Source organism: Halictus rubicundus, chromosome 18 (assembly GCF_050948215.1).
Source record: "Halictus rubicundus isolate RS-2024b chromosome 18, iyHalRubi1_principal, whole genome shotgun sequence".
In the NCBI taxonomy this organism is placed as follows: Eukaryota; Metazoa; Arthropoda; class Insecta; order Hymenoptera; family Halictidae; genus Halictus; species Halictus rubicundus.
The window spans coordinates 178,163-280,607 of record NC_135166.1 but is presented as its reverse complement, the minus strand read 5'-3'; the positions used below and the strand labels follow the sequence as shown (position 1 = coordinate 280,607).

Below are 102,445 nucleotides of genomic sequence, written 5' to 3'. Positions count from 1 at the left end.
TTTCAGGGGAACGCTTTAACATTCCGTTTTGGATACTTTCTATACCACGATCGTCGCCGATCTGCTCCGCATTGGCTTCCTTTCTCAAGGGAAATTTGATTTCTCTTTCCGTCGCTGTGGCTCTTTTCATCTTGTCGGAGGAATTTTCCATGTTGGACGCAGCTTCAGACGATGGTCGCCGTTGTCAGACACGACCGAACAACCCGTTACAACCAGTTCATTAAAAAGTTCTCGTACGTCTGATCCGAGCGACGATGTTTCAGAGAATGACTGTGCCCTGCACCGAATTGACGACACCCTCGAGTGTCCACGTGACTTTCCCTCTTGGGTCCTACGACGTCGACGAGAAACCATCGTGGCGTAGCGTCGGAACGTTTCGAAGCCTGCGTTTGTCGAACTCCTAGACGACCTTCTAACTTGGTCGACGAACCGGAACCCGAGAAAGCGATCGGAAGAAAGACGGGCAACAGCCCGCGTGCCTTCGTTCCTGACAGTTCTGACGAAATCTCGGTCGAAACGGACCCGAGGGCCCGCCTAGGGTCCGCCGGTTTTTTCTCCTTGCGAATATTGCCGCCGTCGCACGGTCGAGTAACTTTCTCGAGTTAATTGAAGGCAATTCGACCCACGGGTAACGGCGACGCGATCATCGTTTTATAAGTCCGTCCTGTCCACGCCCGGGATGTGGATAGAAAGTGTTTCTTTTTTCCTTCCCATCCGTTCCAGGACGCGCGTGTGTGCACGCTGGAAGAAAGGGTTCGCGGAAACGTGTGATTCAATGGCGATCCGATCGACGCCACACGGGAGAACGGAGTCTACAAAGAGATTGATGGACACCGCGAAATCCCCTTTACTTCCGCTTTAGTAGCCGCAGTCGCATTTTTTGCCCATGTGAAAAGTTATCTTGCGTTTTTCCCTTCTTGGAATTCTGCGCGAGCGTCTCGTATACTTTGCCTCACCTTCTTACTGCAGATTTCTTCTGAGTAAAATGAACGATTTCTTTGCATCGATTGCAACGCACTAGAACCAAACTGTTTATTTCCTCCCCTCATAAATTTAATAAGATTTTCAGCAGTGTAAATTGAGGAATAAAATTAGATCATTCTATCCATTAATAGCTCACTTAAATATCTCATTGGGTAAATTTTCCTTAGATGCGATAAAAAAGCGAAGGGAAAATGTAACTTTATGCGGAGCGATCCAATAATGGAATCGTAAGTTAAGAAGTTTACTTGGTACTCCTGCGAAGTATGCCAATTTTATTCGGCTCAGCGATATTGAATCGAATAATACGCGGAATGAAAACTTGAGAATCATTATAGCTATGATTCTTAAGTCTTTCGCTCTCTCTCTCTCTCTCTCTCTCTCTCTCTCTCTCTCTCTTTCTTTATCGTTGAATATATTGATTCCTCTTTTCACTTGTTTGGAAGAAGTGTCCTCGTAGCCCGTCCTCCCTCTTTTATTCCCCCCAAGACAGAGAGTCTGTTATTCTGATTCGAACATTGATAGACTTCGTGAAAGCTTCTGGAAATCGGCCCTAGCGAAACAATTTATTTATTCGTATCTTCACAGACGAGACAGTTTGCAAAACTGTTTCTGCTGAATAGGGTCTTTTAGATGCACTTTGGAATTTTCAAGTGGTACACTTTCCGAAATCTTTGCAATAGAGGACGTTTGAACTACTAAATACGAAGCGGTTTAATTTGTTTAAGCGACAGTAGTGTTCGCGGTGCAAAGCGCTCTCACGTATCGTTTGATAGAGATAAGGCAAAGTAGCCGTGCTTTCCGTAGCTGAGCAGTAATAAAACTTGGCAAATTTGAAACGCAATCGAAAGAAGCGCATACAGACACAGCCCAAAGGACTGTGTCGCGTTCAACTGTTCCGAATGACCTAGTAACTGGGTTCCGCCTGGATGTGCATACGGTTTATAAGACCCTATTGAGCTTTGACCCAGCCATGTACCTACAGAGAAAGAAATAAAGCTGGCTTATATACCTTCGCGGAAGCATGTCCCGCGTTAAACGATGAGATACTTCTCATCGACTGATTCTCCGCCGCTGTTTCATTAAAAATTTCTGCTTAGCGCTAACCTTATTCGATGTACTCGAAAGTGTACATTCCGTTCGAATTACAGGGGTTTCGAGGATTTTCTAGAACAGTTGAGACGCAATAACGAGACGACAGTGCGTCACAGTGCGTCATTTGAATGGGGATTCGGGAGAAAAATCAAAAAATTGACATAGAGAGCAAATTATTTCGTACGCTAAAAACGTGCTCCAAGTTTAATCATTCCTCGGTTCTAAATCGCTGAACGATTCGATGAGGCGCCCTGTGCATCGAGGCCCCGATGGAAGCTGTCGGGCGCAGGCTGGCAACGAATTCACTTCATTAGCAGACTAATGAACCGATTAACCGGCCGAATAATTAGAACGACTTTGTACTGGAAAACTTGGAGCGATTTAGACGGAGATTATCGGCTGCCGGTGGGCCGCGACAGCTATTTAACGCGTCGTCTTCCATTGGAAATGCATTTGCCATGCATCGCTCGACGCTGGAACCTGAAAATGCTTAGTTAATGATTCGTTTCCGAGCAACGGGCCAGCATATCCGCGTTTCCATCGACTTTTCTTCGCCGGTTCTCACGGGCGAACCGGTAGCTCGTTTTTCTCGTCCGAACCGATCGTCCGGTTTTCACGCCGGCTCGCGGCGCGCGGCACGCGGCGCTCGGCGCGGCGATCCTGAGAAACGCGTATCACGGCGAGGTAGGGAGATTAGCAATTAGAGGAGCGACGCGTTTGCTGCAGGAAGACGCGAGAAATTGATTCCGTGTGTATCGTGATTCGAATCAGGACTTAGGTAACGCGTTACAATCTGATGAAACGGCATTGTTCGCGTCAGCGAGAAACTGTCGAAAACGAATGTGAAAACGCGGCAAGTTTCGCGTTTTTCGGAGCACTAAAGGGATGGAGTTACGTGGTCCGTTCACTTTTAGCATTATTGGTCAGTCGGCTTCTTTAGTAGTGCATGGTCCACGAGGCCCATTATACGCGCCGTGATCCACAGGTGAAGCGTGTGCCCCGCCAGGGGATGCTACTGGTAGGGGCAAAAGCTATATAAGAGAAGGTGAATCTACTTTGGTTTTGTAGTAGAGCTAGGATCTTTCCGTCGCGGTCGTACTTTTTCACAGTAGAGCAATATGGTACGTATGCTTTCTCGAATATCACACGGAAATGCTATCTCACGCTTCGAGTGCCGGGTCAATATCTATAAAAATAGTCGGGAGACGAGCACACGGACGAATCAAATATCAGATGCTCAATATTACATCTCCTTTACGTTTTACGTCGCCTTAAAAGCTTCTCCCTTGAACGTTAAATATGCAAAAACGTATCTAGTGAACGGTGCAAAGAGTGAGTGAGAGAGAGAGAGAGAGAGAGAGAGAGAGAGAGAGAGAGAGAGAGCAAATTTGGTTTCGTTTTGTAAGAAGTTTCAGTTAAGGTCCAGGGCGGTCTTTTTCGAGCACCCTATATTTCCCACACGTTGCATCGAAAATTTGTCGGGGGTGAGGAAGAGAAACTTTTACTTTTGCATCGATGATGCGATACACCTGGTCAGCACGAGGAGAAGGAGGGAGGGGAGGGGGGGGGGCGATGCGTGGCGCAGTGTATAAAAGACTGGTCCATGCCGGATGTTTGACCCAGAACTTCACGAGCAGTGAAAGTGTATCCCGATGCAAGTTCATTTTTTCCCAGTTGTCGCAATGGTTAAGGAACAAGCATACGATCGAACTTAGCGAAATAATAATCGCGATTGCACGATCCGTCTATGATATACATGTATCGTAAATAGCGCCGTCGTGACGATCTTTATTTTGTAGAGGCTGTACCTGATACTGGGCCTGCTGTTCGTCTGCGTGAACGCGGAGAAGAAGATCAATTTGGAGGACATAGAGAGGGACAATTTGAGGGCGGAAGGGATATCGAAGTCCGGAGTCGCTCGGCCAGAAGGAACAAACTACTTGACGAAGCCCGAGATTAGTCAGCAACAGTACCAACTATCGAGCCAATACAACAGGCCACCTAATGCACCTGTTGCCTACGTCACGCCTCCGGCAGGTCAAAATGTAAAGCGATACGATTTACAATATTCCCTCGGGGTACCTCTGGCTCCATCATCGAGCGCGCATCTTTCCACAGATTCAGGAGACCTACGTTCAACCCAGCAAATATGTTCCCAAGGAGCAAGTCTACCAACAACAGAACACCGTTGTGCCGGAACAGCCTCCGCCGCCGCAATATTATACCGATTATCAACAACCTCCGCCATATCCGAGAGAGATCGCGCCCAACTACTACGAATCGCAACAGTTGATCTACCAACCGGAAGTGGTAGTTGGCAATCAGATGCAGACCGTACAGCAGAAGGCAGCTACAGCGAAGTACGCGAAAACTGGGAACAAAGGTAATTTTAACGTTTATCACCGGACAGAGAAATGCGTGGGTACGCCGAAGGTAGTCTCCAAAGTACAGTAAGGGATACAGAAGTATTTTCAGAGTAGGACAACCTAGTTTCAAACCTAGCGTTATATCTCCGTTATATACGATTTCAGAAACAGTGTACGTCGACATTCCCATGATGCACTTGCTGACCTATTACCCAAACTTGGACGTAAATCCTGGTAAAACCAGAGGTCTGTTGGTGCCCCAATTGACTACGGCTGGGTCGGAACAGATATCTATTCCTCTTTATACCTCGACGCTAAGCCAGAAACCGATTGTTCCAGTGAAGCCAACTTATCAGATTCAGTATACTGCGAAACACAATGCTGGCGTTCCGGCCACTTTCACTACCAAGGTTAGCGTAAAAACTAATGATCTGTTTTACTACAATGGTTTAAACTCTAAACGGTATATCGCGCCTTCCTGCGCGTGTTCCGCATGTCCTAATTCACACAGAAAGAAGTCCAACAGCATACACTTGTCAAATTTCAGATCTTTAACCCGTTTAGCCATATACGGTACAGTTCGTTAAACAAGATTTAAAGACGCGCTCGCTCATTTCCTTCTACATCTAATCATTTTTTCCAGCCCCAAAAAAGCACCGTTTACACTTCTCCCGTTACTCCGAAGAAGTACACCAGTGGTCCGTTAGCAAACGTGGCAGCGTACGACCAGCCAGACCAATCGTACGCCCAGGGAAGGCAATTCTTGTACACGCAAGCGTACCTCACTCCATCCCAGCCGCAATACGTCTCCCAGTTGGTCTACGCGCAACCGACAACCGTTTATATGCACGCTACACCTGTGTACAGCGACGTGTACGCCCGCGCACCTGCTTATGTGCAGGACAACACACTGCAAGGCAACATTAAGTACAGCGCAACACCTGAACAATCGGAAACCGACGCGCTGGTATCCGACGAACTGCCCAATCAAGTTTTGGCCCAGCAAACTAGCCAGAGTGTCTCTCAGAATTACGTCAAGGTTGGTATATCGTCGAATCGAAGGACGTGTCGCATCAGTCCCAGACAATAAATTATTTCTAAAGTTAGCAACTCTGGTTAACCGAGTTCTCTCGATACGTATCGACCAAGCAGCGCGTAATGCTATCACGAATAAGCTTTACTCGAATAACCAGAAATCGGCTGATCTTACGTTACTCGTAATTGTTATTTCGAACTGCTAACCTGTTCGATTGTTTAGCAGGACACCGAGGAACCGAGCGAGGACTTGGTGCCACCCCGATTACCCGCGCAACAATTCAAATCCGACGTGACGTCGTTGCTGCCTGTTCCCTCGCAGGAGGACGAGTCGGTTCCGGTCCAAAATCACGTAGGTCCCTCTCAGGAGCCGAGATCTCTGCTCGATTCGTACGTTCCGAGCAAATTAATCGCGGCCCAGGATTCAGCGAGGTGAGCGATTACCACGTAAAAGTGGAACGGCCGTAGCCGGCCCGAAGCCGTCTCTCTCTCTTTCACCCATCTAACGCAGACCATTTGTTACAGATACGAGGAGAGGCCGATCAAATTGGAGAGCGGTTTCCTCCCGTCGAAACAGAATTTTCTGTACAAAAAGCTGACGACCGAGTCAACTTAGATCTCCGGTTGCACGACGACCGGTAGCAACGTCGAGCAGAATGGTCAGTAAGGTGTGTCGTGTTTTCGACAAATCTCGGCATCGAAAATGGCTGCTGGTGACACCGAGGACACCTGGCTGACGAGGAGGAGGAAGCGCGCGCGATCGTATCTAGTCTTTCATCGAGGACCGCCAAACGACAAGCGTGAACGACATGTGTCTCGCCTAACTTTGTTGTTTCCTCCAGTTCTTATTTTTTTATATATATATATATGTGTGTGTAGTACCCACAGACGACTCTTTTTATTAAATAAAATAAAATACTACGAAAAGCCCAGTGGTTCTTCCTTGACTCGAATCGCGCTACGCCGAGTAATTGGTTGGATTGCGCTTGAGATTCGTTGGGCAATTAGTGGAGGAGAAATCTGATCCTTGGCCTGAATAGAAGTGTGAATTTCTTTTTATCTATAACCGTGTAACTGAAACAGCACTTCCAGCTAATCTTGGTCGAAATTAACCGCTCCTGTCGAGAGAAACAGTGTTGCTTCGAACATCTTTTCGAAAATCTTACCTTTCGTTCAATCTCTCCGGTTTATCTCTACATATGTGCCAATGGAAACTTGGCAGCGAAATCAGGCGACCGTTCCTGCCGACTGAAAATTCGATTCGTCGAGCCGCTGGGGGCTTTTATGCAAATCGACCGAAGATCGATGAGGTTCGAAATCGGCGATTCCGGGCCACACCGGTCGTCTAATATATTTGTCAATTTCTATGGTCACGGCGCTAATGTGTCCCTGATAGAACCTCCGTCGACCGTGTCACACGACGTACACTACAGAAAACCAGTTGACACTCGGCGTGTGTGCGCGCGCGCGCACACACACACACACACAGCCGCTGGCGCTTGTGCCAGCGTGCCGAAATGAGAAAGTGGACGATGCTGTAGGCAGGAGCCAATGGTGTAGGCTTTTCGAATAACACGGCAGAAATTCCGACCGCTAAAAGTTTAAAAACGCCAATTCCCCATCGAAACTACACGCTTTAACCCTGACGAACTGTAGCAGCGGTTAACGAGGTCTGGTTCAGTCGGCATTATCGTTAAAGCGTTCGCTAGAGGCCAGCCGAACCGGAACATTGCAATCAAATTATTACATCTGAGAATTTCGCTCGAGTAAATACAAAACATCACGGAGCGATTAAACGTCCAGCTGAAATCCAAGAAAGTATAGAACCCCGCTCGAGCAGACGTGTTCTAAACGGTGAGCGCCGAAGTCTGGGATTTTTCGAAATCGAGTAGATTCGCTTGACGGCTACTATGCGTTAAAGATCTCGAGAGGAGAAGGTGCTTTCGAGACGACGAGTGGGGATCGATCGATAGCCGCGTAGTTAATTTCGTTGTACGACAGGAACCAGATCACGGATGCTGTTCGTTTAGTGACGAAATAGTCCTAGGACCAGCACGCAATCGCTGAACGTTCTCACTACGCTACTGGCGGCTGTCTTACCATACGTATCGAATGAGAAATGCCGTCGCGTTACGGCGGTGAAACTATAATCGCGTTGTCCCTCTCGCTGTTCAAGCGAAGGCATATAAGGTGGGACGTTGCGGGCTCAGCTTCATCAGTCCCAAATACACACGACGAGACCGCCAAGCGAGCAGGTTTAAGGTCGAGCGTCGTCATGAGGCATCTCGCGATTCACGTAAGTACCAGGTCCGCGTTCCTTCTCTCCCTCGATCCCTCGATCGCGGAAATTCGGTGGTGTCGGAAGTGCATCGGTGTTTGTGCCTTCTACACGGGGCAGCTCCTACTAGCAGAACTCGTTGACAGAAACAGGACAGACTATCGCTGATCGTGCGCGACTCCCATTGTTTTTAATTCGTCTGGGAGCTTCGTAAACGCCGCGCCGTTCGCCATTAAACTCTCGTCAATGGATAACATTGTAGGCAGTAGGCAGTGCTGTTCAACGAAAGCGAATTATGTACATACTTAAATTGTACCGAACGACTAAATATATTTTAACGCGAAAATAATTGGACAACGCGAGTAGAAACTATGGAATGCTAATTATCGAAAAAACGTACACGGAACGTTGCAGTTCGGGGACTTTCGTTGCTCATTGTATATTCGGTAAGGCCATCCTGTTTCTCTTAACGAGTTCCAACCAGACCGCAGACGATTATGCAAATTTATAATTTTATGCAGTGATTTACGAAAACAGGAACGAAACAAAAATCGTTTCCTGTGTTATCAGTTTCACTTTGAATTGTTATTATACCGGCCGTTCTCTTATACGATCTGCAGTCTGGTTTCGTAGAAATTTTTCAAACGAACGTTAGTAATTTCTCGAGCTGCCGAATTAATATACGGATTGAATCTGCATGTTTTCGTGGCGCTTCCGACGTTTCTTTTAGCTCTCGTCTCCTCTTCGTCTCTAATCAGTCGTGCTATGTTCTTTCTATCGTTCTACTATTTATAGCCGTAGACCGTTTCGTGTTAACGTCTAGTACCGGTTTTATGGACTGTAATTCTGCTTGCATGATTGCCGGTTGAATTTCACGAATAACATTACGAGTCCGGTACCGATAATTTCCCGCGTGTTCTCGGCTCGAAATCACGCACTCCCGGAAGATCCTCCAAGACAGATACGGATTACCGTGTTACGTGTAACGACTCCGATTTCCGCGTTATCTTGTACGCTGACGATCGCAAGGGTAACACTCTCCGAAAGTAGGGGAGAGGTGGCGTGAAACGGACAGGTATCGAAAGGAACGTTGCAAATATCCCAAAGTCTTTTTGTTCATGGTATCGTCCCTAGTTTAAAACGTCGGCAGATTCGCGCGTGCAGTCTTTGCGATCCGGTTGACCCGTTTCCTTCGAAATCGACGGAAACCGCAGCTATAACGATATCAATTTCGGCAAACGGACTAGCAACCGCGTTGAGTAACTCTGCGGATTATCCTCGCCGCAGACAGCGCCAAATTCCGTTTGGCCGACGACACAATCCGAAACGGTCATTACGGAGAAAGTGTTTCTTCCATCCACGGCCGCGCAGCAGCCGCGGCAGATGCTCTTGAGCACGTCAGTGAAAGTCCTTACAAAGTATTCGGGGAACACCGTCGTAAAATCTGTTTCCGTCGATTGCCTATTAGATAACTGATTTTCTATTTGATCGAGGGGGCCGATCGAGCATTCCCTCCTCCCCACCCGACGGATTGGCAGACGACGAGGAACTCCAGCACCTCTCTGAAAGTAAGTGGGTCGGTTGTTCGCGGTCCCGTTCACCGATAGAGGAATTTCGACGTTCTTATCGTTTCCATTTCATACCGAGATTTATTAGCGCTCGTTCCGGAGCAAGATCGAAATTGGCAGCTGTTCGAGTGGCCAGAGGAAACAGGTTTTTCTCGCGTTCGCGTCGAAGATCAAGGCTGAGGGTAGGATCCGGGAGGCGCGGATATCCCTCGAGGCACGCGGCTCGGAAGAAAGCGGTGAAAATCGCAAGTTCGCGTGGAACTGGTTCTCCCGCCTCGATCGGTTGACTCCGACCGTAACCTTGTAGAAATTTCAACTCTTTCCGCGGCAAGGTCGAGCCCCGCGTAATCTTCTGCGCCGAGGAAATCGAAGATTTCTCCTGGAGCGGCAATTATTGGGTCCGTTTCGACCGATGCCCCATCCAAAGTAGACGCTCGCAATCTCGGGAGAGGCGCGCGCGTACATTCGGTAGGCGGTAGGAGGGAAGCGAAAGTGAGATATTATCGTCGCTGAAGCATCGAGCTGTAAGATCGATAACCGGCTTATCGTTATTACGTTCAACGCCCCGACGAATCGAGCTCGTTCTCTTACGCGTGTCCGTTGCTTTCAGATCGGCGCGATTCTTCTTGCGATCGGTCTCAGCCAAGCGAGAACTTCCGGAAGGGACCTGTCGAAAGAGAGCGGATCACGGGTGGACAGCTTCGTCACCGAGCCTCCCCGTCTCGAGGTCGAACCCGAATCCGAACCCGAACCCGAGAAAGAACCGAAGGAAGATGTGAAACGGAAAGACTCGAAGGAGGACGATCAACTGCCTATCCTGCCTCCTATCATTCTGTTAGACTTCGGCAACGACACGGACGACGACAACGCCACGTCCGAGGAAAAGTCGAAACGGACCGTGAACAACGGTCTCGGCTACGGTTTAGACAAGAACAACCTTCAGCCGAAGAGATACAACTACTATTTCCCGGCTGGGAAATCGGGCACCACCGTGAGCATCGAGGAATCGATCAGCCCGTTCATGCCGAAGACCATAATCGAGAACGTGCAGCCTGCTGCCAATCAGAAGGGATACTATTTCGGAACGCAACGCAACAGCTTTCCTTCCGAATCGGCTGGTCTGCAAGCTCAGAGTCTGTCCGCGTCGAATCTACAATTTTTAAACGCACAGCAGACGAAGGGACAGTCTACGTTCGGACTGCGAACAAAGCCGCAGACGCCAGCCACGAGCTTCGGCTACCAGAAACTGCTGTCGACGCCGAAACCGTTGGCCGGCTCGTACGGCATTCAGAATTCGGAATTGGGATACAGGGGTAACAATGTGCCGACCAGCACGCAATCGCCTTTGGCTTTCAGCCCCACAGAGACCGTCAGATACGTAACTCCGAGTCCGGCGAACTTCGCGAATCCGCTGAGCGGCACGTTCCACTATGCCAGACAGGGTCCTTTCGCGGTGAACGCGCCGGGCTACGCCGGTCAAAGGCAGCGTACGCAATCCAATATCAATTCCCATGGCTTTGGTTCCGCCGGCTCCGTCTCGCAAAGCGTCGAGAGTTCGACGGTCGCACCGGTCAACTATAATCCTCGTTACCAGGGCTCTGGACAGCAGACGAAGCTCCCCAACGGTCCCAGGTACACGGTCGAGAACGGCGTTCGCTACGAGAACAAAGTCTTCTGGAAGTACCCGGATGGCCGTGTGTCGGACGTTCCCCCGGCCACTTACGTGGAAACTTACTCCGCGTACCCGGACAGCAACACCGGGCAACACCAACCGCCAACCAAATCCCAGGGTTCTCATTCGATTTACGAGGTGAGCACCACGGAAAATAGCGTATACTCCCAGGGGCCGGTGCAGTTTCCCGTAGTTCCCGAGCAGAACGGACAGGAGCCAAACCTATTCGTTCCCCCGGAATCGTTGACGGGCGACTCGCCGCGGCAACAAGTGTTCCGTCTCGGTTATCAGAATTTAGTTGGTCGGAGGCAGAACGCGAACCAGCCGCAGCCACGGAAACCCGGTGTGCAGTCGAACGCCGCTGGCCACAAGGTCACCTATGGATCGCTCTACGAGCCGGTCACTTCCAGGTACATGGTGAACAGCCCCGATCCGGAATACACCGACGGTTACACCACCGAGTCTACCCTGAACGCCACCACGCCGATCTCCAACTTGTTCGCCTCGTCCGCTGACACGTCTTCTCCGTTCGGATCCAGGTACACGTCGAAGGCTCAGAGTTACTTGGACTCTGTTCTGAGCGGTGCGGACAGCCCCAAGAAGCACGGTCCACCGAACAACGATCCGAACAACTACTCGAATCTGCAATACTCCGATCTGTTGAGCTACAATCCGTCGATCTCGGAGTACATCAGGAATCCCTCGTCTATCTTGAACGTTAGGCCAACCTTCGTCCAAGCGGGTAACTCGCTTATCCCTGTGATCATTCTCAGAGTAGACGGTGTCTCGCCTATTCGGTCCAAGTCCACGCAGAACATCAATCTGAAGGCTCTGTTGCAACAGTATCTCGTTCAATACGCCAATAGCATTCAGGATCTGGCCCGTCCTTCCACCTACGATCTTGGAACCGAGTCTATTGGAAACGGAAACGGTCAAAGCCAAGTCGCGAGCAAAAGTCCGATCCTAGATTTGATTCGGCTGACGCAGGAAGATGCCCGCGATGCTCCACCCCCGTACGACCCCATGGATTACATCGGAAGATCGAGCTACGAGGCTAGCAATCTCGAGTTCGCGAAATCTTTGGCCGACAGCCAGTATGGCGAACGTACGCAGGTCCGGCAGAAGACGAAGAACGTGCAGATCGTCGACGACCCGAGATTCACCAGTTACAAAGCGAAGAGTTAAAGTGTTTTTTCTTGTTATTCGGTATCTACGATCACTAGAATAAGGACATTGTTGTTCGGGATCGGTAAATTGGTATGGCAATTCTTGAACCGGCACATCGATTTTCGTTTCGGGAGATTCCGCGTGCCATCGATACTCAATTCTCGATCGATCGTTTCTTAGTCGTTCTTTTAGTATTTAATACGGGTTTGTGCAATAAATTTCCAGTAAGATATGCTGTACCTGGCTGACCGATTCGGTGAATCGGTTGCGCGCGAGGCTCGCTCGTTGCTTCGGTTCTGTACATATTATGGACCAAATTGTTCACTTCAAGAAGGTACCTTATAAGATTAATATTTTTTAAGGAGACAGACAGCGGCGACGTTGTACGCATTCCTATCTACTTGAATAAATATCGTACCTAATTAAACGTCCTACCTTTCGATCCTCCTCGAGCGTTGTTAACAATGAGCGATCACCTCCTTTCCTCGCTCGTAGACATTACCAGATATTGCCATAAAGATATCGATCTCGCGAACGTTCGAAAGATCGTATTATCGAGCAATTAACTCTGCGCGGAAAGAAATTTCAAAAAAAAAAAGGGGAAAAGCGACCATTCATTTTCTAATGGAAACTTTTCTTTCGTTTTACGAAACGGCCACGCCGTACAATTCAAATACAGAAACCCGTCGTTACGATGCGCAGAACGCTTGCTACGTTCACCATGGGTGCCGGTACTATCGAAAGTTTTGCAAAATGGTGGGTACCATCAATTCCATCGTTGTGCTTACATTATACTTTCTTAAATCTTGAATCTTGCTCGTGTATCTGCGATACAACACTTTCCTTCTGGAACAATTATCAGCTTTCTTCGAGCCCAAATTGCAACTGGCTTCGTATTCCTTGAACTAGATCTTTGAACAATTTCTTTTCGATTGCGATAAATACTTGATCGTCTATACGTTTCAAGGGAGAGACAGTGGACAATGACATTTATTATGCAACGATCCCACCGCGAAATCTCAAAGTCCAAAGGGAGCGGATTCAGAAAGAATAGTAAGTGAACGCGACACGGTTGCTAGTCTGTGGGCAATTAACGTTAATTGTCTGGTTAGGTGGAGATGGTCAAACAACGGCGATGGTCGTAGGGCGCAGTTAATTTCATGTTTTCACAACGAGAGGCAACGATGATATCTCCGCATATCTGCGAAGCACAGCAATTAGACACAAGGCATTAAACTGTGGCGATTGCCAGTTCTCTTACACAGCCGAGGATCCTCGAGCATGGTAACGTCGTACCATACCGACGTTGCGCTGCGCCGCGCCGCGCCGCGCCGGCCGTCGCGTCGTTTCTATCTTGTGAGGCTGGTTGCATCGGGAGGAGCGAGCGCGGTGTGCATAATGCGTGCGTTTTAGAGCGCATAAAATGCCTAACGGGAAACTACTGACCACACGGATGGATCCTCTATACTCGAAACCGCGTGCAACCACAATTCCCTTTATCCCCGATAACTTTAACGTTAAACAGAACTGTTCGGAAAAACGGTCTGCTAGCATGTGTCCCTTTGGAGACAGCCGAGAGTCTCCGGTAGCTAATGAGCGGAATATGCAAGCGACGTACAATTAAAGATCATTCTAGTTAATTGTACTCAGCATTTTCAGATCCTTCCGTTGGATATCAGTGAACAAATTCGCTCGACTTTCCTAGCGAATTCGTGGACGCTTCCACGGTAATGACGGACGGGTGCATCTTGCGCCTGACGCGGACAACAATTTCCCAGCGGCGGTCGCGTGTCGCGAATGAAAGTATCCTCCCGCTGGTGTACCGTAGGATAATATTTAGAACGATATTTTTCACTTGACCACCGGAGTGTATAAAGAAAATCGCGTGTCTACTATGTGGCTCAGTTCTCGCGTGGAGGTTCGCCTCGCAGGGTCCTACGGATTACAGAAGCTCGGGGAATAAAGCCACGGAGCCGCAATCAATGTGTTCTACGCGAAACTCCGTGACACTCGGCCCTTCCTGATCATTCTGTGATTCTTCGTGTTCGACGGGAAACCCGGCCGTTCGAGAAAATGTTGTTCCATCTCGTAAGTAGACGCGACGCTGATCATACCGTGCGCGAATTCGACGTGCGACGATTCCCGATTTTCCGCATTTCAGTGCAAATCGCCCATCGAGAAATTCTGTCTCGCCCCTTTGCTACGCGGTAGTCTGATTCTCTTTTTTTCGAAAGGCTCGTTTGTCGAAATTTGTGCAAAGTTCGAACAGTGTCCAACGAACAGAGGTGGAACTATAGAAGAACGTAGAATCGAGAAATGGGATCGATCTTGTTCAGAAATTTTTTTTGAAAAATTTTTAGAGTGTGTCTAGGCGCACACGGATCAGTGCAACTGGAGCACTTTCTTTCTTAATATTTCGACGTCAGTGTTTTCTCTAATTTACCGCGATGGCCGATTAACAGAAAGACGTTACTCTCCTCGCGCTCGCTGGCCTGATGAAATCTTTTGTGTCGCTCTATTTTGATCGCCTCGAAAGTAGATTGAAATGCTTCTCTCGGGTCTCGGGGGGATCTCTCGCCGCGTGGTTCCTCGGCAGTCACAGCTATTAACCATGATTATTTCCTCTTATATCCCCAATTATCTGTGGAACACACGAAGCGCGGCGTGTTCGAGATTTCTCTTTAACCCCTCGACAATGGCGAACGCGTGACGGGAATTCAACCGTGGCTGTGGCAGAATGAGAAACATCGTATAATCTTAATCTCCTTTCTTATTATTTATACTTTTATATTTTCTACCAATTATTTTTCCACTTTTACATCGTTTTTCTCTGAAGAAATTCAGACGAATTTGCTTCTCGAACTTTTTAGAAACGAAATATCCTGGAGGAAGTCGTGCTTCATAGTTATTTTAGTATCAAAAAATATACGGGTCTAATCTCTTCCATCGGTAATTATTAGACACTTGCGTTTAAACGTCGTTGCCAGCGGTTCACGATTTACAAAGCTCCCAATATTCGATTTGAAAATGCGCGTCGAGGCCACGTTACTCGCTCGACGATTTCAACATTTCTGTTGGTCGTGGTGACGGCTGTCGCCTAATCGTTCAATCAGTTACGCAAGACTGTCAATCAGAAATTGGCCGCGTTGAATCAGTGAGAAAGTACTGGAGGATTTGCTTCCGTGCACATTCAGTCCTTGGCCGTCGTAGTGCACACGCACGCCGCATCGCATTTTACTTTTCTGTTCTGCTTTTCTTTTCTAGGTCAGCTCCTTGACTGCCACTTATTTTCGCCGATGAATCCGTTTAGCTGTGGCATTATCTTAAGTTCCCAATAATCGGTGGTGCGCTTTCTTCTTCGGTGGCTTTCTTTCAGCCCCACTGTTTGCCCACTGTCGTTTACGACGTGCTCCCGAAAGTTTGAGAATAACGAAAAGATGGAACAGAAATGAAACGCGAAAAGAAATTGCTGAACTTTTTGTCCTTGTAATTAAAGTTTTTCCGCGTGGTCGTACAGACGTTTCGAAAGGGCGACACTCGCGAGAATTCAATTTAGCCGATGGTCTCGAGCATCTGTAAACATTGCTGGTCGGTAAAACGCGGAGGGTGCTCGAGCGGCCATCCAAGTTCCACGTTGTCCCTCTTGACCGGTTCCCGGTAAATTGGCTGCGATAATGGGTGGCCCTGTTCGCTGGGTCGATGTCGGGACTCTGTCGGAGCTAATCATTTCGTATTCGGTGCAGGTTGTTCTGTTATCGTTGAGCTGGCCGCACGTAATAGGGACGAGCGACGAGGCAGCGGCTCTCGATCAGATCGCGACTGCGTCGGCGAACGTGGCCAAGGCGGAGAAGCTCGAACGAAACCAGGAGACGTTTCGCGATCAGCTGATAACATCTATAATCGACACGACCGTGCACTATGAGAATTCGAACGGGTTCGTGCCGATGGTGGGCACCTCCACCGCGAAGACGACCGATCCGATCGATCGGCTAGAGGCAGCGAACAACAACGTCACTTGGACCAACTCCTTGACCGAGCAAAATAACTCGACCTTGGAGGACAGCGCCGAGGATAGCGCCGAGGACAGGGACGAGGAAGAGGCGACGGATGCGGAGGTGGTTGACGAGATCGAGAACGATCCGGCTTACTCCACGGAAGCTAGAATATTCTTGAACTTCCCTCGCCTCGGCACCAACAACCGCAGGTCCTTCGAGTACAATAGCAAGCGGAACGATTTCGAGCTGCTCAAGGTCCAAAACGACACGCCTGTCGTCGCGAATTACCCAGATTTCTACGAGGATCCGAGCTCCGTTGAAACCGAGAGCGAGAAAACCGGGGGCTCTTCGAGGTACAGGAGCAAAGCAAGGGGACACAAACTGGACGATTATATGGGCAATTATGGAGAGGTGTCGAACGGCAACGAGGGGGCCGCTTCCAATCATCGTTATTCGCCGAGGGATAAAGAAAAGTCGAGCCAAGAGAAAGTCCCGAGCAATTATCACCAGCAAGAGGCCATCAGCTACGACGGTCACGGGCATGGCGCTACCAGACAAAATGGACAAGCATCGTCGTCCTTGCCGAGGACGACTCAAGAGGTGAACAACCCTCCGAAGAGCAACCTGAACAATTACGATGGCGTTTACGATAACGTGGCGGCTTCTTCTCAGCCTGTGAACAAACACCAAAGACTCTCCAGACCCGTCGTGGTCGCGGAGTATAGCTTCGAGCAGTCGAGAGTACCCGACGCGGGCATCGACGATTACCAGACGTCGAGGTTCATCGACTCGGCTAGCTCCGAAGTGGCTCAACATTTCACCATCAACAACAGAGACGGCAGGTTTCGAAGCGACGAGGATTCCAGAGACGTGTCCGACGATGGAGACTATACGGACTACACGGAGAGACCTAGAAGGGTGCAGAAGAGTAGAAGGAGACCTTCCGCCGCGGATAACGCGAAGAGGCTACCCAAGGAGCACCGAGGAACGACAGCCGTGGACGACAGCACGGAGTACGAACACCAGGGGAAAAGACATCATTCGACCCGAACGAAGTCTCACAGACAGAGAGTTAGAGGAAACTCTTGGTCCGACGACGACCGGCACCGCGACCAAGACGACAGTTACGAGGAGACAAGGTACGATGGTAGATTTTCAGAGAGCAAACACAGCCCGAAGTCGCAGCAAAGCAGCAAGTTCAAGCCCAGCAGCAGTTGGAACCAGATTTCTCCGAACCTGGAGATCTCGCACTCGAGCGGTGTCGAGATCGGTCAACTGGAGAAGCCCAAGTTCATCGTCCCGGTGAAACTGAATCTGGTACCTCTGGGCAACTTCGATCATGCAACGGCTCTTGGAAACAGCCAGGGTTTCGACATGTCGAACGCGGTCTTGCAGAACATCGTGTCCGCCACGCCGGTGAACCCTGTCGGTCCGCCTACTTCTGTAATGAGCGCTCAGAGCTTGCTCGACGGGGGCCCGAAATACAGACAGATCTCCACAGCCGTGCCCGACATCGTCGTCGGTCAGAACAATTTTCAAGGCTCGATGCAAGCGGTCCTCCCGCACGCGAACGATCAGGACAAGTACTCGACGAACGCGAAGCAGCAATACGTGTCGAGCACGGTTGCTCCCGTCTTCGCTGTTACGCCGAGCGTGAACCCGAACTTGCAGAGCATCCCCCTTCAAGACGTCCAGGGTACCGTCTCGCCGAGACCCGCCTACGTCAACCAAATGCAACAGGTGCCGACCAGTCCAGGAACCGTACCGCAGTTGATAGTTCCCCAACCGACTCTGCAGACCGTCCCGACGTTGGTGCAGACCTCGGTCCACTCGCCGACGGACTTCAACATCCAGGTGAATCCGCACGGCATGCACGGGCAGAACCTGGTCAACCATGAGAACACGCAGGTACAGAATATTCCAACCGTGTCCACGGTGACACCTACACCTCGGACCGTACCGGTCACGAAGATTAACTTGGTGACTGCCGAGAGCCAGAGCAAGAAGCCTTTCTATCCTGGCTCCAGCGCGAACTTCTTAGCTACCGCTACGTTATCTTTCGGTCAGAACGACCAGAGGCAATCTCTAAACGGTGACTCTTACTATTTGCAGAGCTCGAACACCCATCAGGTTGTCAAGCCACAGCCGAGCCTCTACCAGCAAGCGGTGAAGAACGTTAACATAGCCCCGAAAACGAAGACGTACATCCAGACGACGCATCTCTTGCCAGCGATGCTGCAACCGATGCCGACGGTCACTACCATAACGGCTAACGGGCAGCAAGCGATGCCTGGCCAGCATACGGTTCAAGGTACCAACTACATGATTCAGCCAACCTACCGAGATCAGGCTCAGCAGTTCGTTAATAGTAACGGCGCATCGACGCTGAGGAACATCAAATTGCCTTCGTTCGCCTATCAAACGATCGATAACGTTGGTAGTCATAGTACGAACAATGCTAATACCATGAACACGTTATCGGGTGTTTCAGGGACTGTCGAGAATGCCCAGCTACCCTACGTAGGCACCAGAAATGTCGAAATCCTGAATCCCAATATGAAACCCACCCCGATCGACGGCGCGATTATAAACACCTACGAGGCGATGCATTATCCCGCAGCTGTGTTCACCACGCCGTTCCCTATGTTCACCACTACCAGCGTCGTCACCTCGAGGCCGGCATTGTTGTCCAGCTCGTCGGATCCCAACAACGTTCACCAGAATCTAATGAATTCGCTGACCGAAGTAGGTTCGAAGAACAACATGGCCGATCTGAAAGCCTACCAATCTCAGGAGAGACCGATGTTCAATCCGATCAACTTCGTGCCCAACATGGACGTCGTGAAGAACCAGAACGCCTTGAACAGCAAGCTCCATGCGAGCGAACCGCTGCAGCAGAACCTGAACCTTGTCCCGCTGATACCCGGAGGGAACTTCTTCAAGCCGTCCTTACACTCGCAGACCGATCTGTTGGTCAAGCCGAAGCTGAACACGGACTTGGAGACGTACGCGGAGCAGATGTTCAAGGAGTCTCTGAAGACCATCTACAACTCGCAGAAGTGGAACAACGACAGAAAACCAGGCAATCATCGGCCGAACGCGACCGAGTCCGACATCGCGAAGCTGAAGCACGAGCTGCAGAGGTTGAAGGCTTCGTTGTCGGAGTCGAAGCGAAACAAGGATCACGAGGCACACCACAGCGAAACAAAGCTGCACACGGCCGAGTTCCCGAGCAAGAAGCCCGACGAGATACTGGCTGCCCTGGAGCAGATGCTCAAGTCTCAACCCAGCGAGTCGTTGCCTAGCCACTACGGCAACGGCCGACCGCACAGACATCGCAGACCAGGCGAGTCGGACAAGTACTCTTTCGGCTCGTCTCACGATTTCAGAGACAACAAGCACATCCGAGACTCGATGGGGCCTCCGCACTCGGGCTCCCGTGGGAAAGGACACTACCACGATCAACCAGGGAAGAAGAGACCGTCGAGGTACAACGGCCATTTCCACGGGCCCAGGAGTCATTCCAGACACAATTTGTCCCCTAAATCGGGCGGATTCGAGACCTCGGCGACCAACGTCGAGCCCGGTTTCATCGAGAGACCTCAATTCGAGAATTTCTACGAGCATTCGGAGCCGAAGAAAGGACCCTTCGACTCGTACTCTTCGTTCGCCGGATCTCCACCGGAGAGAAACGGTTTCACGAAAGTCACCGGTAATCACAAAGGCGGCAAAGATCGTGGGATCAACCATCCGAAGATGCACAACTTCCTTGGGCTATTGATGAAGAATAAACAGCTGCCTCACAGTGGCACCGCTCCGAATTACTTTCGGGACAAGGACCAATTGAAGCAGTTCTTCGAGGACGAGAAGTTGCGGTCGCAACAATTGTACGACGAGACCATGAGGGACTACCTTTACAAGCTCTCCGAGAGCAACTCGTACGCGAACATGGGCAGCTCCAGCGCTCGGAGATCTTTGACAGAGAAGGGGAAGGTCTGAGACACGATTGGCAAAAGGGAGGCGATCGATGTTCCGATCTAATTGTACATTTATTTTCGCCCGATATAATGCATTCTGTCGCGTAAAAGGGTGATTTGTAAAATCAAAAGAATGAAAAATTTGTTGCTGTATATTCACGGTAAAGGATACGAATTCGCAGATGCATTGTAGAAAATTGATCGTCCAGCGCGATAAGTAGACTACGGATTTTTATGCGATATAAAAATTGTTCTCTCTTTGTCAGAAATGTATAAAATCCGGAGTCCGGTAATAAGAAATAGATATTAAGATAGATCGACTATGATCGATCCGCCCTCTGTTCAATTTCTGTTCAAATAGAGGCTACCGCTTGCTTATGAATTTTACCGAGTTGATTTCGACGATATTTTTAGCTCGACTGGCCGAGACCGATGAAGAAAGTCTTGATTGTTTACCGTCGATTGTACATATTCATCGTAAACCAAAAGATATATCTTCTTTGGTCCGGTAATTTATTGCGTTCGTTGTTTGCTCTTTCGACACTCGAGCGAATCTTTGCGAAGGGAAATTAAGCCGCATTGTATCTATGTGTAACAAGCCGAATGGATGCATTTATGTGATACTTTCGCTTAAGAAGTAGCAACGCAAATTAGTTTCGTATCTACTATCCGACGAGAATTCACTAATTATTCATTACTCTCACCTTTCTAACGTTTTTAAGAGTGTTCACCGACGGACGATCGCTGTCATCGTACCATGTAATATGTGTGTAAGAAAACAGAGAGTGCAATAAATTCTATACGTTACGTTTGCAAATGAATTTGTACGTATTGTTGCGGTGAAAGTGATTTCGAGATGGATTTGACACCGACCTTGGATTATTTTCACTTACTTTACGGGGTGGGCAGGAAAGTGTGAAGATTTTTTTTCTCCCTGGAACAGTCCATGGTCGTATCTCCGAAAAGTCCCCGGATTTCCAACATAATTTTCCGCTTCGTGGACGCGGCGTAATACAAGCTTTAAAACAAAAAGAATAAAACAGTATCGATCAACGTTACGTGGTCGTTTATTCGATCGTAACAGGGACACGACGATGCCGCTTGAAATTTGTTCACCAGTTGACTACCTCCTGGGACCCGGGTATCGATTATTGGATACGCGAACTGCATAATAAACTTTCATATAGCCAGGCGACGCGAATTATTTTTCAAATCTTGTTTCAACTAAGCGTCAAATTTGATTGCCATCGCGATCGTTGATAACGATAACAGAGCATACGAAAGTCTGACAGGTATTGCTGTAGAAAGTAGTTTATTTTGTTTTAATTGGAGAACTATTTAATAATCATGTCCGTAGGCACTGCTCGGGGAAAAAAGGTTTATCAACACAAGTATTTTCATCTATTCTAATTCAAAATAGTTTCTAATTCGATTTGAATATTGATCGAACGTGCGTGCATCTTTTAGATTGTTTGTCTCCCACGGTTCAACGAATGTATTCGTGTTGCTCCCCACTCACGAGCCATGGAGAATTTGATTTGCAATAGATCAAACGCGTCCCGTCTCTAATGTATCGTGAGACACGGCTGGAACTTTCACCAGAAATGGAAGCCGGGAGCAATTAGAAACAAATTTTTTACGACCGGACTGGGAACAATAAGTCCCCCGTCATTTTCTAGGGGCAGCGGCCAATGAATACTCGCCGGATAATTGTACTTCCGCTCTTTCAATCGCTGCGGCGTACCTTAGGGTGCCGTTACTCTCTTTTAATTGTGATTACGAAGACCATTGCAGCTGAGTTTGCATGCGTGTTGCAGTCAGATCAAATCATCGTTAAATTTGATTCTATAATACCGAACGTGTTACTAATTCGAATAAACGTTCGAAGTATTCTTAATGGGAAGATTAAAATCATAAAAACGACTGTTTATTCATGATCGATCATACGTGAATGTTGAAAGTAAAAGTAATGTAGCTAAGAAAGTGTAGTGTAACAATCTCTATAACGCACTTCTTCCGAGTTGCTGTATGTATACAGAACGTTTCAAAATATCCGAACAAATTTTTTCATCATTCAGAAAAAAAAAAAGAACTGTTACATAGATCTTGTTTTAGAAAGCGTGATGTAAATTATGCGTTCTGACTTGAACAATTGGATTATCCAAGGCGAACTAGGTTATTGACAACGACTGTAGCAATATGTACTCTACTTTTGCACACCCTGTACATCAGCAAGCAGGAAGGTCGTTGACACGGTGTTTGAGCGTCGCTGACCATTGGAGAGCCGCGGGGATTTAATGTGGCTTTTCTCGACACGCTTTTTGTCAATCCTAGAAAAGCCAAACCCATTCGGCTGTCTCGCATCGCTAATCACTGAATATAAAAGATCACGGAGTCTCGGTCGCAGCCAGTTAAGAAGAAACTTTAGTGGTCGTCTGTGCTCGTTAATTCAGTGCCATGCTGGTACGGTTCGTCGTAACCCTCTCGAACGAAATATTCTTCAAATATTCGCTCGAATTATCGAAATTGTTCTCCCCCTGAAATTCGAATTGATTCCAGATTATTTACGCCACACTACTTCTACCGGCGTTGCACACGGCGTTCGCGGCGGAGGACCAGCCCTTGCCCTCGAGTTTCGCGAAACCGAAGCAAGGAATCATCGATACGGACCACGACGGTCCACGGGACTATGCGTATCGGCAGTCGAAACCTCCGAGTTTACGCAGCATCCAAAACAACAATGCTAAAATAAGTTATTACAAGGAGAAACCTGGCCCTCGAGGTTACGAAGGCGGATTCAAATCACCCGCTCCTTACGCAAGTTCGCAAATCAGGGGCCAATCGTCCCCATATTTTGGCAACTTATTCACCATGTCTGCTGGATACAAAGTGGGGAACGAGGGTCCACCTGTGACAGAGCTGACGCGCAATCCGAACGCAGGTACGGTGCAAAAATGCTTTAAAACACGTTTCCATTCAGCTTCTGTATTCAGCGATTGATACAAAAACTATTTACTTTGTATAAAGATCCACACAGTCTATCAGTGATTTTATTCCATTTGCAGGAGCTCGTGGACCCGGTGCAACGTCTAACGTACAAGTGCCCGTGTACAGGACTGGTTACTCGCTGCCAAAAGCCTCGGGACCGCAACTGTTTTCACCGGCAGTGCGAAATCAGTTCAACAAAAAGGCATCGTCTGTTCTGCAAGCGCACAATTATCCCACCTACTTCGATCATTACCAAAGTCAGCCTCTGATCCTGAGTCCAGCCGATCAGTTCGGTTACCCGGAAAGAGCGCCAAAATTGAACAACGCGCAACTAAGCGCGCCCTTCTTGTCTCCCTTTTCCAGTTTCCAAGGCCAAGTGATCCCTATTTCGATTAGCAACAGTAATCCGCAATTCCCGCATTACAAGGGTGCCGCTGTGCAGGTTCGGCCGACTGTTGGTGGGCTTTCCGCGATAGGCTACGAGCCCCTTCAAACGCAACCGCAGTTGCACTTCGGTAAAGGAAACGTTCAAGCTGCAGGCGGATATCGTAACCTCGGTCCTTTGCAGCAGATTAGGACCGACGTGGAGATTATCGATAAGAAGAAACCTACGACCCCTCCGCCTAACGACGACGAGGATGACGACGGCGTTGACGGTTTGTAATTCCCCGGTCTGCACGGTCTGCATACGGTTAATCGGTTTAAAAGTTATTCCTTGCAGAGACTTTGGTTCGAAAACATGATTTTGTTGTTCAGATTCGGGGAAGGATTATGGGCCAGGTAACAACGGTGACGACGACTACGAAGCAAAACCAGTCAAGCCATTTAAACCGTCTGAAATGGAAGGCAATTTCAAACCTTCCGCTTACTTCCCGTTCAAACAATACGATGAGAAGTTTGGCAAGTATTCGAAACAGAACCGCGAAGAAGAAGCTGACGAGAAGCCGTATACCAAATATAGCGACTATTCATCCGCGAGTGACGATGACAATGACGACGACGAAGAAGACGGTTCTTCGGGGAAGTATCATTCCGAGGGAAGCTCGTCGAAACCACATTATGGTAGACAGGAAGACGAAGACGATGGAAATAGTTACGATTACGATAGAGAAAAGGCGGAGGATGATGGTTATAGGTCTAAATATGTTGAGAAAAATTTTGACGATGATTTTAGAGGGTCTTATGGAAACGAGTCGCCTAAACAGAGTACGTATAATTTTCTGAGGAACGATTTTCTGATCGAACGTTTATAATAAACACTTTTTATATGATTTCAGAGTATGCGAAAGAAGAATCAGAAGATGCGTATGTTCCTAAATCGTCATACAGGAACACAGATAATCACGATTCTGACGATTCTACCGGGCAGGGAAGTCGATCTAGCTTTACTTATTATAAAAATCCTCGAAGTTATAAGGATAACGTGGGACAAGGCTCCGATATTTTAACACGAGTAGCTTACGAGGGAGGTTTTGGATACAAACTGCCCGAGAATGTGAGAAGCTTTCAGAATAGAATTGTTACTGTTAATTAATAAATTCATGCAACCGTTTCTAGAGATAATACATGTTACGTTCGTTTCGAATATTTTCGTCCGGTATCTATAATTTAATTATTGAAACTATTAGAGGTCAGAATTTGTTGGTGGACTGTAAGAATGTATGTAATTTAAGTTATTGTTGTTATACCTATTTGTATGTATGTTCCTGTTCTGTTAAAAATACAAGTATGTTAACGATTTAACTTTTGTTTCGTATCTTAATCAACATCAACGTTAATCAACGATAAATTGATAAAGTTAGAGATTTTTGGTCTAATAAATCGAACCGGAAACGCGCAGACTGCAGTCACTCTTCAATGATTTCCCGGGGCCCGAAGATAAAAGTTATCGGTGTCCATCAATTTCAAGTCGAACAACCGGCTTCTGGTTGGTGATTGTACAGGAACGCCAATGCGGCGAATCGTCATTAAACAATGCAGGCCTGTAATTCTGCCGCGGTATGTCGAATTTTTCCCATTCTCTTAATCGTCCTAATTAATTTTGTCATTACACCGAAGCCGATAGGATAGGACCATTCTCCTGCGAATCAGAATCTGTATATATACGCGTCCTTCGACTTGCAGAATTCAGTATCATCGATACAGTCATCCACAAATCTACCAAGATGAACAGCTTCTCCACGGTAACAGTAACCGGAAATTTAATTTTCTTATATCATGGTATAATCGAACGCTTCGTCAGCCATGAAAATCTTGAATAATATGCTTACAGATGTTTGTTGCCTTTGTTGCGTTTGCTCTGGCGAATACGACGGAGTCGCAATCGACATCGAAGAAAGAGAAACGAGGGGTGGGTTTTTTCGGTCCATCCGGCTACGATTTCTTTGGCGCGGGGCCCATTTTCTCCTCCCCGTCGTGGGCACCAACCAGCTTTGGGTCCTCTTCGTGGAGCTCTTCGGGTGTTCCCGACACACCGTTGACGCAGGTGCAGGTTCAGGCTACACACGACGTTGCTATTCAGGTACGAGTAACGAGCTAAATCTCTTGGTTCGTTATAATTGTTGGTCGAACGAATTTTTAATTTTACCATCGACGATAGGCCTTGAGGGATCCAGCTCCTGGGACTCCCAGCATCGCCTATCCTCCAGACGTTCTCAGAGCGATTCAACAAGCTAAAGAGGCAAACCAAAACGTAAACATGGCTCAGCACCGGGTGTCAGAGGCTAAGCAGGCCGCTGTCGTTCAACAGAAGGTTGCTTTGGCGAAGGAAGCCGCTGCGAGGGAAGCTGCTGCTAGGTAATCGCTTTCAAAGAATTATTCGGATTCACGCTATTTTGGTTTTTTAAGCAAATTCTCAGACTTAAATCTGGGACTAAGAAATTAATTCTTTTGGATACGAATTGGATTTTCTCGAACGCGAGCAAACATTTGCGGACTAATTTTTGGAATTTGCCATTCATAAAGCAAATTACACGGTTTCTAAGGTCGCAAGAGATCTCGTCGACAGCCGAAGCGGAAGCCAGATCGAGTGCCAAGCAGCTAGTGGCTCTCCAGCAGAGATTAGCGTCTCTGAAGGATGCAGTCGCAGCTGCTCAACGGGTGGCAGCCGCCAGGGAGGCAGCCGCCGCAGCCGCGATTCAGAGGAATGCAGCGGAAACTGCTGCCGAGTTGCAGAAGCAAGACGTGGATAAGCAGATCACTCAAAGCGAACAGGAGGCAAAGGTACGATCAACGTTAACTTTGGCATAACCTTTATTTACCCGCAGTCTACTGCAAATGTACTCAGAATTATAACAAAGACAGCCTCGTTACTTTGACAAAACAGTTACTTTTTTTCTTTCGTATAGAAATGTAGAAGAAAAAGATCATTTTACTTAAACCTGCAAAATCGCATTCTTGAAGTGGTTTCCACAAGCATTCCCAGCCGCTAGGTACCTTTTCTAATATTCATGCGTTCCCAGGAGAAGGACATCATAGCAGCGAAGGAGAACGCCGTGGCGAACGCAGTGCAGCTCGCAGCGCTGCAGAAACCGGTGCATCCTACCTGGCGCCGATAAAAACCGCCGTTCTCCGTCACAAAGCCCCTATTCTATATCGTTGCAATCACGGTGTCGGTACCCTAACCATTTTATACTTGTTACGAATAAACATTGTTTCACAAACCTGGTCGATTATTTACCCGAACATGTAGAAAGTACCTGTCGCTTTCACTGCGAAAAAGACAATGTACCAGTAGCGTATTACTACCATAAAGCCATAAACTCTGAACGATTCTACATCACGCTTAAGCTCTCGTGGTTGCCGCGAAAGGAAGTCTCGTCTCGTGTCATCGGGCACGGTTCGCCTAATCGCGTTCGTTCGCGACACGATTACCTAACATCGTGACACAGTTGCCGGTCGATCATCATCGCGACAAATGGATCGTTCAGCGTAGCCAGGAACTGTGTCGCTTCCTTTTTCGAGCGATCGCTGAGGGTCAAGCTCGGGGCTTCCTGCGAGGCCACCGCGTTTCCTGGATCGATCACGAGACAATGGTATCGCGATCTAGGGGAAGTCGCAGTGAAAGTGACGCCGTGATCCGTTCAGCGGGAAGACAGTGCAACGGGTGCAGCGGCACGGGACGGGAGAAGAATGCAAGATCAGTGTCCAGTTACGTGCAACAGAACGGCCCGGCCCGGCCCGGCCCGGCGACCGGGTTGGATAAACTCTCCTCGTCGGATCTACGGACGTGTGCCGCACGGAATCCTTTCACTCGCCTCTTACCTGACCATCCGTAATGCCCCCTTTCTCCGCGGTGGTCGGCGCGGCGCGGCGGCCCTTTCGGGCTGCTGCAGCTCCACGAATCAGGAACAATTACCGAGGGAAGAAAGTCGCTCGATCAAAGTCACTCTTTCTTGGCCCGGTGACTTCCATCCGAGCTCCCCGATCATTCACCTGGACAATGGCCCTTTCTGTCACCGTTCCGGCCGTCGCGTCCAGTCAAAGGATGAACACCCATCCCCCCAACAACCCTGACCGATGCACCCACATCCCGTCGAATTGCCGGCGGACCTCCTCGGCCAGTTCAATCGGGCCAGTGATTCGCCGCTGGATTCTCTCAGCCGAAAATAATCAGTCTTCGAGGACACGTCGAACCTGCTTAACCGGGCGGTAGTTCACGGTCTAATACTAACGGAAGTACGCGGAGTTTGCTTTCAGTCTTTCAGAATGCTTTGCGGGTGTTTAGGTTATTCTGTAAACCCCAGCTGTATCGTTTTCTTCGCAACCGCATAAAGGAGGTACGTTGCATTTAATGAAACATTTGACAAAGAACCTAACCAGCGGAACAAATGCTGGTTTTTGGATGGAAAATCCATTGAAACGAAGCATTACGAGATCCCGGAAAATCCGGTAGAAGAGGTCGACGTCGTAGAATCTGATCTGGCGACGCGATTATAAGTTATATCGGTCAGTGAACCGACACAGCCGACCCGCAATCGATATCCGTTCCGGTAACATAGCCTTGCATTTGTGCCGACCTTAGCCATAGCCACGGCCATCGATACCGTGCAACAGCGATTTTAGAAGAAAGGAAACGGTCAAACCCGTTCCAGTAGAATCAAAGTAACTGCTGCCATGGCAGTCGCGGCTATTATAACGGTCGAGCAGCGATCCTCCTTTCACACCGAACCGGCCAATACTCGTACTTTCATCGATGCTGCTTTTTTGGATCTACTCGCGTTTTGCCTTTTACCTCACCCAGTTTTATTTGCTTTCCTTTCTTATTGCGTGAAAGACGCCGCCGCCACTCTCACCGGGTCCAATAAACAATATCACCGAACGATGCATAACGAAAGTGTCCTGCCTCTTGAATCACGACAAAAACGCGTCGCGAGGAATATTACGTAGAACGTACAATAATCCGGAGATTCTCCGGTCGATGTTGAAATTACAAAAAATAAAATGACGTACGTGTAACTCGAAGTATCGGAAAATTCATTTTTGGCTTTTTGGCCACGTTTTGGCGATTTGGTCCACACTATGCGACAGCGCTAAACGCGGCGGAGGTTTTTCTCTCGGATCGCAAGATCGCGGGGAACGGACACGGTTGGCTTCCGAACGAGAATTTCATGTCGGTGACATCGCAAAATAGGGCAAAACGGAAGAAAGAGGACTCGCGTAGAAAAGGAAATCGCTTTCATCGCTTGCTCGATCGCGAGAGATCACGGTCGGTCCGCATGGGCGTTCACACCACGTTCACCCAGACCACGATAGTTAGCGAATACCGACGGTGCATTCCGTCAGCGTTTCTCGAGGAAGACCAACGGACGAGTTGGTACCTCCTCGCGCGAATTTCAATCGCCCGGCGAAATTTCGTTCCGAAATTATGTTCACGGAGCTGTTTGCTCTGCGTGTACATATCGTCGAATCTCTTCTACGAGACTGACGACCTGTGCAGGCATTTTTTTAGCAGGCAAGCAAATGAATTTCCAGAAAAGAGAATTACGATGGACGAGGTCGGACTGGTTGAACGAACAGGTGGAGCACCCTTCGAAGTCCTCGATCTCGGCACGGTGACACTGAAAGTTTGCTTCGCGTCTAGGATGTCGTGGAAGCACGAGTGTCGAGTTTCGTCGTATTTCCTACACGCGCGCGCGTATGATACGAGCGCGAGCATGCGAGTCCGGTTTTCAGGAGAGAGATCATCAGCCGGGGAGAGGGAGAAAGCGTATAAAAAGGAGCGGTCCATCGGCGACTATCCGCAGTATCCGTTTCTTGATCCACTGTCCCCGTCTAAGTGGTCGAAGTATGTTCTCTTGGCCCTCCGTAAGTAACCGTCGGAAGAAAAAGACTATGGGGGAGGGGAGAAAAAGAAAAAAGAAAAGAACAAACAAAAGAGCAGGGAAGAACAGGGAAGTCGATCGGGGAGATAAAGCGAACAGAGGGAAATTGCCGTTTCCCCGAGGGAAGCTCCGGTGGACCGTGACTAGAAATTACCGGTTGTACCGCGAACAATGCCGGAGAGAACAGTGTTTCGATCACCCTCGGCGTGCTTTCTTCCGTACACGCGTAGACGAGATGGCTCGTAAAACCGTTGATCCCCATTCATAATCGAGTTTTATATTCATGCGGAGTTACGGCCGCCATTGTGGACGCTTCATCACGGACATGTGATTTTTAGTAGTTCGTCGACCGACTTTTCGGTCTGTACCGCTGTGCCAGAAGTAGTTTGCGAGCGCGCCGATCCCACTCCCATTCGCGATCCCGAAAATCAATTTTTTCGTTTTGCAACGTTATTTCCGAGAAGTTGAACCGATTCGATCGAATATTTCAGGTTTTCGTGGTGTGCCTGATCGCTGAATCCGTGCTCGGTAGCATCGAGGTCGGTGATGCGGGTGGATGGCAAGGGTAAGGGATCAGCTATTCGCGAATTCGAATCGTCGCGGGGTATCGATTAATTAATTAGGCGGGTGTCTCCGTCAGGATATCTAGCGAGAGCAGCTACGGCACAGGACACGGCGTGGATTTAGGCGGACATCTATCCGGTGGTCTTCACGATGGCCTGTCCGGTTACGGGTCCTACGGGGGTGGACTCGATCACGGGTTCCACGGACACGTACAACACCATTACGCGCCTGCTGTCCCTGTGAGCGAGCACGTTGAGATCACGAAACCTGTTCCCATACCTGTTGTTAAAAATATCGGTAAGTTTTCTCACGTTCGTATCGTAAAAAGATTTCAATTAGTTTGACACCTTGTACAAAGATATAACGCGGCACGATATTCTGGAAGTTATGAATTTTCTGAGCAGATAGTTCTTTTCATATTTGAATAGGTTGATACGTTGCATTCGTGTTAAACCAACCTTACGGTACCATTAAAATCTGGCAACTACGGTGTCGGTTTCACTGAACTACCAGGAGTTAAAATCTCGAGTCTACCAGTCGCATCTGGGTCGCAAAAACCTCGATGCGGCACTTTCACGAGCCGAGTAAAACTCAATTGTATAAAAGGACAAGAATTTTTACTGGGAGATCGCACCAGGGGGTTCAAGTAAACTTCCACTTCCTCTAAATCTCTCGAGCGAACCCTACACCGTAAAGACTCCTAATCGCATAGCACTTTCCCGTAGAACTAAATGGTTTTTGGTACGAGCAGGAGTGCCGGTCGCGCAACCAGTAGCGATCCCAGTGCCGCATCCGGTGGCGGTGGGCGTACCGCAGCCGTACCCAGTCCACGTACCGGTCGCGAAGCCGGTACCGATCCCGGTGGTAAAGACCGTTGCGATCCCGGTCGAGAAGAGGGTTCCGTATCCGGTGGAGAAGATAATACCGGTCCCGGTCGAGAAGCCCGTGCCCATAACCGTGGAGAAGCACATACCCGTCCCTGTGGAAAAACCGTATCCGATCCACGTTCCGGTCTACAAGCACGTGTTCCATCGGGTCAAGTCGCATGGCCACGGATGGAGCCATTAGTTGCATCATCGACCCGCCGAGGATCCATAGTCACAGACACGAGAGACTCCGGAGAAGACGCACCGGCATGGCACCGTTCGGACTTCTGCTTGTACATTCTGCGATTACGCGCGAGAGGACTCGAAACGAACAGTTCTCCTGCCGCAAAACAGTCCGGACAAGTTCGCGGCATTTTTCGATGGAACGCTCGACGCGTCCCTAGCATAGTATTATATACACTATTTATGTCTGTTTTGTTACTCTGTGTTGCCAAATAAAGAACTTGAGTTTTTAGTTATACATCCTTTGTCTCGTTTCTCCGTCGATAGATAAGCTGCCGAAGTTAGATCATATCGGACAGGTTGAACTGTAACCGTTGTGTTATTCAGAAATCCGTAGGACGATTAAAACGTATTGCGGTAGTGCAGAGTTAACCCCCGGCCAGCGAAACCGGGTCATTCTGGCCCACATAACAGCCCTCTACCTTCCCCTTCTACGACGTAGATTAAAAATCTTCATCCGTTTTAACCAGTATTGTGCTGTTATCGTGAACACCTGGAGATCGTTTATATAAACGAATTTGAACGGTCATCGTAGACAGCGTGTTGAGTAACATTTAACGCGATTACTCGAAGCGTAAGATCGAAAGAATCGAAAGGGGGAATTGAACGATCGTATTAGCGTTAACACAGAAACTGCACGATCCAGGCATAATAGAGCAGTTCGTTCCGCGCAGATCTCCTTGAAAATCGCGGCCGAGTCACGAATTCGTGCGACCGCGTTCCAATTATCATTATTTTCTGGTAAGTTGCGGGCGAGGTGTTCTTCGCGACCAGATAGCGCCAAGATGCTTTCGTTATGCTCTCTTCACATGGCTAAATCGAGAGATACGCGCGGACTTCGCCCGTGTCCGAGGAGGTATCGGTGCACGCGATCCTATATGTCGCTTCGCGCGAACGTTTTCCATGACTTTGGAGTAGGTAACTTAATTACAGAGACCCAGCCAACAGTTCGGGAAAGTTTCCTGGACGCGGGCCGAACAGATTCTCGGACGGTGTCGAGCGAAGTTCCCTAACAAATGTGGAAGAAGCAGAATCTCGGCGACATTTAAGTCCGTTAATTACAGAATGATAGATGTTCGGGCCGCCGCGCCGGAACCGGCTCGATGATTTCATTACGCTGCAAAAACTTTGCCGGTAACTCGGCCCGCCAATCATTATTTTCTTAATGAAATTGCCTCGTCGGTTTGACTCCGAAACGAACGATTCTCGCACATTTTTAATAGAATAATCCTCGAGCGAGAAAGAATCCGGACGTCCACGTTCACTCCGCGGAATTCACTTGGACTGCGAATCAAGTTGTTCGAATCGAGAAACAAGGTATCATTTCGTTCGAGCACGGTTTCTGTAGACACTGATGATACGCCTGTCGATCATCGCGCCTCGGCGAGCGTGTCATTGTGTAAGGATATGCTTCACTCGCCGAGGAAAAATATTTCACTCGTGTATTTACCGTCGGAATGGGTTTAGTCGGAAATTGACGGTATTACGGGTTCGTTGATTAATTGTGTAATCGAATCTCGTTGCTGTTTAGATTATTTAATTTCCTTGAAATGTGTTTACACGACTGGCTAATGCGACCGATACAGCGTCGAAACGACTAATTCTAGCCGTACAGTCGGAACCAGGAAAATTGATTATTTCTGCCGTTTAACGCGAACTATTTTCACGCGTTTCAGTTAGCACGGTGTCATTAATTTCGCCTGCTCGAATTTCTACGTAATTGCAAACGAAAGTGACCGTAGTCGGTAGTTAATTGCGGCACGACTAGCGTTTTCTCATCGCGCTGGCGCGTTAAAAGAAGCATCGAGTCGTCTGATATGCGAACGGACTGTCGAGTAACGATCTTGGCAGCGGCGCCGCGCCGCACCGCGCCGCACCGCGCCGCGCGATCGATAAAGGGATCGGTGGTAGGAGCGTTCGTTGCTAACGGAAAATCGTAACCCGTAAATAAAAGTTTGCCGGGGAACGTGGGCGCACTCGTCCACGGATAGATCGGAAACAGTCCAATTCGCTGGGCCCCGTTCAGCTCACAAAAGTAGCCAATACATACATATGTCGGTGTGGCCGTTGAACGGACAGCGGCGAAACAACTGCGCCGACAGAGAGCGGCGTGGCTGACCGGACGCCAGGACCAAACTACATCGTCGACAGTGAAAGGCTCGACGGTATATTAAGACGAGCAATGAGCAAAGATGTATCAGTTGCCGAAGGAACACTCCTACGTCTAGCAGGCCGACGTAAACAGCTGTATGCGTGTAACCATGAACGGAATCGTGAGTAGCGAAATCCGAGTAGAACCGTCCAATACGTCGCTCCGACACCACCGGATCACGAAATTTCTATCAAAATCACTCTAACCGCACCAGCAATTTTTAGAGCTTTATGCGAACCTACGATCACCGTACAAATTAAAAAGCTGGGAAACTAAACGGCAATAGCGTGGTAGATCGTCTTTTGGAATTTTTGTAGGAAGCTGTTTGCAAAAGTGGTCTGTGCGTAAAAGTTAGTTTGTATCGGAACTCTGTGCATCGGTATCGAATTAGACGAGAATTGCATGTAATTCGATTGATTCGGTTGGATTCGCAACCGACCTTGATCACTTTCCACCGGCTGGTTATATTAACATTCGTCGGGATATATTATTGTGGTTGACGGTCGATTAATTGATATTCGCGGTGATGATGGGAGTGGCTCGGCGCAACGGCGCAACGGCTCTTTTCCTTGATACTTGAACTCTACCTTGCAGCTGCTGCTTTCTCTGGCGTCCTTGGCGGCGGCCGCGCCGGTGATCGTGCATCAGAACCAGAACCAGTACCATCCGCAGCTGTACGGTGGTTTCCAGCCTATAGAAAGGTCCGACCAGGAGTCTCATGGTTCTATATCGAGCGGAAGCTACGGCAGCGACTACGGCGGCGGTGATTACGGTGGCGGCGATTACGGCGGCGGTAGTTATGGGGGCAGCAGCTACGGAGGCAGCAGCTACGGGGGCGATTTCGGTGGCGGGCATGGCGGTGGTTTCGAGGGATCGGTCGGAGGACACTTAGAGGTATCCGGCGACCACTTAGGCTCGGATTACTCGTCCTTCGGGGGTGGACACGACGGCGGAGACGAGGGCGTTTCCCTGGACGGTGGCCACAGCGTGGTCCAGAGCGTTCCCGTGTCCGAGCACGTGGAAGTTACCAAGCCTGTGCCCGTTAAAGTGATTAAGCACATCGGTAAGTTTCTAATTGCTCGGCTAATGCCGTCTCCGCTTCCCTGAATCTTCTCCGCAACCAACGCGTACGCGAACATCGTTTGACACGCGATTCGAATGCGATGTACTCTATTGTAAAACATCAGAAAAGATACTATTACTAGAATACCGACATTAAAATAACGACATGCAGAAAATTAATTTGATTTTCTCCATGCGATACGCGGAATAGTGATCGTCACGCATACGCGTTATATGTCGCGAACATGTTACGCAGATAGCATCATAATTAATTTTCATATTATCCGGATTTTAAAGTTTCAAAGTCTTTTTAATAATTATTCCGCACGATAAAGGATTAATTTCGCTAAAAGCAGCACAAAGTTATAGTCGAATACTAAAAGTCTGAACATTCACGGCGGCCAAAGCTTTGCGTCCGTCGTTGGACAACATGCCGTAATGACACGTTACAGCTGCAAAGCGGCTAATTACTCGAAGCAACCGTTCAACTTTGAGAAAGTTTGAAAGCGAAAATTTCACAGAAAGTTGACGTCGAGTGACTAACAGCGAATCAAAGTCGTTAACCGCGCATTGTTGGCCTCAGAAGTGTCCGTCTGCCCTTAGCGGGGCTCGCAGATCCCACGAAATTGCTAGCTCGAAAAGCAAATTTTCTGTACTTTTGCGTTGAGAATTCTACTCGAATTTGACTGTCGAGGCATCGAGTCCCATCGAGCAAAGGGAGGAACCGAAGTAAAAATTCGACTACCGGAACCACGTCTACAATTACGGATCTTTCAGCTTCCTTTCTGAAAATTAATGTTTCAGGGGTACCAGTTCCTCAGATTTTCAAGATAGCTGTGCCCCATCCGGTGGCGGTAGGCGTTCCTCAGAGCTACCCAGTGGCGCAGCCTGTTGCAAAGCCAGTGCCTGTGCAAGTGATAAAGACAGTGGCAGTGCCGGTGGAGAAGAAGGTTCCGTTCCCAGTGGAGAAGCACATTCCAGTCCCAGTGGAGAAGCCTGTTCCGATCACTATCGAGAAACACGTGCCGGTGCCAGTCATCAAGCCGTACCCCATCAAGATCCCCGTTTACAAGACGATTTATCACCACGCGAAGAAACACTAACATCCGGTGACTGATTAGACAACGATCCATCCCATCCGACTGATGCTGAAACCACGTTCACCGTTTTTGCTCGAGGTTCTGGAACAGTCCGGAAGCGCGGAGAAAGTCCACGAAAAAGGGTCCTACCGCTTCGGTCCTGTTATCTCCGCGAAACGACTGCGTTTATTCTTTTCGCTGTACATAATTTAAGCATCGTTGTTACTGTTGTTCTGTTTTCTTTTTTTAATTAATATTTTTTATACCCGTTACTGTTCTTGTTTTACAATAAAATGCTTGAAAAACAAACAAACAAACAAACAAACAGAAAAAAAAACGTATCGCCAACGCGTCTTCCTCCGCGGTGAAAGTCACGCGAGTCCTAGCAGTTGTTTTCCTCCTCGTTATCAAGAATCCTGTTGCCGTCAATTTCTATCCGAGCAGCGCGAGCAATTAGCGTTCTCGAGAACAGTATTGTTCCCTTCCGGATCGAAGTCGATTTCGGTGCAGCAGCTATCCGCATCTACATCGGTTTCGTATTACTTTATGCGGGTATTCAATTTTGCTGAACGAGAGAAGGGATACAGCTCGGAACGATCGAATATATCTTCCGGAGAAATGCGATGTGGAACTTTCCACGTTGGACTCGAAAGATCGAATGGTTTTTCCTGTTGCTCCGTGTTAAATCGGATCCCGCCAATGTTCCCAAGCTAATGCGTCCAAGATCATAATCAAAACTTTCACCGGTATTTTCGATACGTCCAGTACAGATTCCGTGGAAAGTGAATGTTGTAGACGGACTAGTTCAAGAGTGCGGCTAGCACGATTGTCACGATCGCCCGCTGCTAATGAGCCGTGAAGACCAGGGAAGTTTGCGACCGCGACCCCAAAGACGGACAACGGATCCTTGCAACAGTTCAATTTATGGTGTAAGGTGTTGCTAGTGAGACGCTTCTCTTCGCGTCGAACATGTTAAGAAAGCAATCGCAAAAACGCGAGCAAAACTAGATGTTACATGCATATTCATGAGAATGGAAACTAGTCTCTCCGCGGCGTCTTATAATCTTGTGACTTGTTAACGTGCACTGTGTGACTCGTTTGATGTTTGCGTATCGTTTCTCGATACTTAGGGGAACCTCCATTTTTATATCTTGGCTGGTTGGAGAAGTTTTTACGCGACTTTTGCTGAACCAATGAATTGTAGACGATTTGTGATATAGACGATTAAACTAATCTTTATGCCAAACAAAATTTTCTGTACCAATTGCATGGTACCAAGTGAGAAATTGTTAAAAATTTTAGATCTTTTTGTTAGAAATTTGTGATTGGTAACTTGCAATACGTGCAAGATCGCACAGTAATTTTCGGGAATTTGCTGTTGAGTGGAGACTTTGATAGTAGTTTGAATAGTGACAAAGATTGTTCAACTCGGTAGAAACGTTTGAAGCAGCAACATTTTTCAAAAGAAAACTTACCTTCACTTTCCGCTTGTTTTCCAGTGTAAAAATATTCTAAAAGAACAACTTGGAAAAGTGAAAGTAGATGCTACACCCTTCGATATTCGCTCAAGTTACTTGGATTTATGCTTTTCAATTACAATGGTTTAAAACCCGATATTTTTCAGCCGAAGATTTAACGATGTTTTAATAGAGCCGTCAATAGTATTACTATACTATATTTCAGATATTATTACAGGATCTGTTGTATCTACCACAGGTTAACTGCAGATATAACTGCAGATATAACGGATTGTTCATAAAGTATTTAAATGATCTTATATAGATGTTTCTAACAGTTTTGAAATTTTTAATGTAGGCTGTCATAAACTTTATTAGAGCGGTAATACTATAGATAGCTCCGGTATAAAGTGACGGTTAAATGCCACTAAAGCTGTTCGTAGCGTGAATCCATATTATGCGGGAGCAGTAATAAAATCATTCGTACATATGTAAAGGATTAAATGCCATTCGTGTCAGAGTATTTATTGCACCGATTCACAATAAGTATGCCGAGATAAAATGTTCTGTTCGACGGCTCGAAATACATAAAGTCATGATTGCATTGCATATCTCGACTTTATTACAGACGAAACAAAGATTATATCGAAAATAACGTATGGTAAACGTTTTTGGCGGAGACTGATCAGAATTTGTTGGATCGTGTTTGAAATCGTTAGATAAAGCTGCGCGAATCGCACCGGAACTGGGATTAGTGAGGAGGAATTCGTGAATCAGAGAAAGTTGCAAAATAAAGTCGCGGAGCAAGATTCCCATCTTCGGCCAATTAAAATATCATCAAGGCCTTCGGGTGCATTAACCTGCACTAGGAAGCAGGAAGTAGTCGCGCGGTACTCCCACCGCGAAATTCATCTAATCCGTTGCAAGAACCTCCATTAGCGATAAGCCTATAATGGAGAGCAGAGCAATCGCCACTGGTCAATGAAAAGAAAATGAACGGGCCAAAGCGAACAAGGTTGCACGCCGAGCGCAGTTCAGGGAACAGGGAAGTGATCCCGGTTATGCAACTCTCATGGCGAGCCCACGCGCCGTTTGAAGAAACGGAGAAATGTAACCTGCATAGTGAAGGTGCTGAAAATGTTTCCACGAGATAGTGGGGTTGCGTGTCCCACGTTCCTTCTATATAAACTCACCACGCGAAGAATTCGTCTCGAGTTGATCTTTTATTCACGAAGCACTCGTATGCGCCTATCAGGGGAACAATGGAGAACCTCGTACGTGAGTCGTGTCGTCGTGAAGCTGATTAAAACGGAAGGGTTGAACCATACGAGTCCTAACTGTTTTAGCTTTGTACTTTGAGTCAGACGGGTTTTTTCGCACGTCCAAATTACAGCCTTCCATTTTTGATCACCACGTTCAGTTTATGATAGAAATTTGCTGTATACCGACCATTCTGCTTGCAAGATCCTAGTTCTGATGGTCGCCGGTTCCTGTTTGGCTGGTGAGCTAGAGTTTGGAGGTCATGGTCTGACGTTAGGCGAAATTGACGTGGGTCACGGTGGCCACGGTGGCTTCGACTTGGGCGAAATCGGTCTGGCCAGTTTGAAATTGTTCAGTTATTATAATTGCATGCACGAATCTTTAGTAACTTTAGTGGTACTTTGCATTATCAGGAGGAGATCACTCTGAGATCGAGTTCGGTCACGGAGGTGGTTATGGCCATGGAGGTGGTTATGGCCATGGAGGAGGAGGCGGACATTACATACCCGTTGTCAAATCCATTGGTGTGTAACTTTGTGCAACCAACAAATATACCGTTTGCTTCTTCTGAAAATATCCGTAAAAGTCTGATACAAGTCTTCTCAGATCTTTCGCTGCTTGACACTCGGTTCGGTTTTACACTCTACGGCATTTTTGCTACTCCTTTAGAAGGATGTTTACGATTTTATTTGATGTCGTGACGTTGAAACAGGAGTGCCAGTGCTGAAGAAATATCCGTTGGCCATTCCAAGTCTAGAGATTCAGCAAGTCCCGCAGAGCTACTCTGTTCCAATGATCGTGCAGAAGCCCGTCCCGTATCCGGTGCATAATACGAGCTTGATTACTTTACCCACAATAGATTGATTGCTTTATATATATAGGATTTCTATGTACCGTAGGTGGAGAAACAGGTGTTCACGAAGGTGGAGAAGAAGGTGCCCACGCCGGTCGAGAAGATCATCCCGGTGAAGGTCGAGAAGCCAGTTCCGTTCCACGTGGTGAAACACATTCCCGTTCCGGTGGTGAAGCACATCCCGATCAAGATCCCCGTGTACAAAACCATAGTTCACAGCCACAAGAAGCATTAGCCGTGCCGAAATTTTGTTGACTCTCACCTGTTCCCGAGAAATTGTTACGCGTTCGACTCCGTGAGTTCCTACACCAACGTTGCTTGTTAATAAATCTGGTTATTTGATTTTTTTAAAAAGAAACGCTCTCTTTCTACCCATTTCTTCCTACAATAGAAAGCACCTGACCGATTAATCCGAAACCGTATCGCAAACCGTATTACAACCAGCTGAAACAGGACCGCGGAATTGATTATACCAGCCTATTGATTGTCTAAACATTTCTTGTCGTCTCGGAAGCGGCGCCGGAGTTTAATAATTTTGCTTCTGTGAAAGTATCGAGGAAAACGTTCCTCTCGATCGCGTTCTCGAATAGGGAATCGAAGGGAACCTCGACTCCTGATAGCGCGTTGACATCGCGATTTTTGGGGCATCCCATCACCGGAATGACGGTCGGGAGAAAAGAGAACGTCCCGGTGGCGAAAGCAATCGATCGGGTACTGGTTTCCTGTGTCATTGACCTGCGAGAATTCGGCTTCGAGGACCTGTGCCGACGGCGGCAGTTGTAAAAGAGTGTATTAACGTGGGAAAGGGAGAATGTCGCTGTCGTTCGCGAAACTTTTTTACGGGTAAAAGGTAAAATAGCCTGGAGGATTGTCGAGACGGAGCTCCCTACGTAAAAGAACCAACAGGAAGCCGAATGATGAAATCGAAGTTCAAAGTCGACTTTCACTGGCGGTTTTCCGATCAGTGGTCCCGAAATCGGAAAGTAACGTTCCGTCGGATCGGCGAAGCATCACGACGGACAGGACTCGTTATCCTTTCGTCGGGTATCGGGACCAAGCCCTTCCTCATTCCCCTCGGGATCGAACCGTGAAGGAACGAGGATAGGATCAAGTTCAGAATGCGGAAAAACCGGCGGCGAAAGCGATGCACGAAGATGATCCACAGTTCCGTTGATTCCAGTAATCGGAGGATTGTAAAAGGAGGAAGAAGCAACAGCGGATCGGGACAATGCCGGCTAATGCTGAAACATATCTCTCGGCGGGAAATAATCTTCGTGCTCGCCCGCCCGTTTCCGTGTTTTTCGTTCGCATCTCATTAACGAGGAACTATGTTATCCGCGCGTACGTATCTCGTATCGGAGCAAGTTCTTAATAAGAATGGTAACGGACTTACGATCTGGCAGGAAATGTCATTCCCGACGGAACTAATTAGGCAAATTATCCAAACAACAACATTAGAGTTACGTATTATAAGGAACAAAGATACGTAATGGATACGCGTAAAGATACGTAATTAATTCCTAGCTAGAGATTATTATTACTACTCTGCGCCGAATGGTGCACAGGGTGCGACCGAATAAAGAAATAAAGGAATAACATTTTTATGTTTGACGTCTCGTTTTCGAGGCATTCGAGTTTAAAGATCCGTCGGGTTCGCCTGCTTTACTATCCACGAAGTAGAATTGGTCGGTCATGATCAGACGCGTCAAACGATTCCTATCAAATAGCGCGTGTATTCGAATCGATAACATTTCTATCACGACCGCGTAATCAGGGAATCTGATTTCTCCCGAACGATAGGAATTTCTTCGAGAACGTAAGATCTTACGTTGAATCTGCGAAATTGGCCCGAAAGAAATGCTCGGGCCAGGCAAATTTAATTGTCCATGGCAACAAGTGCGCGAGGACTATCCTAACGGTTGCTTTCGCGTGCGGCTGTGTTTAGTGTCGGTTCTTTACGATAACGGGCATGATTCAGCGTCGACTGGGCAGCGTGCACGCGTGCCTGTACTGGGACGAAAACTCAGGCGCAAAGAAATGCGCTCGCCACAGAAAAAAAAGTTCCCGGTGAAAGTAAAATCCAAAGTGGAGCTCGGCTGTCTCTGCGCGCCGTGGCGTTCCGAAGCGAGACGATACGTCTCGATTCCGTATTAAACAATCAAATGACTCGGGGACGACGCCTTTCCGTTCTACGCTAATCGATCCTTTTTACGAAACCGTGAACCCTTTGAACCGAGACACCGCGTCGATGTCGAGAGTCAACCGGGTGCTCTTTGCCAGGAACGATACCATTCTACAGTAGAAACCAGACGGAGCAACGTTCGCGAGACTGTTTCTTCGCCTCTGGGAAATAACCGAATGTTTCTCCGGCGAGTTTCCCGAGGAGAACGGATGAAACTTCCTACCACGCATACCGTGTACTTTAAAATATGTTCGATCCGTTTCCATCGTTGTTCCGTAGATTTGATCGAATCTGGATCTTTGGATCCTTGGATACCGCGAGATTCTAAAGAATAGCTTGGTTTTTATGAGAAGGCTTGAATTAAATAAACGTTGTGCACACGTTTCTGGCAAATACTGATCTGGTTAAATCTCTCGCAAGACGAGCAGTTAAATTTCTAGGAATTTAATCGTTGTATAACAGAGCCTGATAATTGATGACACTTAGCCGAGGTTTCTTAGTAATTGGACGTTTATGGGTATATTAAGTTCAGAGAATAAAACGGTGAAAGTAATCGTGTAGTAATTCTCGTACGAGCTGAGCAATCTGTTTCACCTTATCGACTATGATACGGAATTAATTTATCGGTGATCGAACGTATGTGTAATTCCGCTTTCGAAGCTTGGAAGAAAGCTTATTGTTGATCTTTCATCTTCGATTGGACACCGTAAACCTTCCCAGTTACAGATTTATGCCAATGTAGGACGACGTCGGATGAAACTGTCTCGTATTGAAATTCCCAAAAACTATTTTTCGTCCCTCTGGCAGAGCATAACCTTTTAAAGCCAACGAACGGGCATAAAGATTGAAGACCCGCTTTCACCTGATCAAAGGTGGCGGGTTGTGACCCAGCAGCATTCTGTTCGTTCCGAATCGGGAACAATGGGAGTCGTGGGTGTCCAATTGAACCCTGATCGCCGGTGGATCTGTGCAGCCATAAAAGTCTTATTCGTCCAATTTGTTAGGGTATCGTGGAGGGTCTGGGAGCATCGGGGCCGAATGATCACCTGACAAGGTTGCGTGTCACGCGTCGCGTGCCGGTAGAGAGGCCGGGAAGTCACAATAAACAGGCAAATAAACCGGGACGTTAGGTTAACGAGGCCGATCGAGCACCCTCCATCGTTTGCGTGGTCGTCGTCGTCGTCGTGAGGGTTTATTCACCGCCGTTGGTCCGGTTGAGCGAGTTTAATAAGGTGGGTCGCGAACTGCCGGTATTTACGTTTGATGGAAATGTTGTCCGTGTATATCGAGCGGCGGAAGTCCGCGCCGAGAGGCCGCTCGCCCTCGCAAACCGTACCGAAATCCGAGACAAACTTTCCACCGTGAAATGATAGCCCACGGTTGCACGGTCTCCCATCCGGAGATATTACCATATTACATACTATCCGCGTTCGCAGTTGCCATTAACTTCTGATCTCTCTCATCTCCGGGCATCTGGGATTAATATATACGCCAGCGGACAAGCAAATTGCGTCGCGATGCCACACCCGCACCCGCACCCGCACCCGCACCCGCGCCGGGAGATGTGCGACCGAATAATTAAACTCGAGGATAGGGGACCAGGGTCGAAGTAGAATTAGTGTTATTTCTTGTTTATTCATTGAATTCGTTTCTAGCCCCGTTGCCCCGACAGAGCGCAAACCTGGGAACGTGTACTCTGTTTTTTATTCCGAATCAGAAATATTGCAAGATTCTCTACATCCTTCTTCCAATCAAACGAACTATGTACAACTTGTGGTTTCACATTCAATCGTTAACAGGAAATGCTGTATTATTAAATGGTTTACAACGTATGCTGCAATATTAATGTAAGTTCCGCCGATCGTGTAACGTATCATCATGCAACAGGATAGTAAGTGATTTCACGTGGCGTGATACAAATCGTGCCAGTTTATCAATCAACTGTAGATCTTTGCAAAAATTTCGCGCTATTTCCGAAACAGAAGAGACAGAAATCGCACCGAATCGCGTGGAATTGGAAATCTGATTTGTGCTTCAACCACTGTCTTCCTCGACTCTTCGAACCTCCCATGAATATTAAAACGAAATTAGAGTAAGTGCTACGAGTACGCTCTCTTCGGATGGTCTGGCGGCTCGCGAAGAAACCGCAGCAGTTTATACTTGCCGTTAATTAAAAAATCTCGAAGAAACGATTTTATCGGGGTACGCCCAATCAATGCCGAAAAAGCTGACGGTATAGTAGAGAACGTACGCTTTCTGATCTTGTCGACGGATTCCCCGCACCGTTGTCAGGCTAAGGCAGCCCGAAATCCGCTTTTACAGGAACAAAGATCGCAGCAACCGATCGCTTTTTCGCAACAAGTCCTTTCACGAGGCGAATGCGTTCGCACTTTCATTCCATCGCTCCGAAAAATTTGATCCGCTTTGAGTGTCTTTACCGAGAGCGTTCTTCACCTTCACTTCCGGTAAGTCCGAGATTTGCACACACACCGCGCCCGAAAAAGAAATCGACTTCTTCGCCGGCATTTCTCGTTTCATCGAACCGAATCTTCTGATCGAATTGCGTGATGCGTCGCTGGTCACGATCGTTATGACTTGCATTTTTAAGGAAGAGGTTTCAGATCTCTATTTTTCGGTGCGTTTTAGGTAAAAAGTCCGGTCGCTAATGATATCCATAACCGTACCCACTTCACATTCACTTCCGGTAAATGTAGCAGCAATGTAAATTTGCGGTTGCAACTCGCTCGGTGCTTTCGATCTTCCGCTTTGCCGGTGATGTTTACGCGATCTGGCCGCTGCGTTGCACGTGCTTCGGTCTCGTGGCCGCAAGGTCGGTGCGCTCCCAATCAAGATGATTAATAAACTGCGAACACTTTCCCGTATTCTTTGGCGAGCCGGAGAACTCGTTTCCCATTCGTGGCCGGACCTGAAAAGAATATCATCGCTCAGTGGTCTTTATCGGGTCGTTTTGGAGTAATAATAACTGGAAGAAAAATCTCTGCAGACTCTAATTTATGACAATGCCCCTTTTTATATTATCAGAAAACTTGAAATTTACGTTTCTTGCATAAATGCGGATGTAATTTGCATCGTAAGTGAAACACTTTGTTCGCGAAACAAAGTTTACTTTAAGTATTATCGCCTAAAACTTTGGTGGCTGAACTTGGGTAGACGTTTTAATTCGCTGTATTGGAAAACGATGAGAATAGTTTAAAAACTGACCCATCGAAGCTAATCTTTTTACAAATATTTAAACATTGTGGAGTATGAAATACATACTTTTGTAATTTCTATTTAAGAGCTTTCCGAGTACCGAGTATGTACTTGCTCTTGCAAGTACACTGTACACTGGTCGGAAGTGGCTCGCAAGGACGATTCTTTTCCGTGTCGAGTTACCGATAATATCAGACGTGAACAGTCTTGACCCGAGCACGTCGGGCTATTCTTTCCGTCGCGTCGATCAGAAAGCGTTCGGTCGATCGGAACGCGTTACTCTAACGACGAGACACTTCCATACGTCGTGTGCTTCCCGTGTCCGCGATCGCGCGTAATCCTCGCTTCCGGCGCGCGGCGCAGCGGTTGGTTCAACGAACCGCGTGAAAAATGAAACGGGAACCTTTCATATTCATCGGCGTCGCATAGAGTTCGGCCGTAGGTTGGCGGGTGGCGAGACCCGATTCACTATATCCTGGAAGGGTCGACAGTCTAGCGGAAGGAATCAGTGAAAGGTGGTGGAATCGATGTTAGTATATAAGCTCCCTGTTCCACAACCGCAGACATTCAACGCTCGATCCTTCTGTGCGCACAATTCAGAGACACACCCAGAACCCGAAAAACCTGCAGCCATGAACCAAATCGTAAGAACCGCTTCCAACAGTCGCATGTCGCAGGAAAAGTCGGGTACCGAACCGTTCGGTGTGTTCCGGGATGTAGTGTCAATTTATCAGAAAATTGAATCGAAACGCTCGGACACTCTTGCGCTCTCGACGCTCTGTCCCCCATGTTTGCTCTTTTCTTTTTTCTTTTTTTCTCTTGTTGCTCTTCTGTTTCGCGAACGACCGAAACGCTTGATAGAGAAACGAACGATAGTGATTTACGGGTAACCATTTATCAGTCGAACGGATGATTAACGATCGAATGTTTACAGATTGCTTTTGTTGGTCTCGCGGCGCTCGTAGGCGTGGCTTGTGCGAGCCATCTGGACGAGGATCACGGACACTCGACCTACGAGGAAAAATCCCAGCCTGTGGAGATACCGATCTATAAGAAATATGGTGAACATTTTCAATCGTCCACGCGATCATCGCCTAACCAATTACCGAATTGCGCATACGAAATACTGACCAGCGTTTCATCTGAAATTTTCAGCGATACCGATACCCCATCCGGTGCCGGTTCAGGTACCCCAGAAAATCGAGATTCCGATTCCTCAACCGCAGAACGTCCCCATCGAGATTCCTCAGCCATACCCGGTCGAGGTAATCAAACACGTCGAGATCCCCGTGGAAAAACCGGAACCTGTCGTCGTGGAGAAACACGTAAGTACTTCGACTATGTGTACAGTTGAAATCGTTGAATCATTGGGATTCCACGGTAATTTCTGATCATAAACGAACGATTGTCCTAACGAGCGACGATTACGTTTCACGCAGGTGCCGTTCGTCGTGGAGAAGCCGTACCCGGTCTACGTTGAGAAAAAGTTCCCCATCCCGGTCGCGAAGCCGTACCCGGTCCACGTACCGATCTACAAGCACGTGTTCCATTACTCCTCGAAGGGAAAAGGATGGCACTAAACTCTCCCACGACGACAACGCGTCAGACGTCCAGGAACCGTTTTCGTTTCTCGCCGGACTGGCCGTGATTGACCTGGGAACGAGAATTATTTAATTATCGAACGATCGCCGACATTATCATCGATCGTTGCCAATGCTGTTGTTAATATTGTAATTTTATACACTCGTTAAGTTTTTTCGTACCTAGATGATCGCGTTCTGTTTGTTTTGTTAATAAATGGTTTGCAAAAAGAAAAAAGAAACCAGAAAAAGTGAAACAGGACTGGTGTTGTGCGAGGCGGGACTGGTTGTTTAACGAAACACCGCTCGCGTGCGTACAACGCGCGCGCGCGCGAATAATTCAATTATAGGATCGCGGAAGATAATCCTGACGCGAAGCACCGGATACTTGGTCGAGATCCTCTTCCTGCTCGTTATCGGGACAATGGGGAAGCGCGTAACCTTTCCTCTCCGCGTCCTCGTCATCCGGTCGCGTTACCGACCCGAGCTGGACAGAAACCAGCTACCGGATCAGCCATTCCGATCCCGTTCTTGATTCGCCATAATGAGCCTGAGACAGCCGAGTAAGCGTTCCTGCATCGAAACCACTTTTACTCGGGGGATACACTTTCACTGTTCCGCTCGCCGATACGTACGCGGCCGTCGTGCACGACTCAAATCTTCCGAGAGAACTTCTCTCCTACGACCACACCCGCTCTACGACTGGCTGCACCTTCCTCCCGGTGACGTTCTAACGCGAACACGATTCTACAAGTATATGTACACAGGGTATCCCATTTCAAGCGAACCACTCGAACACCTCCGAAATTATTCATGATATCGAAAAATGTTTCAAACGAAAGCTACAGTCGGTCCCATAATTGACGGCTCACGCTTGAAATCGGAATAACATTTTTACAAATCGACCAAATCGCCTCAGTTTTTCCGAGAAGCTAGAGATATTCGAATGATTCGCTTTAAATGGGACATCCTGTATACACATGCACGGTTGTTGTTGTTCGAGCACTTGACGGCCTCCGGCAATGCATTCGAAAGACCATCGGATAGAATGCGTTTCCACGTGTCCGGGAGAACGGGTGTTCGAAAGTTCGATTCGCGGCAAGATGATCGATGCAGATTCGGTGTACCTTGGAAATTCTAGACTCTGGTGTCGTCTAGGCGTCCGTGAGGATCTACGGAGACATTAACACGTTACAAAGACATTACAAATTTTTATGGCTGTACATTCGTTTCTTAGCACGTTGAAGCACGATTCGCCATAGTCATATCATCCAAATATAGCTGTAATTACTGAAAAAGAAAGGAGACTCGTATTTCGCAAGAAAAGAAGCTTCGTAACTCTAATTTCTCTTGTTATTAGCGCCGATAGCATCTATGGAAAAAGCAATCTCGCACATTTGTGAAACGTAGGTTATTGTACTCGTTAACGATTACTTCAATCAACAGAATCACCCTAACATTATAACGTTACATTCTCTCTGCTGATTCTGGACTCGTGTACAAATAGATGAGCGGATAAGAAAACGACGGTGCAAGAAACAAATATACTACAATGAACGGTTGATTAAATTATTTTCATTTTATTATGGGTTCAACGCGAAAGCTGCACTTCCCGAGGCTCGCGTGTCGGCGGAGATGGGAACGCCTCGACTTGTAGTCAAGCGGGCTGACAGTAATTTACAAATTGCTAAACCAGCCAAGTAGACCACGACCAAGCAGCGTCCGCTTCGGTCGATCGATCCTCGATCCCGTACAACGAGGATCATTGCGCGCGTAGTCGATTACCGAAAATATTTACCGCGCCCTCGGGACTGGGTTAGGGGTGTCAGCTCGGGCAACGGGTAACGAGTCGCGTAATCGCTCAACCAAAGGATCATTGAAACGGACTGTCGCGGATTTTCTTTCCGCGGTTGTTCGTCGAACAATGTTTCGTTCGCTCTCGATCATGGTGAAAATCGAAAGTGACCGCTGTATTTGGCGTCCGTGGGAGCGGTGCTCTCGAATTTCTCAAATATCGTTCCGATATTACGTCGATCGCCGGCTAATCGTTCCAGGCCAGCTCGATTCCAATTAAATCGGAAAACCGCCGCGCCGCATCGGGCTCCCGAGGATCCAGCGTTCGCGTTCGAGAAAAACCACTTCGTGGAAATTGCTAGACGCGAAACATTTCGGTTCGTTGATCTTCGCCGGATTATGCAGATCCGTTTCGAGAAAGGTAGGAGTTTGCCGTGTGTGCGTACCCGGGCCCGTTCGTTGTTATATCGGAGCAGACGATCACCGGGGCGATCGTGTACGCGTGCAGATTAACACGACGAGCAGAAAGAGTCAACCCAACGAAGAGAAGGGGAGAAAGTGACGTTGGTATATAAACAGTTGGCCGTGACTTTGAAAGCATCATACAGATCGTGGCGAGTTAACACTGCGGGTTCCGCCGGCTGGATTCGTTCGAGCGTGATCGTTGGGTTCGATAACAAAATCATGAGGATCATCGTGAGTTTTCGGCAAGCTTCTTCGAACTTTCCGCCTTGCTCTTGCCAAACCTCGCGGCATTTTCATTGCGTACATTTAGTTTGCTTGGGGGAAAGGATCGAAAAATCTGAAAGTCAAGTTCGATTCGAAAGGCAACAGTGTTTCCAATCCTGTTTTTCGTTACAGATTCTGGCAGCTCTGGTGGCAGTGGCGTCTGCTTCCTACGAAGAGGAGCATGGCGGTTCCACTTACCACGAGACGTCGAAGCCAGTCGAAATACCGATTTACAAAAAATACGCCATACCGATTCCACACCCTGTCCCAGTGCCAGTACCTCAGCAGATCAAGGTCCCCATCCCTCAACCGTACCAAGTTGAAGTGCCGGTGCCACATCCGGTGCCCGTGGAAGTTATCAAACATGTGGAGATCCCCGTGGAGAAGCCAGAGCCCTACGTGGTCGAGAAAAAGGTACTCGTCGTTCTAATACGTGACATTTTTTATCTTATACCGCAGTCGAATTTCAATCGTGTTGCGCGCATTCAAATTCAAAGATAAAATTAAGACATTTACGTGAAACCGAAAAAGATTCTGTCTCCCACGTATGGACCGATGTGACGGTCGAAGCGTTAAACCGTTCACACGACGAACATAGTGGCGCACTTTCCAATAACTTAAGCTACTCGAACGACATAGTTTTCGAGCACGGTGTTAACAGTAGTTGGTCTACGTGCTAGAGGTTCGCTGGAGTATCGCATTGCCGTGAAATTGTACACTCGTGCAACTCTGTTCGCATGAAATTTCGGATCACGTTACGCAGCCGTGTTACGCGGCATTATAAAAATTCGAGTGCACCGGGGACATTGAAATTACGATTGTTTCGCAGGTGCCGTACGTTGTGGAGAAACCGTACGCGGTTACAGTCGAAAAACACTACCCGGTACCGATCCCGAAACCATACCCGGTCCACGTACCCGTCTACAAACACGTATTCCACCATCAAAGCAAGGGCCACGGCTGGAAGCACTGATCCACGTTCGACAGCGATCCCGCGACACCAAACACGAAGACGTCTAGCCAAAAATCTACTTAGAGAGAAACGGCCGTTTCTTCCCGTTGTACATAGTCCGCTGTTTTATACCTAATGTATCGTTGTTTAAATAAATCGTTTCTGTTTACCTGTCCGTGGGCAATCACTGCGCGACGCAACGCAACGCAACATTCCCTTTCCAACGACGGAACGAACAGTCCGGAGCGCGGCTCGGATGATTGAACGATTTCGAAAGTGCGTCGCACGACTGCTGGTTCGTCGGAGCAACTGGCTATAAAAGTCACTTTTTCTTTGTACTACAGTATTTCTTAATTAGGTCAGTCACGCCGTACACGATTCCGCTGATCCAGAGCCCCTGCACCCCGGTGCTCGTTTTCTCCATCCGAGAATGCCATAAAATTATTTACTCTCGGCCGAAGGAAAAGTTGACGATCTTACAAATCGATGATTTCGAACCAGTCGGTCTAAAACTTAGTCTGGCATTTTTATTCGTACCGATAACTCCGAAAACTGGATGCTGGCATACGAACGAACCGATAAGTAGGTGATTATCCGATGGTTATCTCGAGACTTGCGCGTTCATGCAATTTCCAGTTTTCTGCTTCAAGGTATTTGAAAATATTTCAGTTCTTCTCCGGCGGCTCCATCATCCGACGAATCTTTTTCAAATGACAAACTGCGAATGATACATTTTTCTAGCCTAGATTAGCATATCACACTGTGCGTAGCGTGTATCTGTGCAGGGTGGACAACAGTTTCGTACAAATTCTCGACCATGATTTCCATCGAAACGCGTAGAAATGATTTCGATCGATTCTCGGTCGATCGATCACGGATTGATTTACCGTGCTCCGGCTCGAAATGGCGGCGATCACGAAGCTATTTCAAACGGGACGCGGTTTTTTCCCAAGTCCAGCGAATTTCTGAAGGCAGAACACCTGGAGGCGATCGGCCGCGTTACGAAGCTGCCCTCCGGTTTTGTCGATCCAGAAACCGGCCAACGACGGTGTGTCCGATCGACGGTGTTGCTAATGACGATCGCCTAACGACGACAACGCATATAACCCGTGGCCGATGCCCGAGGTGCAGAATTTATTCAGGAAATACCGGGGTGCGACCGGTTGCATCATAGTCCTGACCGACGACCGCTTTTTACGGCCTCTTAAGGGAATCACATTCGACTACGCCAACATGAAACCTGCCCCGTTCTACTCGGGCAAAAGTTTATAAAACCGAGGGCCACGCACGACGCGCTCCTAGTTTCGCCCGGGACCGTAGATCCGTCGTTTATCCCGGACTCATCGGTTCAGCCATCTTCGCTAATCATGTTCAGGCTACTGGTAAGCAAAACCGAAAGAGAGAATCGTCGTTTACGCGTTCTCGACCCCGCTGGATAATTAATATTCATCGGCAGAATGTTGCGCTATGTCCACACCGAAGCGGCAACGACCAATTTTTAGTCGATGTTGCATGTATCCTGAGATAGTCGCCGGTTTTACAAAAACTCGCTGCACCTTGCTTCTCCGTGGACGTAGCTTTTTCGGCTCGATCGTTAGTCGGACCACCGATATACCGACCAGAATCACTGCAATTTCAACTTTTCGTACGATCTTGGAATAAGCGGAGTATCGTAAGGGACCCGTAGAACAGAGGATCGTGTTGTCACGCGAAAAGGTCTTCTTATCTTTTACATCTATCCAAAAGAACATTCCTCTGGTAAACGAAACGGCGTCGTTTCGTACGCGCCAATCTAATAGAAACCTGTTCACCCGACGAGTGTCGGCCAATCATGGAACGATCAAACATACAGATCTATGTATTGCAAGATGTAACGGGGATTTTCGCAACTTACAGATCCCATGCCTGATATGGCTGTCCAGCGTGCGCTCGGAGATGTCGATGCACATGCCGGACGGCATGATGGAGGACCAAGCGGCCACGACAGACGCCATGATGCTGAAGCCAAAACGGGAATCCTACCATAACCCGTGTCCACCGGTGTACTCTCATCCGATCTCTTATTCGCCACCACCGCAGATTTACGTAAAACCGGTGGTGCACCCGGCTCCGATGCCGGTCTACCATCAGCCGATCCAGGTGGTACAGAAGCCTATGATCACATACGTGAAACCAGCCCCGCCGCCTGTCGTGGTCAAGCCCATAGTTCAGCCGAAGTTGGTGCTGCCGGTCTATCAAAAACCGATGATCTCGTACGCGCCGGTTTACCAGAAGCCCGTATACTACGCGCCGCCGCCTATGGTGCAGAAGGTGATGTACGAGCAGCCGAAGGTTCTGCTGAAGAAGTACGAGGTTCCCGTCACCCAGGTGATTCAGAAGCCCCAGATCAGCTACCCGGTTCAGTATCATCAACCGAAGCTGGTCCACGTGCCGGCTCCGCAGCCCAACTATGTGAAAATCGCACAGCCGATCGTTCATCCCCAACCCGTGTTCCAATCGGCGGTGAAGCCGTGGTGCCCATAGAGTCCGTGGATCGGACACGTCGCGGTGCGAGTACAGAGATCCTGGGAATCGATCGTCGAGCTTCGAACGATTTGGAAAAGCGGCAACGAACCGAGGTTCTTGCGTGAAACGTGCCTCGTCGGAATCAACCGTGTCGCGTTCATCGGCCATAATGAATCGTAGTCGTGCGTATTTTTAGCAAGGCACTCGTTTCGCAGATTGTAAAATAAAAAATGAAAGAAAACGAATGCGAGCGTTAATCTCGTTGTCGAATTCTCACACCGCCCTTCCGCTCTTTCCCGCTCTTTCAGAACTTTCCCTGTTCTACCAGGTTTAGTTGGTAGCCTCATCGAACGCGTGATTCATAAATCGTTTCTGCCGTGATAACGATCCAGTTTGCGGGCTAGGAAAGCCACGTTTGTCGGAGTAAGCGTCAGCCACTTTATCGAAAGTTCGTTTCTTTTTTAAACTTGCTGCGTTCGTTGTTTTTGAGATGCTGATTTGATTTGAACCACCTAGCTCGAACAGTTTGTAAGATATTCAAAGAAAGTCATTTGATCGCTTCAGTATTATGTCTCGATATTGCATAATTGCCACTCTCTGGTACGCACATTCGATCAATTAAGGAACGTGAGAAGTTTGGACATTTTTTCGCCTTCCCTCGCACAGGTTGATTGCGTCAAGTCAACGCCAGGAAGGGAATAGTAGGGAATTAATTACGGGTCGTCCTTTTGTGGCAAGCTTTCCAACCGATGCCCGATTATTTCAAGGAATCGTCGTTTCGCCATGCAGCCGCAACACATGGGAATTGCATAAGGCGGGGCTGGCGGGACGAAACGCTTCGCGATTTTAAAACCACCGATTTTCTTCTCTCTATGACAATCCACGAGCGTAAACGTCCAGCCAGATTTTTGCATAGACTTTCGACATGCCTCGCAATGCGTATAAAACGTATGCACGCGGGTCGATCTCGTTCAGTTAACGTCGAAGAGGATACCCTGTGCACTTTCAGCGTTCGCTATGAAATACCTTGTGAGTATCCTTCGTTGCTTTGTTCGTTATGTTATACGCTAATGTGGCATTTTTCAAACGAATCACTCCGGGTCGTCGGCCTCTAAATATATCCAAACCACTTTTGACAATACATTTTCCAATTTGTTCCTCATTCGTGTCAATTGCAGCATCGATCTAACACATAACACACTTATTCTACACTCCAGCTCTGTCTCGTGGTTGCCATCGCTTGCGAAGCGGCAAGAGTACCTAGAATAATTGACCAGGGATATTTCCAAAATTACCAAGGTGCTTTCCCAAACAATGACCCCTCTGGCTACCATAATGTCCCAGGCAATGGCGCCGGAGCTGCGTTTTTCGGAGACTATAGGAATCAGGAAGGACAGTCGGGTCTGGAAAGCGAGTTTTTCCCGAATCAAGCTTCCCTCGGCTGCAGACAGGACCTAAATCATTTGGCGGAAGGTAATTATCGATAAAATCATCAACACGCACCAACGTTACTATCGGCAACTTCTATTTTCAGTTCCTTTCGGCTACGTCGGTGCGAGCCAGGCGAATTTCCGAGCTGAAAATTACGGGCGTTCGAGCAACGATTATAACTTCCCAGCATAGAGATTCTATTAACATTGCACCGGTATCGATTCATCGTGCTTGCCGCGGGCTGCAAGCGATTCCCCGCCGCTGCTGAATCACGACTTGAACTGTACGAATATACTGCAGAAAATAAATGATCGATCGGAGACACGACAAAGTGGTAATGAGCTAGCGATCGCTTTATTTTTCCTTATTCTTTTATATCCAAGGTTAATATAATCATTTACGTAAATAACATTATTAGAATGAAAACAACGACGTGATAAACATCATGCTAGGCTCTCCCTTCGCTCTTAATTTATGTACAATGCTGTTCAGCCAGATTTTCTTATTGGACCATTCGCGCGACAGTACCCATTCGAGGCGGGAGGGAAAAAGGATTCTCGAGATGAGTACCTGCCCGATCCTGACCGAAGATATCGCGGGGATTGTTTAATACTTTTTTTGTTTTGATCGGTCCGGTTCTCTGCGCGATCGTTCTCGAACGTGAAAGCATGCTCCCTCTATTTTGTTACGCGAACGTCATGGCGATGACAGCGAAGGAATCCTCGCAGCGACGAAAAAAGAGCATTCCCCTCGGCGTTAGGCAATGGAAACATAAGACACGCGCACGCACAGTCGTTCCGGCACATTCACATCGTACGATAGAATTCGATAATAGCGTTAACAATCGAAAAATATTGAAATCGCCGAGTCGGGCGGCGCGCTAGCTACCGCACGCGACCCGGGTTCATTGTTTAGACGGCGTGATCGGTTCAAACCTATACGCACAATTATTCTTCAATCTGCCCGGAATCCGACGGCGTCGATCTCTGCCCGATGACAGAGGAATGATTCGAGGAATGATTGTAAGTATACGGGCTCCCTAAAAAATATGGGTCCGGGATTTAGCAGCGAACGCAGATCTGAGCGAAACTGTCATAGACTGCGGATTCTATGCGTTCGTGGTAAGAAAGAGATTACGAGAACTTAAGAATGTCTATACGGTAGAAGCCCTCGCTCGTTGCGCGAAACGGGACCGCAAAGATATATTTCGATTTCGCATAAAGATCCGCAGTCTGGTCGCGAAAAATGAAATCTGTTATCTTTGCGAAAGCATGTATGTACGATGTTCTGATTTAACGAATCTCGTGGACATTGATGTTGTTGGTATCGATTTACAGACATTTAGAGTAACTTGATATCGTAGCTACTTCTTACCTCGTTCGATAAAATAAAACTACCTTTTCTCAGTCAAACCTGAAGATACACGGCGAAGTGAGACTTAACGATAATAGTAGCGATAAACGTGTAACGGGTTCCTTCTTCTCGGAACTGCATTCTCTACCGAATCATAGGCCAGTGTCCCTATTTCCTATTTCACCGAGGACACCGTGTGCGTTTCAACCGAGCACACCGTACGTATAATAAATATATACTTATCATTAGTATAAGAACTTGACTAGATCACTTTAGTTTTTATTGACTCCCTTATTTAATCTAGGTACTTGCTCGTGCGACGACGGAGAGTATGGAGAGTTACAAGATGCTTCTTCTTATAAAAAAATATCCAGGAGAATGAACTAGAGTTACGATTAACGCGGAGGTTCTCCGTTCGCTTCCGGTTCTCGGAACGTTGACGTTTTTCCGCGTTTTTCTTCTTCTTTTCATATTCACGCGGCCACATCGACGGGTCCGAGAACGTCGGCCAACGAGGCTTGATCCCAATTCCAATTGTAATTAACGTTTGTATGCGGATACTCTGAACGCAGCACCTCGAGACTACTCTGCAACCGGTCAGGCCAGTCACAGAGGAATAATACGACGGAACGCGGCGGCCATCACACGTAGAATTCGGTTTTTGGGGCCAGCTCGTACTCCATCTCCTCGTTTTTGTACATATCCATTATCTGGAAAAGCAAAATAATATATTACAACGAGTGAAAGCAAATAAATTCGGCAGCGTGATAATTTGTTGGAGTTTCAAACTAATTTTTCAGGGCTCTTTCTCCAGAACGTCCGTTTCGTTTACACGAGCAGCGAGGGATGACAAGATTAGTTCGTACCGCATTCATGTCCTTTTGCAATTCCTCCAGTTGCTTCTCGTGAATGACTTTCAGCTTCTCCTTCTCCCTGTTCTGGATACTCTGCGCGATCCTCCGCTCCTCCATGAATTTTTTAGTGTTGTTCTGCTGTTTCTCCCTGAGCCTACCCTCTTTAATACCACGGGTCTTCAAAGTTTTGTCGTTCATGACCTCCTTCATGCTCTCCACCGACAGTCTTGCTTGTCTGGCGTTCAGCTCTTTGATCTCGCGCTCGTGACGCGCCGCGAGTTGCTTCTGCTGGACCACTTGAGCGGCCATGCACAATTTGCACAAGGTGTTTCGTCGTTCCTCCAGGTGAGAACGGATCAGATCGCGTTCCTCGCGACGCTGCCTATTCGCTAATCGAGACCACTGATCCGTCTGGTCGGCAACTGCTCGCCGAACAACAGGATCTCTTGATAGTTGCGCTTTGCTGTAACCAGAGACATCGATTTTTATGGGATCTTTACTGGGCCGGAAGGGTCTTGCGTACTTTTTCCCTTTAATTATCTTCTCTATCGCAACGCAATGCTGCTTCTGGACGGTTAATTTGTCTTTCTGGTGCCTCTTCTTCAGCGACTCGAGCTCCTTCTGTTGCTTCGTCAGCACCTTCAGGTAGCCTTTCTCTTGCCGTAATACTTCTACCGTGATCGGATCGAACTTCATCTCCTCTGTCACAGATAAAGTGTAAAGTTTCTAACAGTTCGTTGCTTCGGACCAGACTGCGGATCTTTACGCGAAATGAAAGTGTTTTGCGCGCATCTTGTTGCAAGAAACAAACAAGAATCGAATCGTTTTCAATCTTTTTACTGTTCGAAATTGCAGCCACGCGAATGCATAAAATCCGCAGTCCCTCTACAGCAGCGACACCCTCTTTCTCGACAAAATTTTCATCGTTTTTAACGTTCACTTTCAACGCATACTACAGAACTGACAGCGAATTATGTCCACGATAATTCGAATGTTAGCAATACGGGGAAGAGTAGTCGAACCACCTTGTATCTTGAAAAAAAAAAAAAAAAAAAAGAAATAAATATTTGCTGTATTACTGGCAGCGTAAATCAGCTGTACATCATAAACCAGAATGCGATCTAGCTGTGTGTCTTCAAACAGACTAATATTCGCATTGGTAGTATCAAGTACTAGAAATTGTGTGTTAGGCTACATTCTCCTACGCGAGAGAAAGAAAAATGGTATACGGAAGCTCACCTCTGGGTTTAGGTGGCTCACGATGATGAGCAGGCGCGGAGTCATTACCTTTGCTGTCGCTCTTCTCTATCCCAAGACCCTTCATTTTGTTCTGCGACACGCCCTCCGGTTTCTTGTAGGACCGAGGTGCTGTCAGCGCGTCCATGAGTCCTACAAATTTGTTTAGAAGAAAGAAATCAACGAAGAAAGCTCGCGAACTAATCGCTTTTTATAGATCACCGACCTTCGTATCCGTCGGGCACGTAGATCTTGATCTCGATGTTGCAGAACAGCATAGGCAGCGACATAGGGAAATTCGCTTCCGTTCTCAGAGCTATGTGCCGATAGCCTGACTGTAGACCGTCCAAAGGAACGATTCTCTGACCCAAAAGCTTGCCATTGGACTCGTCGTAAACTGCGAACCGCAAGGCTGCCAAATCTGGCAAGACGACCTTTCGGAACAGGAAGGGCTCTTCATTGTATACGGGATTCAGGCCGTTCGCTGGAACCACTCTTGTTCGGAACTCTTTGCGGATAGTGTCCGTAGGTAGACCGTACATCTCTACCTCCACGTATGTGCCCACCTTCTTGTCTGATAAGAATTGGCCCGCTATTACCTGATTACGAAGCAACGAAAATATACAATTTTATTACCGTGTGACACGGTCAGCGAACTTTCCTTAGTTCCACTAAACGATCCGATGCGCTTTTCACTGGGATAGTTCGATTAGGTATAAAAATACCTGAACGCTGCATTGCGTTGCGATTACACCATCCACAGGACTCTCGGCGAAAGGATCAAAGCTTCGATCGGCCCTTCTCATGAAGTCCGGCTTCAGAAGGTAACCCGACGATCCGTTGTATTCGAATTTCCCCTGATTCAGTTGCATCGGCAGATCCGCGGTTTGGAAATTCAACGATACCATTTGACAGCCAGCGTTCCAGAAGACCTATTTCCAATGATCGATCGTTAAACGAAACCGTTCCGAAGCGGCGCGGCGCCTCGTTTCATTCGGTCTCGGTGTACCCGGAATTACCTGTGGCATGTAATTCGACGAGTCCGCCCGGGTACCTTTCGGATAGATCCGACTCATCTGCCGTTTGTTGTAATTGACGAACTCGATGGCTTGCGTTTTCAGGTAATTCAGGCCAGCGGTTTCCGCGAAGGAAGACATATTGTGATGAATGTTCTTCTCTGCGAATCAAATCGATCGTTTCAATGCGACGCGATCGGACGTATCGATGTATCGGCGAGTCGACGCGTCAACTGTCGTTATCCATTTTCTTCCCGTTGATATCAATCGTTTCGGTTGTGGCACGAATAAATATTATTAATAGCAATTTTCCCCGAGGTGAACATTTCGAATATTTAAAAAAATTTTTAAGCGCCAGGCTGATCGTTAGAAGAAAGTTTTATTACGTTCTGCAACGTCGAAACCAGGAAACTTGATGGGTTGAGCGTAGTTGACCATGGACGAGAGCCACGGATGGACGTTGGTGGTGCTTCCGGTGTACGGTTGAACCACTGCCAACTCTAAGCTGTCGGCTCCTAACACCGGCGCAGAGCCGGCCTGCGGTTGGTTGGTGGTGGTGGCGGTGGTCGCGACGACGACAGTTTCGGGCACAGTAGCTTCCTCCTGGAAACGCAGCAAGTTTCACGAAACATAGAATCGTCTTGTTGGACTCTCGAGGGAAGGAGATCGGGGTCGGTGATCATGCTGGCCACGAGGGTTACCTTTACCGATTGTTGCTCGACTACCGCGGCGACCACCGACAGAGCGCTGGCGTCCTCTTTGACCTCGTCCTCGATCACGAACTGGCCCTGCCAGAACAGCTCCAGCTCCTGCTTCTCCACTTCCGGTTTCAGGCGTTTGTTCTTGATCAGGATCTTCCGCTTCAGCATGCTCGGGGGTGGCAACGGCACGCCGGGCTCCAACTGTCGTAATCGCGACGCAACGTCGCACGGTGGACAAAAATCAGAAAAAATGATTTTTATCCTATTTGACCACTGTAAGCCCTTACTCCAGAACCACGTAAGGATAAGGCTCCGATCAGCCCACGAAAAATGTCCGATATACATTAATTACCGGCGAGTATACCTATCAGGCTTTTCGTACGCGTTTAATCTAATCGCGGCGTATATAGCGCACCGTATGCTAGACCGAGATAACTTCGATCCGATAACAATGTGGCGGCGTGTTTACCGATCGGAATCTACGCTCCGATCGACGTAGATGCTCCCCTTGTTATCGGGTTCTCTCATCGGCGAACGTCAAAACATTGTGAAACAAGCATTGTCCGTGGTACTTTCTGTGCCTCCGTTTTTCTGTGAGTCGTGCGTCGTGCGCGACGATAAGTCGACGATAGCGAACGAGTAACTTACGGGATATTCTTTGAGGGACTCCTTCAGCAACAAGTCACCTAGAATCTCGTCGCAGTATTTCGCTAATTTGTACTGTTGCTTCTTCGTGCAGTGGTTCTCGAAGCTGAGGATCACCGGGTACTCGGACGTGACGAACGCGGTGTCCCTCACCGCGTATATCACGTCCTTGAACAAGATGTCTGTGCACATGGCCTTGCCGTGGGTGATTATGGGCTCCTCGTCTTCCCCTTTGCCGTCCCAGCAGTCCAGCTCCACGCACCTTTCGGTGAAAATATTCTTAACCACGAGGTTTTTCAGTCGCGATCGGAAAGAAAGGATTAGGAGCCAGTTCGTCTGAAAGGGACAACCGCACGGTGGCACGGGGCATTTGGCTCGACAAGCTGGCCAAATATATTTTCACGATATTTCAAGGTCTAAAACGGTACGGTACGGTACGGTACGGTAGGTCGTTGGACTCGTCTTGGCATCGGCTACAATACTACGTATTGAACGTGAAAACAGAAAAACAACATTGCTACACCGTTTTTCAGGTGTTTAACTATCATGGCGAGCAAACGTTTTTCGTTTTAGACACGACTGACTTTTTCAGCTGACATTTTGACCTGCTTTTCGGACCAAATACTCCACTGTGAACCGGTCAGTCATGAAATCGAATCAACACGCTACCACTCTTTGCGGCGTTCAAAATATACAGCAGCGTTGATAGCTGTATTTTCGGATCGACTGACTTACTGACGGATAGCTCGCACCCACGTACCTACAACCGGCTAGCAACACTTGTCTGTACATCTCTACGCTGCTCCTGCCGCCAAATTGCCTGCCGCTCAAGTACGTGTTGTGGCTCGAGTTGATGTAATAGTGTGCCAACGGTTGGTCCATGTCCATGTAGACGTCCAGTCTGTCCAAGAAAACCGGCGCGTTCTCGTCGGACATCAGGTACCTTATGAAACCGTCCTTCGTCATCGTTTCTGAAAGGACGTTTTGCAGCTACTAACTGTATCGTACCTTATTCGTGAGTTTTCTTTGCCTTTGAACTCTCGAAATAGTTCATCGAAGTACCTACAACTTTGAGAATATAGCTTCGAAATGTTTCAGCGAGCGATGCGTGGAAAAAAAGTTTTTTTTTTCTTTCGATTTTTCAATCGATTTATAGGGTCTTTTCCCTTTGAGGGTTAAGCAAAGTGAAAGCTGGACCGGTGAATTTGGATCCCGTACACTGGTTTTAACCCTTTCGAGTCGGGGGAAACGCTATTTTGAACAGCGAGTACAATGCACCGTGCCTTTGTTGCGGGATCTCCGTTGAATGGATCCGCGGACAATGCTTCCATTTGATATTTTATTGCGACGCGCGGAATGTATTTTCCGGAATACTCGCCGTTGGCAACGGCTCGTTCTCCCTGGAGCCCTGGAAAGAGCGTTTCGGAAACAATGCCAATGGAATTCTTACTTTGATTACGCGCCGTCTCGTTCTGTTCGTAGTCCTTTATGATCTCCACAGCCCTCTTCTCGTCGTACAGCGGATAGAGGATCTCGTTCAACGTCGGATCCCGTTGCTTCTCGTTCAGGAACGTGACCAGTTGCTCCAAATTGATCGTGTCTGCTTTGCCTTGGGTGCTGGAACCCCACCAAGCAAACGAACGATCGTTATCGTCGCACCAGACCGATCCACCACCAGGTTATCCAGGCGCGATCCTTTTACTCACATGGACTGGAACAGTTCCTCTATGTCGTTCCGCGGACAGATTTTATGGTAAAGCGCGTAGAACACGTCGAAGGTGAAGTCGTTCGGCTCGATCACGTCGTTCTGGAAATTTCGAATCGTCGATTTATTGCGGGTCGTTGCGTAACCTCGGTAATCATTTTTATTCGATACTCTTATATTTTCGCTACAACCACCTAAAAACGCGTTTTCATCGGTTTGTTGGCCGTGATCGACCCCTCGTAATTTCATAAAAATGGATTGCTTGAACGAATCTTTACGCACCTTTCCGCTGGGTAGGCCTAATTCGGCGAGGCACTGATAGACGAGCTTTTCCGTTTTCCCAGACGCGAAAGTTCTTGCGACCACTTTCACTGGAACTTTTGCGTTTGGGTCGACTAGCATTCTGAGCCGCATCCAACTGAAACATAGCAAAAAGCGTACATATTTTTCACCAATAAAAACGATAATCCGGGAAACTTTTCCGTCGAAGCAGTAAAACGGTCGTCCGATCAACGAAATCACCGAGTCACGCGACCCAAAGCAAAGCAGCCCCTAATAAAAGTTCACGGTCTTGTTCACGTTCGTCGGCGAGTTTAGCACCGAACTATGACGAGAAACCTCCCCGGGGTACTATTGTATAAAACATCATAAGAATAATAACTATCGCGAACCGCGTTCTCTTTCTTGTGACAAGGGGTCTGAAAAATAAATGATCTGTTCGCACCAAGCTATTTCTGTCAAAGAATCCAAGATAAAGTAGTCAGTTCTAGAAAGCAGAAGTCCTATTGCGCAGTTCTTACAAGATTTTAGAGCATTGTGGGAAGTTTCTCCGCACAGTTAGCCACAGGACGAAGATCGGATCGTTATCGAAAGATAAACGTGGAGGCGTTTAACGCGTTTGTTGCGGATTATGGACCCCGCACGCGGCGTCGAACGATTTGACGTCTGCCGGCGCGGCGTAAACGGTGTGCGCCGGTCGGACGACGTTTCTGTCTAATTATTTCACGCGAACGTTAGGTCAGCGTAGGCGCTTGTGTGCGTGCGTGTGCGTGCGTGTGTGCGCGTGCATGCGAGCGAGTAATTGCATCGGTAAACTCACTGTTTCTTCAAGCACGTGAGCGGGCAAACGTTGTTGGCTTTCACGTTGTGCGTAATCGATCGTGTGCCGTCCAGCCATATCTGTCATGGGACACAGCAAACACTTGGACTTTATTGATTATCTTATTAATCGTATAGCCAACGAACTGCAGCATTTCTCTATGTTTAATCGACGCGGTTTCTACTTCTACGAATGACGGACGACGAACGGAGAGGGCCGGTTTGACTCAAGGAGCCTCCGACAATCCACGGCCCCGTCTCGTTTGTCAATTTTCCGAGAGATGGATCAAACGACGGTCACGATTATGTAACGGGTGAACTTGCCTTTGCCGTCGCTGGATCCGGACAGACGACGTGCTGGTAATTAATATTGGTGTAATCTGCGCCGGAGCAGATGGTTAAACTTTTCTCGTCCAGTTGCTCGCCATGCTTCGTTAGTAGCTTGTCGAGCAGCTTCGGATCCTGAATGAAATTAGAAAATTCGGTTGAAAGCTTGCAGCCTGACTTCTTTTTTCTATCGAGTAAAGTACTGTATCGTCCGCTGTCAGTGTCAAAGACTCCGTGAAAGAACTCGTTAACATCTCGAACGGACGCGGACGGGAGTGGAACGCTCGTTGGCTCGAGCGCTGTGCCGAGGCATTCTGCTTCCGTCGCATCGGACAGTTTCGAACTTGTCCGGTGAATATTTTAAACGACGCTCTCCGGTTCGGTTCGTTCCAGTTGTTGGAAAACAAGGGATTTCTTACCTTCGGCAAGCCACCGGCACGAATGTCGCTCACTTGACACAGCTCTATCACGTCGCCGTCCTTTACATGAAACAGAAATCACAGACAGAGTAAGCGAGGCCTCCTTCGTCTGCTGCTCGAGTCTCGAATTTAGAAAAGAATCAGACTATTTTCGCTTGTTCGGACCAGCAGTCCCTTATTTAACGTTTCGAGCAGCGATACCGCGTATTTGCACGAGACTTTCGAAAGTTTTCTGAAAATCCTTTTTACTCGTTTCTTTTTGAACGTCGACGCGACAGATCAATTCCGAGCAAGTTCTCGCAAACGAATGTTCTTGGGGAGGAAACTTTAACCGAAGAATCTTCGAACTTAATTTATTATTTCTTATTCGTTCTTCGGGATAAAGTTTGGCCCACTTCTTTGCCACCTCGACGTGCGGGATTCAAGATAATACGTGCAAGTCGGGCGACCTCTTTAGAGGACCGAAAGATTGTAAGAAATTTCGCTCACCCTTCCTACGCTCTGCCAGTAGATGAAGAAGCCATACTCGTCGACCTTGAACATACAATCAGCCTCCAGTTCCGTGTTGTCCTTTTCCTCTGACCATCGGTCGAACACGCATCCGCGACGGAGAGGAAGAGGTACCTCGATCTGCCAGTTGAATTCGAATCTCTTCGTCATCTTCCTTGGACCGGGTGGAACGTGTCAATCGTTGGACGCGTCTGGTTTCGTCTGGTTTCTAATGGGAGAAGCAATTTCTTCAAACGTTGCTGCACAATTCGTCGATCGTTCGAAGACCTTGGCGCAACAACTGTGCGAGTCTAATTTCTAGTAAAAGTGTACCGTAGACTCCCGCACAACACAATCAAAAAACTGTTTAAAAGGACTGCATGTATTGGTCGCGTGTAATCAATTTTGAATTGTGAATGGTTACATCGAGAACGGCGGAAACGGCGAGAGTGTGTTCGGGAAATCGGAAAGTTGATCGGTGTTATTAATTGGTACGTTCTCGGTGAAGTGGAGGATCACGCGAGTTATTATCGCGCCGTGCCGGTTCATTAGCGATTCCATCGTCGTTCCTCGAGGTTACGAAAATTGGCGACGCGGCGAGGAATACTAAACGATCGCGGCGCGGTTACAGTTTGATGCAGTTCGTTTAGTCGAAACGAGCGCTGTTGCACGTCGATTCCTCCGCCTCGAACGGCTCGCACACTTCCCTTTAATAGTCTTTTCCAGCAGCCCCGATTGAGTATTAACCTCCGGCAGACTGTGGCAAATAGGTGCTTTCGACCCATTTCAACGACATTAGAATCCCATTAAACGTTGATCACGTTAAACAGAGGGTTCCGACCGTTCGCGGGAGCGTTAACTGGCTTTCGAAGGAGCTGCTAGCAAGGTACATCGCGTCTGTCGATGGATTTTCGGCCGTCGCCGGTCGCCGGTCGCCGGTCGCCGGTCGCCGGTCGCGCCTTTGAACGGAATCTAGGCGAGTATCGGGCAATTTTGTTATCGTTGGCTTCGACGCCACGCCACGGTCCGCCGAGTGCTTAACAATATTTTCTCAATCTGGCTGTCCTCTTCGAGCACCGGATTAAATGTGTTTCATAACAAAATTCTCCCGCTGCATACAGCAACGTTTGCCGCAATGTTTTCTTTCTATGTTTTTCCTTTCCCACTGAAAACCCCACGAACGTCGTCAGATAAACTCGTTGTATTCTGGCGTGTTTTAAGATTCTCTTATGTTCTAAATGCATAACGCTTCTACCGGAAATTAGCAACCATGTTTTACGCTTTTACGCTTTTTTTTTAAATGTTTTATTAAATGCAGCGTACCTCTTTTACGAAATGTTTACCTGCAAAATAACAAATCACCTTCGAAAAATAAGTTTAAACGGCTTAGTATAACGTACATACTCCTAAACAGAATAACGAGATACGTATATAAATGTGCAAAGTTTAAAGAAAACCGGTGACCCCAGATTTTGCGCTCTCCTTACGAGACAAGCGCCTGGCCCCGTAGTCCGAGGATGGGATTAGCATAGCTATCGGCAACGGTGGTCGCGCGTTGGTTTCAACCGTTCGGTATTCGGACTGAGGCTGAACAATTGACTTCTTTCTCGGAAGCGACAGTCGTCTTGGCCAAAGAATCGGGGGTTCTCTCGAGATCGAGTGATCTCGAACTCAGACTTTCTTCTTCGGTCGAGCGAAACCGAGATTGACCGTCCCAAAGCCGTGGAACGATAACAAAGGATTGAAACTCCGGTAGCTGTCGAGACCGACAGTCCGTTAAAGGCCACTCGAAACGGACGGCTTTCCCGTCGATCGCGACACGCTTTCGGTTTTTTCGTTCGGTCGATATCGTATCGAAGCGCAAAGGATTTGCTGGCATCGTTGCACCGGTTGACCTTTATTCCCTGGCTACAAAGTAGGCCGAACCATAGACAGGGGCGGCTAGGTGAAAATAGAACGACGATAGAACACGATAGAACCCTCTGTCTCTCTCTCTCTCTCTCTCTCTCTCTCTCTCTCTCTCTCTCTCTCTCTCTCTCTCTCTCGCTCTCTCGCTCTCTTTCTCCACCCCCGTTCACGTCGAGAAATAGACCGTCAAACTTCTCTTTTTCTTTTCTCTGCGCGAAAATGAATGGGATTTCACGTGATATTTTACGACGCTGCCCCTGTATTTTCGCGTTGATTAAAATGCCGCGAATGTCTCAATCCCCCGCTGGAATAGCTGCTGAACCAATAACGCTGAAATTCGAGTCAATAAATCGAGAAAATAAATGTTTGAAATTCCCTGTTTTCTTAATAAATCAATCGAAACAACTATGGCCATCTATTTAATTTCACTTTAATTAATCACTTTAGTTTAAGATAGTTTATAGTTTTCTTCTGCTAAATCGTTTTGATATTTCATAAAGGTGATACGTTGCATTTAGTGAATTATTTTAACATTGAAGTTAAACTGTGAAACAAACAAAGACATGTTTTCATTTAACTTTGATTTTCGAAAAGGTTATTTTATTTGAAGGAGGGTACGAAAACATTTTCGATCCAGTGTAGTTTGTAACGCTTCCAGCGAACAGCGTGTGCCGCGTCGGCTGGAATCTTTAAAAAATCGATATTCCGAGAATCTCGCGGTTCGGCTCGTGGAAAATATTTTCGTGAAATCTCGGAGGTTCTCCGCGCGTGTAATCACGTAAGATTGGAATGTAAATCGACAAGGTGGAAGGTGCAAAGCGTAAAGATCACTTACGACGTTAAGACCGTTTCTTCCTGGCTGGCTTGCACATTTTAGTTCCCCGCTGCACCTGCGGACAGGAAAGATCGAATAATGTCTGAAGCCTGGTCTCGGTGTTTGGCGGCATGAGTCAAGGTCCCCGCGGATCTATCTATAGCGACTTCGATACACAAATTCGATTCACTGAACTTTATGGCCAATCTTCGCCAGATATTTCACGCGGCTGTCAAACATCGTTCCCTTCGTACGTATCTATTTGCCCGTTTCCGGCCACCGTATACATATATCGCACGCATTTGATCCGAGCCTCGATTTACCGAATCTTCGACACCGTTTCTAAACGTTCGCGAATCCGAGTCACAGGCGCGCGTTGTTCAGCCTCGTTTGAAATCGTGACCGGCTGCGTTTGATCTATCCGTTTCACCGAAAACAATCGAGCCGTTCAGCTCGGCGAGTAGATCATGTAACTCATTCGTCAGTATTTCTGTACCATGAACGTCGAACCTGACATTTGCACAGTTATTACATACACACACACACACACACACACACACACACACGCATATATATAATAAATAATAATATACCTAGAAACGACCTAGATGTTGATGCGACCCTTATAAATAGTTAACACATACAAAAAAAGATCGGCCTAATTATTTGAGACATTACATCTCGGACTTTCTCGGCTAACGAAGCGCATTTGGTTAAATGCTTATCGTTGCTGCAATGCTAGCCATTATTGAGTAACTAGATTTTTAGTCGGCGAACTTGGAAGGTCGAGCACCTATCGACTCCGCTATCGTGCACGGACGTCCCGGCAGTCGGGAGTTATCGCGGAGAGTTATCTTAATTGACGCAGAAGGAAGTGCAGAGCCGCGAAAGTCGAGCAACCAAGTGCGATGACTTAGCTTGAACATTACACGCACCATTATTGTCCGACTTGGTGTCGAACAAACTCTCTGTTACCGACTATGGTTTCCTTTGCGTAGACGCGCAGCGTGACGGATCGCCAACGTAGGTGAATAAAAATCATCTTGGTGACCATCAGAGAATTCTTTTCCATCAGCACCCAAAATTTCTGGTAGTCCTATCTGTTTCCCATTTTTCACGGAATACGCAACGATGGTCGTGGAGAACGCAAGGGGAACGAGTTCGGAGAGATCTTATGATAAAGTCGAAAGGGAAACAACGTCGAGAAAGACTGGGGAATGAGATCGAGCGGAAATGGAACGAAAAAATTGCCAGATATCTCCCGAACATCATCCCCGAGTTGCCGAGTTTTCGGTAGCTACCCTAGCGTGCCCCCAATCAGAATAAAAGCGCTGGATCCAGCTATAAATCTTCGGCCAGGGTAAGGTCGACGCTGAACCAAGTTCTTTCAGGATGGAGTCAGCTGACGGTGCGCGGGATCGATTTCGGTGGAAAATTCTGTGTCACTTCCTGCGGAATAATAGGGCTCCTATTTTCTGAATAGGCTCCGCGCCGGTGCACCGACCGAGACGAAATTTCTGCCGAATAATTGCTGATCGCTCGTCCCGGTCCGTTTTATTCAAAGATTTACAAAAATCGTCGACCGTACTCTTGTTCGAGCGATAATAAAGCTTGTGCAAGCGTGCAGTAAAATGTGTAATTATTACGAACCATCGCGTCATCACCTATTTCGCAGTCACAACACCTTGGGACCTGTTCCCTAGAATCTAAAAACTGTTGGAAACTTATTAAACGAACGTTCTGGCGTGAAACCCTAATTCCGTTGCCTGCTTCCAACTTTTCCACCTAATTTACCGAAGCAAATTCCCGGGGAACACAACCTCGAAGCAGCGCAGATTGAATACTGATCGCCGAATTACTCGGATTTGCCTTGCTAAACTATCTCATAGAAAAAAGTTAACGCTGTTTGTAGAGCAATTCGAAGGCTCGAAATAGCGCAGCGGCTCGTTGTATTTTACGTTTTAGTAAATAAATTTTGATAGTACAAAAAATGTATTTGTTGCTCTTCGTATCGTTGGCTTGTTTTAATTGTTGTATATTCAACGGTACGTTCATGTACACAACAATTTAAGCGACCATTCTGTTATTTATAATTATGTTTAATTTAAATATCAGTTCATTCTAACAGTCCTGTACAGAGTTGTTCCGTAGTTGTTGAACAATGATGGCAGAGAACGCGGGACTCTATTGTGGCACATTGGATATCGAATCATGCTGGACAGGGTGTTTCCTCGCTGTTCAGCTTGCATTCTTGGAGTTTGCAGGAGACAAGTTGAACATAATTGGTATAATAGCTGGAGACTGTCGAGTTGTTCTGTAGCACAATTGACCGAAGCAACCTGTTTTATTCGTGCGGGAAATCCACGTAGCTGTGTCACGTATTGTTAGGAACGCGATTATACGTGAGATATTAAGCCGAAAAACATTCAACACATTAGAATATTTTACTCTGAAGCTATTCGAAGTAGATTTGTCAGACACGAGCGTTGAATAGGGCTCGCTTAACGCGTCTCTTCGTAATTTATCGTTTCCACTTCTTGTACCCGCTAATGGTTGCCCATCCATTTCCGATGTCAATTATTTCGGGAACGAGATCTTGTCTTTGTTTAAGTTCAAATGCGACGATGGAGAGTTGTGAAGCTGTACGCGAGGTTTACACTTTCAGTTTCACAACCATCTATTTATGGTACGGTTTTGCAAGATACGCGAAGCTTACGCTTTAAATATACATTATATTTTTAGTTCGCAGTTTTTAAGAGTAATACATAAAATCAGGTGAGCAAGTTAGGTGTAGAGATGCGAGGCGACATGTAAACAGAGGCGAACGTTACGAAAATAATGCGGGTGAGCATGGCCCGTTCCGACGGCTGGTCCATTGGCACGGTGCGCAGAATTTCTGGCGTCGGACACTGAACGATTCCACGAGCAAAAAAGATTGCCGGTTGACGGCGGTTCCTCGTTAAGAACGCTCCGGTTTCTGTTTGACGGCAGCCGTGCGACAAGTTGTATGTATTTCGGTCGTGAAACCGGAAGAACGCGGGATGTCGTAACAACGTTGATAATCTGCGGGATGCGCGCCGCCGGCCACTCACTTGCCCGTAAAACCTTATGCCCGAGGATTTCAACTGCGGATTTTATGCAGTTATGGCAATAATCGCTGAGCGAAATAGATAGAAATGCCGAAACACCAGAAGCTACTTCTACACATAATAAGTGTCATGATTCATTCAAGAATAGGTTATTACACTACGCTGACATGCCAGCGATTCAATCTTGATTATGTTTCCATAGACAGCCAACGACTGACATTTCATTTTCACCATATTTTGTAGAACGTACATGTCGCACGGTTGACGGATTAGCAATGTCGTTACACCTAACAATCGAACATAGTGACACATGACAGAGTGGCGTGAGGTTATACACCATAGCAATGAATTATGACAAGGTCTAACGAGTAAAATAAATTGACTTCACTTCTCGGCAGGTCTTTCATGCTGGGAACAAGCAGACAATTTTTCTTCGCGAGGTGAATCGTTTGCTTCCATTTGTGAGTTCTATGTAGTTCGTTGTTTGGCCACTAATCTTTTAATCAGCTTCCGATCACGGTAGAAGTATTAGCAAATTCACTGGTACGTGATCGAATCTGATCGTAACTCCATGAAATCCGCAGTCTAATTATTCTGCAAGGAAAAATGTTTTACTGCGACAAGAACCGGAATCTTATGATAATCACGAGTTTGGATTTAGTTGTGCAAGAGGTAGCAGATCCAGGAGACGATCCTGGCGTGCCAGATTTGTTATAGAAAAAGGCGGACTTCCTTTGTTAAGTAGAGAAACCGCGTGGGATAAATCCATGACCGAAGGGCATAAGTGACACCCTCGATCGAAATCAGCTGCGCGTTGTTCGGGAGACGTGAACGGTACCGTCGCGGACAGCGTGTATTGATTTTCGAGGGTCTAATGGAATTCAAGAATTCAATTATCCCCGGGCAACCGCGCGACTGCGGTAAAAACTCTTCGCCATTTAAATAGGCCGGCGGATCTAATTAAAGTTATTGAATATCGTCTTTCCTGAAGAGGAACAGACTTCGACCTTCCAGAGGCTGACGTTGCCGCGCGTATCGCGAATAACACGCTGACATTATAGTCTACAAGTGCTGCCTTTTTTCCCCAAGATATTTCCCCTGCTAAACACTATTATCAAAATGTCCGAATAACGGAGTTCGCATACAGAAAAGAATATTAAATAATATTGTGGAAATAAAAATGTATCGACTTTAGATTGCACAGTATGGATTCAATGCTTCGACACGATACACGAATGCTGCGAGGAAAATAATGATATTAATGAATTCGAAGAAGCGATGTAAATGCATAGACAGACTTGGACTATAGTTATGTACATAGAAAAAAATTATATAAAAACCTGCATTTTCGTATGATCAAGCGAGTACAATGTAAGGTAGACTCTATCTACCCATTCCTAGTATTAAAACTACGTAATACTTTTGTTTGCTTTGACGCATCTTTTTATTCTCAGCAGTAGATTCGTGTCGATACTGTTCAATAAAATTCTACTATTTTTCTCTAAATTAATAATTTGTAGTACTTGTGTATAATTCAGATATAATTTTCTGAGTGCATTCTTTTACCAACATATGTTTTGCTCAAACCTGTTTCGAATCAGAAGACTTTAACACTGGAATTATCAGCGAAATCAGAATGATCAATTTCAAGCTATTTTATCTGACGGTTATCGGAGACTATTCTGGACAAAATTCTTAAAAATCACTTGTTGTCACTACCGTTACACGAGAAGCCCGCTTTAATGGAAGTCACGTGTGAGTGTGTGTGTGTGTGTGTGTGTGTGTATGTGCATGTATACACGAAGGAGAAACGCATCGTGAACGTCACGCAACCAGAAAAGCTCACGCACACGCGTGTCGTTCCTGAATCGCGAATCACGGCCGGTCGGTCGGCGTGTAGCGTGTTTATGCGTCGTTATGTAACGTCTTAATCGTTTGGACCCGAGTAAAGTGAATGAAACAGTCGTTGAATAGGCGGCTGATGAACACACGAACGGTTAATGAAGTGGACCGATAAAAGCCGCGCGTCTGCGGTCGCCGAGCACCGCTTTCGGAGGTTTTTTAAAATATGGCCAGGCATTATGTGCGAAGTAGCTGTTACACTTTCCGCACACATGACCCTAAATACAACGCAAACATTTACACTCTGATACACATAAGTGGCGCGCCGCTTGTAAAATGTTTGCACAGCCGATGAATGCCGTGTCGCTTTGCTCGAGATCCCGAACTTCGGGAGAAACGAAGGCAAAATTTTCTTCGCGGATTAATCGACGAGTGGTTCAATTACAACTCTCTCTCTCTCTCTCTCTCTCTCTCTCTCTCTCTCTCTCTCTCTTTCTTCCCTCCCTCCCCCATCTCTGTTTGCTCTCTTTCTCGCGAATCGATAGTTACGTAACTTCCGGCGCAGGCTTCGAAGGACGCGTTAAACCGCCGCGACATTGACCGCTCGATCGTTTAATACGCTCGGCGACGGTCACGTTACAGAAGAATGGAAATGAATGAGGGGCCACGACCCGCCGCATTAGCTGACCGTGTTGTACAGCTCGTCGTGATTACTGTAATCTGACTGATAACAGCGTAATTTACTTGTCAACGTTCGCGGAAACAGCTGCAGCCTGCGTGCGCGCGCGCGCGTAATCGGAACAGTTCGTTTTACCGTGGCGGTGCCGTTTTGAATTATTTTTCGGAAAATATAACAGCGGGAATTTTCGCGGAACAGGCTTCACTCGTTTGTCTGTTAAGCGGTTTTACGTCATTTACGAGAAGGTACTCGCCTCGAGCAATCAGTTTCTGTGAATGGGTGTTACTGGAAATATTGAATGATCCGTAAACTGTTTTTCGTTAAGAGTAATCGATCCGCTGCGCGATGCGAAAGAATAGAATGTACGCGGAACGTGGCGCGGGAACTTGCGAGCGAATCCACGTATGCGAGCGATACAATACATCCTCGTCAGAATGAATCCATGAACTCTGACACGAACAGCTGCTAGTCAGCATGGTCGTCGGGGCGGGAGAACTTTTCGAATTAGCGGGCGCGTGCAAGTTCGCGAGGAATGGACACCGCTTCTAACGAGCACGGTAACACCCGAGGCGCCTCGTTTCTTCGCTCGTTAGAGCGGACTCCCCCCCGACAAGAAGGTCAAAAGTCAGGCTAGGGGGAAAACACACGGGCGGTAAGGTCGCGACGTGAGGCTGTGCGGAGGAAAGTGAAAGAGAGAGAGAGAGAGAGAGAGAGAGAGAGAGAGAGAGAGAGAGAGAGAGAGAACCGCAAGGGAGACGACAGGCGTTTAATAAAGTGGTTGACGGCCGATGACAAGTTAATATCGGGGGACGGCAAGGTGGCCGGACGAATTGACCGCGAGCCAATAACTCCTAATGGACAGGATGAGACGTCCAGAGACTGGCGTCGAGTCCCATTCCACGGGAGGCTGTGTGTTTGTCCCCAGTGTTTCTCGGCCACGTTCCGGATTCCCTTGACCTCGAAAATCCCTCGGGAGGCCCTGTGTGAGTCAGGGTCGTGTGGATCCCCATCGTGCCCGTCTCCCACCCGAGGATCCTCCGGCCTTCGTTTCCTTACCCCACATCGGCGTGCGACCTCCGGGAGAGGATCGCCGTCCGAGGGTATATCCTCGTCCCAGGACGAATTAACAAGCTGGTTAGGAGGACACGCTCGCGCGATCGTGCGCACGGTTTCTGGGGTCTGTGCGTGCACGAAAACCACGGAAACACGATGCTCGCGAGCGCGAGCCAACACGCATGAGCGAGGCACGTTGACGTACGTACGGGGGAAGACAAACAAAAGGAGAAGCGAGTCTGGAAGCGAGAAGGAGACCGACGATCGGACAGCTGAATAGAAGGAGAGACAGAGAGACAGCGAGGGAGTAAGGGAGTGAGGGAGTGAGGGAGTGAGGGAACGAGGGAGCGAGGGAGGGGGGATAACTGTAAGATGGAGAAGGCAACTGCGATGCGATGGGTGCCGAAGGGAAGAGGATAGCACATAAAACGGCTGAGCTGTTGAGAAGTGTGCGTGTACCCTGTGCACAGAGCGCCATGCTAATGTCATTCTGGCAGGAAGCTTCCATCGCGGCTCGTAATTACGCGCGGCGTTAATCGATGCGATCGGTTAATTGAACCGGCGACTGCCTTTTAAGGGGATACGAAATACTCGATCGGTTCCGTCATCCGTCGACGATGGAGTTTGGTATCGACGGTGTCGTCGATGTACGTTCCAAAGCCAGGGTATAAGGTTGAACGCTCGGTTCTAGGCGAGTCCAGTCTGGAGGTAGAGAGACAGGTAATTTGTGCGTTTAACGCGCGCGTCAAGGTTCCGGACGAGACGGGACGAGACGGAACGAGACGGGACGAGACGGAACGAGACGGGACGAGACGGGACGAGACGCGACGCGTGTCCGTGACGTCCAGTGACCATGGACGAACGTCTGGCGCACGCATGCACGCACGCACGCACGCACGCACGCACGCACGCACGCACGCACGTACACGCGTACTTAACCATCCGTCTCTGTCTCTCTGTTGCTCGGTGATTTCTGTAAAGTGTTCTTTCTTTTTTGTTTTTTGTTTGTTGTTCGCCTTACCGTGTGCGAAATGACCGGCTGAACGACGACGACGACGGTCGGGCCACGATCGGATCATATTCTCCTCCACGGTACCCTCTCGCACCCGCCTGCACGCTGGGAGCGCATACACGGGGCCAGCCGTTCAACCGTCCGCGTCCGGGGAAAATAAAGAAAAATAAAAAAAAACACGAACCCGCCGACCGAACAGTTGTGCGAGGAGCGCGCGTTTCCTCGTTGCAACACTGAACGCCTTTCAGGCGCGGCGGAAGAAACTGACGGTGCGGCACCGTCTGTTGACGGGCAAGCCACCAGCCTGGCTCGATACCGTCCTTTTCCCCTTGCGCGCATGTGCCGACTCGAGTCTAGTCTCCAGTCTTGCCGCTCTCTTTCGTTTCCACCGACGCTCGGTCGGCAACCATGCTTCCTTCCTGACAGACGGATCTAGATTCTCGTGACATCTTCTTTTAACAACAACCCTGCCGATACACACCTACCATGGTACACGGAATAGAAGAGAGTACGAATTGTTTGATCGAATGAAAGATGAAATGAAAAATGAAAAATGACAAATGACAAATGACAAATTTTTATTTCATTTGAAAGGGAACGGATGGTTTCGGCGATGACTCCCGAATGATTTCGACTGCGTTCGAAGCCAACAGAAACAGACTTCAATTTGCTTCGTTAGCCACGAAACGAATTCGGGAAAATTGTGTGTGAACAATTCTGTGCGAATAGTTCGAAATGATTTTAATCCGGAAAGAACTTTGTTCTTTTACTGTGTTCGATTAGAATTTGTTTGTACTAAGCTGGTCTGGAAAGCGTATTACAATTTCGGTGGAAAGTCATCGGAAACGGTAAATCTCGAGGAGATTCGGAGAGGAAACTACAAAGTATTATTTTCATATGTTTTCACACGAACCAGAGGGTGTATACGTACAACATTCGAGAAACAAATTTCTTTTAACTCGGGTCTGCCACGTAAAAACTCGAACTGCTGCGCAATTCGATCCGAAGAATTTCAGCTGCAGCAACGAATGGAACAGTTTTTTTAGCTGGAGTATCTGGGTCATAAATTTTTTACGGTGCCAACAATTTTATTGCATTTACTTTCCGAGTTTCGCGCGGCTTCTCAATATGTACATTTAATTTCAGCGTGTTGAGGAATTTCGTTACGACCAGATCAAAAATCGCATGCTTGTTTACGGGTACAATAACCAAACTACCGATCATTACAATTTCGATTTAGTTAATTAATACACCTCGAAATGAAGGAACGAAACGCATCGATGATCACAGGAGACTTCATAAATAACCATCGGGTATCTTGTTTGTACATACCACATGTTATGTTATATAAAACATGCAACATAAATTTATATGTAATGCGAATATGTACTGTGAGACAAGGTCGACTAAGAAAATAGACCGTTCCATGCAGTTGCTCGTATTTCGCATTTAAATAACATACAGCTGTGCTAGAAGTGTCCGAACACTTCCGTGTCTGGCTGCTTACAGTATCATTCCCCTTCGAGGTTACGAGAAACCAAAGTTATACCGAGACGAGTGGGAAGCTCGTTTCGGACTCTTGTCAGTATATTTAGATTCTTAGAGTGCACGTTAATTAGAGGCCAGAACAACTCAAAGGAATCGAATAACATCGACGTAGAATATTTAAACCTGTGCGGTAATACCCTTTCCAGAATTGGCAAAAAGCAGCGGCCCGCGAAATCAAGCCAGTTTTTTCTTTTATCCGATGGACGCGTGGTTTCGAATCCAGGCCACGGGTAATCAAAATCGAGACTTCTGTGTTGGTGTATATTTTCCTGTTGAATATTTTTCCGTGTCGTCGGACATATTGTCGCAGTAATTTCAAAGACGCTCGCTCGCGGATACAACGACTCGTCCACCACGAGCAAAACTGTCGAATTACCGGCTGCACCAAAGAACAACGATGTCGTTCGTGCGAAATGAATATTTACGACAAAGCAAGACACTCGAGACCGGCGAGACTGCGTTCGACGAATGTGTCTTCGTCGAACACGAAAATACGTCGGAACAAGTAGTCTAACGACGAAATTTCCGAAGGAATTTCAATAGAGAATCGAAGTCTGTATCAGACGATATAAATACCCTTCCGTGTGAATAGAGTAAAGTCGGTTTCCTATAGTTGCAGGCCGGTCGTATGTAAATAAACGTGCCACTCTGATCCGCGGACCCGGTAATAAAAATAAAATATGAACGTGACTATATTTGCGAGGCGGCTGGGGCAAAAGGTGAGATGCTTCTTCGTTAGTTTTTTACCCTTCCACTATTACAGCGAGTGATCCACGTGCACGTGCCTCTCGTCGGTAAGGACGAACTGTTGCACTGATTGTTGTATTTTTTACTTCTGTTACCAACAACGAAAGACACGTTTAGAAACGGGAAAACGCATAAACGCTTTCCAGGAAGATGCTTTCGTCGAACGACTAAATCCACAGAAAGTTTTTTTATTTAAGCTCAAATCGTACCCCCGATAGAGAATTTCAAAACGGTAGGACAAAGCAGTAGGTTTATAGAAAATGTTGCAAGTATTAATTATTTTGCTAATACATAATTGCTTATAGTACGCTAAATGTAAGACCTATTTCAGGGCTTAACAGAGCTGGAAACTTCGTCGCTAAACCTAGTTAACCTGACACACGACGTTGTCCTTAATCTTCGTTACCTAAGGGGACGACAAGTTAACTCTGCTACGAATTTCATCAACTTCGCAGCGTGATATGTCAGGACACGCTGCAGACGACGAGAGGTGCAAGAAAATTTACCGTTTATCAGCCGAGCATGCGAAGACCGGTGTCGATTACGTTCAGAAACGTTCCGCTGCGAAGTACCGAGGCGCTCTGTGAAAGTTCGCCTACGCGCGTATACCTCGTTTGTGGTCGTACGAAGTAGTTTCTGATCCGTGGTAATGTCACGCGAAGCAGTGGTTTAGGCTAGTTTCAATTCATGCCACAGACCACAGGAACGAAACGAAACGGGTTCTGCTCCCTGCTAAACTCGATGTAGACTCTGTTCCATGCTAAACTCGATGTAGGACAAGATGAGAACCCCGGGTGCGAGCACTCTCATTTCCTCTCTGGTATAATACGATGGCTCGACTTTTCGTCGTCGTAGAACCAAGGAAGAGAAACTGACATGGACACTCGAGGGTGTGATAAATTAGCCTTCCCCCGTCACTGTCGCGCCGAAGACTACAGGAGTGTCCTGCGGGCTTGTGTGCAGACAATTGGTAATTGTGAAACGAATGCAGTGCGATAGAGAAAGAGCTTGTTGGTATCGTCGTATATTAGTTACGAGTCGCAGGTCGGAGCTCTTGAAAGATAAACCACTGCCGGTGGCAAAGATTTTTCTCTCCCGGAAAGTACTCTCGGGTGCGGCATTCCCGACACCAAAGAGGCTTAAACGACAGAACGGGTCAGCGATGTTTTTATTTATTGTCCGGTCAAGTCGCTTGCTTCTGCTTGCACGTACTCGCTGCGTAATACATCTTTCCTTATAGACCGGATCACCGGATCGGATCGACGTCACCCCGTTCGAGACAAGCTCTGGACTGGTCCACGATGGAATGGTGAAACCCCAACAGAGGTCTGCTGCGGTTCGCAGTGAATGTTATGGACCGTTCCGAGGCGATACAAATTGGCAGCACCTTCACTTTCTCGGGCCCACAAGTTGCTCGATCGGGTTCGCTTTAAACGTCTCGTTTTCATTTATTGTTTCACATCGTATCCGCCATACAAGGTTCCCACTGGGAATCGTTGAACAGGGTGACTCAGCTGTAAGAGGCAACCTACGGCGAGGATTAAAATTGAACCAATGAAACCGTTTCACCAAAAAATCACATTATTTGTGCAATTATTAAGACAGAGCCCCAAAAATCCCAAGAAGCACACGCTTTTACATTTATTTTAGCTTGCGGAATGATTAATTTTCCAACTCTAGCACATTTGGTTTACTAGTTACAGAAAACAGTTGAAAATCAACTTGTTCGATCAATTTTTCTCCACGGTGAAAGAATCAGGTGAGTCACCCTGTACGCGACTATCTAACTCGGTTAGGTGGTCTGCTTAGGAGTTCCGGCGTCCAGGGTGATTAATCTGAATTGGCTGTCCAGAGGGAGGAAATTTCTGGCTGTAGGTGGCCACCGGTCGACGGAACACACTCCGAGGATGCACACGGTCGAGAAACTCGCGGTTCCCGAGTTCTCGTCGCGTGTGACGTTGCAAGGTCCGATTAGTCTGCTAATAAGGTCTCGGCTTTGCGTGCTTTGCCGCAAACAATTCCCAGCTTCGCCGAAAGGGGGCGGCATCCCGTTTAGTACGGTCCTCGGCGACGCGGCGGGCAAAACAGGAGAATTGGGATGGATAAGGAAATAGCTGAAAGAAGGAAGGAAGGAAGAGTTGCGGTCTCCGGACCTTGCTCTGCTCCTTTATTTTTTATTTTTTTTGTTTTGTTCTTTGTTTCTTTTAGGAGGAACTAACTCGGCAGACCGCAGGGGTGTAAACCCTCGTTTTGAATATGCACGACAGTTCCCTTTTTCGGTGCATTCGTAGGATTTGCTCTGTCGTACGTGCCGTCGCACAGCGCCGCGCGCCTGCTCCCTCTTTCCTCCGCTTCTCTTAACCCTCGTGCACCGCCGCGCCGTTCTACCCCGCTGCGAAATTAACTCGCATTCCGAGCTTCCTTTGATGTTGCCCGATGTATGTGTGTCCGTCCCCGTGTGTGCGTGCGTGCGTGCGTGCGGACGCGTGTGCGCGGGTTGACGATCGTCGGTCCTCGTGCTGCAGCTGCGCGAATGAGCATCGAATTCTGGATATGTGCACTCGCTTACAGAGATAACGATACATTCCTTGGCCCATTCCTGGACAGTAGATTACACGCGCTCCCGTATGTGAATTGACAACCGGCTAGACCATATTTCCCGCGTACAACAGCTCCTATTAGGATTGCATTACGCCTCTGTTATCACAGGCCCAAACGGATGACTAGGATTTAATCGATGGTTTATTTCAACGGGTTATCCTTTTTGGAAACGGTCGAGGTTTTAGTTCGAGAAAAATCGATATACGCATTTCAAAGGAATTTGCCTGAATCTGTTCTCATCGGAACTTATGACATGAGAACGTTTTCTTTTCGATATTCCACGGTCCATGCTCTTTCGATCCCTTGCGATATTTATTAGAATTTTCATATATTTGAATGTAATATTGGTGGTTGCAGGTTTCCTGTTTGTGGAAACAGGCAATTCGGTAGACGCGAGCCTAATATTTTGCAGCCTGAACGTGATCAACTCGCTCGATCTCGCATTCAGGATCTAATCCCGTTTCCACGGGATATATTTGGACGTGTATTGTGATTTGTAGCCTGGCGTTAACCCCATGACACGTGTCGTGGTGCGGTGTGCACGCGCTGTACACGTTGTGCATCGGACTTCGCGTGTAGCTACGTACGTTTCACGGATCGGGCGGATCGTAACCTGGAAGGGGACGATGCAATTTCATAATTGCTTTCCTTCCTTGATGGCTCAACCTCGAGCGGGGCCGAGTAACTCGCTCCTATCCGCGATACGAGCCACTGATTTACGGTATGTATGCAATTCCTGGCGAACCTTCTCAACTTCCGGCACGGTCATTCATCCTCGGATACTTTGTCGGAAGTGTTTCACGCGCGGATCGATCCTGCCCGTCAAGGACGAACCGCTCGATCGCGAATTATAGCCATAGATTTAGTCAGATCCATCGACATCGATCGAGTTTTATTTACCAGGCATCGAAAGTTTAACATTTGCATTCTAAACTCAGACCAAATTCCCTCGAATTCTAATTAATAGATACACGAAGACACGTTACGTTCATCTTGCAGGATTTACTCGGGAAATTAGTGCGCCATGGAATTATTATTTCGCAGCGAGGCGCGCTTACGTTGGCGCAAGTGATCGCGTACTCGTTTAATCACGGGATTTAGTGCATTAACAGGGTTGTTTCGTAATTGCCTTCCTTCCTTCCTCCGCGGCGTATCTCTGCGTGTAATTAACGGCATCTTCGACGTCTACCTTGCCGCACAAAGAGCTACGTGTTACACCACTTAACGCGTTCCGGTGCAATTCAGACCCGTTACCAATTTTCTGTCGCGTTCGACGTAACCGATAACTCGTGTATCTGGCCATATTAGCGGTAATCGAGTATCTTGCGTACTCCGTTTCTACCACGAATCTATCATGCGATTTGTCAGGGGATGGTTCTACGCGTAGGACTGAGTCGAAAAAAAAAGGAACAACATTTCTTTGTTTAAGGCCTCGTTTTCGAGAAAATCGAGTTTAAAGATCCGTCGGGTTCGCGTGCTTCGGTGTGTATGCAGGAAGTAGAATTGGTTGGTCATGATCAGACGCGTCAGACCATTTCTATTATTTGCTGTGCTAATTTATTTCGATTTTCTGCGATTTTCATTATACCGGATGCTTTTCGCAAGATCATGTACTCCGTTATTTTCTGGAGAAAATCTTAAAGTTTACTTTTTACATTGATACAATATGCTACCGGGCGAATCGAACAAATTCAATGATTGACTGCTCGAAGGGACAGCTCGATGGGAATTGTCGAATTATTTTAAATGTCATTTCTGCAAGTGTAATTTCTGCAGATAGAAGAGAACGCTGCAGCAGCAGCAGCGATGCAATAAAAAGAGCCAGCGTTCAGCGATTTTGCTGACATTGTCGTCAGCATTTCGCTGAATCATGTCTCCAGACAATTGAACCGTTCGTCGTAGAATCGTTTCAATTAGCCGGTTCGTTGGGGTTTCTTTAACGCGACTTTTGCCAATTTCAAAGGCAAATTGACCAATTGCCGGCGTTGTCTGCGCCGGCCACGGGCATTTTCGTATCGTTACGTGCATAGAACCGGTCGCGAATTTGATCTTGGATAAAGGCATATTGTTCGTCACCGAATACGAATGAACGAATCGAAGCCAATGCACGTTCGATTCTATTGTGCCGAATATTATATCACGCCCGGCTACGTTTCACGACAAATCTGTCGTATATATTACCATAGAGATTTCACCATGCATCAACTATTTTGTTGCGGTGTTCGGCGAATACTAACAAGAGATTAGATCGACCGTTTTATGCGCTGCTCGGCGCTACGAATTCGCAGCGTCTTTTCAAGCTCTCCGATACGTACCATCACCGACACAGGTGCCCTAGGCAGGGACAGATCGGTAAATGTGTTTCACGGGCAATTTTCGGATCATTCGTTGCCCCGTAAGCTTCATAATTTTTACATTCTTGAAAACTCCAGAGCATTCGACCGCCAAGGAATTCAATCAAACTATTATCAAACAGACATTCCATATTGCACGAAGACAGCGGAGGCTACGTAACCGGTAACCGTTTAAATGGAACATACACGTGGCGTGCAGAATTTTGCTCCCGAGAGACGGAGTTTAACGTAGTGACGGAGCAACGCGTCTCCGAGAGCAAATTCTCTTGTCGAATGGATCACGTGTCGCGACTGGCACGACCAGTCGTTTGACAAACAGACGTAACATTTCCCCGTGCATTGTCCAAATATTGCCGGATCCTCTCTGGCTTGGTCGTTTTTCTCCCCCGAGGTAACAAAAACTTCGCTGAAATTTCCTCGCAGCATTTTCATCCAGACGCAAAGAAACATCTCTTCCGAGTGAAGGATCAGGAGATAGCTTATTTCGAATTATTTTATTCGTTCGAATCGTGTTGTTGACTAAACTTCGGAAAAAATTCACGTAATAGCAGTTTTAAAAATAAATGTCGAACCGCGGCGTTCGCATTTGCAAAATAATATTCTTTCATGAAATTTATCATTCCCCACTGTGTCTTGCCATTTTTCGCGATCGATTATTCGTTGATTAAATCTGCTGCAATTATTTCGTCGGAAATTCATATCACCCAGCAAACTTGTCAACAGCTCGAACGAAGAAGAATGATTTCATTGAAATCGTTGCAAAATATTATTTTATTTCAATAACATATATATATATATATATATATATATGTGTGTGTGTGTGTATGTGTATATATATAAACTCGTATGAACATCGCACGGCCGATGTCGCTGAAATTTTTTTACCAAACGTCCCCAATTCTTTGCTTTTACGTGATATTTTCCCACAGAGATTTAGCAGATTATTGCAGCTTGCATGCGAAATAATCCTAAATACTATAAACTACTCTTACCGTGCAATATCCCGAAAGAAATAAAAAAAAATATATGCACACAACACTTGAAAGTCTTCCAGTAATGCTGCAAAGTAAATTATTTCAATTCCGATTCTCGCTCGGCCACGAGAAAAAACAAATATGTATGGAAAAATTATTTTGCGGATCGCAGTTGTAATCTCGTTTCGTTCGGTTCTATGTGACACAATGTAATGTCTCGAGCTGCGTGTCAAACACGAAAACACGCGTTTTACGATTCGATCGCTAATTCTTTCTCACCGTGTGACATTTTCAAGCATCTGAACATCTCGTCCACGCGGATGTTAACTTTACTGCGTTCGTTCCAGCTTTTACGCCAGGATCCCTCAGGTTCGTTAATTTCGCCGGGGCGCAACGACACTAAAGACTTCGAAACGTCATGAAACCAGGCGAACGCTCGGCGATACATATAAATACAGAGAATCGTAATCCGGCGTTATCAGCTTTCAAACTCGGCCCGATAGTAGGATAAAACTTTTACGGTTTTATTTATAACTCCGCTCCAGATCGCCATGCGTCTTTCGCATGTCGGCTTACGGCGCTGCTGCCGCCACTTTGTTTTTTCGCTTGCTATGCAACATTTTTGTTGTCGTTTCACGTATCGGCTCGGGAAGCGTCATTGATATCAGAGTCATTCTAGTGCCGTCCTGGACGCGTGACGTTTTATTTATCGCGAGGGAGGGACGTATCTCGGGCGTCTAATCGCTATCGCTGCGTGAAAAATGTGCGATCAAAGTACCGTCACTGTTTACCCGTGTTCTTTGATTTCACCTTCGCCCCAGCAGAAAATCGATTTCGATTGCATAAAACGATCCGTTGTTTGCTACAACCGTCTCGTTAACGGTCGATGGAGTCGTTCAAATCGGATTCCGTCTAACGAGATGAATATAGGTGAACTGGTGGCACGCGAACGGAGAAAGTCAGAAGATTGACAGCATCTCTGCCAACCTGTTATAAATAACGATTGGCGTCGAAGTTAAAAAGTACAGACTACTTGTGTATAGCCATTTTCGAGATAATTCATAGAAAATATTGTTTAAAATTAGCTTCGATCGAGAGACTGTTTCTGGAAGTACATTTCAAGTAAAACGCTTCAGCAGAGAGCGAGTTGTTGGGAGGAAAATCGAGAAAGACACGGCAAGCAGAGCTGTCTCCTTATTAACGCGAACCCTTTACTTCTGAGAATACTAAGAATAGCACCCCCTCTGATCAGGCTGCTCAAGGTTCTCGATCGCCGATAATTAAACGGTAGATTAGAAATGCTCCAACACCTAAAGGAACGATAGTTTGGTCTTCCTGCACGCGAGGAACGCGCTTGGTCGTGCGAATAAAAACGTTCTCTCGAATTGGCGAGAAGGAGTGTCCGGTCGTCGTCATTTTTCTCCATGTTCTAGGCGTCGCGTCGCGTCGCGTCGCGTCGGATGACTATTCGTCCCATCGTCGTTGGTAGGTAAGAGGCACGCGGATCCGAGCACATTCCTCGAGTCTCGAGCACATTTTCTCCTCTGTCGTGCACGAGAGGGCCAGCAACGACGCGTACAGTAAGGAAGGAATTAATTTGCTCGCGGGAGTGAGATATTTATCGTTTTTCTGATCAAGACGTTCTACCGGACTTTCAACGAACAGAATCCCGATCGTTCAAGTTCAGTCGACTCGCCAAACTAGCTAGGGCCGGTTGGGGTTCTACGCTCGTCGAGCTCATCGACGAAGCGGTTCACGAACCTAGCGATGGGAGTGATCCAATTCTTTCTCATAATTTTCAAGTAATTCGGTACACTAGAACCTCCTTTATCCGAACATCGTATGTACAAGAATTAACAGGTGTGAACCAATTACCGTTATCGCAGTAACGGTATTGAAAATTTCATCAGCTTCGTTCGAACACTGATAAATACAATCGGACTTTGCTATTAGGAATCCATACTAATTGCGAAGGATTATGCCCATCGCTACACGAACCGTCGCTCGGTGTCCCTCGTCAGGTTATTGAAAAGAAATGATAATAATTAGCATTGATTCTTGAAATCGGCTTCTTGCTCGGCCGGCCACGGTCAACTGATTAGTCGCTCAATGGAACAACTGTCCGTGAAATTGCTAATCTTCGCCGCTTTTACTCGCCGCCGGAACTAGTCTGATGAGATGATTAGCGATTCGACGATCGATCTCGGCCGAAGAATTGCTCGCATAGACGCGAGCCTGCTTCTGTATGCTGGGCCATTGAATCATGAATTTTACCACGTCGGCTACCAGATCGCCCGCGAATAATGGACATCGGATTTCGGATTGCTTCCTCGATTTTACGGCAACGAGGAACGTGCTTGGAAGAATTGTTTACAGATATCCAGTGAAATGTGTTTGTTATTTCCCGATGTTTTTGGTGCTCGCCGGTTAGGTTTATTCGTCGGATGTGATGGAACGGGTCGTTAATTAGAACGCACAACGCGTTGCGACAACAAAGGCCGCTTTCACGTCGTAACAACGGGCAATCCCGTTCGATGTAGAAAACGTCCAATTAGGCGGTCGGGCGGATCACAAATCGCGGTTTCGCGTGTCGATCCGATCATAAAATTTGCCATTCTTTTTTTCGCGCCATCGGCGACGCTCGCTCGGGACGCGTGCTCTCGTCTTATTTGGGGTGAAAGTTTAGGTGACCAGATCCACCTCTTTCTTTTCCATCACGGGTCCCCAGGCTCGGTAAAAAATATTCTAACCGCTGCATCCGCGGCTGATTCGATTACCGCTCAGTCGCAATTAGAGCTCGGATAAAGTAAAATTCTCGGAGCGATTCACACAGCTTACCACTGGTTCAAAGGAAAGGCACTGGCATTTCTCAGTAGGAAATTCCGTACGATGTGTTTGGTCGTTGCAAAACGTTTTTCAAATCGGCCCAAATCACCTGACATTTTTCGAGGAGTAAGAAGTCGAAAAATATTCGACATGTTTTTTAGCGGTCATCATTCGCATCCAGGGAGTCGAAAAAGTTGTTAAAGTTGCGGTTACAAACCATACCGGTCATTTATCAAAGAAACTATTAATCGTCGGAAGAAAGGTTATATACGCGACTCGAATGTTTTGATGTCCACTCGTGTGTGGACAGACGTTTCGCAAAAAAGTTTGTACGGAAAACGTGTCGTGGAGAGTTCTCAAAAACAATATATTTATTGGACATTTTCGGCGAGTAAGTAAATTCCAGTTAAGTCCAGTGATACTTGCCAACGGTACAATAAAACAGAACCGTAGCTTATGGACATTTTTGCTTTAACGTTGTCCAATTTTCCCCGGTAACTGGGCCATTTTTAATACGCCGCGCCGGCTCGCGTCGAATAACGGAAAGAATCCCCGTCAGTCATCGCGATTAAACTTTATGCTCCAGGCTCGGTTTAATTAATGTCACGTTTTTCGTACGGGGCGCGGAGGCCGGTTGCAAATTCATAAATAGACTGATAGGACGCTTCGCGATATCGCCGAATTCCGGCAATAACGAACGAATCGCGAAACTTCCAATGGACGTTCAAGAATTATGATTGTTGCGCAGTATGACGTGTCATAAAAACATTTACTGTTGAAAAACACGGACGTGCTGCGTTTTATGGAATCGTTGCGAGAAAATTAACTAGCTTTCGGTCACATAAAATTCTGGCGGCACATTGTTCATTCCGAACGCGATAAAACAATGGCAGAATATCGTTCCTCAACGTTTGAGAAATGGTCGGAAAGAGGAAATCTCCGTTCACAAAACCATTTGAAAACCAATCGCGAAAAGAATTATTTGCACTCCGTAGAATCGTTTGAATTGGAAAAATGTAGCAAAATAAAAACTTACTTTAGGTGTGTGCTCCATCGTTTTCAAATATGATAGAATAATGACAAATTCAATCGAGGGATGTGAAAGTAGAGAGTTTGAAATGAATTTGCAGCGTTAACAAAGATATTTATGTGCTTCGTGTCACGCCGTGGTGCAGCAAACAAATTTGTAATCGATGTGCTGTGGTTAAATGTTATGAAAGCTCGGAATCCGTCAGCAAACAAAGTTAATGAATCTTTTTGATCGTAACACAGCTTTGCCGTGTAAACGTTTCGATCCATTTTTCCGTTCGTTTTTTCAGTGATATTCCCCGGGCAAACACGACAGGAAGGGACTATCGAAGCTATTTGGAATTTCAAATTAATAAATTCGCAGATTCGACGAGATTCGAGGCCGGGATATAGGGATTGGGAAAAATTAATTAAACAAACACGGCTGCGTGAGAAAATCCGCCCCATTCGTCGCCATCCGCGGACACGCGGACTGGTCAATCAGTTTTGGTAACTAACTCGCTTTTTTCGTGATACCAGAAACAGTTTCGAATATCTAGCACATCTAGCGAGTTAAATCGATGGGTGCGCGAGAAATAAACATTTCGAATGATTCGGAACGTTATTCCCGCTGCAAGATTCACTCGTGTATCACAGATTAATATTAATAGTATTACTTTACAATACGCTTCGATTCTTCCACGTAAGTATTCGCGATTACCGAATTACTTGAATATCGTGAGAAATAATTGGACACACACACACACTCTCTCTCTCTCTCTCTCTCTCTCTCTCTCTCTCTCTCCCTCTCTCTCTCTCTTCGCTTCCATCGTTAGAGGAGAGTGGCGCTGCGCTGCGCTGTCTCCGTTTTCTAACAGGATTTTCAAGATGCGAGGGCTTTAATCACTATCGCAAACTAATAATTCATGCGTACCCACAGAACTATATACACAGGCTGTCAGCTCGTAAACAAACAATATGGAATCCCATTTTACATTCCAAACAGAGTCAGTGTGTATCGTTTGCTATTGTGCAAGCACAAGTTTCGCGTTTAAATTGATTATACAACGCTCTTGCCAGCTTACGCCCATGCGATGACTACGCGATGATTACATGCTTCTTTATTTATTAGATACCGCACGCGTTACTGGGTATGACGGATGTAAGAAAATTGATAAAATGTCTATTTTAAACATACATATATAGATCGAGGAAGAACTTGCAGCACTAAAATGAAGAAACTTTGCCAAGTTTCAAGTAAAAAGACAAACTCCCGTAGAAACTTTGCAGTGAATCAAACAAGACTTTGGACTTTAATAATGGACAAATCAGGTCGCAAGTTAAAATAAGAAACCCGCGGAATGATTGATGGAGTATGTTCTTCTATCAGCTGGTTAATTAATACGCAACACCAACGGAGTATATTATCAGAGCTCGCACCAGCGAGCGACAGAGCAAAGAAAAATGGCCCGAAGATTTTCGACACAGCAAGATCGATCGAACGAACGGCCTGAAGCAATATTTGCTAATTACAGCGGGAGCGTGGCTGTCGAAGATAAGAGAAATTGTTTTCTACGAGACTATGCGTATATAGCTTCATGCATCGACTAAACTGCTGATAAATCCGGCGAGCTCGTATTCTCAACTTTAGCATTCATGGAATGCATCGAATTCTGCGCCATTTATCTTGCGCGAATCACGGTGCACATTGCGGATGGGGTGGCAGAATCCCCCACCCCGATTTTTCACAAAAGGGGAGAGGGGCCTTCTGTATCACGGTATTCGACCGATTCGCAGTAATCTCTTGACGAATCGTTCTCGTTCAAGAGATATATAATATATCTGCTGGGGTGACAAATATTTGAAGGGCCGGAACGATCCGGGCGCGACGAGAACTTTCTTAAACGGCCCGGCATTCTTGGCATCGCGGCCGACTTCGGCTCGAAAATTACAGTTACGTCATAATAAAGTATCGCCCCGGGTGGGTGAGAGCGTATTGTAACGGAAAGCCAGTTCACCGGTAAAGCGAATAAAGCGTTGCTACATAGTTGATCGCGCTGATATTGGATTGCGTGCAGACCTCTCTACCTGTAAAATCCTCAATTTAACTTGTAATGAGCCGAACACCGCCGTTCAATAATTACCGTAGAACGCAATTCCCCGGGGAATCGAAAACTTCTCCGGACCGATTATGAAAGCTGTTGAACCGCAGGAACGGGGCCCCTACTAATTCATTTTCCCGACTTCCAGATTATTTTCTGTAATGCCGCATTAACACGAAACGGAACGGTTTTGTTGGTTTAATACTGGTTGGCGTTCGATGGATCTGCGTTTCGACGAAGCCTCGTTACACGGCCTGCGCGAGCAATCAAGTAAAATGGCGTAATTTCATTGGGCAGGTTGCACCGGCGCGGAGCGGAGCGGCGCGGCGCCAAAGCCGAAACAAATTATATTCATTAGTCCCCGACGAACAAAGTTCCCGTCTTCTCTGCAGTCAAACTTTCCGTCGACTGTGTTCCGGCCGTTTTGCTCGCCGGCACGGTGAGATTCCATTTGTCAATCGCGCGAAAAGTATACATACATGCGTATATCGGCCGATCGGGCTTCTCCAGGAAATGCAACGTCGACCGTCTGTAACGCTGCCGACGTACAATTTTTATTACGCTTCCTAGTGCCTCCTTAAAAGTCGACGAGCGTGCACCGGCGCGGCCATCGTGGTTCCTGCAGCAAGTCTTAAGGCGCTCCTATATATCACCTGCTCGTGAACACTGCCGTCCTAATGCGTTTATCGAAGATCGATTCTCCCGAGGGAGAAATTTGAAAAATTTCATTCGTCGGAGCTTCAGTTTCTACTCGAATACCGGACTGGAAACGATTCATTTTTTCGTTTCTTTCCGGAAACCTCTTCCTTCAGATTTTTCCCAATAATTCTTTTACCGTTCCTCCAAATTTAATTTCTTTCGACACGATGTTGGCTAATCGAACAATTATATTTGGTAAAGCTAAACACATACAGTTTTATTTTTACTCGTGCAGCGATGTGTTTCGCGAGCGGTACACCCACCCTCTTCTACGAATTCTCGATAGATCGACGACTCCTAGAGCCGTGTCACGGTCGGGTAGCGTTTCAATTTCTCATGGTCGTTTCAAATCAAATAAGAAACAAGCCGCCGGTGATTCACGAGATGCGTCAGATTCCGGCGAGTTTAGTCGAATCAAGATCAAAGTTTTTGCCCAGGGCCGTCCACCGATTCATTAACTTTCTTGACGTATCTCCCGGTTCTGCGGCATTCGGCGAGACTCTCCATTAATCACTCGCGTTGCATGTAATCATTTCGACGTTTGAAAATGGATCCGGAGTGTTTACTCAAGTAATTACTATTCGTCTTCGTTAAGGGCGAAGAAGCGAAAAGGTGGCGACAGAAATACAAATATAACGTACAAGTTCTTGCATCGTTGTGATACGTGGAATCGGTAAATTCCGAGAAAGTCAAGTAGAAAAAATGACGTATAAGCATAAAATATTCCCCGACGTTGAGGAGACCGTGTTTCTAACCAGGAACCGTTCGAGTCCGTCGTGAACTTGGCAATGAACGTTTCATAGACGGAGAAAGGTGTGGATATACGTGATTTACCGGATCCAGTCTGGCGTACTTGAACTGGAAGACGCATAACTAGGGAAAGAGAGTGAGCGCGTACTGGCAGAGTTGTGGTTTTTCTCGCGGCACGTAGCTATATAAGAAAGTTGACGTCTCTGATCGACAACAGACGATCTTTACGAGTGGTTGTTCCGTTGATTCGATTCGGCTGCTCCGCTTATCCTTAGACCTCGAGCTGATTCCTAAGCGCACGGTGTTAATCTCCGAACCGTTTAAATGAAGAAGCTGGTGAGTCGTTATTAGGAGTCGTTACCCTCGAGGAGCGTTATCAGTGACAGTGATCGAATACAAAGTTGTTGTTCGTTCGGTGCTGGCTTCAGTGATGTTACCAGTGACGAATTAATACGCTCAAACAATTTCTTCTTTCAGGGGATAATCGTCCTAATGGCGACGGTCGCGGCTGCAGGCTACAGAGACGGCAGGTTGTCGCCGTTGGAAGACTTTCCACCTTACCAAGGGATTCGGCAGCATCCTCCTTTCCACGAGCAGCACCAGCCATTCCGAGAGCCACCGTTCAAGTCGCAACAGTACCAATCGTACCGACAACGGCCCTATCGACAGGACTCGTCGTCCTACCACGAGCAAGTACCATTCAGGGATTATCTATCCAAGACTAGGTCATTTTATGCGGACAGCTCGTCCTTCAAAGACGCCTCGGACTCGAAGAGTCAGCCTTCCTTCTTCGTCGACGGATCGCCTTTTTCCAGCCAACAGTACAGCCGAGATCAAACGCAATTTAGAAGCGAGCCGCAGGACGAGCCTGTGAGCAGTCAGTATTCTTATCGCCAGGGGCCTTTCGCGAACGACTTCCGGTTCTCTGATCTGTACAAGGAGCAGGATCGTCAACCTACGCAGTCGTTCGTCAGAGACTCGGAGTACCTGAAGCACGGTAAGTCGGGGCAGCCAGCTTTTGTTGTTTGTCGAGTGGCGAGACGCGAGACTCCATTTAACGGGAAGCATCGTCGGTAGAAGGCTCGATTTATCTCGATTTATCTGCCTGGCTGTTACGCAAACTGCCCGAGGCATTTAAGAATCTACTCGTATCTGGACGTGTCCAAGTTCCTAACCGGAGGAACAACGAAATTCAGCTTTTGGTGGCTGGGAGAAAAGCGTAAACGTGAAAAGATCGTTACTGTTCAGGAAACCATGGTCTCGGTTACGTGTCGGTGCCGCCGGTTTCGCCGTACGAGAATGCTCTTCCATCGAACGAGGTAACATCCACCACGATCGCACCGACCACCGTTGCGACAACCGACCAGAAGCCATCGCAACTGTCCACCGTCTCCGGGAATGCTCAGGCTATCGCCCAACTTCATACGTCTGCAACTTCCGCGGCGAATATGGTCCCGAACACCGCGACAATGTCAAGCGTGAAATTCGATACGGTGAGCGAATCACGCCCTCCTCCTGCAGCTCGTCATTCGTTGCAGGGGACTCCACAGTGTTCCACAGTGTTGCGGGAATTCTTGCGGGAGTCGACAGAAAATTAATAACTCGTACACCAACCCGTTCCTCGACGACCGAACCGAATTAGAGAAAATTGGTCCGGCGCGTGGTTTCGTGAATTTCTGAGGCCGAATCTAGGCCGTAATCCCTATACAAGTTCCGAACCGGACCCATTCGGGCGCACCGACACTCCCGCATCCTAAAAGGTCGCAAAATAAAAGTTGATAATTGCTTTCAGCTGGCTGACGGCACGGCCAGCACCACCTCCGCACCAACCATCTCCACGGCAGCAGGCGTATCGGTCACTCCGAAGCAATCTTCGAACTTGGCTCATCCACCGACAGTGGCCAGCTTACCTGTCCTACCCACGGAATCTCCAATCATGTCCTTCGGCAGACAGTACGTAATGGCACTGTCCGAATTGATTACCTGCTTCACCGGACTCTCGACCTTTTCTCTACCGGAGCGGCTGTCCATTCTTGAAATGTATTTCTCTTACCCGTTATTTGCTATTTAAGATCTGATTCACAGCCATTCTCGCGGTGACATTTCCGTGATCTAAACGGTAAAACATTCATTGGAAACCTTGTGTGTTCCGTTCCTGACGTTCGGCTGGCTTAAACGTTAGTACGTCCTGCACAATTCGATTTGCTTCGTTTGCTTCGCGCGCGAACAGCCCGAAATACTCGCCGTTTTTCAAAGCGTTTCTTACGCCAAGTCTCACAGCACTGACTCTTCCTCCGTTCGCAGCACGATACCCCCGGCCGAATATCAATCGGCAAAGTACACGATTCCTGGGTCCTATTATGTGACCAGCGGGACGAAGAACAAGCTGCAACAATCGCTGATCAGCTACCTACTGTCGCAGCAGGGAAAGACAACGCTGAAGAGCAGCAGCGAGAACTCGCTGGGGAATTACGCGCCTTTGCAAAGCGCGATCAACGGTAATCCGCAGAAGAACCAGAACCCGATGTTCAACTATGTGCTACCGGACGAGTCGAAGCACGCGTTAAAGGACAACTTGCAGAGCTCTCTGCTGAACTATCTGTTGCAACAGGAGTCGAACCGTGACCTACCGGTTCAGCAATCTTCGTTGCCGGAAACGGTGAATTACATGCCGGTGACCAACGCGCTGGAGAGACCGAAGCTATCGTTGCCCAGCATCCCGTTGGCGACATTGTCAGCGGTTTCCCGGCCGTTTCAGACCATAAACTATGTTCCCGCGACCATGCCCAGGGTCTCCAGCTTCGTGGCTCAAGACTCGCCGACGTCGTCCACTCTGCCCTTAGGTATGGCTCGTTTGATTGAAAACAACAAAAAAAAAAAAAAAAAAAGAAAGAAAAAGTAGACGTAATCTCGCCGACGAATTTTTCAAACGCAGAAAATTATACATTGTCGCTAAGAAATTGAAGGATAGCACGCGCGTGCTATCTTTTTGACTGAAAGTGTAAATATCCGGCTTGTCCCGGAATTGAGAGGATCGTCGAGAAAAATTTAATCCTTCGTCCGCCCTCATTTCCGGGCTCATACCGCGAACCATGTCGCATCGCCGCGCCGCGTCGCGACGCGCCGTCGAGTTTATCGGCAGTCTCGTCCGTCCTGTTTCCGGCTCCGATCAGTTATAATTTTCCAAATTCGATCGGGCGGCTCCAATTCCGATGGACTTTCCTTCGCCGAACGCTGACCGTAAACGACATACATACGTACGCCGCTCTGCGTCTTCGCGTTGTAATCCTCCAAGTTTGATGCTTCGAAACGTTCAAATTTATCGATTCTGAAATTCAAAGATTCCTCGAGCTTAAAATTGTCATTCTGTCGAGCTTTTCGAGCCCCGAACGCTCGAACGTTCGAGCATTGAAACAGTGAACTTTCCAACCGCAGCTTCATCTCTCGGCGTTTTCGCTACGGGTACAACGTTGCCGTCGAACTTGGCGACGAGTCTCCCGGAAAGTCAGTCCACGAGTATATTCAACAGTTACCCAGCAGGGCTGAGCAACGGCATATCTGCGGGCATACCTGCTAGTATGTCAGCGGCCCTGCCCGCCAGCGTGCCCACTTTGAACTTTGGCCAGAATTTCCAACATGTAGGCCACCTGCGTCAATTTGGAGCGGCAAGTAGTCAGCCGCTCTCCTACTCTACAGGTAATATCGATTAATTCAAGTAGAAACGCGTTACCGTCGCCGTCTACGGTGTACACGTTTCCATACGCGTTGCATACGATGTGGACCAAAATTATGGTAATACTAGAGAGACTAGTGGAGATTTTGACGTTTTACAAGTCAAGTGGTCAAACGTTTGTTCGAAAATGTAAAATCTGACTGCGATAGTAACGCGTTTTTCCATCGTTTGCGGCCTGGACTGGCCTGGACTGGCAACGGGTGGTGCCCAGGATCGTTCACCATTCGTCTGGAGCGTGTAACCCGTGTGTAACGCGCCTTGGTTCTGTGCAGGATTGCAGCTGCAGCTTGGCGGCTACGGCGGGATAGATTACGCCTTACGGTCGAGTAATCCTGCCTCACGGCCGCTCGAGCTCGGAATCGCGAAGGTGGGTTTAAGTTTGCCGGAATTACCGCGACACCAGCTTCCCACGTTCTCCAAGGTAAATTTTCAACGTGTAATTGCGCCTCTATGCTTTCCTGCCCGCTGTTGCGCAGCTGTTACCGTTTAAGCTTTATGGGTTCAGCAATTACCTCCCGGAAGAAACGTACCGAATGTTTCGACAACATTATCGTCGGATTTCTCAACGATTCGCTAACGCGCTGCTACTGACACGAGAAGACACTTTTATGCTCGGTTCTTTCCAATATTTTCCAATCCGATATCAGGACCAATTTCGTAACTATGTGCACAAGACCGATGCTGCTTCAGACCGATTTATGAGTTCGTTCAATGAATTTTAAGATACTTCTTGTAGATACAAGAGAGTGTTCGGAACCTGTTTCTACTAACTGAAACAAATGATTTTCATTTTGCGCAAAAATCCGCTCTCTCTCTCTCTCTCTCTCTCTCTCTCTCTCTCTCTCTCTCTCTCTCTCTCTCGTACAGTACAAAGTAAGAGATTCCACTTCTGTGTGTTGCGCAGAGTTGAATCAAGTAAGACGTTTCGTTTCCTCTTTCAGCCGGTCGCGAATAACAGCGGCAGCAAATTTTCCAATTTCCTCGAAAATTTATGGGCTTCCGGGTGCACGTGCTTCCCGGTCTGTATTGTCTTATGCATCGCGACGGTTTGAAAGTCGAGAAAGTTCGTCGGGTATCAGAATGTCGTTTCATACATACCGGTTCAATGGGTGGCTTTCGGCTGGAAGTTGCGTCGCCCTCCCTGGGAAACACAAATACTCACATGGTCGAAAGTTTGTTGTTCGGGGCTCTGTTCGAGCGTGGCCCGCAGGAATTTTAAACGATACATCGATCGGAAGATTTCCATAGTTTCATGGCGCGCCCTCGCTGTTTCGGCCACAGAACTTTTCCGTTACAGCGGCCCGTACGATCGCGTTCCACCAATACCTGAAATATCGTCGGCGAAAAGTTCCACGACTTTGTCGGTCGTGCGCCTGTTGGTCGTTGACGCGCTCGAATCGGTCAATATTATAAATTCCCGATCGCACTCTGCAAAAAACGACCAACGGACGGATGTTTTCTGTAATTTCGAGCACCGTGGCAACATCGACGGGCTGTCGTTCGTCGCGTTTAATTGTTCGAAAGTATGCATTTACATGCAATTCGGCCGCGCGATGTTTCGAAATGGTTTCGCGGAATAGTTAATCGGTCGAAAATTTGAAATGAGAAAAGGTAACTGGGTCGTTAACTTCCTCCAGACGCAACGATCAAACGCTCCTGTAATTAACCGATGTTTCGACTTCCGTTATCTTGTCTTTCGAACGAAATTACCTACATAGTTGATAAGCTGTTCCTCGGAAAACCTGGTTGCTTGCTCTACTCTTAGGGTATTGATGCGCGAATAAGAAGGTGAACTCCGAAGGATGTGGCGAGCCTTCAACTTCCTGCAAGTTTCTTATTTGCATTAATTATGTCCCGAGGAGTTCGTGTTTGCGTACCGTCTCGTCGGCGAAAACTCGACTTGACGCCGACGCGACGGAACGAGTGCGTTATTTGCGACGTGCCTTCGCCGAAGAAACGTTTCATTATCAGAGGCTTCGTTAATCGATTTTTCGCGTGCTCTCCTCCCGCGAAACAAAAGGTCCGCGAGAACCGATCTCGAGCGAAGAAACTGTAATATACGGGTGGAACGCATCGTTTATACAAATTCTATTATCTCTTGATAATCTTGAATCGAAAGTTTAGTTATCAAACGAATAATTACAAATTTAAAGATTCTTGCAACTTTCCTGTTGCAGATGAGTCTGGAGCATCCTGTGTGGTAGAACGATGATCGCGGACGACCTCAAAAACCACAGAATATCTTTAACAAACTTCCAAAGTCGAGGATGTAGGTTAATGTTGCAGAGTTTATAGCTTCGTCGTAAGTGTTATTACATGTATATTAATTATAAGCGTGCGTATAATTTAATTTCTTACGGAATAGAAATAAAGTGTGCTGTCGCTGTAAAAGAAGTGCGTCGTTCTTGAAATATTCATAGACCACCCGCGCCGCATAATTCACCCCCTTGTTTGCCAATTCCTGCACCCGCTATCCATTACCCTCTTCGACTTTTTCCTCGCCGTTCAATATTGACCTTAACGTAACACTCTATGCTTTACCGATATTACCCTGCACTTCGTTTCGTGCGTCTCGACGGTGCTTTAGTCGAAAGTACGCGCACAGCGCACAGTGTTCGGGCGCGCTGCATTTACCCTTTGAAATAATATAACTTTGTCCTGAGAAGTCTCTTTACACGACAATAAATAACTGCAAAACCTGTACTTGCACGGTGTACATTACCAATAGTGTTGCTGACATTATTTCCGCTACCTCCCGCCGCTCGTTATCCCGCCGCATGTTTTCTTATTACGTTGAAATTCCTACACGACGACCTATCTCTCCCGAATATATAATACTTCGCGAAGGCGACGTCCGTGCCCCCTTTTTCACGCTACGCCTTTGGCTTCTTATCGCTGCGTCTCCTTTCCTTTACCTGTCAATGGGCCGGCACGTCGACGAGAACAAGGGCTCGGTGTCTTATGGAGTCCCGAGGCGCCCTTTGCTTCCTGGCCGTTCGTAAAAGTCGATGCGAAACGGTCTCGTTGCAGATTGGATTTGCCCGACGCCGCGCGGCGCGGCGCGGCGCGGTGTCTGTACTTCATTGACCATTGTCACTGCGAATTGCATCGACTGCGCTCAGTTGTCATCGTCAGTTCTTGTAGGAGTTATCCAACTTTCGAGTACTCAAATTCAAGTTGAAAGATCGAACATTGCGATCAAATCTCTAACAAACTCGCTTACCTATCGTTCACGTGCACGTCCGCTGCTAACTCGTTTAATAGGCAATCTGGAAATTAATTATTTGCCGCATAAGAAATGCCTTTCTCCTTTAATCAAGTCGCCGGCGCACATAGTCGTTCCCTTAATGTTTCTTGTTGCGCAAGCTGTTTCTTAATTGGATGGCATTTTTACGAGAAGTAATTGTAGAAGTGAAACGAATTTAAGGAAAGGAAAAGTAACGTTGTTGGCAAAGAAGTCGAGGAAAGGCTGACATCGACTTTTCGACTTTTCGCAAGGTATGGCACTTACCTCGTGCATACAAGGAGTTGAAATGAACATACGCGGTTAATTTATACTAAGTTTTATTAATTTTAACAAGTGTCCGTGTGTTTAGTTTCTGTCTCTGGATGATCGTGTCCGTGTCTCGCGTGTGAATATGTATAGGTATTGCCATCGGTACATGCAGCATTTTTAGATAGCCATTTTCGTTTCTCGTTCGTGTGTCGCATATGTCGCGTTATCGCTTATCATTAACTTCGCCAATTCAGAGATCGATCGCTTACATCTATGCCCTGTATAGACCATTCGTAGTAATAATTAAGAAATTCATAGGAAAAACGTAGTTCTGCCGTAGCGACACGTACACGCACACACGCACACACACACACTCTTTCTCTCTCTCTCTCTCCAACGGATACTGTCTTAGTCGATTCAAATTCATTTGTTCTTTACGTCTATTTTATTTTTTGTTTCTGTGTTTTTTTTTTTCTTGTTTGTTTGGTTCTCTCGAGACTAGCGCAACAAGAGGAGGTAGAAACCGGCCTCCAACGATATTACCCGAGGATCGACGAGAATCCGGGCTCAGTTTTGAATTCTATGGGCGGCTCCTCGGGCCATTCACAGGCATTCGTATACACTCTCTCGTCGTCGATTAAATAGTATACTATTTACACGGATGTACAACGCCGACCAACGTCCTATACAATGGGTTTCTGCCTCGCGTACGTGCACCGTGATACATACACATGGTATATACAGAGAAGGAATTTTACGTGGCAGGTTAGAAAAATACACCGATCTTACGCAGAATCGTAAGAAACTTTTTAACGCATTCGGCAGACGCGAGTTGCTCGAACAGAATGCTAGGCTTCGTAGTGTTCGCTCGACGCAGAAGCACACGCTAAATTAACCGCAATCAGGTGAGCTATTTTAAGACTTTACCTACCAGCAACAACTTCAAGTAATTTAATTACGGAAATTTAGGGAAATTGAAAGCGTTCTGATGGAAATATAGAAATAGTTCGATACCTGATTACTTCAAAATAAGGGTTAGCAAATACCATAAGAATGTGTAAAGTATTGTATATGTATAAACTTTATCGTGAACTGAAAAATAAGTATGGGTCGACGTTGAACTGAATTAATTTTACAATTTTTACTGTATGTCCGCTATCCTAGCATATAATAAATACTAACTTATTCATTCATTCATTCATTCATAGAAACATTTTTATACATTGTTACATATCGAATTTTTATTTGGTTGAACGTATATCGAATTTCTTCCTGTTTTAAACAATCTTTTCTTGCTCATCGTTAATAATATGTTATAAGAAATGGAATTCCATATTCTTCGTGAACATATGTATATTTATTTTCGAGATGAAATACCGACAACATGAAAATAATATTTTGACACTGAGCATGGTACTAAACGTGTTCAAGGTATTGTACAATGAGCTGCGTTTAAAAATGATTTCTCTGAATGCTCTAGAAAACTCTTTCACTTTAATAACAGTCGTACGAGAAAATAATGTTTAACAAAACGAAAAAACTCGTTGTGTAATCACAAAAAAAGTAACGTTGTTAACGCTCATTTCCTCCGATTCGACAGAACAAAGCGTATTTGGAGAGTGTGGTTCGTAGACGTACGCACCGAACTACTCTCCACGTTCGCAAACGATTGTGCCGAACAAAGTTAATCTGTTCGAAAGGCTTGAGATTCTCCTGTTTTCCAATTTCGTTTTGCCAACTCGCCGAAACAGATTTTCACGCGCGTGTAAACAGCAAAGGTACGCCGGCGCGACGTTCCAATTTCGGTGCTGCAGCCTGTCCGATTTGAGGCGCCGGATAATTAAATATCGGCCAATTAGTAAAATAAATATGTGCTCCGGGTACTATCGGTCGTGTAGCTCGCCGAAATCATTTATTCTTTAATTTGCGGCGCGAGGATGAAAACGATCGACGGAAAAAGAAGGCCGGCTAATGGACTCGTTAGCCCAGCGTTTCGTTGCAAGGATGTTCCCGCTCGCGGAGTAGAAAGAAATCGACCGATTGTTTCTGTGTTTCCGGGGTTCCGTCGGAACTTTCCCATTCGCGTTAACGATCTTTGGCGGCGAAGCAGGGGAACTTGGCCGATTAATAATCCTCGGCAAGGTTCCTTTGTCTCGCCCCGAACGAAAACGGCACGTGCCAGGATCTATGGTGAGTACACCTTTACAAGATAGATAATAGAAAAATCGATCCTTTTTACCCTTCCGCGTGAGCATGCCTCTGAGAAAATGTCACCGACCCGGGACAACGGGGCGATAAGTTCCTTGCGACGCGGCCGCGCCCTGAAAGTTAAAGTTCGCAGTCGGCCCAGCGTATTTGCTATACAGCGAAACGGATTTCCATAGTTGTCGGTCTAAAGAGGATTTGCGAGCGCGAATCAAGTGGTTCGTGCAAATCAAAAAGCGCATTCGTTCCACCTTCGAACGCAAATTAGTTTCCCGTTGCGACCCCGAGGCGACCAGAAATTTCGGAACAAAGAAACGCAAATAGAAACACCGTCTACCGGAACGAAATTTTAACGGTTCGCTAGCTAAAAATCTGCTGCCGGACCGCAACACTTGCAACCATAAGCGATCCAATCGATTGAAACCGTTTTGGAGAATTTTTGTATACTTTCTTCGAATCTGGTAGGCTGTGACTAATATGTATCTTTGAAACGAATTGCACGTTAACAATGTATGGTCGGAGTAGCATCTTCGGTGGGTGAGAAGGTTCTGTTATCGGGAAGATCGTGTTACTCGATCTACGGACGCGACACGCAGCTTCGATAAAAACTATCATTATCACAATTCATCGAGAAGAAGTTTCCCTAGTGTTCTGCCTAGCGTTTAGCGACACACTCTCACTACCGTTACGTCTAGTGTATAGTAATTGCGGTGTACCTAGGATTCCTTTAGCGCGACTCGACGCGTATCGCGTTGTCGGCACGGCTCGAGTTCGTAATTCGTTAGTTCCTACGAGTTATTTACAAATATACACTTGGAAGCTTACGGCTACGTGATACAACGTGTTCGTATGGTAGAGTCCATATAGGTAGAGTAAAAAGCTTTGATTGTAGACGTTATTGCGATAGCAAGGGTCACGCTAAACGTTTCTTCGCCCATAGTTGGAGTGCAGTGATGCGCCTATCCGTAATTATTTCACAGAACCGAAAACAACAAGTTAGAAAACTGTCGAATTTGAACTGTGCCAAACCTTTGAACGAGGGTGTGAACGTTGTTTTCGAGAGTGCGGCGTGAGTGACATGTCATTGTGAACAAAAGGGTTTGTGACTTGGCGCGGCGCGGCGCGGTAAACTGCCGTGACCGAAGATCGATCTGTAAAAAAGTGAGAGTCAGAAGATTGAGAACTTGTGTAGACGATCATCCGCCGAATGAATTCTGGGGGCGCGTCACCGCATTCAACTGTTTCTGTGTTCGGTGGTGTTTCGTTGCGGCGTGGTTTCGCGTGACCCCTCTAATTCTCGCGTGCTGTGTAAACGCGTCTCGGATGCCAATGCACGGACAGGTATCGTGCCTCGTACTCGTACTGATATGTTTGAAAATTCGGTCGCGGGAGACTTGAGACTCGCTCGCAGAGATGGAACGATATAGTAGATACGTTCTCCGATACGATGCACGCGGCCGTATCCCTGTCGCGTCCTCGTCCATTGTCTACTTTGTCGAACAGCCCGTGAACAGACACACGCGCACACGCACACGGGCACACACATACATACGAACATACACACCGTGTTTATCTTCGCGAGAGAAAATTCCTGCGGCTGGCAGCGCACAGGCGAAAACGAGCGGACGCCTTTCTCGTATCGATTCTCGTTTCCCTTGCCGTTGGACGGGAACGTTCGGAACAGTTAGCAAGCGATAGACGCGCACCGGATCAATTTTGATCGGGGCCGGAACGGTGGCGTAACACCGCAATGATTGACAGATTGTTCGGGGAGCGAGGAATTTCCGCACGCTCGGAAAAATTCGGCTTGATTCGACATATCGTGCACGGGCTGCATAAATTATTCAATTTAACGCCGGCCTGGCTTCGTACACGTCGATCGGACTTGTAAGAGCAGCGCGGCGATGGAAAAGTTTCTCAGAAAATCCGAGACAATGTGGACGACACGAGCTATTGGACGGCACAAAACAAGGAAAACGCGAGATTTTGAACGAGCAGCGAGCAAATGAAATATCACGACAGGTTTAAGTTCGGCCGGTAAATTAGGAGCTTGAAGTATCGTGATCGATGACCGGACCGGAGTTTAACGACGGAAACGGATTCGGCCGTTCGAATGTCGAAACGGCGTGGCGAGGCGAGGCTAGTTTCGTTTTCTTGTTCCTCCTCCGGGCCAGTTTCTGGGAGATCGGCGAGCAGAGTCCCGAGTCTCTTTGCGATTCTGCAAAATTCACGAAGAGGCCTTGATACCGGAGATCAGTCCGTCCATCTTCGTTCCGTGGAGGTGGCTAACAGAGGGGGTTTCCGTGGAATCGTACGCGTCACGAAGGAGACTTTGTATCGAGCAGACGCACTATAAATACATAGCGAGCCCAAAAATATTGCTATACCTTACGAGCTACGGTAATACTGCCACGGCATATTAAATAACCAACGAAGTACCTATATCTACAGCGCGTGCACACGCGTTCCATCGGCTCTCGACGTTCTTCGCTCGACACCTTCGTAGATCTTTTCGTCTCTCTCTCTCTCTCTCTCTCTCTCTCTCTCTCTCTCTCTCTCTCTCTCTTTTTTTTCTTCTCCTCGTCTCTCTTTTCTCTCGTTTTCTCTCAGTTGTCGCGTGTTCGACGACGGGTAACTCCATCGAGCTTGACGTGTCATTCGTTCGCTGTTCTGTCGCGCGACCAACACCGAGACGCTTCTTTATCGGACTAATTAGTCTAAAACATTCATCTGGTAATTTCAGGACTAACATCGATGCACGCTACCTCCGGTTCTTGACATCGTCGGGGACGTGAACTGTGACGCGTGAGGAAGTGTTACCGTTGGTCTGGATATCTGCTGGACAATATCAACAAATATGCGACCTTTGATACGAGTATTCGATTAGTATCTGAAAAATTGGTCTTCAATGTTTCTATACAGACGGAATTTTCTCGATTTTTATTCAAACATAAATGGAAGTAAAGCTTCCGTGGTTTCATTGTACCACGATAAAAAAAGGTTCTAAGGGCAGCTTAAAATATCGCGTTGTAGACTAGTGTACCTCTTTAATCCTTTTCACGAGACTATCGCGTAATACTGCTTTCAAAAGATATTTGCGAGCCATACAATGAAATGAAAAACCGTTCACAGAAGAAGAAAAATCGTATTGTTTCCGGTGAGAGGTTTGTGGAAAAGGATTCGATACCTTCTGCCGGAACAATTGTTGAGCTGCTCGATTGTCCAATGCCTCGTCGTTGTTCCTCCTTACCCCGAGACAAATGTGGCCGTAGATGGCGTCGCTCGTTTAAAAGCTGAGGAGCTTGTGGAAGGCTTTGCGAAATTCAGGATTGAACACAGTGTAGATTACGGGATTTACGAAGCTGTTCATGTATCCCAGCCAGGAGGTCACGATGAATGCCGTGACACCCGGCTGACATTTCGCCCCGATCTTCGTGCAAATCGCATCCATGATGTTGCAGGTGAAGAACGGCAGCCAACAGATTAGGAAGACGCCTGAAATTGTAATTGATGATGCACCGGCGCGGGGCGCCGCGACGCTGCGACGGTGGCTCTTTCACCGCTTCGGAAATTCCAGGGGAAACACTCCTCGAACATCTCGAATCATTTACTAACTCGACAACTGCTTTGTAACCAAAACTACCGTTACTAATTCGATTTCGGTATGGCTTTGTAATCAACAGATTGCAGATGTTTGTGCATTTGCAGCACGCGGCTCGTATCGAGCGCGCTTTTCACCCAGGCCTGCTTTCAAATGCAACAAACTACAGGGAGACCAGTGAAACCGTATTTTTG

General features: G+C 47.3%; 13 protein-coding genes across 23 annotated transcripts in view; 11 read left to right on the top strand and 2 right to left on the bottom strand.

The window, feature by feature from the left end:
* Positions 1–2,860: 2,860 nt before the first annotated feature.
* Positions 2,861–6,358, top strand: LOC143362817 (uncharacterized). Of its 2 annotated transcripts, none has more exons than XM_076803279.1 (7): positions 2,861–3,197; positions 3,876–4,121; positions 4,195–4,459; positions 4,608–4,852; positions 5,086–5,481; positions 5,704–5,909; positions 6,003–6,358. In XM_076803279.1, the coding sequence occupies exons 1-7, from the start codon at positions 3,195–3,197 to the stop codon at positions 6,091–6,093; spliced, it is 1,452 nt and encodes a 483-aa protein (XP_076659394.1). In that variant the 5' UTR covers positions 2,861–3,194; the 3' UTR covers positions 6,094–6,358. The 2 variants fall into 2 exon arrangements, with proteins under 2 accessions (XP_076659394.1, XP_076659393.1); XM_076803278.1 differs by having other exon boundaries at positions 5,701–5,909.
* Positions 6,359–7,596: 1,238 nt separating this feature from the next.
* LOC143363003 (uncharacterized) lies at positions 7,597–12,180 on the top strand. The gene is made up of 3 exons (XM_076803579.1): positions 7,597–7,773; positions 9,249–9,323; positions 9,934–12,180. Exons 1-3 carry the CDS (start codon positions 7,597–7,599, stop codon positions 12,178–12,180), a joined length of 2,499 nt encoding a protein of 832 aa, XP_076659694.1.
* Positions 12,181–14,106: 1,926 nt separating this feature from the next.
* LOC143363026 (uncharacterized) lies at positions 14,107–20,156 on the top strand. The gene is made up of 3 exons (XM_076803605.1): positions 14,107–14,250; positions 15,906–17,573; positions 17,616–20,156. Exons 1-3 carry the CDS (start codon positions 14,236–14,238, stop codon positions 20,154–20,156), a joined length of 4,224 nt encoding a protein of 1,407 aa, XP_076659720.1. The 5' UTR covers positions 14,107–14,235.
* A 2,435-nt stretch (positions 20,157–22,591) lies between these two features.
* LOC143363002 (uncharacterized) lies at positions 22,592–24,685 on the top strand. The gene is made up of 6 exons (XM_076803578.1): positions 22,592–22,597; positions 22,694–23,075; positions 23,200–23,778; positions 23,879–24,328; positions 24,400–24,617; positions 24,680–24,685. The coding sequence occupies exons 1-6, from the start codon at positions 22,592–22,594 to the stop codon at positions 24,683–24,685; spliced, it is 1,641 nt and encodes a 546-aa protein (XP_076659693.1).
* A 602-nt stretch (positions 24,686–25,287) lies between these two features.
* LOC143363001 (uncharacterized) lies at positions 25,288–26,679 on the top strand. The gene is made up of 5 exons (XM_076803576.1): positions 25,288–25,305; positions 25,395–25,643; positions 25,722–25,918; positions 26,107–26,344; positions 26,584–26,679. The coding sequence occupies exons 1-5, from the start codon at positions 25,288–25,290 to the stop codon at positions 26,677–26,679; spliced, it is 798 nt and encodes a 265-aa protein (XP_076659691.1).
* Positions 26,680–29,391: 2,712 nt separating this feature from the next.
* LOC143363000 (uncharacterized) lies at positions 29,392–39,216 on the top strand. Its single transcript, XM_076803575.1, has 8 exons — positions 29,392–29,428; positions 29,937–30,010; positions 30,086–30,306; positions 30,761–31,076; positions 33,198–33,312; positions 33,865–34,333; positions 35,137–35,366; positions 39,052–39,216. The coding sequence occupies exons 1-8, from the start codon at positions 29,411–29,413 to the stop codon at positions 39,214–39,216; spliced, it is 1,608 nt and encodes a 535-aa protein (XP_076659690.1). The 5' UTR covers positions 29,392–29,410.
* A 5,304-nt stretch (positions 39,217–44,520) lies between these two features.
* On the top strand, positions 44,521–46,181 carry LOC143362785 (uncharacterized). The gene is made up of 4 exons (XM_076803220.1): positions 44,521–45,020; positions 45,311–45,437; positions 45,532–45,701; positions 45,816–46,181. The coding sequence occupies exons 1-4, from the start codon at positions 44,904–44,906 to the stop codon at positions 45,954–45,956; spliced, it is 555 nt and encodes a 184-aa protein (XP_076659335.1). The 5' UTR covers positions 44,521–44,903; the 3' UTR covers positions 45,957–46,181.
* Positions 46,182–48,372: 2,191 nt separating this feature from the next.
* Positions 48,373–49,725, top strand: LOC143362896 (uncharacterized). The gene is made up of 3 exons (XM_076803395.1): positions 48,373–48,446; positions 48,612–48,893; positions 49,309–49,725. The coding sequence occupies exons 1-3, from the start codon at positions 48,435–48,437 to the stop codon at positions 49,450–49,452; spliced, it is 438 nt and encodes a 145-aa protein (XP_076659510.1). The 5' UTR covers positions 48,373–48,434; the 3' UTR covers positions 49,453–49,725.
* Positions 49,726–50,034: 309 nt separating this feature from the next.
* Positions 50,035–52,213, top strand: LOC143362869 (uncharacterized). The gene is made up of 2 exons (XM_076803364.1): positions 50,035–50,813; positions 51,328–52,213. Exons 1-2 carry the CDS (start codon positions 50,799–50,801, stop codon positions 51,952–51,954), a joined length of 642 nt encoding a protein of 213 aa, XP_076659479.1. The 5' UTR covers positions 50,035–50,798; the 3' UTR covers positions 51,955–52,213.
* Positions 52,214–52,811: 598 nt separating this feature from the next.
* On the top strand, positions 52,812–53,699 carry LOC143362948 (uncharacterized). The gene is made up of 3 exons (XM_076803477.1): positions 52,812–52,965; positions 53,154–53,409; positions 53,471–53,699. The coding sequence occupies exons 1-3, from the start codon at positions 52,954–52,956 to the stop codon at positions 53,557–53,559; spliced, it is 357 nt and encodes a 118-aa protein (XP_076659592.1). The 5' UTR covers positions 52,812–52,953; the 3' UTR covers positions 53,560–53,699.
* A 1,284-nt stretch (positions 53,700–54,983) lies between these two features.
* Positions 54,984–73,942, bottom strand: LOC143362947 (1-phosphatidylinositol 4,5-bisphosphate phosphodiesterase). 5 transcript variants are annotated; one of them, XM_076803474.1, is made up of 20 exons: positions 73,617–73,941; positions 65,954–66,008; positions 63,211–63,439; positions 62,722–62,781; positions 62,300–62,437; positions 61,977–62,056; positions 61,160–61,295; positions 60,879–60,979; positions 60,623–60,789; positions 59,933–60,143; positions 59,176–59,434; positions 58,534–58,728; positions 58,213–58,429; positions 57,830–57,987; positions 57,536–57,742; positions 57,037–57,409; positions 56,814–56,963; positions 56,098–56,275; positions 55,587–56,037; positions 54,984–55,430 (listed from the first exon to the last, which is right to left on the bottom strand). In XM_076803474.1, the coding sequence occupies exons 3-20, from the start codon at positions 63,379–63,381 to the stop codon at positions 55,362–55,364; spliced, it is 3,321 nt and encodes a 1,106-aa protein (XP_076659589.1). In that variant the 5' UTR covers positions 63,382–63,439; positions 65,954–66,008; positions 73,617–73,941; the 3' UTR covers positions 54,984–55,361. The 5 variants fall into 5 exon arrangements, with proteins under 5 accessions (XP_076659589.1, XP_076659588.1, XP_076659591.1 ...); XM_076803473.1 differs by having other exon boundaries at positions 58,528–58,728; positions 73,617–73,939; XM_076803476.1 differs by having other exon boundaries at positions 56,862–56,963; positions 58,528–58,728; positions 73,617–73,939.
* LOC143362999 (uncharacterized) lies at positions 72,692–95,325 on the top strand. Its single transcript, XM_076803574.1, has 8 exons — positions 72,692–73,315; positions 89,694–90,213; positions 90,465–90,811; positions 90,928–91,169; positions 91,521–92,059; positions 92,652–92,912; positions 93,222–93,370; positions 95,127–95,325. The coding sequence occupies exons 1-8, from the start codon at positions 73,241–73,243 to the stop codon at positions 95,151–95,153; spliced, it is 2,160 nt and encodes a 719-aa protein (XP_076659689.1). The 5' UTR covers positions 72,692–73,240; the 3' UTR covers positions 95,154–95,325.
* A 5,892-nt stretch (positions 95,326–101,217) lies between these two features.
* The window catches only part of Dop2r (dopamine D2-like receptor), a 150,058-nt gene continuing 148,830 nt past the window's right edge, over positions 101,218–102,445 (bottom strand). For 5 of the 6 annotated variants that reach the window (XM_076803270.1, XM_076803269.1, XM_076803267.1 and 2 more), the window contains 2 exons: positions 101,838–102,145; positions 101,218–101,485 (listed from right to left, as the gene is read on the bottom strand). In XM_076803270.1, coding sequence (XP_076659385.1) covers positions 101,937–102,145 — 209 coding nt within the window. In that variant the 3' untranslated portion in view covers positions 101,218–101,485; positions 101,838–101,936. Of the gene's footprint in view, positions 101,489–101,837; positions 102,146–102,445 lie in introns of all 6 variants that reach the window. The other variant, XM_076803268.1, reaches the window with a different exon arrangement.

Excerpts from the sequence above, each read along its gene's own strand:
- LOC143363003 (XM_076803579.1), top strand. The coding sequence starts at position 7,597 with ATGCCGTCGCGTTACGGCGGTGAAACTATAATCGCGTTGTCCCTCTCG. Across the intron at positions 7,774-9,248 it reads TGAGGCATCTCGCGATTCAC|GGGGCCGATCGAGCATTCCC; the intron begins GTAAGTACCAGG and ends TATTTGATCGAG. Across the intron at positions 9,324-9,933 it reads ACTCCAGCACCTCTCTGAAA|ATCGGCGCGATTCTTCTTGC; the intron begins GTAAGTGGGTCG and ends CGTTGCTTTCAG.
- LOC143362947 (XM_076803471.1), bottom strand. The coding sequence starts at position 63,381 with ATGACGAAGAGATTCGAATTCAACTGGCAGATCGAGGTACCTCTTCCT. Across the intron at positions 60,144-60,622 it reads CGAGACGGCGCGTAATCAAA|AAACGATGACGAAGGACGGT; the intron begins GTAAGAATTCCA and ends ACGTCCTTTCAG. Across the intron at positions 56,964-57,036 it reads CGTGCCCGACGGATACGAAG|GACTCATGGACGCGCTGACA; the intron begins GTCGGTGATCTA and ends ACAAATTTGTAG.
- LOC143363002 (XM_076803578.1), top strand. Across the intron at positions 23,076-23,199 it reads GACGCGCAATCCGAACGCAG|GAGCTCGTGGACCCGGTGCA; the intron begins GTACGGTGCAAA and ends TTCCATTTGCAG. Across the intron at positions 24,329-24,399 it reads AAACGAGTCGCCTAAACAGA|AGTATGCGAAAGAAGAATCA; the intron begins GTACGTATAATT and ends ATATGATTTCAG.
- LOC143362999 (XM_076803574.1), top strand. The coding sequence starts at position 73,241 with ATGTACGTTCCAAAGCCAGGGTATAAGGTTGAACGCTCGGTTCTAGGC. Across the intron at positions 91,170-91,520 it reads ATCATGTCCTTCGGCAGACA|CACGATACCCCCGGCCGAAT; the intron begins GTACGTAATGGC and ends CTCCGTTCGCAG. Across the intron at positions 92,913-93,221 it reads GCCGCTCTCCTACTCTACAG|GATTGCAGCTGCAGCTTGGC; the intron begins GTAATATCGATT and ends GGTTCTGTGCAG.
- LOC143362896 (XM_076803395.1), top strand. Across the intron at positions 48,894-49,308 it reads CCTACGTGGTCGAGAAAAAG|GTGCCGTACGTTGTGGAGAA; the intron begins GTACTCGTCGTT and ends ATTGTTTCGCAG.
- LOC143363001 (XM_076803576.1), top strand. Across the intron at positions 25,644-25,721 it reads CACACGACGTTGCTATTCAG|GCCTTGAGGGATCCAGCTCC; the intron begins GTACGAGTAACG and ends CATCGACGATAG. Across the intron at positions 25,919-26,106 it reads GCGAGGGAAGCTGCTGCTAG|GTCGCAAGAGATCTCGTCGA; the intron begins GTAATCGCTTTC and ends ACGGTTTCTAAG.
- LOC143362948 (XM_076803477.1), top strand. Across the intron at positions 53,410-53,470 it reads CCTAAATCATTTGGCGGAAG|TTCCTTTCGGCTACGTCGGT; the intron begins GTAATTATCGAT and ends TTCTATTTTCAG.
- LOC143363026 (XM_076803605.1), top strand. Across the intron at positions 17,574-17,615 it reads ACATCGTGTCCGCCACGCCG|AGCTTGCTCGACGGGGGCCC; the intron begins GTGAACCCTGTC and ends ATGAGCGCTCAG.
- LOC143362817 (XM_076803278.1), top strand. Across the intron at positions 4,122-4,194 it reads CGCCTCCGGCAGGTCAAAAT|ATTCAGGAGACCTACGTTCA; the intron begins GTAAAGCGATAC and ends ATCTTTCCACAG. Across the intron at positions 5,482-5,700 it reads TCTCTCAGAATTACGTCAAG|CAGGACACCGAGGAACCGAG; the intron begins GTTGGTATATCG and ends TCGATTGTTTAG.
- LOC143363000 (XM_076803575.1), top strand. Across the intron at positions 30,307-30,760 it reads ACCTGTTGTTAAAAATATCG|GAGTGCCGGTCGCGCAACCA; the intron begins GTAAGTTTTCTC and ends TGGTACGAGCAG. Across the intron at positions 31,077-33,197 it reads GGCCACGGATGGAGCCATTA|CGGCGAAACAACTGCGCCGA; the intron begins GTTGCATCATCG and ends TTGAACGGACAG.
- LOC143362785 (XM_076803220.1), top strand. The coding sequence starts at position 44,904 with ATGTTAGTATATAAGCTCCCTGTTCCACAACCGCAGACATTCAACGCT. Across the intron at positions 45,021-45,310 it reads CTGCAGCCATGAACCAAATC|ATTGCTTTTGTTGGTCTCGC; the intron begins GTAAGAACCGCT and ends GAATGTTTACAG. Across the intron at positions 45,702-45,815 it reads CTGTCGTCGTGGAGAAACAC|GTGCCGTTCGTCGTGGAGAA; the intron begins GTAAGTACTTCG and ends CGTTTCACGCAG.